This window comes from Pituophis catenifer, unplaced genomic scaffold, assembly GCF_029215685.1.
Source record: "Pituophis catenifer annectens isolate HBS135680 unplaced genomic scaffold, rPitCat1.0.hap2 SCAF_5, whole genome shotgun sequence".
In the NCBI taxonomy this organism is placed as follows: Eukaryota; Metazoa; Chordata; class Lepidosauria; order Squamata; family Colubridae; genus Pituophis; species Pituophis catenifer.
The window spans coordinates 69,382,849-69,527,027 of record NW_027256885.1 but is presented as its reverse complement, the minus strand read 5'-3'; the positions used below and the strand labels follow the sequence as shown (position 1 = coordinate 69,527,027).

Below are 144,179 nucleotides of genomic sequence, written 5' to 3'. Positions count from 1 at the left end.
ATTTGTATTGTCTGTATTTTATCTTGGCTGTTCACCGCCCTGAGTCCTTCGGGAGTAGGGCGGTATAGAAATTTGATTAATAAATAAATAAATAAATAAATAAATAAATAAATAAATAAATAAATAACTAGTACTTCTCACCTAACACTTAAACATTCAGTTCTTTCTGCCACTGCCATCCTGGCTTCCAAGTAGCACCTCAAGCTTCAAAGAAATTCAAAGCTTGATTTCACAAGCCTGTGCAAACCAACTTACCTAAATGTCTTCTCTTACCTGCTACCACTTTCTCTTCCCATCTATAAACAAATTAACCCCTTCTCAGCACCAATGTCTGATCGTCCTTCTAAATCTCCTTGTAAACTGAGCTGGATTCAAACAAAAACAAGCATACTCTCAATCAAGATCATACTCACTTGAGGAGGGGCACTAGGGCTCCTCCAAAAGTCAACTTTCTGCTTTCCTTCATTAACACTGCCATAGCTGCCACTGCTTGAACACAAACTGGAAATCCTTAACAGGCAGGATCTAACATTTTAGACAAAAATGCCACTGACTCTCTCTTACTACATATTGTAATTTCTAACTCATCTCTGTAACAATTCCTAAAAAGGCAGCAACTTGTGCTGCTAACAAACAAACAAGCAAACAAGCAAACAAACAAACAAACAAACAAACAAACAAACAAACAAACAAACAAACAAACAAACGGATAGGATAGAGCACCTTGTCAAAATTGCATTCCGAGCCAAAAACAGTGAAACTGCAAAGGCAGGTATCAGATATCACCCTTTATCCTGCCTTTTTCAGGCTGGTTCAGCAGAGAACCAGCCCGCAGCCCCCCTTTTTCCTGCTTCTCTCCTCCTTTCATCTCTCAGCATCCTTTCAACAAAACAACCCTCTGCATTTCTCTGTAACCTCAACACACAGGCATTCACAGGTCTCAGGATCACTTTACTTTATGAGCTTCGGGACATCTCACACACACACATTCACATTTGTACTGCAATCAGACTTTTTGTATACATCAATTTCACATACAAAAATTTCATTTAATGCTTCCTCCATGCAAACCAAATTATTTCAGGGAGCTTTTCACAAGCCAATGTGCTCCATTTTCTAAATAGCTTTTTGTGTACTGTTGTTAGAGGGTCTCCTGCAGGTTTGGAAATGATTACATACATACACATACACACACATACCATCAAACATTTCCAGACCTGTGGAGGTTGTTTTTTGTTTTTTGTTTTAATTTTATTTCCTTGGGCAACCTATAGCTTATTCTTAAAGCAGTGGGAAAACTCAGAAAGCAGTTTAAATCATAAATATGATTGTGGGCCCTAACTACTTTCCGTTTCCCACAGCTCCAAGCCGAGATGTTTACTTAATTTGCAGGCTGGCCAGATATCACAATCAATTCTACATACTATTATTATAGATGCATATCCAAGAATTTTGTAACAGAAATCACACCAGATTGATCAAGTAAAATTATATGAGTCTCCCCATTTAGGCAGGTTTTACATTTTTATTACCTGCTAAAACCCAGGTGGGAAGAACAATAAACAATTTCTTCTTTATTCTTAGTTCTTTCAGACTTCTCTGGCTCTTTTGAGAATGGTAAATTATCAAGATCTTTATAACATTGCAATATTTCTTTGCCACCCATAGATCTCTCTTTAGACACTAGATTGTTACTATGTGCCTCTGCCCTGGGGGTGTTCTGTGTGTTCTCATTCTAACTTGGACCTCTCAGCAATCGCTGGCCCATTTTAAAGATCAAGATGTATAAGAGGTATACACATCGTTTGCATTTAGCCAGGGCTCTCATGAGCAAGTTTGAACTCCATTTTTCTTTTTTACAGACAACTTTTACTGCCACAACATTTTTCATTCATTTTTTTTTATACTCTTTTTTTTTGTTTTGTTTTTTCACAACTTGTTTGTAACGTGTTCCAGTGGGCTAACATAGCCAAATGGAGAACACGGCCCAATTCTTGTTACTAGTTATTTGTTCCAAACAGGCTACCAGCATGGTTGCCCATTTTTCCCAGGGGATTCCTTTCTGTCAGCTCGAAGCCTGACTAGACTCTCTTTCTTCCTGAGGAGATTTCCCACACCTTTCCATCGGTGCGAAGCCTAACCAAACCCTCTCTTTTTCCCTAAGAGATTTCCCAGACCTCCCCTGCGGGTCTGAAGTTTGGTCAGAGCCCTCTCCTGCACTACAGATTCTTATTCCAACAGTCACACTCCTTTCAAAGCGATCGTCTCTGGCTGATCTCCTCTCGGATAATCAGAAACGCAGATTGGATCTCCGCACATTGCTTCGAGGGCAAACCTCTGAGGAATTTCCCTCGTCTCATTCACACACTCACAAAGCAACACTCCCCTTCCCAAGAGAAAAAAAAAATATACTCACCCAGAAGAGCTCAGTTCCATACCCCCCCACAGTGCAAGCCTCTTTGTTAGGCGTTCAGGACAGGCAGGATCAGAGCCTGCCAGCAAATGACCAGATCAAAGTCACTGGATAAATTTTTCCAGGAGCGCTCTTGACTTCGGTACTGGTCCAAGCTGGTTTCTTCCGTCTGCCTTTAATGAAGGCCACCAAGCCTCAAAGCGGCTCAGTTTGTGGGAAGCTGAATGCAGCCACCTTGAAGAAACTTTGCCTTCAAGTCCCTGTTCAGGCGCCAGAAATGTAAGGTCCCAAAATACACTTGAGTCACCAGAATGCCAAAGAGAGAGACTCAAGACGAGGCTTGCAAAAAAACAGATTTTATTTATGGCCAAAAACAAAATACTGGGTGGAACTATATCCAGAACATACAGATACAATGCATGCAAGGAGATAGCCACACCTTGGGGAAGGTATGGCGTCCTTTTATACCCTCAGATACGTCAGCTTAGTACCCAACTCTGGCCTCCCAATCCAGGCCCGTGCATTCCTTGTTGCCCTGCAAGGGGGAATAGAAACTTCCCAATTAGTCATCTTGAGCATTTCTTTGTTTACTCAATTGGCCACTTAGGCCCCCTGGCCCTGGAAAGTAGGAGTCTATCCAGGTCAACATAAATTAAGACTGAGATAGTACCATGCTCTTAGATGGCACAAGAAAGAAACAGGGAGAAGATTAATATGGGTTCAGGTCAAATGGCAGGAACATATGTTTGACAAATACCAGATACATTACAGGCCTAATAACAGAATATGTTTGTTACAGGAGATACAAATATAAAGGCATAATATATGTGATACAAATACAAAGGCATATGTGTATTACAGGAACCTAATGGTTACAGAATCTAGTATACCAGTATATCATATCCTAGCATTATTTATTATATCCTTATTATTGTTTCCCTTCAGTTATAAGAGTGAAATAATACAGGGTCAGCCTAGAGGATCTCTGAAGGGCCCCTGTGACTTGAGAAAGTTGCAGAGTTCAAAAAGTTAAACTGCAGAATTAACACACTTTCTACAGTTGGAGAGTTCAAGAAGTCAAACCGCAGAGGTGCTATGTTAAAATGCAGAACTAACCCACATGGAGCTTCCTGCCTAAGGAATAAGGGAGGGGGCTAGCTAAAGAGGCAGATCTAAGATACTTCCTGTTTTTTGTTCTATAAAGATACGTGTCTTAAAGAAGGACTTTTGTTCAGGATGTAAATAGAATGCATGTCTGAACCTTTTGGCCAAAATAAAAATGCTATTTCTGATCTCGAAATTCATCTCCGTTGTTTTTCTGCAACAAGGGGATAGTAGAATAGAAGACAGAGAATTGGAGAAGATCAGAAAATATCAAGATTTGAAAATAAAAATTGAAAGATCATAGCATAAGCTCGCCGTGATGCTCCCAATGGTTAGCCGCACACTCGGTGCCACACCAAAAAATCTTGGATGACCCTTAGAAAACGTGCACATTGACCAACTTTCAATCTGTCAATTGCAAAAGGCCACACTGCTTGGATCCACACAAACATTACATTCAAATTGTAGGAAGAAATATCCTTCTGGGTTCAGCTCCAAGTGGGGAAAAAGACACTGGAAACATGGAGACTGCTTAGAAAGATGGTTTAATGGTGGACAGGATCACATGGTTTGAGTTCCTGAACAGAAAAGGGCCGAGATGCTGAGCATGCCTTGGTTTTATGCCCTCTCTGGCTTTGAACTTCCTGGGGCCCAGGAAGAGTATCCTGATTGGTTGCTGCCAGAGGTCATAGCTAGCCTTTTAGGTTGTCTGTGTGCCAAGTTTGGTTGAAACTTGGTGGGTGGTGTAATAAAGGGCAATTAAATGGCTCTGCAAGAAGGAGGTAGATCTTTGTTATGTAGAATAGACTGGCTCAGGACTTAATGGCCCATTAACAAAGGTGGGGGGGCTGTGTTTCTACTTCTCTCTTAGGGAAAATATTCTGCCTTCTTAGTATATCCTAAAATATTTCATTTTTCTAGGAGAGGGGTGAGTGCTAACTTCCTACAATATATTATGACATTTGGAGGAAGAACTTGATGTGAGTGAAGGCCAACATCAACTAAAGACTTGCAGCTGTGATTTCACATTTTGGGGTGTTGAATCTTCGTAGAGGTTTTCCCCAAAAGGGTTCGAATTTCCCAGCTGGGAGAACGTCCCAGGCACGACGAGCCAATTAATGAGTGAAGCGAGCTGCGTGAAAACAGGATTCTTTTATTCTTTTTCAGGAAGACGGATCCGCCAAGCACATGAACCAGCGTTCCTGGGTGAGCTGACATCGTTACAAGGTAAGCATACATTTTTATACTTTTCTGTACAAAGGAAATTCTTTGTTTCTTTTGTTACTTTTGTGTGTCTGTCTTTTGTGTGTGAGTTCGTGGATCGCCCTGTGTTTTCTTATTCTGAATCTTTTCCTACTTGAAATTGGGTGGTGTCTTAGTTATTTGATTTTGTGTCCTTTTGTTTCCTTCTGCTCTTATTATTTTCCCTTTGCCTTAAGATGATCATGTTGTTATCAATTAAGCCCTTACTCCCAGCTTGGCTCTTATCAGATTGCTGGGGCTATTGATTAAATCTTTTCCTCAGCTAATCCTCTGTTGTCCCTTTTGTTTTATTCTGCTCTTTCGATAGTTTTTTTCCTGGCATGTCTTGTGTCTTTGTGTGTGTCATTTTCTGGGGTCTTCTTTTATTCTTTTTTTTTATTGAAAAAGTTTTAAAACAAACAAATTTTCCCCACAACCCCCCCTCCCAACCCCCCCTCCCCCTCCCCGACTTCCCAGAGCAGAACACAAGGTATTTCTATTGATCTTTAACAATAATCTAAATTGCATAACCAATCATTAAACTAACACCCCTATAAAAAAATTTCTTAACCCCCCATATATAAAATCCTATTTCTTAAACATAATACTTCTAATATCACTTATATAACGCTTATACAAATAAAAGAAATCATTCATAAGCTATTTGATATTTTTTGGTCTGATACTTATTTTGTATATAATCAATCCATCTTCTCCAGTCCTGTATGTACCTTTCTTGTGTGTGATCCTTCAGATATGCTGAAATTTTAGCCATTTCAGCTAAATTAGTTACTTTCAATATCCAATCATCAATAGTAGGCAAAAAGTCCTTCTTCCAGTATTGTGCTACCAACAATCTTGCTGCTGTTATCAAGTTCAAAATCAATTTAGTCTCTGCAACTGTACAGTCCGTAGTTATACCCAGTAAGAACAACTGTGGAGTAAGTTTCAGTCTCCTTTTAAGAATATTCTGCATCACCCACCAAATCTTTATCCAAAATGCTTTGATTTTTCTACAAGTCCACCATATATGATAATAAGTTGCATCATCACAGTCACATCTCCAACATTTAGCTTGCACGTTAGAATACATACATGATAATTTTTTAGGATCTAAATGCCATCTATAAAACATTTTATAAAAATTTTCTCTTAAATTTTGTGCTTGTGTAAATTTCACATTTCTAATCCAAATCTTTTCCCAAGTTTCCATCATTACTGGCTCTTGAAAATTTTGTGCCCATTTAATCATACAGTCTTTAACCAATTCCGTCTCAGAATCTATTTCCAATAAAGCATTATACAACCTTTTAATATGCATTTGTTTTTGATCTCTAATTTGTTTTACCAAATTCTCCTCATTTTGCACAAAGCCAGTTTTTTGATCTTCCTTCCATCTAGCTTGAAGTTGACCATACTGAAACCATGTATAAATTATACCTTCTTCTCTCAGTATATCTAAAGATTTCAAATACATTACCCCCCTTTCCATAATAAGAAGCTCTTTATAGGTAATCACCTCCTGTTTTTGTTCTATACTTATATTTTCTATTGCATGTCTAGGATTTGCCCATAAAGGTATCTTATAATTTAACTTATATTGATATTTTTTCCAAACCCTTAACAAAGCATTTCTTAATATATGAACCTTAAATACTTTATCCACTTTTTTGTCATATAACAAATAGGCATGCCATCCATATAACAAATCATAACCTTCTAAATTCAAAATTCTCCCCTCAGTTAAATTAAACCAATCACTGATTTGTGATAAAACCGCTGCTTCATAATATAATCTTAAATTAGGCATTTTAAGACCCCCTCTTTCACGTGTATCTTGTATAATTTTCATTTTTATTCTGGGTTTTTTCCCAGCCCAAATAAAAGTATTAACACCTTTCTGCCATTCTCTCAGATTTTCATCTTTCTTAAGCACAGGTATCATTTGGAACAGAAATAAAAATCTAGGTAAAACATTCATTTTAATTGCTGCAATTCTTCCCAATAAAGACAACTGTAATTTTTTCCAATTTTCCATATCCTTCTGTACCTTCTGCCAAAGTACCTCATAATTGTTTTTGTATAATTTTGTATTTGAAGCTGCTATGTATACCCCTAGATATTTAACCTTTTTAACTATTTCAAAATCTGTTAATCTTGCTAGTTTGTCTCTTTCAAGTATAGTCATATTTTTAACTATCATCTTTGTCTTATGTGAATTAACTTTAAATCCTGATACTTTCCCATATTGATCAATTATATCCAATATATATGGAGCCGACTCTATAGGTTGAGATAAAGTAATAACCAGGTCATCTGCAAAGGCTCTTAATCTATAATCTTGTTGTCTAATTACAATACCCTTCAATTTTTCTGAATCACGTATCTTATTCAATAGTACCTCCAAAGTCAAAATAAATAATAGTGGGGACAGCGGACACCCCTGCCTTGTTCCTTTCTCAATTTTAAAAGCCTCTGTTAAACCTCCATTAATTATGATTTGTGCTGTTTGCTGCTGGTATATCGCTCTAATTGATTGTGTAAAATATTCCCCAAAGTGCATTTTCTCTATTATTTTGAACAAAAATTGCCAGTTCAAACGATCAAATGCCTTCTCTGCATCCAAAAATATAAACGCTGCAGGGACTTGATTATTTTTTTCCAAATATTCCAATAAGTTTACAATTTGTCTAACATTATATCTCATTTGTCTCCCTTTTATAAACCCTGATTGATCATTGTGAATTATTTGTTGCATAACTGGCATTAATCTATTAGCTAATATTTTAGCAAAAATCTTATAATCAGTATTCAGAAGTGAAATTGGCCTGAAATTCTCCGGTTTAATGGAATTTTGGTCCTCCTTTGGAATTAGTGAAACAAAGGCTGTTTTCCAAGAAGGTGGTACTCCTCCTCCTACTTGTATTTTATTAAATAAAATTTTTAGTGGTTCTAACATTTCAGATTGTAAATGTTTATAATAAACAGCTGTTAGTCCATCTGTTCCCGGAGCCTTACCTATTTTTAATTGTTTAATTGCCCCAACAATTTCCTCGGAAGTTATTGGCTGATTCAATCTCTCTCTCTGTTCCAGCGTTAATTCAGGAATCTCCATCTTTAAATATCTATCAATATCAGCATCTTGAATTGCATCTTTAGCATATAATTTTGTATAAAACTCCAAAAAAGCCTTTTTTATTAAATTCTGTTGATAAATCTCTTTACCTCTAAATTCTATCTTGTCTATAACACGTGATTTCTGTTTTTTCCTCATCGTGTAAGCCAACCATCTCCCAGGTTTATTAGCATTACAAAATGTGTTATGTCTGGCATATTGTATGCTGGTTGCTACTTGCCCAGCCATTAACATATTAAATTGCTCTCTTAAAATATTAATCATATCTTTTGCCTTTTTAACTCCCGGGTTAATTATAAGCAATTGTTCTTTCTTTTTAATTTCCTCCTCTATCTCTTTCCGTCTATTTTGTTGTTTTAATCTATATTTATTATTCAAAAAAATTAATGTTCCTCTCATATATGCCTTACACGCATCCCATACCATCTCCATCGAAGTTCCTTTATTCATATTGTTAATAAAAAATTCTTTCATTTGTTTTTTAAGCTCACACAAATTATCTTCATATCTAAATAAATTCTCATTTAACCTCCAAGACCTCCTTTCCCCTCTCTCCTGCTCTAGTTCCACCCAAACCGGGCTGTGATCAGTTAAAGTTCTTGGACATATCTTCGTACTCTTCACCCTAGAAAAAAGATCATTTGTAGTTAATATAAAATCAATCCTAGAAAAAGATTGATGCCTATCTGAAAAAAAAGTAAAATCGCTCTCCAATACGTTCCTTTCTCTCCAAATGTCTCTGAGCTCCATATCCTCCAAAATATCAAAAAAAGATTTAGGCAACTTAGCACGCATGGAGATCTTGGAAAGACTTTTTTTATCTTTCTGGGTATTTAATACCCCATTCCAATCACCCATTAAAAGTAAAGATCTATAGTCCCATTGTAATATTTTGGTATGTAAAAGTTTGTAAAATTTATCTTGTTGTTGATTAGGTGCGTATACTCCAATTACAAGCAGCTTCCCACTCTGTGTTGTTAATTCAATTGCAATATATCTACCTTGAGTGTCAGCCTCAATTAAATTGGCCACTAAGCCTCTTTTAACGTATATAACTAGGCCATTTTTCTTTTCTGGTGCTGATGCCACAAAATGTGTACCTAATTTCGAATTTATCAAGTACTTTTGATCTGAGGATTTGATATGCGTTTCTTGCAAACAAATGACATTGTTCTGAAATTGCTTCAAATAGTGAAATATTTTCTTTCTTTTTTGTGGAGAATTTAAACCGTTAACATTCCAAGATAAAAATTTATTTGCCATCTCTGGGCATTCCAAGCTTTGAGAGCATCAGCTGAACCTCCTCCGCCATTTTAGACTTCGGCCTAGCTCCTCCCACTGCTTGTGTTTTTTGGGCTTGTTGGATTGGATCTTGAGGCTGTTGTGCCAGATGTTGTTTGTAGGTAGCTCTTGTCAATCGTTGATCTTTTGGCAGCTGTATCATCGTTAATGACTCAAGGGTTGGTGGTGGACCCCCACTCAATAATGGATCTTCTTCCAGAATGGCTCCTCCAGCTAGTGCTTGAGCATAAGTTTGTGGTTGCCCTCCATCTTTCTCTTGTTGAGTGATTTCCAATTGCTTTCTAGCACCCCCTGGTGATGGTGGCCTTCCAACCTTTAAAACATTGGCATAAAAATCTTTTGCCTTTCCAACTGTGTTTAAGCGATGTCTTTGCCCAGCGTATGTCACTATTATCCCAAATGGGACATCCCATCTGTACTGGAGTTGCTGGTTTCTTAGTTCATTCACCAAAAAGCCAAACTGCTTTCTGTCTCTTAACATTTTAGGAGGAAGCTCTTTCAGGACCACCAGCTCTTGTCCCTCCACTTTAGTCTTATTTCTGTAAGACGCTTGCAAGATGTCATTTCTAAGTCTCCTTGTTGTAAAATAAATCACCACATCTCTTGGTAGCTGCTTTTGTTTTGCCAGCCAGGAATTGACCCTGTAAATTTTGTCCATTTGAATTGCCACGTCTTCTGGCCTTTCTGAGATCAGCTCTGCTAAAGCATTGGAGCAAACATCTTTTAAATTTTCACCACTCTTTTCTTTCAAACCTCTCAGCCTCAGGGCAAATTCCATTGATCTGTATTGTAACATAACCATTTCGTCATCCACTTTCTCTGTCTGTATCATAACCTCTCCTAGTTTAGTTGCAAGCTCCAAGTTGGCATCATCAATTTCCCGTACTCTCTCCTCAATATTTAACATGTGAGTAGCCAATCCTGAAACTGCATAAACAATGTCATCTCTTATTTCATCATGTTTTTCCTCCACCACACTTGTAAGTTTCTTTAACTCCTCTGAAAATTCTTTCATCATTTCTGTCTGATTGTTCAGGGCACCCATTATAAATTCTTTAAGGTCTTGTGACTGTGTATCAGCCAGAAGTTGTTGTTTTTGAGTCACTACAGGGGAACCTCCTCCCCCTTTAGAAGTTGGTGGCTTTAGTTGTTTAGCAGCCATTTTATTTTAAAAAGAGTTTTCCTTTTACAGCCACAAAATCTTATAAACAGTCTTACAAAGTATATTTCAAAGTTTTTCCAAAATAAACAATTCTCTCTTCAGGCTATACTCAATCCCCAGCAGTTTTCTCTTCAGGCAGAGGGCTCTTAACAAGCAGTTTCCCTTTAACTTTCACTTTCCCTTCCGCCCATAACAAAGGCTTCCTCTCCAGCCTCCAGCTCAAGAGAGCTCCGTTTGCAACAATGTATTCACGGAGTTAAGTTCTGTTTCTCTTAAAAAGCTTGCACTCTTGCTTCCGCTCTGTCTGCCTTGTTAGAAATCATTGAAACTCACTGTTTGCCGGCAGAATTGGACGCAGACGTCTTGCTCTGAATAACAGAGGCACCAGCGATCCGGAGCGATGGGAGGGGTAAACTGGGGAGCTCTCACCCTCCGAGTCCCTGGAATTAATCCAGTGACTTTCGGGGAGCTCTACCCACCCCCTCCGACTCTCCTCTCCTTCTTTGCCCGAAGGAGAGTTTTTTCAAACCGCCAGACAGCTGTTTAGCGCTGTCAGGGCGGTTTTTACAGATCGGGTGGCTGGCGGTCTATGGAGACCGTCCTCGTCGTCTGCGGAGCCACCGGAAGTCTCTCTGTCTTCTTTTATTCTTAAATGGCCCTGATGCTTACGTGTTCTATTTTGGGAAGGTCATCTTCCTATGCCTAGGGCTTTTCCCTTCCTGAGTTGATCCTGTGTTATGAGGTTTTGCTATGTCTCCCTGGTCTTGGCACTGTCTTGGTGGTGTTCCCTTCCTACAATCCCCACTTCTTTTTCTCTCTTTTTCTCTTGTGTGTGCATGTGTTAAACAGGTGTCTCTCCACCTCCCCTTTCTTGGGTGGTTTCTAGGTCTGAGTAAATTTGATATTCGTGGTCAACTTGGACCATCATGAGGGCTGTCTGATTATGTTCTGCCTTCCGTCGAGAAAGATCTGGCTTACAAGCCCTTATGCAGCTGAGGCAGGGGGGAATGCAGTGACAGAGACAACACAGAAGGCCTCCTAATACACAGATAGTGACAAAACCAGTTAGGGCAATTTTGAGCCAGGAGAAGTCTGGTAGCCAAGAAAAGAGCCACGAGAAGTCTAGAGATGACTGGCTGTGGCCAATGTTTTGGGCCAGTTCCTCTAGGTGGTTGACTTCTGTGTCTACGATCTTTGAGTTTTGTTCCAAGTCAAAACAGCACAACCCTTTAAATTCTTCGCAGCCATGGTTGTGTTTTAATAGTAAATAATCAATTGCTGCCTGATTCTCAAGGGTGGCCTCCCTGACTTGTCTTAATTCTCTGTTTAGGGCATCCAATGCATGGGAAGTCGAATTTAAACCTTTGGCTAGGGTGCATGCCAAGCTATTTAAGTTCCTGGAATTTTGAACAGCTAGTCCTGGCACTCCCACTAGAGAAACAGCCAATGAGACGTATTCTGCTTTGGTGAGTAGGCTCACTTTAGAGTCACAGTCTGCTTCTAAAGAATGGAAAGCCCTCCTGTGTCGTCTCTGTAGTGATGGCATTAACATGGTTAGTTTCCCTAGGGTGCATGGCCCTCCTGTTGAGTTGGCTGGCAGGTAGGAGTAGGCTTGTAGTCCACACAATATGAACCAGCCATGAGGCAGCCTCAGGTACCTATAAGAAAAGGGGACCTGCTCTGTATTATTGCATTTTAATTCTGTATTATTTAAATTGAGGCAGTTCCCATTTGTTAATTTGTTGCACCCATAGATTTCAAAACACCAAGATGAGGCAGAGACAGCAGCTACGTGGAGAGTGTACATGTCTAGATCCTTGGACCTGGAGATGTTTCCCCACTGGTTGAATATGGTTGTGTAATAGGGAAATGTCTTAGCCATGTGTGGTTGAGTATAGCTTGAGGTCCTATTGCTACTCCCATTAAACATGTTTTTAAAATGTCTTTCACTGACTTTCCCCCTGCTAAACAAAATTCTGTGGTGTTCAGTATCTCTTTCGCCAGATATTCCCAGATGTTCCCTTTTTCTGGGATAAGGTTTGGTTCTAGGAACCCTGTTACTTGAGTTACAATTAACAATATACAATAAAGGTTACCTAGCATGCTTACAATAGATTTTTGTTTTCCCATTGTACAATTCGATCCCCCCCCTTTAAACAAATACTAATAAAAAAAAGGTAAATATATACAGGTGAAACTCGAAAAATTAGAATATCGTGCAAAAGTTCACTTATTTCAGTAATGCAACTTAAAAGGTGAAACTAATATATGAGATAGACTCATTACATGCAAAGCGAGATATTTCAAGCCTTGATTTGTCATACTTTTGATGATTATGGCTTACAGCTCATGAAAACCCCAAATTCACAATCTCAGAAAATTAGAATATTGTGAAAAGATTCAATATTCTAGGCTCAAAGTGTCCCACTCTAATCAGCTAATTAAACCATAACACCTGCAAAAGGTTCCTGAGCCTTTAAATGGTCTCTCAGTCTGGTTCAGTAGGAATCACAATCATGGGAAAGACTGCTGAGCTGACAGTTGTGCAGAAAACCATCATTGACACCCTCCATAAGGAGGGAAAACCTCAAAAGGTAATTGCAAAAGAAGTTGGATGTTCCCAAAGTGCTGTATCAAAGCACATTAAAGTTATGTGGAAGGGAAAAGTGGAAGAAAAAGGTGCTCAAGCAGCAGGGATGACCGCAGCCTAGAGAGGATTGTCAGAAAAAGGCCATTTAAAAGTGTTGGGGACTTTCACAAGGAGTGGACAGAGGCTGGAGTCAGTGCATCAAGAGCCACCACACACAGACGGATCCTGGACATGGGCTTCAAATGTTGTATTCCTCTTGACAAGCCACTCCTGAACAACAAACAACGTCAGAAGCATCTTACCTGGGCTAAAGAAAAAAAGAACTGGTTTGTTGCTTAGTAGTCCAAAGTCCTCTTTTCTGATGAGAGCAACTTTTGCATCTCATTTGGAAACCAAGGACCCAGAGTCTGGAGGAAGAATGGAGAGGCACACACTGCAAGATGCTTGAAGTCCAGTGTGAAATTTCCACAGTCTGTGTTGATTTGGGGAGCCATGTCATCTGCTGATGTTGGTCCACTGTGCTTCATTAAGTCCAGGGTCAACGCAACCGTCTACCAGGAGATTTTGGAGCACTTTATGCTTCCTTCCGCAGACAAGCTTTATGGGGATGCTGACTTCATTTTCCAGCAGAACTTGGCACCTGCCCACACTGCCAAAACTACCTAAACCTGGTTCAATGACCATGGGATTACTGTGCTTGATTGGCCAGCAAACTCACTTGACCTGAACCCCATAGAGAATCTATGGGGCATTGCCAAGAGAAAGATGAGAGACATGAGACCGAACAATGCAGAAGAGCTGAAGGCCGCTATTGAAGCATCCTGGTCTTCCATAACACCTCAGCAGTGCCACAGGCTGATAGCATCCATGCCACGTCGCATTGAGGCAGTAATTGATGCAAAAGGGGCCCAAACCAAGTACTGAGTACATATGCATGCTTATACTTTTCAGAGGTCCGATACTGTTCTATGTACAATCCCTGTTTTATTGATTTCATGTAATATTCTAATTTTCTGAGATTGTGAATTTGGGGTTTTCATGAGCTGTAAGCCATAATCATCAAAAGTATGACAAATCAAGGCTTGAACTATCTCACTTTGCATGTAATGAGTCTATCTCATATATTAGTTTCACCTTTTAAGTTGCATTACTGAAATAAGTGAACTTTTGCACGATATTCTAATTTTTTGAGTTTCACCTGTATATCCAGATAGCCAGAATGGTGTTAAGAGAGGTATTACTGGTCAAGTTCGTGCTGTTCAAAAAATGCTTTCAATGTCCATTCCTCCGTGTCTGGGTTTTTTTTCAGTTTGATGGGAGGGATTGCTGGGCTGTTGTCCACCACTGCAGGTTTGGCATGTGTCCAGTGTATCCAGCTGTCCTTTTCTGCTACTCGGATGGCTGTCTGGGTTGTTAGCAGAACTTGGTAGGGTCCTGTCCACTTGGGTTGCAGTGGTGAAGTCCTCGTGAAGTGATTTATCCACACCCAATCACCTGGCTCGAACGGGTGCAGGTTTTCTTCCAGGGGCAGCGTCTGCGTTAGGGCACTCTGCGTCCACAGCTCCTGTAGTCTCTTATGCAAGGCTGAAAGGTATGAAGAAAGGACCATATCCCCCCTGTCTAGGCTGAGGGATTGTGGGTCAAGGCCCTGTAGTGTGTCAGGTGGGCGGCCAAACAGAATCTCAAAAGGGGAGATTCCCATATCCCTTCTTGGTCTTGTCTGTATATAGAATAAGGCAATGGGCAAGACTTGTGGCCAGGAGAGGTGTGTCTCCTGGCAGAGCTTGCCTAATAGTGTTTTTACCTCCCTGTTCAATCTCTCTGTCCCGGACGACGAACGTGGCGAATAAGGACAATGGAGGTTTTGAGTTATGCCCAAGGCTTGGTATATGTATGTGAGGACCTGTGCTATGAAGTGTTTTCCTCTGTCTGTATCTAAGATTCGTGGCACCCCGAATCTTGCCACTACATCTTTAATGAGGTGTCTGGCAGTTTCCAGGGCCGTGGCATGGCGGCATGGAAAAGCCTCCACCCAGTGTGTCAGCTGGTCTCTACACACGAGGGCATACTGGTATCCATTGGCCTTGGGCAACTGGATATAGTCCATTTGTATTGCCTCAAATGGCCTTTGTGCCCATGGTCTACCTCCCTCATAGATGGCTTTTCTGGATGTGCTATTATTGGCTTGGCATGTCTTGCAGGTACTGGTTACTCTGGTTGCCTCTGTGTATATACCTGGCGCATGCCATACCCTCCTAGCCACATCAACTATAGCCTGGGTCCCACAGTGACCCTTAGCATGTAGTCTCTGACAAATTAAGCGTATGAGGCGGCGTGGGGCGATGGGTCTACCATCTGGGACTCTCCAAAACCCATCTGAAAATGTTGCCCCTAATTTATCCTCCCACACCTGTGTTTCTCCCTGTTCCAGGAAGTCCCTATACTGAATTTCAGGATCAACCCTCATTGCTGGGGCAGCGATATTACAAGGAAGAGGTTCTGTAGCTACCCATTTGGCAGTTGTGTCAGCATAGTGGTTTCCTTTTGTGATCGCGGAGTCATCCGTTTGATGGGCTTTACAATGAATGACTGCGATGGCTCTTGGTAACTGGATGGCTAGTAATAATTGGGATACTTGGGTGGCATGCGCAATTCATTTCCCTGCTGATGTGAGGAATCCCCTCTGTTTCCATAGGGCTCCGGTAGCGTGGCAGACTCCAAATGCGTATTTGGAGTCGGTATATACGTTAACAGATAGATCCCTAGCTGCTTCGCAAGCTTTTGTTAGAGCAATGAGTTCGGCAGCTTGGGTGCTAAGGGAAGGGGAAAGTGGTTCTGCCCAAATGATCTCATAGAGAGACACTACTGCAGCTCCAGTGACTCTGTTTCCTTCATGGATAAAAGAGGAGCCATCAGTAAAAACTTCCAAGTATGGGTTTTGCAAAGGGGTGTCCATTCGGTCCGGGCGTGGTAGTTCTGCGTCTTGTATTAGGTGGAGGCAGTCATGTAAGGGATCATCTGTTTGATCCGTGGGTAGCAAGGTAGCAGGATTTAAGGTACTACATCTCTCAAATGTTATGTGGTCTGAAGTAAACAATTCAGCCTCGTATTGCGCTAAGCATTGTTGTGTGAAGGCTTGGGTCTGGGATTTGAGAAGAATGGCGAAAACCTCATGAGGCACCTTTAACATCAGAGGTCGCCCCAGGACTAGATCCCTGGTTCTCTTTACTATTTCAATGGTTGCCGCTACTGCTCGTAAGCATGGCAGTGTCCCTTGGGCTACCGGATCTAATTTAACAGAATAATATGCCACTGGTCTATGTCCTGGACGAAAACGCTGGGTCAGGACTCCAGACGCGATGCCTAATTTTTTGTGGATGAATAAGGTGAAAGGCTTATTGTAGTCAGGAAGACCTAGAGTGGGAGCCGATGCCAGGGTCTTTTTAATTACTAAGAAGTTTTGTTCTAGGGATTTTGTCCATGTTATGGGGTCTGGCATGTCTTGTCTTGTTAATTGTATTAAAGGTTTCGCCAGCTCCCCAAAAGATGGGATCCAGGGGCGGCAGAATCCCAGGACTCCCAGAAGCGCTCTGACTTGCCTTTTAGTTCGGGGACTTTTCATTGACAATATGGTTTCTACCCGGCTTGGAGCCAATTTCCTTACTCCGGGACCAATAATGTATCCCAAGTATGTCACTTCTTGTTTTAGGTATTGTAGTTTTGAGGGGGAGGCTTTGTGTCCTCTCTCTGCTAGGGATTTTAACAGGTGAAAAGTGTCAGTTTTGCATGCCTGTTCGCCCTTTGAGGCCAGCAAGAGATCGTCCACGTATTGGATTAAGGTGGAGCCTTCTGGCAGAGTGATGGAGGATAAGTCTCCCTTTAGGATCTGGGAAAATAGAGTAGGAGATTCTGTGTAGCCCTGAGGCAAGCGGGTCCAGGTATACTGCTGGTCTTCCCAGGTGAAGGCAAAAAGGTATTGGGAAACGTGATCCACAGGAATACTAAAAAATGCGGAACACAAGTCTATAACCGTAAAATGGGTAGCCGAAGCCGGCACTTCCGTAATTATCGTGGCGGGATTCGGTACTATCGGCACTCGGGGTATCACGTGACTGTTTATGAGGCGGAGATCGTGTACAAAGCGATAAACTGAGTTGCCGTCTTTGTCCACCTTGGGTTTCTTCACCGGGAATATCGGGGTATTGCATGGGGAGGTGCACTTACGCAGAACTCCCTGTTCCAAGTAGGCTTTAATCAGTTTGCGTATGGGTTGAATGGCTTCAGTAGGGATTTTATTTTATTGTTTTTTATTTTACTTCAAATTTATATACCGCCCTTCTCCCTAGGGACTCAGGGCGGTGTACAGCCAAATAAAAACACATAATAAATACATTAAGAACAGATTAAAAGAAAATATCTCAATTTGGCCCAAAATTTAAAAAGACAAACAAATTTAAAATCATTTAAAAGATTTGTTAGGCCAGCCCGGCTTGTTGGAAAAGGAAAGTTTTAAGGGCACGGCGGAAGGCACAGAGGTCTGGGATTCTCCTTATCTCTGGGGGCAGCTGATTCCAGAGGGTGGGAGCCCCCACAGAGAAGGCCCTCCCCCTGGGGGTCACCAGCCTGCATTGCTTGGCTGATGGCACCCCGAGGAGGCCCTCTCTGTGGGAGCGCACGGGTCGATGGGAGGTCGTCGGTGGCAGAAGGCGGTCTCGAAGATAACTAGGTCCTATGCCATGGAGCGCTTTAAAGGTGGTAACCAACACCTTGAAGCGCACCCGGAAGACCACTGGGAGCCAGTGCAGCTCACGCAGGAGCGGTGTTATGCGGGAGCGCCATGCAGCTCCCATAATTACCCGCGCGGCCGCATTCTGGACCAGTTGGAGCCTCCGGGTGCTCCTCAAGGGGAGCCCCATGTAGAGAGCGTTGCAGTAGTCCAGACAAGAGGTGACGAGGGCATGAGTGACTGTGCGCACGGAATCCCGATCAAGAAAGGGGCGCAACTGGCGAATCAGGCGAACCTGACAAAAGGTCCCCCTGGCAACAGCCGTCAGATGTTCCTCCAAGGACAGCTACGTATCCAGGAGGACACCCAGATTGCGCGCCCTCTCCACGGGGGCCAAAGACTCGCCCCCGATAGTCAGCGATGGAGTCAGCTGACTATATCGGGATGCCGGGAACCACAGCCACTCAGTCTTGGAAGGGTTGAGCTTGAGCTTTTTCCTCCCCATCCAGATCCGTACAGCCTCCAGACACTGGGCCATCACTTCAAGGGCATCGCTGGGGTGGCCTGGGGTGGAGATGTACAGCTGGGTGTCATCAGTGTACTGGTGGTGTCTCACCCCAAGGCCACGGATGATCTCGCCCAGTGGCTTCACATAAATGTTGAACAGAAGGGGCGAGAGGACCGACCCTTGTGGCACTCCACAGATGAGAGGCCTCGAGGTCAACCTCTGCCCCCCTGTCAACACAAACTGCGACCGGTCAGAGAGAAAGGAGGAGAACCACCGTAACATGGTGCCCCCCATCCCCAACTCTTCCAACTGGTGCAGCATGATACCATGGTCGATGGTATCAAAAGCCGCTGAGAGATCTAACAGGACCAGAACAGAGGAGCAGCCCCTGTCCCGAGCCCTCCAGAGATCATCAACCAACGCGACCAATGCCGTTTCCGTGCTGTGCCCAGACCTGAAACCCGACTGGAACGGATCTAGATAAGATGTTTCCTCCAGGAATTGTGGGAACTGTCACGCGACCACACTCTCAACAACCTTCACCATGAAGCGAAGGTTGGAGACAGGACGGTAGTTGGCCAATATTGCCGGATCCAGGGATGGCTTCTTGAGGAGAGGCCTCACCACCGCCTCTTTCAAGGCAGTGGGGAAGTGGCCCTCACTCAGCGAAGCGTTGATAATACCCTGGAGCCAGCCTCATGTAACCTCCCAGGAAGCCAGTACCAACCAGGAGGGACACGGGTCCAGTAAACATGTGGCCGCACTAAGTCTCCCCAAAATCCTGTCCACATCATCGGGAGTCACAGCATCAAACTCCTCCCAGATAACATTCTCAAGACTATTCCTCGTCACTCTGCCCTGATCTACCCAGTCAGAGTCCAAATCCCCCCGGATCTGAGCGATTTTGTCATACAGGTATTGTCCAAAATCCTCCGCCCTGCCTTCCAAGGGATCCTCCCGCGCTCCCGGATGGAGCAGGGAGCGGGTCACCCTAAACAGGGCGGCCGGACGATTCCCTGATGATGCAATAGAGGCGGAAAAGTAATTAAACTTTGCCCTCTTTATCGCCACTAGGTAGGCCTTAATATGCGACCTTACCAGTGTTCGATCAGATTCAGCGAGACTGGCCCTCCAACCGCTCTCCAGGCATCTTTTCCGGCGCTTCATTTCCCTCAGCTCCTCAGTGAACCAAGGAGCTGCACGGGATCGGCACTGGGTCAGAGGCCGCAAAGGCACGACTTGGTCCAAGGCCCCACCAGCCGCCCGATCCCAGGTGGCTACCAGGTCCTCGGCCAAGTCATGTGCTTGAACCTCAGGAAATGGCCCAAGCTCCATCTGGAACCTCTCAGGATCCATCAGATGCCTGGGGCGGATCCATCTAATTGGACAAGGTACCCAATCAGGACAAGGTACTAGTAACGGGAGAAGGGAACACACACATACATGGGATAGGGAAAATAGAGGGGGTATTGCTCATACCTGAGATACCCCACAATATACTGGCAACTCTCAAGCTCAGCAAAGACTTAGGCATTGAGACAACCTTTAAGGGAGGGGAAGCGTACATGACAAAAGGAAATAAGGACATAGGCAAAATCATCATCGGAGGGGGGCTCACATACTTACAACCCCAAGATTATCCAGACGCAAATGCACAACTAGAAGATAGGGAAGGCAAAACAGGTACCCTCGGGAAGACAAAAGGGGACAGGGCCAAGCACACCACTGAGGACAAACATATTCCCGACACAGCACACAAGGGGAGGCCATCCATTGGCAAACCCATCCACGATGAATGCGCCCACCTACTTCATAGGAAGTTGGGCCACGCCAGTTTCCCAATTATACAAAAAATGACTGAATGTACAAACGGTTTGCAAGTAAAGAATTGTGACAATTACCTAGAGTGTTCCGTGTGCAAATGCTCTAAACTAAAAACAAAACCTAGACCAAAGAAGGCCTCTTGCATCACCAATTCGACCTTTCAGTTAGTCCACATGGATTTGGTAGGCCCCATGAAACCCTCGATTAAGTACAAAAAGAGGTTTTTTCTAACTATAGTTGATGACTTCAGTCGTTACGGGTTCGTGTACACACTCAATCACAAAAATGAGGTGTTTCAAAAGTTCAAAGAATTTTACAGGAGGGTAGAAACACAACACAACATCAAAATAAAACACATTATGACAGATAGAGGGTCAGAGTTCCTATCAAGGGACTTCTCCAATTGGATAAAGAAACACGGGATATTACACTTTACTTCTTCGCCTTTTTCTGCATTCCAGAACGGAGTGTCAGAACGCAGGAACGGCGTATTACAAATTATGGTAAGATGCGTATTAGAAGACGCAGGGCTGCGGCAACACTTCTGGGCAGAGGCACTCACATACTCAAACTACACCCTGAACAGGCTATGGTCAAGCGTGGTAAACAAAACTCCCTATGAGGTTATGTACAATAGGAAACCCCAAATAGCTCACCTACACGTATTTGGGGTCACTGCGGACGTACATATACCAAAGCAGTTAAGACGAAAGGGGGAAAAGGTATCAAGGAGACTAAGATTTATGTGATACGAGTCCAGGACAAAAGTGTACAGGTTTATTGACAAGGACAATAAATTTATCGTATCCAGAACAGCAGTGTTCCATGAAAACACAAACTGGTCAAAAATACATCTCAACGAAGTGATGTTCAGGCAGGAAACCTCAGACAATGTAAGGACCACAAGTAGACTAGACACAGCTGAAACCGAGGCACACGAGAAACACAAATCCAAACACCAAGGGGTAGACACCAATGGATGGAAAAAGGACCACCCCGTCATAAAGGTAGATGCACTCACAGAGAAGGAAGCCAAATACATGCATGACACAGAGACACTACCCAACAGGCCCGTCAGACACAACAGGAACAAAATGCCAAAAAAGTTTGAAGATTACGTACTCTCAATACACACAAACACCACGACACCCAACTCTTACGAAGACATTCTTAGGTTGCCACGAGAAGAAAGGATTAGGTGGGAGGAGGCCATGGACAAAGAGATGAACAGCCTGAGAGAGCTAAATGTGTATACCCCATCCAAGGTACCAGACAACAAGATACCCATTGGGACAAAGTGGGTTTTTAAAATAAAGGAGCTCGAGGACAATAAGACCCTGTACAAGGCTAGGTTAGTAGCACAGGGGTTTGCGCAAAAGTACCCGGAGGACTACACCGACACATATTCACCCACAGTCAGGGCCGAGAGTGTAAAAAGCGCCCTGGTGATAGCAACAATTCTAGGACTAGAAATCTACCAATTCGATGTGCAGACAGCCTATCTTCACGCGAAGCTAGACAAAGAGTTCTTCGTCAGGGCACCCCCCGGAAGAAACACACAGGAGGGGGATACCTGGTTGTTAAACAAGAGTCTGTATGGGCTGAAGCAATCCGGTAAGAGGTGGTATGAGTGCCTAGCAAAAATTCTCAGGGACATGGGGTTCACAGCCACCTCTGCTGACCTATGCTTCTTCACAAAAGGGGAGGGCACATCCATCGAATACGTGCTTGTTTATGTGGACGATATTTTGTACTGTGGCCAGCATAAATAAAAATGTGATGATTTCGCTGATAAGTTGGGGAAGCATTTCGCACTAAAAACTCTGGGAAAGGTAAACAAATACTTGGGTGTCCAGATCGACAGAACACAGAAAGGGTTCAGGGTCTCCCAAAAGGAGAAAATATTAGAACTATTACACAAGTGCAACATGAGGGATGCCAAGCCGTGTGAAACACCCATGCAAATTGACTTTTTGAAACACATGAACGAAGAAGGTGAGAAATTTAAGGACAATACCCTCTATAGGTCTGTTGTTGGGTCCCTTCTATATATAGCCAACTGGACTAGGCCAGACATCCTTCTAGCGGTCAACCTCTTGTCTAGGCATGTGAGCGATCCAAAAACGTACCACTGGGAAGGTGTAAAACGCGTGCTCAGATATCTAAAATATAGCATGGATGCTTACCTAAGCCTAGAGCCAGCGAACTCCAAAAAGCCCATATTAACCTGCTATGCCGACGCTGACTGGGCAGGCGATACAAAAAGCAGGAAAAGCACATCTGGCTATGTATTCCTCATCAACGGCTGCCCAGTGCACTGGTACACCGGGAAACAAAACCTGGTGGCCACATCTACGGCGGAAGCAGAATACATCTGCCTCTCCAAGGCAGCCAACAACCTGACGTGGTTTGACGACCTGCTCTCCAACATCTGGACTGAACCAACCTACCCCATAATGATACATGAGGACAACAAGGCAGCCATAGATATATCCATGGCAGACGCAGTGGGTCAGAGATCTAGGCATATAGACATTAAGCACAAGCACGTCAGACAGTTAACGAACATTGGTTTTATCAAGGCCATACACTGCGAAACTGCCGAGCAAATCGCTGACATCCTGACCAAACCTTTGCAGAATAAACAGCACGCCTACCTAACTTCAAGACTAGGTGTACACAGGGGCTTCCGGTTTGCTTCTCGTCGCCGCCAGACGGTCCCTCGGGACCGCCAGCCCCATTGCCTGTAAAGAGCCGCCTTTACATCAGAAAGGCGGCTTGAAAAACTCCATTTCCATTAGGAAATGTGAGACAGAGCCGGCGGGGGCAGGTAGAGCTCTCTGCAAAGCCCCAAAGGTTTTTTTTTTACCTTTGGGGACGAAGCAGATGAGGCTCCCTATTTCCCCTGCCGCCGCTCCGGGCTTTGGGAGACCTCTGCCTTTTTGCAGAGCTAGGCGACAAGAACAAGCCTATTAAAGAAAACTAACAGATCAATTAAAGAGGATGAGAGTTGGACCTGTGACCCTGAATCGCAAGTATTTTCATTTATTTTATAAAAGTTACTGATGAAAGGAAAAAAAAGAGTTTTTAAAATGGCGACTGCCGAGGCTTGAGAAAGGGCTGAAAGGGAAAGTCCTTCCGTCTCCTATTAAGATACAAAGTAGTGGAATAAATACTCCTGGCTACAATTGAAGATAAAGCTCCACTTTTGTGTTTTCTCTTTCCTGGAGATTTAATATTGATCTTGATTGGAAAGAAGCTTTTTTCTCTTTACTTTGTTTTTCTTTTCTTTTCTAAAAAAGTTTGCCTGTGTGGAAATATGGCGTTTAGGCTTACAAAGCCGGACAAACAAGCAGTGGGGGGGGGATTCCCCCATCCACAAATTATATGAACAAGTTTTTAACTTACAGTCTCAGAAAACTGATTTTAATATAATTGAATTTCTCCTGGAGGAGATTGTAAGAAGGGATGAGATTATGAATCAGAACTTTGAGAAATTTAAGCAGGAAATTAAAGAATTGGTGCAATTAAAGTTTGATATTTTGCAACGAAAGATTACAAAAATGGCTAATGGCTTCACAGAATTTATGATCCAGTTGGATACAAATATTAATTTATTAGAGTCTAAAATGGAGGAAATTGAGGATAACTTGGACAATAAAATACAAAAAATTGAAAATGATTTGATAAACACTCAAGACAACAGCTTAGAAGAAAAATCTAAAATGGAAGCTGATTCAAAGATTTGTGATACAGAAAACATACAACAACGGATTGAAAAGGAAGTTTTAATGATGCAATATAATTTTACTGAATATGTGATTAGACTGAGAGGATTACAGGAAAATAACAGAGATGACTTAAGGAAAATATCTTCTGAAGTTCTGGCTGGGATCTTAAAGGTTCAACCTGAGGAGGTATTTTGTAGGATCGACAGAGTTTATAGAATAAACTCCTGGATTGCAAAGCAAAGGCAACTGCCTAGAGATGTGGTGATTTATTTTACAGATAAAGAAATAAGAAATAATATTGTGCAAAAATCCTTCAATTCTACTTTGCAATTGTTTGGAAGAAAGATTTGGATATACAAAGAACTACCGCCTAAGATGTTATTGGAAAGAAAGAAATTTGGTTTTCTGGTGACTGAGTTTAAAAAACGAAATATCTTATTCAGATGGAATGCTCCAATTGGTATAATATTGAGATATCAAGGAGAAAGATACCAATTAAATACTGTTGAAAAAGCGGAAGAATTTTACCAAAAAATTTTAAAAATGAACTCAACATCTTTATGCACAACACAAGATAAGCAGAAGGAGTTGGAAATAAAGGAAAAACATCGAGCTACAGAGCTTTTTGTAGATGAATTGCCTTTGGATTCTTTAGACACCTCAGCTGGATTATCTATAAATAAGAGAGAAGAGGCACCGGATTCTAACGTGATGATTCATCAAGTCACAGAAAAGCATGAAAATCAATTAATTGATACACAATTTATAGAAAAGAAATATGAGTCACAAAAGCAAAACCAACAAGATCAAGTCATAAATCAGAATGAAAACCGATCAGTTGATATACAACTTGCAGAAAGGAAATTAGGATGGAGATCAAACCCACAAAAAGAAAGTTTTCTTTTTTTATATATATGAAGATATTCATTATTGATGGGGGCAGATGATAACTGAGGATTTTGAACATTCTGTTGCAACCGGGATGTTACGTTACCCTAATATGGGCGATGGAGTCAGCAATCCAGTGGAAAGACATCAAAGAAGACATTATATGGATTATAAATTTAAAGTTATTGATTTTATCTATATAAGGGAATATTTTTTTAGTAGGGTGGGCAGAAGAATAAAGATATTAAGAATTGTTGTGTACGGTAATTTTGTAGGGAAGTGGGTGGAGACAGGCTAGTTTATTGATTGTATAGCTTAAGAAAAGGGATGCTTAAGAGATATTTTTATGGGAGTGGAGGAAATGGATAGAGTTGAACAAATGTAAAATTAGAATTTATGGGGAAGGCTGCTTTGAAATGTTATATTAATATACACAAAAGATTAAATGTTAAAGTAGGATTTATTATATAGTCTTAAAGTGGAAGGTTGTTTTGAAATGTTATATTAATATACAGACATAAGTATGGGGGAGGAGAAAAAGGGCAGATTATTGTTAAATTGGGAGTTATAATAATATTACTATGCTAAACCAGAAGTTACTATATAATGTTATAGTAGAATGTTTTTTTGAAATGTATAGTAAAAGGGGGATATAATAATATTATTAGAAAGAAAGGGTCAGTATTTGGGGGATGGAGTAAGGGGATGGTAAAGTATTATATAATCTGTTATGAATTTGGATTTTACTTTGAAGAAGTCACAGGGGGAGGGGTGGAGAGGGGGGGTTAGAGAGGAGGGGGGAGAAAAAAGGGGGAAAAATCTGTATTTGAAAAACTTTTTCAATAAAAAAAAAAAGACTAGGTGTACACACACAAAATACACACACAGGTCCAACTGTTAGGCATTTAGAGGGGGATTTGTTACATGTAAATGCCTAACGTTGCCCCCTGGCTGAGTAAGGGTTAACCCCATCCATCCACCCACCTAGACCCTCCCCTGATCCCTCCTTACCTCGGCTCCACCTCCCAGGTATATAAGATGTGATCCAGAGATCCAGATGTACTTCCAGACGTATACCTGTAACAGAAACATCTGATTAATAAAGAGATCTGATTCATTGCATTTCGTGTTGGAGTCATTGGGTAAGATCCTTGGAAACATTTAACAAAGCATCCTGGTCTTCCATAACACCTCAGCAGTGCCACAGGCTGATAGCATCCATGCCATGCCGCATTGAGGCAGTAATTGATGCAAAAGGGGCCCAAACCAAGTACTGAGTACATATGCATGCTTATACTTTTCAGAGGTCCGATATTGTTCTATGTACAATCCTTGTTTTATTGCTTTCATGTAATATTCTAATTTTCTGAGATTGTGAATTTGGGGTTTTCATGAGCTGTAAGCCATAATCATCAAAATTATGACAAATCAAGGCTTGAACTATCTCGCTTTGCATGTAATGAGTCTATCTCATATATTAGCTTCACCTTTTAAGTTGCATTACTGAAATAAATGAACTTTTGCACAATATTCTAATTTTTCGAGTTTCACCTGTAGGGATTTCCTCTCACTCGAGCCACACAGACTTGCATGACTTCTACTTGGCATTTGTGAAGTCAGTCAGGGTTCTGTTTCACTACTATTTGCCACCCATTTTCTAAGACACTGCCATTGACCCAAGACGCCGGACGTTCCACGGTCATCAATGGGAACTGCAATGGCTTAACCACCCACACAGTTCTAGAGTCTAATTAGGACACGGTGGTTCCGTTAGGAAGAGACGTTTCCCGGACCCAGGGAGGTGATCAAGCTCCCTCTTCTACTCTCAAGGAGTAGGCCTACAATTCCCACAATACTTGCCTGCAGGCGTCTTCTTCTTCTTTCTCAGCCGGCGTTTATCTATTAGCTTATTTTTGATTTCGTTTTTAGTTCTTGGGTCGGTCAGAGCCATCGAGTACCCAGAGGGGCCATCTGCTTCCTTCCAGAGAAAAACTCTCAGAGGCGCCTTGAAGGTTGGGCAGGATGGCCTCGTCCGGGCACCGGCTGGTCTTTTCCGCCCGCAGCAAAATCTCGCTTCAGTCCTGGCGGAGTCGCCAAAAAATGTTGCAGAAAAACAACGGAGATGAATTTCGAGATCAGAAATAGCTTTTTTATTTTGGCCAAAAGGTTCAGACATGCATTCTATTTACATTCTGAACAAAAGACTTTCTTTATGACATGCATCTTTATACTTTTCAGTTAGTAACAAAACAGGAAATGTGAAATCTGCCTCTTTAGCTAGCCCCCTCCCTTATTCCTTAGGCAGGAAAGCTCCATGTGGTTTAGTTCTGCATTTTAACATGGTACCTCTGCGGTTTGACTTCTTGAACTTCTCCAACTGTAGAAAGTGTGTTAACTCTGCGGTTTAACCTTTTGAACCCAGCAACTGTCTTTTATAATAATTAGTCAAGGGGCCCTTCAGTGATCATTCAGGCTGACCCCATATTATTTCACTCTTATATTCAATTTCACTTTACGTCCTACCTTAATGTAATGTCACTGCCTAGCTTTGGGATTATTATTTACTGTGATAATCATATTATGGTAATTAATTTATGGTATCTACTTATATTATTCATTACTACATTTTGATGACTCTTGGCAGTATATAATGTATTTTAATAATAATAATAATAATAATAATAATAATAATAATAATAATAATAATAATAATAATAATAATAATAATAATAATTTTATTTCTATACCGCCCTTCTCCCGAAGGACTCAGGGCGGTGTACAGCCTATTAAAAACACAGAACAAAACAACAATTAAAATTTAAAATCATTAAATAATTAGGCTCCAATTAAAATCCCAGAAATTTAAAATACCCCAATTTAAAATCGTTATGTTAATAGCCCGGCCTGGCGGAACAACAGGGTCTTTACTGCGCAGCGAAACACCCGGAGGTCGGAGATCTTACGTATTTCCGGGGGCAGTTCATTCCACAGGGCTGGGACTCCCACAGAGAAGGCCCTCCCCCTGGGTGTCGCCAGCCGACATAACTTGACCAATGGCACCCTGAGGAGACCCTCTCTGTGGGAGCAGACTGGTCGGTGGGAGGCTATTGGTGGCAGAAGTCAGTCTCGAAGGTACCCGGGTCCTATGCCATGGAGCGCTTTAAAGGTGGTAACCAACACCTTGAATCACACCCGGAAGACCACTGGGAGCCAGTGCAGCTTGTGCAGGAGGGGTGTCACGTGGGCGCAACGAGTTGCACCCATAACCACCCGCGCGGCCGCATTCTGGACCAGTTGGAGCCTCCGAGTGCTCTTCAAGGGGAGCCCCATGTAGAGAGCATTACAATAGTCCAGCCGGGAGGTGACAAGGGCGTGAGTGACCGTGCGCAAGGCGTCCCGATCCAGAAAGGGCTGCAACTGGCGAATCAGGCGAACCTGATAAAAGGCCCCCCTGGCCACGGCCGTCATATGCTCTTCTAAAGACAGCCGTGCGTCCAGGAGGACACCCAGATTGTGAGCCCTCTCTGTGGGGGGCAAAGATTCACCCCCAATAGTCAGCGATGGCACCTGCTGACTATATCGGGGTGCCGGAAGCCACAGCCACTCGGTCTTGGAGGGGTAGAGTCTGAGCCTGTTCCTCCCCATCCAGGCCCGCACGGCCTCCAGGCAGCGGGACATCACATCCAGGGCATCGTTGGGGTGGTCTGGGGTGGAGATGTACAGCTGAGTATCATCAGCGTACAGATGACACTTCACCCCAAAACCACGGATGATCTCACCCAGCGGCTTCACATAAATGTTGAACAGGAGGGGCGAGAGGATCGACCCTTGCGGCACTCCCCATGCGAGATGCCTCGAGGTCGACCTCTGTCCCCCTGCCAACACAAACTGCGAGCGGTCGGAGAGGAAGGAGGAGAACCACCACAGAACGGTGCCCCCTATTCCTAACCCCCTCAACCGCTGCAGCATGATACCATGGTCGATGGTATCAAAAGCCGCTGAGAAGTCTAATAGGACTAGGACAGAGGAGCAACCCCTGTCCCGAGCCCTCCAGAGATCATCCACCAACGCGACCAATGCCGTTTCTGTGCTGTACCCCTGCCTGAAGCCCGACTGGTACGGGTCCAGATAGATAGCTTCATCCAGGTGCCGGGGAAGTTGTCGTGCCACCACGCTCTCAACAACCTTCACCACAAAATGGAGTTTGGAGACTGGACGATAGTTGGCTAATTCAGCTGGGTCCAGGGAAGGCTTCTTGAGGAGGGGCCTCACTACCGCCTCTTTCAAGGCAGCAGGAAAGGCACCCTCACTCAGAGAAGCACTTATAATCCCCTGGAGCCAGCCTCGTGTAACCTCCCGGGAGGCCAGCACCAACCAGGAGGGACACGGGTCCAATAAACACGTGGCGGCACTAATCTTACCCAGAACCCTGTCCACATCCTCAGGAGTCACAGGATCAAACTCCTCCCAGATAACATTCTCAAGACCTGCCCTCGTCTCCTCCCGTGGACTCATCCAGTCGGAGTCCAAGCCATCCCAAATCCGAGCGACTTTATCGTGCAGGAATTGCACAAAATCCTCAGCACGACCCTGCAAGGGATCTTCCCGCACTCCCCCCCCCCGAAGAAGGGAGTGGGTCACCCTAAACAAGGCGGCTGGGCGGTTCTCTGCAGATGCGATAAGAGCGGAAAAATGGTTAGATTTTGCCGCTTTTATCGCCACTAGGTAGGTCTTGATATAAGACCTCACCTGTGTCCGGTCGGAATCAGAATGACTAGTCCTCCAAATGCTCTCTAGGTGTCTTTTCCGACGCTTCATCTCTCTCAGCTCCTCAGAGAACCAAGGAGCCAATTGAGAACGGCATCGGGTCAGAGGCCGCAAAGGCACGACGTGGTCCAAAGCTCCAACGGCCGCCCTCTCCCAGGCGGCCACCAGCTCTTCAGTCGAGTCGTGTGTTAGGGTCTCAGGGAACGGCCCAAGCTCCGTCAGGAACCTTTCGGGGTCCATCAGGTGCCTGGGACGGAACCATCTAGTTGGTTCCGTCTCCCTGCGGCGGGGGAAGGTGGTAGGAAAGTCTAGTTGGAGGAGCGAATGATCTGTCCGTGACAAGGGTTTAATATCTAGGTCCCCTCTACCAAGATCATTCAACCACTGACCAGAGACAAAAATCAAGTCCAGAGTGTGTCCCCCTATGTGAGTTGAGCCTTGAACTAACTGGGTCAGGTCCATGGCCGTCATGGAAGCCATGAACTCCCGAGCCGCCTCTGACGCCTCACCCGCGGATGGAAGGTTGAAATCCCCCATGACGATAAGTCTGGGGGTATCAACCGCCACCCCGGCAATGACGTCGAGTAGCTCGGGCAGGGTCGCTGCCACGTGGCAGGGAGCCAGGTACATAGTCAGCAAACCCATCTGCACCCCACGGCCCCACTACACACAAAGGGACTCACATCCGGCTATCTGAGGAACAGTGGTCTCCCTCGGACAAAGACTTTCCCTAATAATCACCGCCACTCCCCCACCCCTCCCCTGGGCCCTTGGCTGATGAAATGCAGGGAAACCTGGTGGGCACATCTCAACGAGGGGGACCCCCCCCTCCTGGCCCAACCAGGTCTCCGTAATACCTGCCAGGTCCGCACCCCCCTCCAAAATAAGATCACAAATGAGGGGGGCTTTATTAACCACCGACCTGGCATTACACAACATCAGCCGCAGACCCTGGGCCTGAGACTCTACACAACCCAGGACACGAGTCACGCATTGGGGGCCGGAGTGCGCAATCGCTCGTAAACAGCGTATGCGCACCCCCGAGACTTGATATGACCCCCTGCGTCCACCATACCAGCCCCTCCCACTCATTATTTCAATTTCACAGCCCTTCCTGTTGTCCCCCTGCTCCCCGGTTAAATTTCCTTTCACGACCCTCCTGCCGCAACTAATCGACCCATCATCTCGCTCAGTCGCTATCTGGACCCCCCCAGGTCCACTTTTACAACCCCCTCCCTCCCTCCCGGGTCCCCTTAAAATTTTCTTTAAAAATTTAGCTAAAAAACCCCTCAACCCCCTCTTCGCTACATGCCATCTCTCGGGGTTCCAAAGCCCGTCATCAAGATAGGCCCTTGATAATGTGAAGGGCCAGGCCTGCGAGAGGGGGGAGTCTCGCAGCGCGAGAAGGTCGGCTTTTTGGAGCATCAACCGAACCAAAGATGGGAAAGAAAGGCCAGTCCGGGAGTCTATCATAGTCCAAAGGGATAACTGAGCATAAAGGTCACACAATGTCCATTTATTTATAGAGCTGGACTCCACTGTCCTCTCACGACAGGGAGAAGGTCCAATGTTCTTTTTCTCCAACGGAGGCTAATAGCCAACCATCCTCTCACGACGGCCGGTCCCGTTACAAGAATTAACAGGAACAGTGTTCTATCCTCCCCGTTGGGATACAGAAAATCCCTCAGTTCTTTCAAATGGTGCTCAGTCTCTCCTGCCAGCGAGGGCGTGAGTGGAACATGGTGGGGGGGGGGGGTCCAAAGTGTCCAGAGTGTAGCAGTTCATAAACCCCTCCCTCCATAAAAAAGGGGGGCGGGGGGGAGAGGGAGGGGGGGAAACAGTATCCCCAGAGGAGGATAACATCTCTTCCTCTGCCGATCTATAATTCCAGGCCTCCTCACCTCAGCTTCTCCTCTTCACTCTCAGCAGACTACCATTGCAGCATTCTGTGGCAGACGCCATCACCGGCGCCAGTGTCACCCCCCCCACCCCAGCACCATAACAGATGCATCTGGGGGGGGGGCAACCAGCGCCGCCAACTGGCCTCCACCGCCAGCACCGCCTTGGCTCTGCTGCTTTGAGTGTGGGGGGGAGGGGAGGAGGGGGGCATCGCCCCACGGCCGTTCGCACTACCGCCGGAGCCGCCATCCCCCTCCAACCCCTCTTCTTTGATGGAAGACAAAGACCGCAGCCAGATGACTCTCTGCGGCCATACCAAGCTGCTCCCACCATCGCTGCTACCGCCGTTACCGCTGCTGCCGCCGCCATCACTGCCATTGCCTTCTCGGCGCCCTCAGCTGTTTTTCGGCACCCTCATCGCCGCCATAACCTCGCGGGGCTCCAGGCAGTTCCACAGCACCCAGGGTGGTTCCACAGCGTCGCCGCCGCCGCTGCTATCAATTTTGCGGCGTTCCGCGGCATCCTCAGCACTCTCCAGGGCCTCTCCCAAACCACTAGCCCCTTGCTCCAACCACGATGTCACGAAGGGAGCAAAAATCCTCCCCAGGTTGGGCAGGGGCTCTCCTCGCTGGGGCTCGGGGTCGCAGATGGATTTAGCGACCCTACACCCCCCGAAAAGACCAAATAGCCCCCATCGTCAGACCGGGAGCTAAACCAACACCGCCATCTTCGAGCATGCGCAGTTAAAGGGATCTTTAAATCACTACATTAGACTGGTTCTTTAAATCACTACATTAGACTGGTTCTCAATACTACTAAAACTCTTTTCCATAACCTTTAATTGGACAAAACATTAGGACAACACTTTTTGAAACAAAGTACTTCAAATGGGCTAATTTATATAAGGCATCCATCATCCAGGACTCATGAAATGGAAATTTGGCAAATGTAATAAAGCTTTTTATGACACAAACATTATCATAAAACAGTTTGGGACAAGAGTACAAAATGTCAAAAAATATGTCCTGTGTTGATGTTTGATTGTGCTATATCAGTGGTCCCCAACCTTTCTGGCTCCATGGAGCGACAGTGGGAGGGGATGGTTTCACGCACACAGCTGTTGTGGCCCGCCAGCGGCCAGCAGAGCTGGCAGCAGATTCGGACAGTGAGGAGGTTGGGGAGGAACATGGGCCAGTCCTGGAGTCTGGAGAAGGCTCTGATGAGGGCTCTGCGTTGGAGGCAGTGAGGGGGCCAGGGCCATATGCCACTTATCAGCTGCCTTTGGAGTCAGACATCAGTGAGGCAGATGAACAGCTGGAGCCTGTTCCCAGTGTGCACATGCACAGAGTTGCCAGACGAAGGAAACAGCTAAAGAACAAGGATCGACTTGGGAGTAAGGCCACAGGTGGACCATGAATGGCCCCTCCCAGAGGGAATAAAAGAGGAGCAAAAGGGGAGTGGAGTTTGCAGGAGACAATTAATTCACTTAATTGGTTTGTGACACCTTGCCAGGTTTTGAAGATATCAGCCTGGCAGCTCTCCAAGCCAGATAAGGTCTGTGACTGTAAATTCTCCCTTGGAAGACTTTGCTGGATGTGAATGAGAAGAATTCACAGTAACTTAATAAAAAGGGGTTTATGTTGGGACAAGGAGTCTGCTTCATGCTCTTGGGAAGCCTAGGTCAGAACAGCAGCCTAGATCCTGTGCATGTGAAGATGAATCTTCGCTCACCTGCTGCTTTTATGGCCCGGTTCCTAACAGCTGCGGACTAATATCAGACTGTGGACCAGGGGTTAGGGACCTTTGTGCTATGGATTTCAACATAGTACCAATAAAGAATATTTGTAGTGTAGGAAGTTAGCACCCACCCCTTTCCTGGAAGAATGAAATATTTTAGGAAATATTACAAAGGCAGAATATTATATTTCCCTGGATGAGAAATGGAGAAACATGTTTTAAAGACAAAGCAGCTTCCTGCCTCCCCCACACACACCTTTGTTAATGGGCCATAATCTGCAACACAATAGCAACAGAAACTAATACAATGGGACCCATCTAGCAACCGAAACTCACCACATGGCACCTGGGAAGATTACATCAACTAGCAAGGCTAGCTAAGACCCCCACCCCCTGGGAGTCTGACAACCAATCAGGATACTCTTTCTGGGCCCCAGGAAGTTCAAAGCCAGAGAGGGCATAAAACCCAGGGATTCACTGCGTCTCGGCCTTTTTTCTGTTCAGGAACTCAAACCATGTGATCCTGTCCACCATTAAACCATCTTTCCAAGCAGTGTCTTTTTCCCCACTTGGAGCTGAACCCAGAAGGATATTTCTTCCTACAATTTGGCCCCCACAGATGGGACTCCAAGCTAACCTAACCAATGGACCTGGCCCAGGTAAGCCTCTCTTGGTAGCAGCAGACCCATTGAGTCTGTGGGTATGTTTTCGTGGACCTTGGCCATTTGGAACTAGGTTTTAAAGGGGTTTTGAGTGTTGAGCTCAAAGGCTGCTTGGAAAGAAGGTGAGTACCTCTAAATTTTAATTTTAAAGCATGGAAAATGTGTGTATGCCTGCATGTGTGTGAGGGCCCTTCTCCCAATCACAGCTGGATCTTGCTTCCTCTGTGCATTTCCTAACCGCAGAAAGACCAACAGTCTGGAGAGCATGGGGGTTTTGCCAGAGCACAGGACCTTCTGTTAGGGAAGGAGGAAGTGTGTGTGTGTGTGGGGGGATTCCATCCAGAAAACAGTCTGATTTCACCTCTTTGAGCGACCTCTAGCCGCACCTCTGCCTACTGCTAGCTCCACCGAGCTGTGACGGGTAGGATAGAGAAAGCAAGGGGTGTGTGTGTGTGTGTGTGTGTCACTGAACGTGAGACTTTGTGTTCAAAGGGAATGGAAGCCGAGCGGGTATTGAGTGAAAGTAAAGGGGTAATAAAAGGAAAAGAAAGTCTCCGGTGCCTTTAAAGAGAGCAACTCTGAGTATCTGTGTATAGACAGGGGAGGTGCTAGTACCCGCTGGAGGGGCAGCCAAGTCCTCCTGGATCTCTTTTTTTGATCCGAAAACCTAGCAGAATTCCCTAAAAGGAAGGTGTCCCGTACTTCGTGAGGGAATCGAAGTCCTTCCCAGATTTTTTTTTCCTGAAAACCGGATGAGGATAGATAGCCCGGCTAAACCAAAGGAGCCTTACATTTCAAGGATCATGGGAAGCTGTAGCTTGAGGGCAAAGGAAAATCCCCTGGAAGAGTTGATTGTGGCCTGGGATGCCAGGCAGACGCCAGTTTTAGCTGACATGAGTAAAAGGAAAGCCAGGAAATTGTGTAGAAAATGGGCACTGATAAAAGATGGCACCGGGAGACAAATTTGGCTAAATAAAGGTACTTAAGGCACACCCACCAAGCCACACCCACAGAACCGGTAGTAAAAAAAAATTGGATTTCACCACTGGCCTAATGTTAATCTAACATTAATCAGGCAACTCATCTTGGATCACCAGAGCCATGTAAAAGAAAAAAAGTTTCTTTTTTTCTCTCCCCACCCCCCCCAGCCTCCAGCTTGCTTACCTTAGCTGCTGATCGCATGACGATCGCAATCCATGCATCAGCAAGCAACTGAATCTCCCTGGCTGCAATCAAGCTCATCGGTGAGCAGCTCTTTCTGCCTGCCTGCCTTCCTGCCTAGACTTGTGGACTTCAACTCCCAGCAAAGCTGGCTGAGGAATTCTGGGAGTTGAAGTCCACAAGTCTTAAAGTAGCCAAGGTTGCAGACCCCTGTTCTATTGGGTAAGTTTTTTTCCCCTTTGGGAGCTTTTAAAAAAATAGTTAATTGGGGTTTTTCTTAGTTGTTCTTTTTTTAGACCTAGCCATTTAAAGTTTAGGAAGTTCTCCAGCGCGCTGCTTGGAGAATCCAAAAGCGAGGGTTATTCAACAGTCTAGCAGTCAGCACTGAGTGTATGTGTCTTTAAATTTTTTGGACACGCCCCCTTTGCTCATCAGAGGCTCAGTTTTTATTCACTCAGTCAGCTAATCAGACTTTTTTTTACTCATTTCTGGTGTCTAGACCTTGAATAAATGCTTCGCTTTTGGATTCTTCTATTCTGACCTTGGATTGAACTTGATTTTGATTTTGATTTGGCACTTTCAACTTGGTTTGGAAATAAAGGGAGTTTTCTCTTTATATTGCTTCTCTTTGGCGACTGCTGGGTGAGTCTTCTGGCCTACACCCTGTCTGGCCATATATATTTACGAATAGATAAGAAGCCCTGCCTTGCCAGGGAACCTTCTTCTAGTTTAAATTTCCTGTTGTGATTGTTGGGGCAGCTATTGAGTCCCTGCCCTGCTCTCAGCGGCATACTCGTATCCTTTTGGAGCCCTTTTTGCTGCTTTAGGGTCCCTGCCCTGCTCTCAGTGGCACACTCTTCCTACTCGCTCTTTTCCTGGCACGAGGGCTACTTCTGAGTAGCTGCATGCCTGTCACTGTGTGGGAAGGGTCGGATCGTCGCTGCAACCGATCCCCACATTTTTCACACCAGCGCTGGGGTTTCAGAGGCCGCCATTATGTCGGAGCACGCTTCCGCTCCTTTTGACCATTTTCTGCCCGGCAACAAGCTTGTGCATGCGCAGTAAGCCTCCTGATTGATTTTTGCCCGGGAAAAAGCTGCGCAAGCGCAGACTGCATTCCTATTGCAGTTCTGCCCGGCAACAGCACCGCAGCTGTGCAGAGAGCTTCCCTGTGCCTTTTCTTGCCCTTACAGGTCTGCAATTGCAGCTGGGGCTTCTGTAATTACCCACCAGCAGTAAAGCGGTAGATGAAAGGGAATACTCAGCGTGTGTTAAGGGCCAGTAGACGGTGGCAATGATTAAGCAGCCACTCTGGCGCCCTCTGCTGTTGGAAGGCTGTCTACAAGTTACAGTCCTTCTGGTATTTTCCTATATTGGTGTAATCAATGCAGCCCACCTTTATATGTTTTAAATTATGGGCCAAATTTATTTAATTATTTTAAATCTATTTTAACTTTTGTGTATAAAGTGTTTTACTTTTGGCTGTTCACCGCCCTAAGTCTGAAAGGAGAAGGGCGGTATAGAAATCTGAAATAAATAAATAAATAAATAAATAAATAAATAAATAAATAAATATGATTGATGCTTGCCTAGCTGGTGTTTTTTTCCTTCTGGCACAGGTCTGAGAAGGACTGTGCAAGGAAAGAAGTGGCGGGGAGCCGCTACCCCCAGGCAGCCTTCTGGAAATAAGAATAAATTAATGACATAATTAAAAATAATATAAAATAATTAAAATAAAATAATAAGCAAGGGGAATATGGAAAACATCAATTCCATAGGACATGTGTTTTTCTCATTTGTGCCAAACACCTGCTTACCTCTTTCTACTCATGTCTTCAGCACTTCTCAGCATGGATGACTGCGAGCTTTCCTCTGACTTGGAGCACAGTCCTGGAGCTTCTGAGGCTCCAGCTTCCCCGGGCCCTGCAAAGAAAAAGGCAAAAAAGCAGGATAAGCACGAGTCTACCACAGCTCCGGCTGTTTCAACGAGAAGCTGCACATCCTCATCGGCTGCCGCCAAGGATGCCAACAGACATCATAAGGCGCTTGAGCAACAATTTGATCAGGCTCAGCGACAGGCTCAGTCAACGGCCTCGCCTGCAATCGTTCCAGCTGCCGGCCCTGTAGGGCTTTCTGCGCCCCCTTCAGGGATCATGCCTTCTGGGTGCCAAGGTCACTCTCTTGTGACCGGTTCTTCTCCAATGCCCGCAGTGGTGAATTCTCCCGCTGCCCTCTCGCACGGCATAGCAGTTCCGGTGGATTTATCTTGTACATGGCCACCTACTCAGCACCCTCCTCCGGAGGCTACTTACACACCCATGGCCGCGGGGCTCCACCCGGGGGACCTTCACATGTCATGTTAGCATGTGACAATGTGACATAGAGAATCTCATTTCTCAAACTATATCCAGGACTTTGGCTGCTAGCGCACACCAACTTAATTTGTACAGGCCAGTTTCAATGGCTGCATCTCCTCCACCTCCTCCACCTCCGCCGCCACCTCCACCGCCACCTCCACCGCCCCCGCCTCCTCCTCCGGCTCATCAAGTCTCTCACTACGATGATCCGGCAGACCGCTGCTCGTCTCAGTTGGACTCTGCTCAAGCTGAGGACTCCTCTCTGGAGGATGAGGAGGCCCAAAGGGACATGGAGTTTTCCGACGATGATGACCTCCTTCCCGACAGACTGGCGTTTACTGGTCTATTCCGACCATCTCTATTTAAGTCCTTGTTGCACAAGGCGAAGTCATCTACTCATTTGGCCACCTCGGAGGGTCTCTCCGATCCGCCAACAATGTCGCAACCGCACGATACTCTGTTTAACATTCCTAAAACTGAACAAACCTACATTCCGTGTCCTCAACTTTTCATGGAAGTTGTGCAACGATCCTGGAACCTGCTGTCCTCTTTGCCGGCACCCACCAGTCTTGACCGTAAGTTATACTGTTCGGCCCCATCTCTCCAGGACGTCTTGGCCTTGCCAGTTGTGGATACGCCTGTAGCGAACTTGACTTCGTCCTCCTTGCTCCTGTCTCACGATATCGCCGACGGCCTTCGGACGGAGGACCGGAAGGCGGAAATCACAGTCCGCAAGACACACAACACGGCGGCCTGGGCGGTCAGGGCGGCGACCTCGGCGTCATTTTTCAACAGGGCGACCCTCATTTGGTTGCGCCAACTCCAAGAGCGTTTGCCACCGGAGGACACGAGGGTCCACCAGGACATTAATAAGATTGTTGCGGCCACAGAGTATTCTGCTGATGCTTCACTCAATGCCGCTAAATTCGCGTCTCATGCCCTGGTCTCGTCAGTGACGTCCAGGCGTCTGCTGTGGCTGAGGCACTGGATAGCGGACATGAAGTCAAAGTGGAGGCTTGCATCAGCCCCATATAAAGGGACTCATCTCTTCGGGGAGGCATTAGACCCGATTCTTGTGGAAGATAAGGACAAGCGCAAAGTCATGCCCTCGTCTTACCGACGGACCGAGCGCAAAATACCTTCATACAGCCAGAGGCAGCCCTTTCGAGCTGAACCCGGACCCAGCAGGTCCTTCGCCACAAGACAATACTCCCAAGGATTTGATCATCCCTATGACAGATCTTCCTTCCGAGATCGTGGCAGACGCTCGGCCCCACCCAAACGCCCTTTCAGAGGTACAGGGACCCGTGCCTTTCGAAGAGGCAAATGACGCCTTCCATCACCTTCCCATTGGCGGCCGCCTTCAGCACTTCGCAGCCCAATGGGAATCGATGACGTCGGATGCATGGGTACTCCAGACGATCCGGCTGGGATTGACCTTGGAGCTTCGATCCTGCCCCCACAACAGGTTCATCCAGTGCCCTGTGTCGTCCAACCCAACCAAACGTCGACTGATGGAGGTGGAGATACAACATCTCATCGACATTTGTGCCATAGAGCCGGTTCCCACAGAACACCGTGGGACCGGTTTCTATTCAATCTTTTTCCTGGTTCCAAAACATTCTGGAGGCTGCCGGGGGATCCTGGGCCTCAAAGAACTGAACAAATACATCCTTTATCATCAGTTCAAAATGCAATCCCTGAAATCTATCTTGGGATGCATCCGAGTGGGAGATTGGATGACCTCAGTGGACTTCAAGGAGGCCTATCTCCACATCCCGATCCAGCCTTCTCAATGTCGTTTCCTCCTCTTTTCTTACAAACATCGGCATTTTCAATACAGGGCGATGTCCTTTGGACTTTCATCCGCCCCCAGGACCTTTACAAAGATCTTGTCGGCCGTAGCTGCACATCTTCGGCAGATGCCAATCAGAGTACTTTGTTATTTGGACGATGTGCTCATCTTGTCGTCCACACAGACCCAAGCCGCACGGGATCTGGCCACGGTTTGCCACTGCCTTCAGCAACACGGCTTCTCCTTGAACCTGCCGAAGAGCCACTTGAGCCCCACTACCAGGATCTTACACCTGGGTTCTGTTATAGATTCCAGCAAGGGTCTGGTCTTCCTGTCCCCGGACCGATGCCGCAACATCCAGACATTGATTTGTCAGATTCTCTCGCTCCAGTCCGTCCCTCTCTTGCTCCTGTCTCGTCTTCTCGGGAAGATGATTTCATGCATCTCCATTGTCCCGTGGGCGCGTTTTCATGGTCGCCAGCTTCAATGGTTCATGCTCCCGTACCAGCGTTCCCGCCACAGCAATTCCACGGCTCGAGTATCCCTCCCAACAGAGGTTCGCAGGTCTCTTCGCTGGTGGACTTCGTCGGCTCTAACGAAGGGCTGCGCCTTCTTGGAACCACATCGTCTCACGATAACGACTGATGCCAGCCTTACCAGCTGGGGCGCTCACATGCATTCCCAAGTTGCTCAGTGCAGTTGGTTGCCGGCAGATCGCCAGAACGAAATCAACTGGCTGGAACTTCCTCCAATTCCACTCATCGATGGAGGGTCACCACGTGCTGGTCCGGATGGACAACGTGACAACGATGGCACACGTGAACCGCGAAGGGGGCACCCGCTCGAAACCGCTGATGGACGAGGCATCCCGGTTGCTGACTTGGGCGGAGTGCCACCTCCTCTCCCTCCGGGCACAACACATATCCGGGACGACGAACATCACTGCGGACTGGTTGAGCAGAATGCAGATAGACAACTCAGAATGGCGCCTTCACCTGGACATCTTCCGCGAGCTGCCCCACCACTTCGGGGCCCCCGTCATTGACCTGTTCACCCGTCAGGACAACGCCCAGCTCCCTCAGTTCTTTGCTCGCCACCCTTGTCTGCAAGCGGAGGGGATCGACGCACTTGCAATTCCCTGGCCTCCGGGGCTGCTATACACCTTTCCCCCGATTCCGCTTATTCCACGACTCGTCCGCAAGATCCTGCGCGAGAAGGCAGAAGTCCTGCTTATCGCTCCACACTGGCCACGGAGGGCCTGGTACGCGGACCTATTGAATCTGTCAGTCGCCCCTCCATGGCGCATTCTGGACAACAGGATTTCTCTCAGCCAGGGGGTCATACTGCACCCAGAGCCCCAATGGCTGCAGTTGACCGCCTGGCGTTTGAGAGGATCCTTCTGAGATGGGACAACATCTCAGGGAAGGCTATCTCTACTATCCAGGCGTCACGACATCCCTCCACGTGCCGCATCTACAACGCCACCTGGGCTTCATTCTGCATTTGGTGGTCCTGGGCCCATACGGACCCTACCTCCACATCTGTCTCTGAGGTGATAGATTTTCTCCAAGACGGACTGGACAAGGGGCTTGCCCCGAACACGCTCTGTTGACAAGTGGCAGCCTTGTCTACAGTCCTCTCGGCCAGGAACGACTTACCTCTCTCACATGACACGAGGATCCGGGGGTTTCTCAGGGGTGCAGCGAACCTAAGGCCTCCGGTCGTTCACTGCTACCCGACCTGGTCCTTCACATGCTTACACAAACCCCCTTCGAACCATTAGGCTCTGTCAGCCTGTGGTTTCTCACCTTAAAGACTGCCTTTTTGGTTGCGATCACCTCGGCCCACCGTGTTTCTGAGCTGGCCGCCCTATCCATATGAGAAGATCTCTGCACTTTCTATCCTAACCAGGTGGTCCTTCGGCTTGATCCGTCGTTCCTGCCTAAAGTCAATTCCCTCTACCACTGTCAGCAGGAATTGGTTCTCCCAGACTTCTGCCCGGACCCGAGACATCCGCGAGAGGCCCAATGGCACACATTAGATGTCCGTAGAGCCTTACGCAGGTATATTTGGAGGATTTGGCATTTACATAAGTCGGAGGCGCTGTTCGTCTCTTTTCTGCCCGCAACGATGGGACAAAAGGTTTCCTCGTCCACCATCGGGAGATGGCTGAAAGCCTGCATTTCCAAGGTGTACATGCTTCAGGACAAGCCGGTTCCCAGAAGGATCCTACCTCATTCCACACAAAGTGCATCCACCATGGCTGCTTGGGTGACTCAGGCCAACATCGCTGACATCTGCAAGGCAGCAACATGGACGTCGCTGAATACTTTCATCCGCCACTATAGAGTTGATTCGTACGCCTCGGCTGACACCTCGTTCGGTCGGCGAGTTCTACAAGCAGTGTGTTCTGCTCCGGTCACGCATGTGCAGCCTTCTGCCCTCCCTATGTAAAACTTGCTTGGGCATGTCCCTCGCTTTTGGATTCTCCAAGCAGCGCGCTGGAGAACGGACGTTGCCTACCTGAATGTCCCTTCTAGGTGCTCTGCTGGAGAATCCAACCCACCCGGTAAGGCTGCTGAATCTGGAACTACACACGTCTCCTTGAACTGTTTCTTCGTGAACAAAAACTGAGCCTCTGACGAGCAAAGGGGGCGTGTCCAAGAAATTTAAAGGCACATACACTCAGTGCTGACTGCTAGACTGTTGAATAACCCTCGCTTTTGGATTCTCCAGCAGCGCGCCTAGAAGGGACGTTCAGGTAGGCAACGTCCGTTTTAAATTTAGCTGCTTTTATATAAAAATAAAAATAAAATAAAATAAAATAATATTTGTGCAGCTTTCTGAGATTTTGTGTGTTTCTGTAGTGTTTCACTCTAACTACACAAACACACAAAATCTCACAAAGCTGGATGTGGAATTTTGTGTGTGTAAAGTGTGAAAGTTGGTTTTTTGGGCTTTTTGTGGCTGTGTGAGGTTCCTGCTTGTTGCAGAGGCCATTTTGGGTCTAGCACAGCTGCTTTTACATTGTGGGTGAACCAGTTGTGTTGTGTTGTGTTGTGTGTGTGTAAAGTGTGAAAGTTGTTTTTTTGGGCTTTTTGTGGCTGTGTGAGGTTCCTGCTTGTTGCGGGGCCATTTTGAGTCTAGCACAGCTGCTTTTACATTGTGGGTGAGCCAGTTGTGTTGTGTTGTGTTTTGTAGGTTAAAAAAGGGCAAAGAAGTGACATTGACTTGGCCACGCCCACCCAGTCACCTTACCACCAAGCCACGCCCACTAATTAAGCCACGCCCACAGAACCGGTAGCAAAAAAATTTAGATTTCACCCCTGCCTGAAACATTTTAAATAGCAGACTTTGGCTCAGATCAGCCTTTCCCATCTCCAGTTTGAGGCAGGAAGTGAAAACCCAAGCAACACAAAAACAAGACAGAATTCATAACAAGCAACCCCCTTCAGTATTCTGCATCCATGTGATACCAGACAACTGGCAGTAGAAAACGACCATCTGCTGGAGTGTCTTATATGGTTTGTCACCCTTTCTCCAAGAGCATTAAGATTTTCAAGAATTGTGCTGCAAAGGATAGATAATATGTCCAAGAGACACAATAAATGAAAGGTGAGGAGACTAGCAATCTCTTGATAAGAATCAGGTGAGGCAAAGATTCTTTGTTGGGTTCTCAGCTATGGCACAAGAAGTCTCATCTGTAACCCACCGAAATGAAATGCCCCAATCTGTTGAGACTTAAGCAACCAGCAAAATTCAAACTACTAAACCCCTCCCCCTCCTACTTTAATGTGGTTGCTATTGGCACAGGTAGGCCTGATTGAGAATTGAGACAATTTAGGCACTTTCCTGCTCACTTGCAAGGATATCTTCAAGGCATCCCAATTCCAGGGAAGCCATCTGCTCATCCAAACTTATTCTATTTGGATTCAGCTGGAATCTGCCTTCCTCTATCTTAATTCTATACTTTGATCTTTGAGCATGAAAAAGGGCTGGTTTTTAGCCACCTTTGTTGGCAACTTTTCAGAGATTTGAAAAGCATTATGTACCCTTTAGTTTTCTCAATATGCTCATGAAATTTAGTTTCTTGTCCCCAGGATCATCTTTGTAGTTTTTGTGAAACTTGCTTCAATTCTTCTGAATCTTAAAAAGTAGTACCCAGTATTGAATTTTTAGAATAGAATAGAATAGAATAGAATAGAATAGAATAGAATAGAATAGAATAGAATAGAATAGAATAGAATAGAATAAATTCTTTATTGGCCAAATGTGATTGGACACACATGGAATTCAAGGTGTGGATCCAACTAATGCAAAATGAATAGAAATTATTACTTATGATTTGGAAATTATACTTCCCTTGAAAGAGCCTAAAATATTCGCCTTCTTTGCATCACTACCCTGCTGACTCAGATTGTTTATGATGAACTGCTATTCTAAAGCCTTTTCCCTAAATGTTACTGCCAAGCCCCATCCTATATTTATGCATTTGTTGTCTGAGGGATGACTTTGCATTTGTCTGTTCAATTTCACTGTTATTTTCAAGCCATTCTTTAAAAATTTTACAAGAAAATTTTGGATTTTTTTCCCAGAGCATTAGTTATCCCATCCAATTTTGTAATATCAGTATATTTAATAAGCATTTTCCTCACCCAAATTATTTACAAAAAATGTTGAAAAAAATTGAGCTAAGGAAGGAGGATGGAACATTATGGTACCTGACTCAATATTTCCCTACAATTTGATGAGAAACTGTCAATGAGGGTGATTTTCAACATCAATCCACTTGTGCCACATTGCCCAAAGTTAGCTGGTTAACTCAAGAACTAAAAAAATCATCCACTCAAAATACAAGCCGGTATTTCCAGCGTTACTGATATTGATAGCCCTACCATACCCGGGGGGGGGGGGGGAGCTATCCTTCTCTGAAAAATACTACATGGACCCATCATGCTAATGAAATAGAACAATGGAAAAAATCTCACTTTATTTCCAGAATTACATAGCCGGAAAAAAACAGTGAATAAAATAATTTTGTCTTGCTTGCATGATGTCATTCATTCCTCGTCCACAGAACACAAAGGGAATTTTGAAAAATACCAGTGAGACAACAGTGTGGACGGCAGAATGCAGATCGTCAGGTATTTTTCGTCTTCATCTGCTGCTTCAAAACTGCTCTCGAAGCTTATCTCGCCGCCTTTGTAACTTGGGAAGCAGGATGGAAGCACATTTAAACCACAGGCCGAGGCTGCTGGGTCATCAGGACACCAAAGCGTTTCTTGATGGTGATCCTGTGTTGAGAATATTTGTCATCCGGAGAGAAGTGAGCAGGGTGGGCTGAACATGTTGGCTGGCCGGATGGATCCATTTTCTACAAAGCAAGACAGAACCGTGTGTCAATTTCAAGAAGATCACATATTGACTTTAAATCAAACATATTCCATCTTAAAGCCTTGTGGGCCCCTACCTCTCAGATAAAACTATTGCTTAGTGCATTGTAAGCCGCCCTGAGTCTCTGGAGAAGGGCGGCATATAAATCAAATTAAAAAAAACAACAGCTGTATGAGCATAATTTATTGGAAGCTCACTGGAACCCTATCCAGAACATAGAATAGAATAAAATTCTTTATTGGCCAAGTGTGATTGGACACACAAGGAATTTGTCTTGGTGCATACGCTCTCAGAGTACATAAAAGAAAAGATACAATCGTCAAGAATCATAAGGTACAACACTTAATGATAGTCATAGGGAAACAGTCAATATAAATCTTAAGGATACCAGCAACAAGGTTACAGTCATACAGTCATAAGTGGGAGGAGATGGGTGATAGGAACAATGAGAAGATTAATAGTAATGCAGACTTAGTAACCAGAACATGTGCAAAGTATTAAAGACCATGAAAAATCAGTGCTGAGCTGCTCAGTACTCTACACAGGAATTGTGCTACAAATGCTTCTCTTTAATTCAGAGAAGTATATTCAACCACCAATCAACTGACGACCTAAGCAAACTGGAAAGTGCTAACAGAGGTTAAAGTCTTCCTGCAGTTCTCCCCGGAGTTTTTATTTTCACCCACACACACACAGAGACCCAGCTCTGGGAAAAGCTCAGCATATGTCCCTTGATTGATACCAATGTGCTCTCTTATCAAAAACAGGTCTAACCTTAGACAATCAGTGACTCCATGGAGGTCATCATTTCAGAGGTATTTCCTTACCAGATTCCTCAGTGTCTTCAACAATGACAGAGCTTCTAATGAACTGCCTTCACTGGAAAAGCTGGGATTCATTCAGAGATGTATCTCTGCCTTGAAAATAGCCCATGTTGAACTGATGGATCCTCGGTGCTCTCTGTGCTGGGTTATTTTCTTTCAGACGTTTCAATACCCAAACTGAGTAACATCATCAGTGCTAGATGTTCAGGGATGATGTTACCTGGTTGGATAATGAAATGTCTGCAAGAAAACAACCAAGCTCAGAGAGAGCACCAAGGACCCCTCAATTTAACCCTAAGCTACAAATATTCTCTATTGGTACTATGTTGAAATCCATAGCACAAAGGTCCCTAACCCCTGGTCCACAGTCTGATATCGTGTCAAATAAAATGTCTAAATCTTGTACAGATCCCCACACCATGGTTCAGCATGGGTTAACTCACTCAAACCCATCATCCCCACAACCCCACCTTACCTTTGACTCCTCCCTCCGGATATAAGAGTTCATCCACCAGGGCGCCTCCCTCAGATCCAGTTGAATATCTGTAAGGTATAGATGTAAGGTCAGATACATATATGCTTGGACCTATATCATACCTTCACTTACGAATAAATAAGCTATACCAACTATTGTGTTGTGCTGAAAGTTATTGGGCTAGATCCTTCGACCTAACATATCGGTCCGCAGCTGTTAGGAACCGGGCCATACAAGCAGCAGGTGAGTGAAGATTCATCTTCACATGCGCAGGATCTAGGCTGCTGTTTATTTATTTATTATTTATTAGCTCAATTTATATGCCGCCCTTCTCCGAAGACTCAGGGCGGCTTACAATGCACTTATAGCAATAGCCTTCATTCTTCTGTATATACCTGCTTATTAGGGCTTTTGGCCCCCCCATAAGTGGTGTTTCTACAAAGTCAGCTTATTGCCCCCACAGTCTGGGTCCTCAATTTACCTACCTTGAAAGGATGGAAGGCTGAGTCAACCTTGAGCCTGGTGAGATTTGAACTCGCACTAATTGCAGGCAGCTGGCAGCTAAGTGCTACATAACAGCACTTAGTCCACTGCACCACCTAGGCTTCCCAAGAGCATGAAGCAGACTCCTTGTCCCAACATAAACCCCTTTTTATTAAGTTACTGTGAATTCTTCTCATTCACATCCAGCAAAGTCTTCCAAGGGAGAATTTACAGTCACAGACCTTATCTGGCTTGGAGAGCTGCCAGGCTGATATCTTCAAAACCTGGCAAGGAGTCACAAACCAATTAAGTGAATTAATTGTCTCCTGCAAACTCCACTCCCCTTTTGCTCCTCTTTTATTCCCTCTGGGAGGGGCCATTCATGGTCCACCTGTGGCCTTACTCCCAAGTCGATCCTTGTTCTTTAGCTGTTTCCTTCGTCTGGCAACTCTGTGCATGTGCACACTGGGAACAGGCTCCAGCTGTTCATCTGCCTCACTGATGTCTGACTCCAAAGGCAGCTGATAAGTGGCATATGGCCCTGGCCCCCTCTCTGCCTCCAACGCAGAGCCCTCATCAGAGCCTTCTCCAGACTCCAGGACTGGCCCATGTTCCTCCCCAACCTCCTCACTGTCCGAATCTGCTGCCAGCTCTGCTGGCCGCTGGCGGGCCACAACAGCTGTGTGCGTGAAACCATCCCCTCCCACTGTCGCTCCATGGAGCCAGAAAGGCTGGGGACCACTGATATAGCACAATCAAACATCAACACAGGACATATTTTTTGACATTTTGTACTCTTGTCCCAAACTGTTTTATGATAATGTTTGTGTCATAAAAAGCTTTATTACATTTGCCAAATTTCCATTTCATGAGTCCTGGATGATGGATGCCTTATATAAAGTAGCCCATTTGAACTAAACCACATGGAGCTTTCCTGCCTAAGGAATAAGGGAGGGGGCTAGCTAAAGAGGCAGATTTCACATTTCCTGTTTTGTTACTAACTGAAAAGTAAAAAGATGCGTGTCATAAAGAAAGTCTTTTGTTCAGAATATAAATAGAATGCATGTCTGAACCTTTGGGCCAAAATAAAAGCTATTTCTGATCTCGAAATTCATCTCCGTTGTTTTTCTGCAACATTTTTTGTCGACTCCGCCGGGACTTGAAGTGATTATTTCGCTGCGGGCGGAAAAGACCAGCCAGTGCCCGGGTGGGGCCATCCTGCCCAACCTTCAAGGTGCCTCTGAGAGTTTTTCTCTGGAAGGAAGCAGATGGCCCCTCTGGGTACTCGGTGGCTCTGACCGACCCAAGAACTAAAACGAGATCAAAATAAGCTAATAGATAAACGCCAGCTGAGAAAGAAAAAAGAAGACGCCTGCAGGCAAGTATTGTGGGAATTATAGGCCTACTCCTTGAGAGTAGAAGAGGGAGATTGATCACCTCCCTGGGTCCGGGAAACGTCTCTTCCTAACGGAACTGGCATATCCTAATGAGACTCTAGAACTGTGTGGGTGGTTAAGCCATTGCAGTTCCTGTTGGTGGCTGTTGGAACTCCAGCACCGCAGGTCAATGGCAGTGTCTTAGAAAATGGGTGGCAAATAGTAGTGAAACAGAACCCTGACTGACTTCACAAATGGCAAGTAGAAGTCATGCAAGTCTGTGTGGCTCGAGTGAGAGAAAATCCCAAATGTCAGGTCAGAAAGAGTCACCCTGAAAAGAAACCTATCTTAAAGACTGCAACCTATGAAGAAGAGAGACCGCCCTGAAATGCCAGCTTGTGCAGCATTGCAAATGCCAAGGGGACTGAGCCCCAGATACTCTGATAAGGCAGGACGTAAAGTGAAATTTGGTTATAAGAGTGAAATAATACGGGGTCAGCCTAGAGGATCTCTGAAGGGCCCCTGTGACTTGAGAAAGTTGCAGAGTACAAAAAGTTAAACCGCAGAATTAACACACTTTCTACAGTTGGAGAGTTCAAGAAGTCAAACCGCAGAGGTGCTATGTTAAAATGCAGAACTAACCCACATGGAGCTTCCTGTTCAGGCAATAATGGGAGGAGGGAGAGAGCCCAACATGTAGGAGGTTTATTTCACATTTCCTGTTTTTTGTTCTATAAAGATACGTGTCTTAAAGAAGGACTTTTGTTCAGAATGTAAAAGAGAATGCATGTCTGAACCTTTTGGCCAAAATAAAAAAGCTATTTCTGATCTCGAAATTCATCTCCGTTGTTTTTCTGCAACATTTATGGTGACTCCGCCAGGACTGAAGCGAGATTTCGCTGCGGGCGGAAAAGACCAGCCGGTGCCCGGACGAGGCCATCCTGCCCAACCTTTAAGGCTCCTCTGAGAGTTTTTCTCTGGAAGGAAGCAGATGGCCCCTCTGGGTACTCGATGGCTCTGACCGACCCAAGAACTAAAAACGAGATCAAAAATAAGCTAATAGATAAACGCCGGCTGAGAAAGAAGAAGAAGACGCCTGCAGGCAAGTATTGTGGGAATTGTAGGCCCACTCCTTGAGAGTGGAAGAGGGAGCCTGATCACCTCCCTGGGTCCGGGAACATCCCTTCCTAATGGAACCGGCGTGTCCTAATGAGACTCTAGAACTGTGTGGGTGGTTAAGCCATTGCAGTTCCCATTGATGACCGTGGAACGTCCGGCGTCTTGGGTCAATGGCAGTGTCTTAGAAAATGGGTGGCAAATAGTAGTGAAACAGAACCCTGACTGACTTCACAAATGGCAAGTAGAAGTCATGCAAGTCTGTGTGGCTCGAGTGAGAGGAAATCCCAAATGTCAGGTCAGAAAGAGTCACCCTGAAAAGACACCTATCTTAAAGACTGCAACCTATGAAGAAGAGAGACCACCCTGAAATGCCAGCTTGGAATACGACATTTGAAGCCCATGTCCAGGATCCGTCTGTGTGTGGTGGCTCTTGATGCACTGACTCCAGCCTCAGTCCACTCCTTGTGAAAGTCCCCAACACTTTTGAATGGCCTTTTCCTGACAATCCTCTCCAGGCTGCGGTCATCCTTGCTCCTTGTGCACCTTTTTCTTCCACACTTTTCCCTTCCACATAACTTTCTATTAATGTGCTTTGATACAGCACTTTGAGAACATCCAACTTCTTTTGCAATTACCTTTTGAAGCTTTCCCTCCTTATGGAGGGTGTCAATGATGGTTTTCTGCACAACTGTCAGGTCAGCAGTCTTTCCCATGATTGTGATTCCTTCTGAACCAGACTGAGAGACCATTTAAAGGCTCAGGAACCCTTTGCAGGTGTTATGGCTTAATTAGCTGATTAGAGTGGGACCCTTTGAGCCTAGAATATTGAACCTTTTCACAATATTCTAATTTTCTGAGATTGTGAATGTGGGGTTTTCATGAGCTGTAAGCCATAATCATCAAAATTATGACAAATCAAGGCTTGAACTATCTCGCTTTGCATGTAATGAGTCTATCTCATATATTAGTTTCACCTTTTAAGTTGCATTACTGAAATAAATGAACTTTTGCACGATATTCTAATTTTTCGAGTTTCACCTGTAATGTCAGAAAGAATCACCCTTCATAGGACTGCAACCTATGAAGAAGAGAGACCACCCTGAAATGCCAGCTTGTGCAGCATTGCAAATGTCAAGGGGACTGAGCCCCAGATACTCTAAAGCAGAAGCACTTCAGTGCATAGCTTACATCAATAGCCTCCACTCACTATGTGCCCATGCAAGTGAAAAAAGAAAAGAAAATTTGTTGTTCCTTTTTCCTGTGAAAATCCCAAAAGCAAACCCCAGGATTTTTAGGAAATTGTGAAGCTGTGAAATGTAGAAGGTGTCCGTAGTCTGTGTTGGGGCAGCAGGTCCTCCCAGATTTCCGTTTATAAGAGGGGTCTGAGAATCAGTGGCAGAACTGATGTTGTGTAGCCCGGCTGAACCAAAGTGTAAAACCCCACATAGAAAGGGGAAACATAGGAAGTTGCAGCTCAAGGATGGTAGATACCCCTTCAGGAAATTTATTTGAGCCAGGGACAAGAGGCAGATGCCTGTCCTGGCCAGCCTAAAGAAGAGAAAGGAAACAGATGTAGGAAAGGGGCCTTGCTGAGGGATGACACAGGAAAACCAATTTGGCAAAATAAAGGTCCTTAAAAGAAAAAGTGGAGTTCAAACTTGCTCATGAGAGCCCTGGCTAAGGTCTCTATACATTTTAGAACTTTAAAATTAAGCCAACGCCTGCTGGGAGATCCAAGCTAGAAAGAGCTAGATAGAACATCCCAGGGCAGAGAAAAAGTGAGAAGTTCACTAAAACAATTAGAAAGAATCCCCACTGCAAATAGACCTGACTAGTCCTTAAAGGAGAAATACTGCAGTGTTATAAAGATTCTGATAATTTACCATTCTTAAAAGAACCAGATAACTCTGAAAGAACTAAGAATAGAGAAGAAAATTGTTATTGTTCTTCCCACCCGGGGTTTAGCAGGTAATAAAAAAGGAAAAGCCTGTCTAAATGGGAAGACTCAGATAATTGAATTGATTAAATTTGATATGATTCTGTTAAAAATTAATTGTTAAGATCTGTGCATTCCCTAATTCAACTAAAATTTAAGGCGGGAATGACTAGTGTGTGTGTCTTAAGTCTTTTGTGTACCTTCAAGGTAACTGCAACTGCCTGATTGTTATGAGTAAATGCCTAACTCTGTATATATCAATGCATGGGTTGACCCCTCCTCCCTCACCTAGCCCTTCCCATGACCCCTCCTTACCTTGACTCCACCCTCGCAGTACATAAGCCCGTGCACAGGGACCCACCAGGCCAGTTCCAGATGTGTACCTGAAAGAAAAACAAATGATGTAAATAAATACCTTTGAAACAAAGACAAACCGTGTCTGTGGTTATTGGGCAAGATCCTTGGAAAATAATTCACAAGATGGTAGCAGAGGATGGTTATGCCCAATAACCAGGAATAATACCTAAGATGGAAGGAAGGATGAACACAAGGTCCATCACCAGACTAATGGCAGAGCTGCAGGAATCCGAAGGCGCCACAGCCAGAATTCCAACTGCCATGGAAGTGGGAGACCTGGACCAGACAAACAGAAGCGTGAGGCCAAAAGAAAATGCAGCCAGGCATGCCAGGAATGAATCGCCCAAGAGAGATGAGCTGAAAGAGACCATACAAAAAATGATGGAGGCCTCCATCAGCAAGAGGGAGCTTCTCGCGAAACTCCGGGACCTGCTAGATGACCACGGAGCAGCGATGAGCCCCCAGGAACAAGACTACGAGACTGCCAGACCGGTAAGGGAAAGATACCCCCTGGCAGGGACCCAGGACCTAAACGACTCCAGTTTCGTGCCATGCTCCCGGCGGCCATCTTGGGACGGCCGCCGACCAATGGGAAGCCAGGATTCAAATTTAATGGCGCGAAATGAAAGAAACCCCAAGACAAATGTGGGAATTACAAAAACATCCCAGAAGGGAGATACCAAGGCATCAGGAGCTCGCCTGCCGAGCTCGAAGACAGAAAGACACCTGAGACCCCAGCAACAGTAATCGGCCCTGCACGCGACCCCCTCGCGCCAGCCACAAACTGCAGGGAGACAACCGCGAGCCGAGGGGACTACGAGGGGGCCATCGATGATGATACATCACCCCAGCTCCTCCACCCGAGGACCACACACCGCGAGGGCGATCGCCAAGCACCGATCGCACACAAGACATGCCGATGGCAGGACTCAAACTCACCACCCACCACACCAGCAACACAAGACCCGAGGGAAGGGGAGCGCGCCAGCTACTCACCCTCCATGCGACCTCCGCCAGGCTTCCTCACACGTCCAGGGACCAGCGACCAGGGATCGGGACCTCTGACCCCCGCCGCCGCGCCGCCAAATCCCAGAAGTCCTCAACTTACAACCTCCTCGCCTCCTCGCCTCTCTCCAGCTTCCAGCAGGGATCCAGCCACCCACCGATGGATGCCTGCCTCCAGGGACGAAGCCGGATACCCCAGGGGTACGTCCGAACCCCCAACCATAGGCCTAGGCCGAGGCCTAAGAGCAGCAACAGCCAGCTACTCACCCATCGACTACAGACGTGAAATAGGCTTCGCGCATGCTCAATTGGCCCCTGTAAGAAGAGAAGAGGAGAACATAAATACAAGTCAGTACAGAGTCGCAAACAGCATCCCCAAGCCATATTGTGAGTTCCCTCACCTGAGATACCATGGACAGCAACAGAATGTGAGTAATTTGCCACACAGCTCAGTAAATTTACCAACTGACTTTCCCACTCTTAAATTAGATGGCTCAAACCTTATGCAGTGGAATCATCAACTCCAGATTTCATTTTTAAGGGAGAACATGTTGTTTTTAATTGATGGCCCCCCCACAAAACCTTGGACTTTAGAAATAGACTGCTTGCACCACAGGGCTTACTATATAGTCATAGCAAGTATTTCACCAAGCATATACCCCAGCCTTAGCCATTACCTGACTGTATCCGAAATACAGCAGAAAATATTTAACTTGTTCTACAGTAAGAGCGCTGCCACCACAGCCAAGATATCCAGGGAATTCCACTCAGCTAGACATAAGGCAGGGACTCCCATGGGTGAACACATACTAAACCTGAATGCCACAAGGGCTGAGTTGATACAAAGGGGGGTGGATATATCAGAGGAGAGTATGAAGAGCATTGTCATCAACTCCCTGGACTCCAGCTGGGATAACTTCATAATGCAGCTGGATAGCATAAGCCTAGGCCACCTCACACTTGAGTCACTGACAAACAGAATAATTGCTGAAGACAGTTTAAGGAGGGACCGGTCCATCAGCCGCAGGGACAGCAAACCAACAAAGAGGGTTGAGTTCCAAACCAGGAACCAAGACTACCCAGAATGTTTCACCTGTGGTTCCAAGAACCACTATAAACGGGATTGTCCCAATAAACGGGATTGTCCCAAAAATTCGAGGGGGCGGGACCGCACCTACCGCAGGGAAAGGGAAGGCAGGAAGCCAGGGCTCCCTGATAGATCCCCATCTGAAAACAGATATAGGTGCAGAGACTCCCCCAACCCAAGGGACAGAAGGGGAAATAGGGACAGCTCCAGGGAGAGCCAATCAGGATCCATGTATGGGATCGGGGAAAACACACACACACACACACACACACACACACACACACACACACACACACACACAAACAAGAGAGGGAGAAGCATGGCTCATTGATTCGGGAGCCACCAGCCACACTACTCATGACAGAAAGATACTGACTTCATTTACAGAGGAGAACTACCACATTAAGGTGGCCAATCAAAACAAAGTCCTAGTAACAGGGAAAGGAAATACATTCATAAGCGGGATAGGCAAGATAGAAGGGGTATTGCTCATACCCGAAATACCCCACAATATTTTAGCAGCGCTTAAACTCAGCAAGGACATGGGTATAGAGACCACCTTCAAGGAAGGAAAGGCCTACATGACCAAGGGCAGGGAAAGCATCGGCAACATAGTCATTGATGGAGGACTAACATACCTCCATCCTAAGAGGAATAGCCAGACCCGCATAATCGCTCAACTAGAAAACACAGAGAACAAAGCCAACGCCCAAGTCGAGATAGAGGGGGACAGGGAAGATGACTCCACTGAAGACAAACACAACCGCAACACAACACATGGAGGGAAGTTGTTAATTGGCAAACCCATTCACGATGACTGTGCCCACTTGCTACATAGAAAGTTGGGCCATGCCAGCTTCCCAGTCATCCAAAAAATGACAAAATGTACCAATGACTTGAAAATAAAAAGTTGTAAAAACTACTTAGAGTGCTCCATATGTAAATCCTCTAAGCTAAAGACCAAACCTAGACCTAGGAAGGCCACCCGCACCACCAACTCTATCTTCCACCTGGTACACATGGACATTGTGGGCCCCATGAAGCCTTCTATAAAATACAAAAAGAGATATTTTCTGACAATAGTAGATGACTACAGCCGCTATGGCTTTGTGTATACCATTAACCATAAGAGCGAGGTATTTCAAAAATTTAAGGAATTTTACAAGAGGGTGGAGACGCAGCACAATACAAAAATAAGACAAATAATGACGGATAGGGGGTCTGAGTTCCTGTCAAGGGACTTCTCGAACTGGTTAAAGATGCACGGGATAATACATTACACAACTTCTCCTTTTTCCGCGTTCCAGAACGGAGTCGTAGAAAAAAGGAATGGAGTCCTACAAACAATGGTGAGATGCGCTCTAGAGGATGCAGGGTTGGGACAGCCATTCTGGGCAGAAGCACTCACCTACTCAAATTACACACTGAATAGGCTCTGGTCTAGTGTAGTAGAGAAAACACCTTACGAGGTGATGTACAACCGAAAGCCAAAAATTACACACTTGCACATATTTGGGGTCACGGCGGATGTACACATCCCCAGACAGCTGAGGCGAAAAGGAGACAAGGTCTCAAAGAGATTAAGGTTCATGGGGTATGAACCAGGCACAAAAGGGTACAGATTCATAGACAGGGACAATAGGTTCATCATATCCAGGACCACGGTGTTCCATGAGAACACCAACTGGTCAAAGATACATCTCAACGAGATACTCATCAGACAGGAAGACACAGACAAATTAAGGGATGAGAGCAAACATACCACATTAGAAACGGATACACAAGAAAGGCAAAAACCGAGACACCATGAGATAGTCACCAAAGGGTGGAAGGAAGACCATCCCCTCATTAAGGTAGATGCAGTCACAGAGAAAGAAGCCAAATACATGCACGACACCGACGCACGACCAAACAGGCCCATAAGACACAACAGAAATAGAATGCCAAAGAGATTTGAGGATTATGTCATGTCCATATACCCAAATAAAACGACCCCCAACTCATACGAGGAAATAATCAGTCTGCCACAAGAAGAGAGAAATAGGTGGGAACAGGCTATGGAAAAGGAGATGGCTAGCCTAAGTGAACTAAACGTGTACACCCCCTCTAAGGTCCCAGCTGACAAAACACTCATAGGTACAAAATGGGTTTTCAAAATTAAGGAACTCGAAGACAACAAGACTCTCTACAAGGCTAGGCTCGTGGCTCAGGGGTTCGCACAGAGGTATCCAGACGACTACACGGATACCTATTCACCTACAGTTAGGGCAGAAAGTGTCAAAAGCGCCCTAGTAATAGCATCCGTCTTAGGCCTAGAAGTCTATCAATTCGACATTCAAACCGCCTACCTCCATGCAAAGCTAGACAAAGAAATATATGTCAGGGCACCCCCAGGGAAGGACACGAAAAAGGGAGACACTTGGTTACTAAACAAAAGCCTGTACGGGTTAAGGCAGTCGGGAAAAAGATGGTATGAGTGTCTAGCCAAAACACTCAGGGACATGGGTTTCACTGCCACCTCAGCGGACCTCTGCCTCTTCGTCAAGAGGGAGGGCACATCAGTCGAGTACGCACTCATTTACATAGATGACATTCTATACTTAGGACAACACAAACGAAAATGCGATGAATTTGCCAAGGAACTGGGGAAACACTTCACACTCAAGACCCTAGGGAGAGTCAACAAGTATCTAGGGGTGCAAATCGAGAGAACAGAGAATGGGTTCAGGGTATCACAAAAGGAAAAAATATTAGAACTTATACACAGGTGTAACATGAAGGATGCTAAACCATGTGAAACACCCATGCAAACAGACTTCCTGAAACATATGCACGAAGAGGGGGAGCCATTTAAGGACAACACCCTGTATAGATCCGTCATTGGATCCCTCCTATATATTGCCAATTGGACAAGGCCAGATATCAGCTTAGCAGTTAACCTGTTATCCAGACACGTCAGTGAACCCAAAGTATACCACTGGGAAGGTGTAAAATGAATAATTAGGTACCTGAAATATAGCACAGACGCATATCTATGTCTGGAATCGTCCAAGTCCAAAGAACCCGTGCTGACCTGCTATGCGGACGCTGACTGGGCAGGTGACACCAAGAGCAGAAAAAGCACCTCTGGTTACATATTTCTCATCAATAATTGCCCAGTACATTGGTACACCGGTAAACAGAATCTGGTTGCCACATCCACAGCGGAAGCCGAGTACATCTGCCTGTCAAAAGCGGCTAACAATTTAGTGTGGTTCGATGATCTGCTTTCCGACATATGGACCGAACCAGTTTATCCAATAACAATTCACGAGGACAATAAAGCAGCCATAGACATTTCCAACGCGGATGCAGTAGGTCAAAGATCCAGACACATCGACATCAAGCACAAGCACGTCAGACAGTTATCGGATGTAGGTTTCATCAGAGCCGTACATTGTGAAACTTCTGAACAGGCCGCAGACATTCTGACAAAACCATTACCAAGCAAACAACACACATACCTGACATCAAAACTAGGAGTAGCTATGCCTTATACGGAATCAACTCCAAACGTTAGTCATTTAGAGGGGGATTTGTTATGAGTAAATGCCTAACTCTGTATATATCAATGCATGGGTTGACCCCTCCTCCCTCACCTAGCCCTTCCCATGACCCCTCCTTACCTTGACTCCGCCCTCGCAGTGAATTTGCGATGAATTTGCCAAAGAACTGGGGAAACACTTCACACTCAAGACCCTAGGGAGAGTATAAGCCCGTGCACAGGGACCCACCAGGCCAGTTCCAGATGTGTACCTGAAAGAAAAACAAATGGTGTAAATAAATACCTTTGAAACAAAGACAAACCGTGTCTGTGGTTATTGGGCAAGATCCTTGGAAAATAATTCACACTGATCTCTAGAGATATGAATTTAAATTGTTAAAAAAGGAATTGAGGGTATTGAGACGAAGGAAAATATCTCACCAGTCTAGTCTGGCCTCCTAGATGGGTGAAGAACAAAGTTAAACTTTTCCTTCTTCTCTATGCTTCAAGATAAACTCGAGTTTATAAGTAAAAGTTTTAAGTTCACTAGCTACAATACTGATGTGTAGTTGCTGTCCTTCAAACTCCCTTTCTTCTACTTCTGCAATGCCTTTCCTCACCCACAAAGGGGGGAGGGGACCTCGTTCTCATGTCTTTTAGCCCTGCAAGGTTGACTTAGATCTGTAAAAGCAGAACTAGAGAGATTAAGGACTCAACTTTTATTCAGGCATGAAGAATTATCAAAAGTGAAAGATGATTTACAAATAGGACACAAAATAAATATTGAAAATCTTAAAGATAATATGATTATGCAAGCTAAACAGCAATTAGATGATTTGCAAAATGAAATGAACAAGAAAAATTAGAAGCTATGCAATTCGAGATGACAGCTTAATAAATAATAATAATAATAATAATAATAATAATAATAATAATAATAATAATAATAATAATAATAATAATATCAGAATCAACTTACATTAGAAATAGCAAGACTAAAAGATTTACCTACAGTAATTACTAACTCGGAGGAAATGATGCTTCTGGTAAATAACCTCAAGGAAGAGATAGAAGTTCTTAGACAAATTAATAGTTGAAAATGAAAAACTTGTACAACAAGACATCAGACAAAAAGAAGAGAAAACAAAAATTCCTTTTCACTTGCTGAAATAAATTTTAATCATAATCACCAGGAACTCCAAGAAAATTATACTTCTCTTTTAAAAGTAAAAATTGGATTAGAAGAAAGCAAGGGCAAGAATAAAACTAAACTCCAGACTAGCCTTGGAACTCTGTGCTTGTATTGTTCTTGCCTGCCTTTCCTATAAACAATAAACTAATTTTGCTCTCAAGCAAAGAAAAAAGGAAGCTCTGCCTTCCAACAATCCTTAAAGGGAAAGGCTCCTTTTTTCCTTCCAACAAGTCATTATAAAGACCCACAATCCTACCTGGCAGAACTTGGAACAACTGATGACCACTCTCCTTAATGATGAAGAGAGAGAGAGATTAAGCTCAATCTGCATTTGAAGAAAAGCTGCAAAGGCATTCTATAAAGAAAGGAAGCCATAGGCCTGGCTGCAATAGATGAGAGGCCTGAAGACTGAAGGGGACCAGGGTTCAGTCAAGCCCGCCCCCCCAATCCTTGGTCCGAATGAAAATAGGGGGAATAATGTAGCCTTCTTAGTAGACACAGAGGCATCTAAATCTGTAATTAAAAAGCTGCTGGCTCCCTTTTCTAATGATGTAATAAATATCCAAGGGGTTAATGGCTTCATAAATCATCGCCCCATGCTGAAAACCCTGAAATGTTCCTTAGATGGAAGAAATATAGATATGCCTGTGTGTCCAGTTTCCCTCCTGGTCGTGGTGGCAAGAAATATGGCTCAAGAGGGTCAAATCCCCATACCTGGCAGGAGTTTGAAGTATCGAAGTTGAAGATAACCCACCAGGATATGCTGCACCCCATGCTGAAATCTCTAGCAGTGCCTGTTCGTCTTAAGCAGAAAAGCTATCCACGCCACATTACAAAGGCAATACATAGAGACAGTCAGAAACTGTTTGCTTTTGAATGGGAAGACCCAGTAACAGGTCGGAAAAGGCAGTATGCTTGGACCAGGCTTCCCCAAGGATTTAAAAATTCGCCTACCTGTTTGGCGAAGCCTTAGCCTCAGATCTAGAAGATTTCCAGCCTTACGAAGATGGAGATGTACTATTCCAATATGTAGATGATGTATTAGTAACTGGGCAAACGAAGGAAACGTGTTGGGACAATACCAACCAACTGCTTCATCTGTTAATGAACAAGGGATATCGTGCCTCAAGGCAGAAAGCCCAGTTGGTGAAGCCCCAGGTTAAATACCTAGGTTACATTGTAAGCAAAGGGCAGAGATCAATCGGACATGAACGGAAAGAAGCAGTTTGTCGAATTGCAGAACCAACCAATAGAAAACAGTTACGGGGATTCTTGGGAGCAGCAAGCTATTGTAGAATATGGATTCCAAACTTTGCTCTGCTGGCTAAACCACTTTATGAAGTTATAAAGGGGGGAGAAAAAGCACCCTTTGTCTGGGATCTGGAGCAAAAATGGGCATTTGAAACCTTAAAATCAAAACTATTACAGCCCCTGTCATGGGACTCCCTAACTTAGAGAAGCCTTTTATACAAAGAACAATACTGCCCTCGGAGTCCTAACACAACAAAGAAGAAGTTGGCAGCAGCCGATCGCTTATCTATCAAAGCAGCTTGACGCTGTAGCAAAGGGCTGGCCGCATTGCTTAAAAATATTAGCCGCTACTGCTCTTTTAATAGAGGAAGCTAATAAATTAACTTTTGGGCAGCCAACTACCATTTACACCAGCCATGCGATTCACCTTCTTCCTGATGTGGTGATTTTGTAGATTAAGGGAATTGTGATTGGATAGGTTCTGTGTAGAGGACAATTATGAGTTTTCTGTGGCTTTGGCTATTATTGGCAAAGGGCCTAATGAGTAATAACACCCTGAATAGTAGTTCCCAATCTTGTGAGAATGCCCAAGTGACACCCTTGCTCTTGAGAAAGGATCTGGGGAAGTTGAGAACCCCAAAGAACAGGGCAGGAACAGGTCACAAGGTGTGAACTCTTTGGAACCGGTCCACTCCCGCCAACGACGTATCATAAATAAGTGGGGTCGGTACCCTGAACCTAAGCCAACCCCAAAAACCTAAAGACAAGCATCTGACAATCCCAGAACAGAGTGGGGTAGAACAAAGGGAGAATGGGCCCCTGTAACAATTGAGAAAAGGGAACTACATGTTAAGAATACTGGAATTGAGTTAAAGCCTAGTTAATCAGTCTGACCCTACCCTAAGCCAAAAATGCTGGTTCTGTTTGTCTGCTGGTCCTTCATCTTACAATGCTGTTCCAGTTGAACCAGATCTTTGGGTCAGGACCAGGGCCACAATAGTCCTAGAGAAAGATATTAAATGGAGAACCAAAGTAACAGTAGCCAAATTGCAGAGACTTTTATAATGCATTCAAAAGGCTAGAGATGAGCCACCTCCCTATTGTTAGCCCTATAGCTGTTAGTGTGGAAATCCTAGGGTCCTCCTCCTTGTGTGTAAAGTGACATCAGGAACCAGCTATTCCTGTAGGATCCCTGAAGGGAGATCAATGTCCATCAGAAATACACTTTGACCCTAGAATGACACTTATGGATGTAAACCTAACTAGTGGCATTTCTCCTTATGCCCACTATTTATTTCAACAGAAAGTCACTTCTCAATACCACCACATGTCTCCAGTAAGAAATGGGGAGGATGGAATATGTCCCAGGAAAAGTGCCCAAGACCATTTCAGCCATCCCGAATTCCAGACTGGCTCTTCCTTAGGTCCAGCACAGGCTTATGTGTCCTATTTCCTCCTGGAAATGCAAGCTCCCGTTATCTTTTTGAAGAGATCAATTTTTTTTGTCCAATTAAAGGTTATGGAAAAGAGTTTTAGTAGTATTGCGAACCAGTCTAATGTAGTGATTAAAATACATTATATACTGCCAAGAGTCATCAAAATGTAGTAATGAATAATATAAGTAGATACCATGAATTAATTACCACAATATGATTATCACAGTAAATAATAATCCCAAAGCTAGGCAGTGACATTACATTAAGATGTATTTTCATCATCCTATAACTATACAAGGCCCAGCACAAAATCCGAATGGCTTCCATATTGCTGGTATTTCAAATGACCTTAAAGACGCAGTAGCTCTTTGCCCAGACATGTGGAGATGACACTTGATGTCCCTTTCTTCCTTTCTGTTCCTCTCTGGGTTTACTTTCGTTGACATCGTTCTTCTTTTGGCTTGTACTGTTTTTTGGGGTTATTTTCTACCTCTCTTTGTTTTAAATATTTTAACAATTATAAACCATCCAGAGTCTCCAGGAGTTGGGAAGCATATAAATTTTAAAAATATATACATTATATACCCCTGTAGGAAGGGAACACCACCAAGACAGTGCCAAGACCAGGGAGACATAGCAAAACCTCATAACACAGGATCAACTCAGGAAGGGAAAAGCCCTAGGCATAGGAAGATGACCTTCCCAAAATAGAACACGTAAGCATCAGGGCCATTTAAGAATAAAAGAAGACCCCGGAAAATGACACACACAAAGACACAAGACATGCCAGGAAAAAAACTATCGAAAGAGCAGAATAAAACAAAAGGGACAACAGAGGATTAGCTGAGGAAAAGATTTAATCAATAGCCCCAGCAATCTGATAAGAGCCAAGCCGGGAGTAAGGGCTTAATTGATAACAACATGATCATCTTAAGGCAAAGGGAAAATAATAAGAGCAGAAGGAAACAAAAGGACACAAAATCAAATAACTAAGACACCACCCAATTTCAAGTAGGAAAAGATTCAGAATAAGAAAACACAGGGCGATCCACGAACTCACACACAAAAGACAGACACACAAAAGTAACAAAAGAAACAAAGAATTTCCTTTGTACAGAAAAGTATAAAAATGTATGCTTACCTTGTAACGATGTCAGCTCACCCAGGAACGCTGGTTCGTGCGCTTGGCGGATCCGTCTTCCTGAAAAAGAATAAAAGAATCCTGTTTTCACGCAGCTCGCTTCACTCGTTAATTGGCTCGTCGTGCCTGGGACATTCTCCCAGCCGGGAAATTCGAACCCTTTTGGGGAAAACCTCTACGAAGATTCAACAATTGGCGACCATGAAGGGACTCCCAACGAACCCAACCGACTGGACAGGGCCTGGAGATTGAACCCAGCCGGCACGGACCATTTTGTCCGGGGAAAAATCTACAGACCCTGCCCGGGAGGAAGAAGGTAATACAGGGAGATTTTTGAGCTTAGCCCTCAACGATCTGCTGGAAAACAGGTGAATATCGCTTTAAATTATAATAAAATCCCTGAAATAAGGGGGAGTGTGGGAGTGCGTGAGTGAGTGTGTGCGTGTGGGGTTTCACCTGAATGGCAGCCTGATCCTACCTCTTCGAGCAATCGCTATCCACACCTCTACCTACTGCTAGCTCCACCGAGCCGTGACTGGTAGGATAGAGAAAGCAAGGGGGGAAAGCCAAACGTAGGACTTTCTGCCTAAAGGGAAAGAAAGACGAGCAAACAGAAGCGTGTGAAAGGGGGTTAATAAAATTGTGAGAGGGAATCCCGGTTTTGTCCAGCCCAGACACGGGGCGAGCGTGTGTGAGAGGAGGTGCCAGTACCCTCTGCTGGGGTCAGCAGGTCCTCCCGGATCCCCTTTTGGATCCGAAAATCTACGGCAATTCCCTACGGAAGGGGCCCATACTTCGTAAGGGAATCGAAGTCCTTCCCAGAGTTTTTTCTCTGAAAACTGATGGCGTGCCACCCGGCTAAGTCGAAGTGATCCTTCTGGAGAAAAGGAAAGGGTCATGGGTAGCGATAGTTCACGGGTGGCGGGAATCCCTTTGGAAGAAGTGCTCGCGGCCTGGGACGCCAGGCGGATGCCCATATTGAGGGGCATGGATAAAAGGAAATTAGGAAAATTGTGTCAAAAGTGGACTTTGCTTAGAGACGAAACCGGGAAACAAATTTGGCCTGATAGCGGTACCATCGATGTAAAAACCCTGAAAGCACTTAGACCAAGATTAAAGCCCAGTCATATACCCTACTGGTATTGCTGGGCTGAGTTAGCTAGAAGTAAGGAATCCTTAATGGAAGACAACACACCTAAGATAGAGAAAGATAAAGAGGCAAAAATAATGGCCCCCTTAATAAGCAGACCCATGCCAGGGAGATAGAGGGGCCAACCTGAATACGTTTTAACACACACACCCTTTTCTGCTTCAGATTTAGTGATTTGGAAGAAAGATGCCCCAGCCTTCAGGGCAGACCCCCAAACTGTGATCAGGACCCTAAAAGCAATTATAGATAGTCGCAATCCTTCATGGGGGGGATATGAATCAACTACTGCACATTTTCCTAACCAAAGACGAATTGTTAAAACTTTTTGAGAAAACGGACCAGATTGCTAAACAACCAATCATAAGGGTCCCGGGCCAGGTTGTCCGCCCCAGGGTCGCCAGGCCCCTCGAACGCACAGACTGGGATTATAACGATGATAATCACTGGAACACTTACACCAGGGCGAAACAAAACCTAATGGAAGCCCTGGAAGAGATTGGGAAGAAACCCCTAAATTGGTCAGAATTTCAGCGAGTTACCCAGAGGGACCAAGAGAATCCCGACGCCTTCTGGGTCAGGCTTATAGAGGCAGCCACAACCTATGCCCACCTCGATGTGAACTTCCAGAAGGACCAGAGGATTTTAGCCTCGGCCTTCGTTGACCAATCCGCCCGAGATATTAAAGAACACTTCCACAAAATAGTCTCTAACTGGTCCACTTTAGATATCTCGGAATTGTGCAGGATTGCGAATTTCGTTTATGACCAAAGAGACAAACTTAAGGAAGAAGAAAGGGAGAGGAAGGAAATAGAGAAAGAGAGGAGGAGGAGAACGGAAAGGTATGAGGAACTGCAAGTATTCGCAGCCATGCACAGTAACCACGGGCAAACCAAAAAACCGTTTTCCGATAATGGGCCGCGATGTACGAGGTGTGAAAAGATGGGAAACCCACCATATAGATACTACCACTGTTTTAGATGCGGGGAATTAGGACATTCAAGCTGGGGCTGTACCCAACCCTCCTCCTGCTACCGACACCCAGGACCACCCCAGGATTTTAGACAAAGAGATAGTTCATTTAATCAAAATGTGCGGGGAAACAACTACTATAGGGAACCACCCACAGCGCCCATGCCACAAAACAATCCATTCTATCGCAATGAACAGCCCAATCCAAACAACACTCGTTGGGAAACGGAAGGGGACAGAGACTCAAGGCTTTTATGACTAGGGACAGATGAGGGAGAGTTCGCCGCCACCTTCCAAGGACTAGCCATTCCCTTAAGGAACGGTCCAGAAGGAGAACCCATGATCTCCCTCCTCATAGGGGGGAGAGAATATGACTGCCTGGTGGACACCGGGGCTACCGCCTCTTTGATTGTAAAACCACCACACAGGGACTCAATAAAACCTGGAGCTCATGATAACATAATGGGAGTAGGAGGAAAGGTGATTCCGGTACAATTCACAAACGATGTAACCGTAGAAGTAGGACCCTTCTCATTAAAACACTCATTCACCATATGCCCTCAATCTCCAGTCTCTCTCCTCGGAAGAGACCTCCTATGTAAACTAGGACCAACCATCAGGTGTGGAAAAGAGGGACTAGCCCTAGATATTCCAGGGAGAAAAACTTTCCTACTAGCCACTCAATACACAACATTACACACGGACTTGGCCACTCTACCCTCCTCTTTATGGGGATGGGATGCAACGGAAGTAGGACTTCTTAAAGGAGCCACACCAGTCACGATTAGAGTAAAACCAGGACCACCCCCCTGCATATGAAAATTTTTGGATTGTGATACCATATTTTTTGATACCATCGACCATGGTATCATGCTGCACTGGTTGGAAGAGTTGGGGATGGGGGGCACCATGTTAAGGTGGTTCTCCTCCTTTCTCTCTGACCGGTCGCAGTTTGTGTTGACAGGGGGGCAGAGGTCGACCTCGAGGCCTCTCATCTGTGGAGTGCCGCAAGGGTCGGTCCTCTCGCCCCTTCTGTTCAACATTTATGTGAAGCCACTGGGTGAGATCATCCGTGGCTTTGGGGTGAGACACCACCAGTACGCTGATGACACCCAGCTGTACATCTCCACCCCAGGCCACCCCAGCGATGCCCTGGAAGTGATGGCCCAGTGTCTGGAGGCTGTACAGATCTGGATGGGGAGGAACAAGCTCAAGCTCAACCCTTCCAAGACTGAGTGGCTGTGGTTCCCGGCATCCCGATATAGTCAGCTGACTCCATCGCTGACTATCGGGGGCGAGTCTTTGACCCCCGTGGAGAGGGCGCGCAATCTGGATGTCCTCCTGGATACGCAGCTGTCCTTGGAGGAACATCTGACGGCTGTTGCCAGGGGGACCTTTTGTCAGGTTCGCCTGATTCGCCAGTTGCGCCCCTTTCTTGATCGGGATTCCGTGCGCACAGTCACTCATGCCCTCGTCACCTCTTGTCTGGACTACTGCAACGCTCTCTACATGGGGCTCCCCTTGAGGAGCACCCGGAGGCTCCAACTGGTCCAGAATGCGGCCGCGCAGGTAATTATGGGAGCTGCATGGCGCTCCCGCATAACACCGCTCCTGCGCGAGCTGCACTGGCTCCCAGTGGTCTTCCGGGTGCGCTTCAAGGTGTTGGTTACCACCTTTAAAGCGCTCCATGGCATAGGACCTAGTTATCTTCGAGACCGCCTTCTGCCACCGACGACCTCCCATCGACCCGTGCGCTCCCACAGAGAGGGCCTCCTCGGGGTGCCATCAGCCAAGCAATGCAGGCTGGTGACCCCCAGGGGGAGGGCCTTCTCTGTGGGGGCTCCCACCCTCTGGAATCAGCTGCCCCCAGAGATAAGGAGAATCCCAGACCTCTGTGCCTTCCGCCGTGCCCTTAAAACTTTCCTTTTCCAACAAGCCGGGCTGGCCTAACAAATCTTTTAAATGATTTTAAATTTGTTTGTCTTTTTAAATTTTGGGCCAAATTGAGATATTTTCTTTTAATCTGTTCTTAATGTATTTATTATGTGTTTTTATTTGGCTGTACACCGCCCTGAGTCCCTAGGGAGAAGGGCGGTATATAAATTTGAAGTAAAATAAAAAACAATAAAATAAAATCCCTACTGAAGCCATTCAACCCATACGCAAACTGATTAAAGCCTACTTGGAACAGGGAGTTCTGCGTAAGTGCACCTCCCCATGCAATACCCCGATATTCCCGGTGAAGAAACCCAAGGTGGACAAAGACGGCAACTCAGTTTATCGCTTTGTACACGATCTCCGCCTCATAAACAGTCACGTGATACCCCGAGTGCCGATAGTACCGAATCCCGCCACGATAATTACGGAAGTGCCGGCTTCGGCTACCCATTTTACGGTTATAGACTTGTGTTCCGCATTTTTTAGTATTCCTGTGGATCACGTTTCCCAATACCTTTTTGCCTTCACCTGGGAAGACCAGCAGTATACCTGGACCCGCTTGCCTCAGGGCTACACAGAATCTCCTACTCTATTTTCCCAGATCCTAAAGGGAGACTTATCCTCCATCACTCTGCCAGAAGGCTCCACCTTAATCCAATACGTGGACGATCTCTTGCTGGCCTCAAAGGGCGAACAGGCATGCAAAACTGACACTTTTCACCTGTTAAAATCCCTAGCAGAGAGAGGACACAAAGCCTCCCCCTCAAAACTACAATACCTAAAACAAGAAGTGACATACTTGGGATACATTATTGGTCCCGGAGTAAGGAAATTGGCTCCAAGCCGGGTAGAAACCATATTGTCAATGAAAAGCCCCCGAACTAAAAGGCAAGTCAGAGCGCTTCTGGGAGTCCTGGGATTCTGCCGCCCCTGGATCCCATCTTTTGGGGAGCTGGCGAAACCTTTAATACAATTAACAAGACAAGACATGCCAGACCCCATAACATGGACAAAATCCCTAGAACAAAACTTCTTAGTAATTAAAAAGACCCTGGCATCGGCTCCCACTCTAGGTCTTTCTGACTACAATAAGCCTTTCACCTTATTCATCCACAAAAAATTAGGCATCGCGTCTGGAGTCCTGACCCAGCGTTTTCGTCCAGGACATAGACCAGTGGCATATTATTCTGTTAAATTAGATCCGGTAGCCCAAGGGACACTGCCATGCTTACGAGCAGTAGCGGCAACCATTGAAATAGTAAAGAGAACCAGGGATCTAGTCCTGGGGCGACCTCTGACGTTAAAGGTGCCTCATGAGGTTTTCGCCATTCTTCTCAAATCCCAGACCCAAGCCTTCACACAACAATGATTAGCGCAATACGAGGCTGAATTGTTTACTTCAGACCACATAACATTTGAGAGATGTAGTACCTTAAATCCTGCTACCTTGCTACCCACGGATCAAACAGATGATCCCTTACATGACTGCCTCCACCTAATACAAGATGCAGAACTACCACGCCCGGACCGAACGGACACCCCTTTGCAAAACCCATACTTGGAAGTTTTTACTGATGGCTCCTCTTTTATCCATGAAGGAAACAGAGTCACTGGAGCTGCAGTAGTGTCTCTCTATGAGATCATTTGGGCAGAACCACTTTCCCCTTCCCTTAGCACCCAAGCTGCCGAACTCATCGCTCTAACAAAAGCTTGCGAAGCAGCTAGGGATCTATCTGTTAACGTATATACCGACTCCAAATACGCATTTGGAGTCTGCCACGCTACCGGAGCCCTATGGAAACAGAGGGGATTCCTCACATCAGCAGGGAAATGAATTGCGCATGCCACCCAAGTATCCCAATTATTACTAGCCATCCAGTTACCAAGAGCCATCGCAGTCATTCATTGTAAAGCCCATCAAACGGATGACTCCGCGATCACAAAAGGAAACCACTATGCTGACACAACTGCCAAATGGGTAGCTACAGAACCTCTTCCTTGTAATATCGCTGCCCCAGCAATGAGGGTTGATCCTGAAATTCAGTATAGGGACTTCCTGGAACAGGGAGAAACACAGGTGTGGGAGGATAAATTAGGGGCAACATTTTCAGATGGGTTTTGGAGAGTCCCAGATGGTAGACCCATCGCCCCACGCCGCCTCATACGCTTAATTTGTCAGAGACTACATGCTAAGGGTCACTGTGGGACCCAGGCTATAGTTGATGCGGCTAGGAGGGTATGGCATGCGCCAGGTATATACACAGAGGCAACCAGAGTAACCAGTACCTGCAAGACATGCCAAGCCAATAATAGCACATCCAGAAAAGCCATCTATGAGGGAGGTAGACCATGGGCACAAAGGCCATTTGAGGCAATACAAATGGACTATATCCAGTTGCCCAAGGCCAATGGATACCAGTATGCCCTCGTGTGTAGAGACCAGCTGACACACTGGGTGGAGGCTTTTCCATGCCACCATGCCACGGCCCTGGAAACTGCCAGACACCTCATTAAAGATGTAGTGCCAAGATTCGGGGTGCCACGAATCTTAGATACAGACAGAGGAAAACACTTCATAGCACAGCTCCTCACATACATATACCAAGCCTTGGGCATAACTCGAAACCTCCATTGTCCTTATTCGCCACGTTCGTCGTCCGGGACAGAGAGATTGAACAGGGAGGTAAAAACACTATTAGGCAAGCTCTGCCAGGAGACACACCTCTCCTGGCCACAAGTCTTGCCCATTGCCTTATTCTATATACAGACAAGACCAAGAAGGGATATGGGAATCTCCCCTTTTGAGATTCTGTTTGGCCGCCCACCTGACACACTACAGGGCCTTGACCCACAATCCCTCAGCCTAGACAGGGGGGATATGGTCCTTTCTTCATACCTTTCAGCCTTGCATAAGAGGCTACAGGAGCTGTGGACGCAGAGTGCCCTAACGCAGACGCTGCCCCTGGAAGAAAACCTGCACCCGTTCGAGCCAGGTGATTGGGTGTGGATAAATCACTTCACGAGGACTTCACCACTGCAACCCAAGTGGACAGGACCCTACCAAGTTCTGCTAACAACCCAGACAGCCATCCGAGTAGCAGAAAAGGACAGCTGGATACACTGGACACACGCCAAACCTGCAGTGGTGGACAACAGCCCAGCAATCCCTCCCATCAAACTGAAAAAAAACCCAGACACGGAGGAATGGACATTGAAAGCATTTTTTGAACAGCACGAACTTGACCAGTAATACCTCTCTTAACACCATTCTGGCTATCTGGATATATATATTTACCTTTTTTTTATTAGTATTTGTTTAAAGGGGGGGGATCGAATTGTACAATGGGAAAACAAAAATCTATTGTAAGCATGCTAGGTAACCTTTATTGTATATTGTTAATTGTAACTCAAGTAACAGGGTTCCTAGAACCAAACCTTATCCCAGAAAAAGGGAACATCTGGGAATATCTGGCGAAAGAGATACTGAACACCACAGAATTTTGTTTAGCAGGGGGAAAGTCAGTGAAAGACATTTTAAAAACATGTTTAATGGGAGTAGCAATAGGACCTCAAGCTATACTCAACCACACATGGCTAAGACATTTCCCTATTACACAACCATATTCAACCAGTGGGGAAACATCTCCAGGTCCAAGGATCTAGACATGTACACTCTCCACGTAGCTGCTGTCTCTGCCTCATCCTGGTGTTTTGAAATCTATGGGTGCAACAAATTAACAAATGGGAACTGCCTCAATTTAAATAATACAGAATTAAAATGCAATAATACAGAGCAGGTCCCCTTTTCTTATAGGTACCTGAGGCTGCCTCATGGCTGGTTCATATTGTGTGGACTACAAGCCTACTCCTACCTGCCAGCCAACTCAACAGGAGGGCCATGCACCCTAGGGAAACTAACCATGTTAATGCCATCACTACAGAGACGACACAGGAGGGCTTTCCATTCTTTAGAAGCAGACTGTGACTCTAAAGTGAGCCTACTCACCAAAGCAGAATACGTCTCATTGGCTGTTTCTCTAGTGGGAGTGCCAGGACTAGCTGTTCAAAATTCCAGGAACTTAAATAGCTTGGCATGCACCCTAGCCAAAGGTTTAAATTCGACTTCCCATGCATTGGATGCCCTAAACAGAGAATTAAGACAAGTCAGGGAGGCCACCCTTGAGAATCGGGCAGCAATTGATTATTTACTATTAAAACACAACCATGGCTGCGAAGAATTTAAAGGGTTGTGCTGTTTTGACTTGGAACAAAACTCAAAGATCGTAGACACAGAAGTCAACCACCTAGAGGAACTGGCCCAAAACATTGGCCACAGCCAGTCATCTCTAGACTTCTCGTGGCTCTTTTCTTGGCTACCAGACTTCTCCTGGCTCAAAATTGCCCTAACTGGTTTTGTCACTATCTGTGTATTAGGAGGCCTTCTGTGTTGTCTCTGTCACTGCATTCCCCCCTGCCTCAGCTGCATAAGGGCTTGTAAGCCAGATCTTTCTCGACGGAAGGCAGAACATAATCAGACAGCCCTCATGATGGTCCAAGTTGACCACGAATATCAAATTTACTCAGACCTAGAAACCACCCAAGAAAGGGGAGGTGGAGAGACACCTGTTTAACACATGCACACACAAGAGAAAAAGAGAGAAAAAGAAGTGGGGATTGTAGGAAGGGAACACCACCAAGACAGTGCCAAGACCAGGGAGACATAGCAAAACCTCATAACACAGGATCAACTCAGGAAGGGAAAAGCCCTAGGCATAGGAAGATGACCTTCCCAAAATAGAACACGTAAGCATCAGGGCCATTTAAGAATAAAAGAAGACAGAGAGACTTCCGGTGGCTCCGCAGACGACGAGGACGGTCTCCATAGACCGCCAGCCACCCGATCTGTAAAAACCGCCCTGACAGCGCTAAACAGCTGTCCGGCGGTTTGAAAAAACTCTCCTTCGGGCAAAGAAGGAGAGGAGAGTCGGAGGGGGTGGGTAGAGCTCCCCGAAAGTCACTGGATTAATTCCAGGGACTCGGAGGGTGAGAGCTCCCCAGTTTACCCCTCCCATCGGAAAAGACCCCGGAAAATGACACACACAAAGACACAAGACATGCCAGGAAAAAAACTATCGAAAGAGCAGAATAAAACAAAAGGGACAACAGAGGATTAGCTGAGGAAAAGATTTAATCAATAGCCCCAGCAATCTGATAAGAGCCAAGCCGGGAGTAAGGGCTTAATTGATAACAACATGATCATCTTAAGGCAAAGGGAAAATAATAAGAGCAGAAGGAAACAAAAGGACACAAAATCAAATAACTAAGACACCACCCAATTTCAAGTAGGAAAAGATTCAGAATAAGAAAACACAGGGCGATCCACGAACTCACACACAAAAGACAGACACACAAAAGTAACAAAAGAAACAAAGAATTTCCTTTGTACAGAAAAGTATAAAAATGTATGCTTACCTTGTAACGATGTCAGCTCACCCAGGAACGCTGGTTCGTGCGCTTGGCGGATCCATCTTCCTGAAAAAGAATAAAAGAATCCTGTTTTCACGCAGCTCGCTTCACTCATTAATCAGCTCGTCGTGCCTGGGACGTTCTCCCAGCCGGGAAATTCGAACCCTTTTGGGGAAAACCTCTACGAAGATTCAACACCCCAAAATGTGAAATCACAGCTGCAAGTCTTTAGTTGATGTTGGCCTTCACTCACATCAAGTTCTTCCTCCAAATGTCATAATATATTGTAGGAAGTTAGCACTCACCCCTCTCCTAGAAAAATGAAATATTTTAGGATATACTAAGAAGGCAGAATATTTTCCCTAAGAGAGAAGTAGAAACTCAGCCCCCCACCTTTGTTAATGGGCCATTAAGTCCTGAGCCAGTCTATTCTACATAACAAAGATCTACCTCCTTCTGATCTGTCCCCGTACCCACACACACACCCACACAGCCAGTCGAGGGTTAAGGAAACACTTTGGAACGCACCCAGGTCTTATCTCCGACTTGGCAGCGATAGACACACCGTCTGCCAAGGGTCTTTATTTTCACAAACAGACAGATAAGATACGAACGTTCAAGAAAGTCCAAACAGAAATAATATTCCTCCCAGCAGTTCCGGACGAGGCTTTAGTGACTCCAAGGTTTTGCTTTGTTCGTCACAAGGATCCTTTGACCACTACCCTCTATTATATAGTCTCTGGGGTGTGGTCCAGTGACTCAGTGCTAATCCCTAGCACGCCTCCTAAGCTGCTGCAAACGTTTATCACGCCTTCGGAGGCGTGCATCCAGGAATGATGTTTCATTATCACTTTGACTCGAATCAGCTGTCTCCTCTCCCTCGACCGGCACTTGAGACAATGCCAGAGGGGAGGGGCCTGGAGAGGGAGGCCTGGCTGACTCCTCTTCCTCATGCTCGGAGCTTTCTTCCTCCGATGGGACAGGCTCAGAGGGCGGGGCCACAACACTATCCCCCACCGCAGGGCCCTTCCCCCGGGTCTGACGGTCGGGATGGGGTCGGGACGGGAACTGTTCGTGGAAAGCCCGCACCAGGTCAGGGGCCTGAACGGCAGACGCGTCCACCCAGGTGAAATCCTCGGGCCCGTACCCCTTCCAGGCGATGAGGTATTGGAAGCGCCCCTTCAGCCAACGGGAGTCCCGGATACTGTCCACCTCGTACGTCGAGGCGTCGTCCTCGTCGGCTGCGGCTGGGGGGACAGGCGTCGGCGGGCGGCGGAGATGGCTCGCGGGGGCCTCAGGGACCAAGAGGGACCGATGAAAAACAGGGTGGAGCCGCATGGAGCGGGGTAGAGTCAACCGGTAGGCCACCGGATTGATGACCGCCTCGATAGGGAAGGGACCGATAAAGCGTTGGGCCAGTTTCCTCACCGGCCGGTCCGTGGGGAGGTGTTTCGTGGACAACCACACCCGATCTCCTACTTCCAGCGGTGGCGTCGCCCGGCGGGCGCGATCGGCGAACTGTTTATAATCCTCTTTCGCCCGGATCAGCTGCCGCCGCACCAGTTGCTGCACCGCCTGCAGCTCCGAGAGGAAGTCCCGGGTCTCGGGAACAGGGGAGTCCATGATGGTCAACGGGAAAAGCCGTGGATGGTATCCGACGTTGGCATGGAACGGGGTCATCTGGGTGGAGGTGTGTTGGGAGTTATTAAAGGCGAACTCCGCCAGGGGAAGGTACTCGGCCCAGTTGTCCTGCTGCTGGTTGACAAAACAGCGGAGGTACTGCTCCAGTATGCCGATGACCTTCTCCGTGCCCCCGTCAGTCTCCGGATGGTGCGACGACGACAGGCACACCTGCACCTCCAGCGCGGCCATCAGGCTTTTCCAGAAGCGGGCCGTGAACTGGGCCCCGCGGTCCGAAACCACCCGGTCCGGCAGGCCGTGGAGGCGGAAGATATGTTGCAGGAACAGGCGAGCCGTGGTGCGGGCCGAGGGCAGGCCGCGGCACGGGATGAAATGTGCCATCTTCGTGAGCGCATCCACCACCACGAGGACAGTTGTGTACGTAGCGGACAGGGGCAGGTCTGTCAGGAAGTCCATGGAGATGGCTCCCCACGGTCTCTCCGGTGTCGGCAGCGGCTGGAGGAGTCCGGGAGGGGGGCCGGACGCGGCTTTGGCCTGTCGGCACGTCACACAGGATGTCACGTAGGCGTGCACGTCGTGCCGTACCCGAGGCCACCAAAAAGTCCGTGTCACCAGGTTCAAAGTCTTAAAGAAGCCGAAGTGCCCCGCCGCGGGGTTGTCATGACACTGGTTCATGACGAGGGCTCGGAGCGGACTCGTGGGCACGTACAGCCGACCCCGATGTCTGAGCAAGCCCTCCTCCACGGTCCATGGGGACGCGGGGCCGACGTCCGCTCTCCGCTGCTGCGACCAGTCGTCCCATCGCTGCGCTTCCAGCACCTGAGCCCGCAGGTCCACCGGTTCCTGGACCGCGGCCAAGGAGTCCGCTGGCAGCACCGTCCGGGGGGGAAGGGAGTCCTTGGGGCAAAAGTATTCCGGCTTACGGGATAGCGCGTCCGCCCTCTGGTTGAGGTTGCTCGGAATGTAGGTGACGAGGAAGTTGAACCGGGTGAAAAACAACGACCACCGGATCTGCCGCTGGTTCAACTTCCGTGCCGTGGTGAGGTGCTCCAGGTTCCGATGGTCCGTCCGCACCTCCACCTGGTGTCGGGCCCCCTCGAGGTGATGTCGCCAAGCCTCGAACGCGGCCTTGATGGCCAGCAACTCCTTTTCCCAGATGGTGTAGTTGCGCTCGGAAGGGTTGAGTTTCCGGGAGTAGTATGCGCAGGGAAAAAGAGTGCCGCCATCCACCGGAGCCTGTAGCAGCACCGCCCCAATCGCCACGTTGGACGCGTCCGTCTCCACCACGAACGGACGGTGTGGATTGGGGTGCCTCAGGACTGGCTCCGTGAGGAAGGCCTGCTTGAGGACCTCGAAGGCCTGCTGCTGCGGGGGCCCCCACTGGAACGGGACCTTCTTCCGAAGGAGCTGGGTCAACGGCAAGGTCAGGGTGGCGAAGCCCGGGATGAAGGTCCGATAGTAGTTGGCAAATCCCAACAGACGCTGGACGTCCTTCACCCGACGCGGGGGTTCCCAACTGCGCAAGGCCTCCACCTTGCGCGGGTCCATCGCGATGCCCTCGGGGGTGATGATGTGCCCGAGGAACTCTATGGAAGTCTGGAAGAAGTAGCATTTCTCCAACTTCGCATAGAGCTGGTGCTCCCGCAGGCGCTGCAGGACCTGGCGGACATGCTGGAGGTGACTTTCCGGGGTCCGGGAATAGATCAAAATGTCATCCAAGTAGATCACCACGAACCGATCCAGCATGTCCCGGAACACATCGTTCATCAAGTGCTGGAAGACCGCGGGGGCGTTGGTCAACCCGAACGGCATGACGGTATACTCGAAGTGTCCATACCGCGTGCCGAACGCTGTCTTCCACTCGTCCCCCTCTCTCACGCGCACCAGGTTGTAAGCCCCTCGGAGATCGAGCTTAGTGAAGATCGAGGCCTCCCGCAACCTCTCCATCAGCTCCGGGATCAGCGGCAGGGGGTAGCGATTTCGTACTGTGATGGCATTCAAGCGCTGGTAGTCGCAACACAGGCGCAAGTCCCCCGTCTTCTTTTTAACGAAGAGGACCGGGGCTGAGAGCGGGGAGGTCGAAGGCCGGATGAACCCACGGGCCAGGTTCTTTTCCAGAAAGTCCCGTAAGGCGGCCAGCTCGGGCTCCGACATGGAGTACAGGTGTCCCGATGGCAGGGGCGCGTTGGGCATTAGGTCCACCGCACAGTCGTAGGGTCGGTGCGGGGGCAAGCGGTCCGCCTCCTTCTCGCTGAACACGTCGGCGAAGGGCGTCAGCTCCGGAGGCAAGGAGACGTTTGGGGCAGAGACGTCCTGGCCGGCGCAGGTGTGGCGAAGGTGGTCGACACACTGCAGGCTCGGGAACGAGATGGCGTTTCTCGACCACGCCACCTGAGGGTCGTGCGCCCGAAGCCAGGCCATCCCCAGGACCAAGGGAAAGTGCAGATCCGCCGTTACATAAAACTGGATCGCCTCCTCGTGGTTTCCAATGGCGAGGCGCAAGGGCTGGGTAGCGGTTTTGATGGGTCCCGCCACGAGTTCCCGCCCATCTATAGTTTCGACCCTCAACGGAGGGTCCACTGGAACCAAGGGGACTTTGTAATGGGCCACAAAGGCCTGGTCCATAAAGTTCGTGGTGGCCCCCGAGTCCACCAGCGCGTACGCCTGGAGCCCCTCCGACCGGTTAGCCAAGAACACCCGGGTGTTCAAAATCAGGTGCCGAGGGGGCTCACAGTCCACAGCCGCCGACTCCGGCGGGGCATGGTCACGTGCCTGACCCAGAGTTTCCCCTAGGCCAGGCCTGGCCCGTTTCCCGGCTGGTCGCGTCGAGACTCCGGAACAGGCTTGAGCGGTCCACTCCGCTTCCGGGGACACGAGGCGGCAAAATGTCCCGCCTCGCCGCAATAGAGGCACAACCCCCCTTGACGTCTCCGCATCCGCTCCTGGGCCGTCAGTTGAGGTCTGGCTGCTCCGAGCTCCATGGGCTCCTCAGCCGTCGCCACAAAACGCTGTGCGGTCCGGAGCGCTGTCGGTGCGAAACGCGGGGGTGCCGACGCTGTCGGTGGTTCCGGAAGAGCCCGACGGGGCCGTCGCCGTTGCAGGCGGGCGTCGATGCGCAGGCATTGGGTCACCAGCGCGTCGAGGGTCGGTGGCGCCTCCACACGAACCAGCTCGTCCTGCATCTCGTCGGAAAGGCCGTCCTGGAAAGCGTCCATCAGCGCCACCTCATTCCAAGCCGAATCCTGGCCTAGCAGTCAGAACTCTGCAATATAGTCCTGCAGGGGGCGCTTGCCTTGGCGGAGGTCCTTGATGCGCCTCGCTGCCGTCTGCACCCGGAGGGGGTCCTCAAACATGATGCGCAGGTGTTGTAAAAAGCCCTGAAAGTCCAGGAGCAAGGGGCTATCTTGCAACAACAGGGGCGTGGCCCATCGGGCGGCAGTGCCAGAGAGGGAGCTGATAACAAATGCCACCCGAGCCCGGTCATCCGGAAAATCATCCGGCCTCATCGCCATAAACAGTTGGCATTGTCCCAAGAAGGCCGGAAACATCTCCTGCTGCCCAGAAAACCTATCTGGCACGTTCACTGGGCATCTCGGACGGGGAGGGGGAGGAGGTGGAGCTGCAGGAGCATTTCCCAAAGCAAGTTGGGCAGTTAGCTGTGCTACTTGCTGTTGCAGAAGCTGATTGGCCTCCAGCATCTGCTGTATCTGCTGCTGCAGCTGTTGGTCCATCGTGGGTTAACGATGGAGTATGGGGTGACGAACAAGATGATCTGTCCCCGTACCCACACACACACCCACACAGCCAGTCGAGGGTTAAGGAAACACTTTGGAACGCACCCAGGTCTTATCTCCAACTTGGCAGCGATAGACACACCGTCTGCCAAGGGTCTTTATTTTCACAAACAGACAGATAAGATACGAACGTTCAAGAAAGTCCAAACAGAAATAATATTCCTCCCAGCAGTTCCGGACGAGGCTTTAGTGACTCCAAGGTTTTGCTTTGTTCGTCACAAGGATCCTTTGACCACTACCCTCTATTATATAGTCTCTGGGGTGTGGTCCAGTGACTCAGTGCTAATCCCTAGCACGCCTCCTAAGCTGCTGCAAACGTTTATCACGCCTTCGGAGGCGTGCATCCAGGAATGATGTTTCATTATCACTTTGACTCGAATCAGCTGTCTCCTCTCCCTCGACCGGCACTTGAGACAATGCCAGAGGGGAGGGGCCTGGAGAGGGAGGCCTGGCTGACTCCTCTTCCTCATGCTCGGAGCTGTCTTCCTCCGATGGGACAGGCTCAGAGGGCGGGGCCACAACACCTTCTTGCAGAGCCATTTAATTGCCCTTTATTACACCACCCACCAAGTTTCAACCAAACTTGGCACACAGACAACCTAAAAGGCTAGCTATGACCTCTGGCAGCAACCAATCAGGATACTCTTCCTGGGCCCCAGGAAGTTCAAAGCCAGAGAGGGCATAAAACCAAGGCATGCTCAGCATCTCGGCCCTTTTCTGTTCAGGAACTCAAACCATGTGATCCTGTCCACCATTAAACCATCTTTCTAAGCAGTCTCCATGTTTCCAGTGTCTTTTTCCCCACTTGGAGCTGAACCCAGAAGGATATTTCTTCCTACAATTTGAATGTAATGTTTGTGTGGATCCAAGCAGTGTGGCCTTTTGCAATTGACAGATTGAAAGTTGGTCAATGTGCACGTTTTCTAAGGGTCATCCAAGATTTTTTGGTGTGGCACCGAGTGTGCGGCTAACCATTGGGAGCATCACGGCGAGCTTATGCTATGATCTTTCAATTTTTATTTTCAAATCTTGATATTTTCTGATCTTCTCCAATTCTCTGTCTTCTATTCTACTATCCCCTTGTTGCAGAAAAACAACGGAGATGAATTTCGAGATCAGAAATAGCATTTTTATTTTGGCCAAAAGGTTCAGACATGCATTCTATTTTGTTGCAATATTTTCAGGATCAGACTCAATAAGATTAGTGAGAGTTAGAGGTTTGAATATATTTTCTTTTATTTACAGCAGGCATTCTATATTCACTGAATATTCACAGATAGAAGCAAGGAAAAAGATGCAGACAGCTCCTTATATATACAATGGGAGGAGCTAGATGTGGGAGTGGTGAATTATGAATACATTAAGGAGTGAAGAATAAATTAACCCCTGATACCCCGTTCATATACTATTTACACATTGGAGAATAAGGCATTTACATCTGACAAATCCCCCTCTAAATGCCGATTCGTTATGCAACACCAATTACATTCAGATTCAGGACAATACAAAACATACAATTTAGAAGTTAAATATTTGTGCTGCTTAGAAGGTAAAGGCTTTGTCAATATGTCAGCTAATTGTTCTGAAGTATCACAATGCACTGCTTTAATAAATCCATCCTGAGATAATTGTCTCACATGTTTAAATTTTATATCTATGTGTCTGGACCTTTGTCCAATGGCGTCAGATCTAGATATTTCAATGGCTGCTTTGTTGTCTTCATGCATAACAAAAGGCAAAGCAGGTTTTTTCCAAACATCTGAAATTAAATCATTAAACCATACAAGGTTATTTGCAGCTTTGGATAAACAAACATATTCTGCTTCTGTCGTTGAAGTGGCCACTAGTTCTTGTTTACCAGTGTACCAGTAAACTGGACAGTCATTTAAGAGGAATATATAGCCAGATGTGCTTTTTCTACATGAGGTGTCTCCAGCCCAGTCCGCATCTGCGTAACATGTAAGCTTTGGTTCTTTATTATCGTTAGGTTCTAACATTAAACAAAAGTCTAGTGTACTTTTCAGATATCTTAAAATTCTTTTAACAGCTTCCCAGTGATACATTGTTGGCTTGCTGACATGTCTGGATAATAAATTGAGTGGTAAAGCGATATCTGGTCTTGTCCAATTAGATATATAAAGAAGTGAACCTATGATTGATCTATAAAATGTGTTATCTTTGAATTCGGGAGAAGATTCATCAGTATTTCTTAGAAAGTCAGTTTGCATAGGAGTATCACAAGGTTTGGCATTATTTAGATTGCATTTATTTAAAAGTTCTATGATCTTATCTCTCTGAGTAAGTTTGAATCCTCTTTTAGTCTTATTAATTTGAACACCAAGATATTTGTTTACTTTGCCTAGAGATTTTAACGAGAAATGTTCATTTAGCTTAGTTACAAAAGTTTCTCTTCTCTCTTTATGTTTTCCTATGTATAAAATGTCATCCACATAAATCAATACAAATTCTATGTAATCATCACCCTTTTTGACAAAGAAACAGTTATCAGCAGTGGTAGCATTGAAGTCCATGGTTTTAAGTACTTTTACTAAACAATCATACCATTGTTTACCAGATTGTTTTAACCCGTATAAACTCTTGTTTAACAACCAAATCTCATTTTTGTTTGTGTATTGACTGTGAGGTGCTCTTACATATATTTCCTTATCTAGTTTTGCGTGTAGATACGCAGTCTGTATGTCATATTGGAATACATCAAGATTGAGTGCTGATGCTACCACTAGAGCTGTTTTGACACTCTCTGTTCTTACTGTGGGGGAATACGTGTCAGTATAGTCCTCCGGATATTTCTGTGCATAACCTTGTGCAACTAGTCTAGCTTTGTATAGGGTATTGCCTCCCTCTAAGTTCTTAATTTTATATATCCACCTGGTACCAATAATTGTTTTATCTTTAGGTGCAATTGCAGGTGTAAATACATTTAGTCCTTGTAAACTTTCCATCTCTTTTTTCATCGCTAATTCCCATTTTTCTTTTTCTTTACTAGGGAGTTTTAACACTTCCTCATATGTATTAGGTGTTGTTGGCTCACCATCCATATGCATTATATAATCCTTGTATTTATTTGGTATTTGATTTCTGGTGTTTCTAATAGTTTTTTTTAGGTTTACTATCATTATCATGCAAATATCTTGCTTCCTTTTTTGTTAGTGTATCTGTTTTTATTTTGTGTTGGCTATTTGTCCATGTTTTGGTTTTGTTTTTATATTTGTTGATATCTTGCTTTTCTATAGTCTCTTCCTCATGAGATTTTGTATCTTTGTTGTTATTTGGAAATATTTCATTAAGATGTATTTTAGACCAGTTGGCCTGTTCATGGAACACAGCTGTTCTGGAGACTATAAATTTGTTATTATTATCAATGAATCTGTATCCTTTAGTGCCTGTCTCGTAACCCATAAATCTGAGTCTTCTGGATACGTTTTCTCCCTTTCTTCTTAATTGCTTAGGTATGTGTACGTCTGCAGTGACTCCAAATATGTGCATGTGTGCTAATTTTGGTTTCCTATTATACATCACTTCATATGGTGTCTTATTTACAATGCTGGACCAGGTTCTATTCTGTGTGTAATTTGAATAATGTAAGGCTTCTGACCAGAATTGTTTGCTTAAGCCAGCATCTTCCAATGTGCATCTAATCATGGTTTGTAATGTTGAGTTCTTCCTCTCCGCAATCCCGTTCTGGAACGCAGAAAATGGGCTAGATGTGTAATGTAACATTCCTTTGTCTTTTAACCATTGGGAGAATTCTTTAGACATGAATTCACATCCCCTATCTGTCATAATTTGTTTTATTTTGATATTGTGTTGTGTTTCTATGCGTTTGTAAAATTCTTTAAATTTTTGAAAGGTTTCATCTTTGTGTTTTAATGTATAAACAAATCCATAGCGGCTATAATCGTCTACTATTGTCAAGAAGTAACGTTTTCTATAAGTGATTGATGGAGTTAATGGACCAACTAAGTCCATGTGTACTAAATCAAAAATTTTGTTGGTTGATCTAGTAGATTTTCTTGGTCTGGGACTAGTTTTTAGTTTTGTAGATTTACATACTGAGCATTCCAAATAGTTTTCACAATTTTTTATTTTAACGCCTTCTGCGTGTTCAGTCATTTTTTGTACTACAGGAAAACTGGCATGTCCTAACTTCCTATGTAAGATGTGAGCACACTCATCATGAATTGGCTTACCTATTTTTGGTTTTTTTTCATTGTGTGTATCTATGTGATCATGAGATATTTTACATTCATCATTGTCACTGTTGCTAATATTTTCATTATCTACTTCAATACAATCTTCCATATTTGAATCAATGTTATGCAACCATTTTTCCTTTGTTATCAGATAAGGTAGGCCTCCTTTAATCATCACAGTGCCTATATTTATTTTATTCTTCTCCAAAGTCGCTTTTCCTTTAGAAAAAACAATGTTAATGTCAGAATCTCTACTTAGTTTTATGGCACTTAGTATGTTATGAGGTATTTCAGGTATTAACAATACCCCCTCTATTTTTCCTAGACCAGGCAGGGTTACATTCCCTCTACCTAATACTTGAACCTTTTCTTGGTTAGCTACCTTTATTACAAATTTATCTTCTATAAATGAAGACAATATATTTTTGTTATTAGTGGTGTGATTAGTTGCTCCAGAATCAATAAGCCAATTATTGTTCTCATTTTGCTGTATGTTAGTGTTGTCTTGTTTATTTAATCCATTTAGTGAACCAGATTTTCTATCCTTTGAATTATCTCTGCCCCCTCTATTCTCTTTGTAATTTGGTGGGCTTCTATATCTATGTCTATCTATGGAAGACTGTCTATAATTGTATTTGTTTCTATATTCTGACCTATGTCTTTCTTTTGAAATCTTGGGGCAATCTCTCCTATTGTGTTCCCTGGATCCACAGTTATGACATTTAAATGTTTCATTATATTTTTCTTGGAAAGCTACTTTCCTATATGGTTTGTGTTCTATGTGATTGTTAGAACGATTCCTTCTTGAATTGTCTTCTGCTATTAATTTATTGGATAGACTTTCTATGGATAAGTATCCTAGATTGATTGTGTCTAAATGTGTTATATAATTGTCCCATGATGGATCAAGTGAGTTGATAATAACACTTTTCATTGTTTGGTCTGAAATCACCTCCCCCCTCAAATGCAGCTCAGCTCTTATTTTGTTTAAAGATATTAAGTGCTCACTTATGGAAACCCCTGGTTTTATCCTAGATGAAAAGAAATCTTTAGACATCCTTGTGGTGGTAGCTACACTGTCACTGTGAAACAAATTAAACATGCATTGAATAATTTCTGAAACAGTCAGATTTGGCTTAATGCTGTGATACATTGCAGGAGACACACTAGATATTAATAAGAAAAATGCTCTATGGTGTAAACAATCTATTTTTAGAGTCCAAGGTCTTTTTGGGGGACTAGTGATAAAAAACAGTAAGTTTTCCTTCATAAAGACAACCTGGAGCTGTTGATACCATTCTTGCAAATTAATGCCATCTACCCTTAGCTTTGGGAAGTCACTGGGTAAATTTCCGACATTATTAGGTCCATTACTTACAACCTGAGGTAGTCCGTGGTCTCGTAAATGCAGAAAGTTACAAAACGGCATGGGGATGCTCGCAACGAGCCTGCACGGTCTCCTCGCCAGTTCATGTCTTCCCGGGCCGTCTGCGTAGTCTTGCGCATGCGCGTTGTCCATTTCTTCCTTGGAGTCGTCGTGAAAGGTTCTCCTCACCGCGGCTCGCTCGTTCCGCTCCTCCTCAGATGAATCGGTCTCTGGTTCGATTTTGGGAGTCCTGACGACGGCGGCTGTTCTTCCTTTTCTTCTGAGGGCGTTGGTGCTTGCTTCGGTCTGTGGCGTGGGGCGGTATCGGCAGGGCTCTCTGGGTTCGGGCGTCGGCGCTCTCGTAGTCAGGATGGGAGCGGGCAGGTCTTGAGGCATTGGTTTGCTCGCTCGCTTCTTCGTTAGCTTTTTAGTAATTTTTAGTTTTGGCCCAAATGCAGCAAAAAGCGTTTTCATTGCTGATTTTATTTGGTAGTTTGTTGAATCACCTTCACTTTCTGATTCTGATTCTTCTGAGGAGTTTGAATCTTCTTTTTCATTTTCGTTGTCTGATAACGTTTTTCGCGCCAGAAATTTTGAATTGAGCTTTTTGATTGGCTCTGCTTCGCTCACCTTGGAGGCCTGTTGAAACCAAGATGGCTGCCATTCAAAATTTCGTGCTGGATCACTGTTTTTCTTCTTCACAATATTTTTTTTTGCAGTCATATCACTCACTGTTTTTGGGTCTTTAGACTTTTCATTAGTGATGTTTTTCTCTCTCGCTGCTCCGCTGTTCTTCAGCATATCTTGGAGGTTCGCGATGAGGCTTTCATCGTTCTTCTGGCTCTTTAATAGTTTTAATATTTCTGACCTGAGTTCGTTATTCTCTATTTCGATTTCCTCCTGGTCATCATTTTCATCTATAATTTCTTCGTCTTCAGTGGTGTATTCTTCGGATTCTCTCGAAATTGCGTTTGTGGATTCGTTGATTATTTCTTGTTCTGTTTCCATTTCTTTGCTGTATGCCCTGGTGTTGGGCCTATCTTTCTTAGACATTTTTAAGTTTTTATTGAGTCAATTAACCATCCTCTGCTACCAGCTTGTTGCAATATTTTCAGGATCAGACTCAATAAGATTAGTGAGAGTTAGAGGTTTGAATATATTTTCTTTTATTTACAGCAGGCATTCTATATTCACTGAATATTCACAGATAGAAGCAAGGAAAAAGATGCAGACAGCTCCTTATATATACAATGGGAGGAGCTAGATGTGGGAGTGGTGAATTATGAATACATTAAGGAGTGAAGAATAAATTAACCCCTGATACCCCGTTCATATACTATTTACACATTGGAGAATAAGGCATTTACATCTGACATATTTACATCCTGAACAAAAGTCCTTCTTTAAGACACGTATCTTTATAGAACAAAAAACAGGAAGTATCTTAGATCTGCCTCTTTAGCTAGCCCCCTCCCTTATTCCTTAGGCAGGAAGCTCCATGTGGGTTAGTTCTGCATTTTAACATAGCACCTCTGCGGTTTGACTCCTTGAACTCTCCAACTGTAGAAAGTGTGTTAATTCTGCGGTTTAACTTTTTGAACTCTGCAACTTTCTCAAGTCACAGGGGCCCTTCAGAGATCCTCTAGGCTGACCCCGTATTATTTCACTGTTATAACCAAATTTCACTTTACGTCCTGCCTCACCCTGGTATTGCCACATCAATTATCCACATTTACTTCTTTTCAAACACAGTTAAACATGGCATGTGATGGGGTAAGACTTTTCTCAGTTTGTATTCAGCTTTATTAATAAATTATAAATTATTATTATTGGTGCATCCTTTGCAACCAAAGCCCTAATGTCACAAAACAAACATGCATGTTACGGCTCTAGCCACTGAATTGCATATTTGTGCTTTCAATCTCTTTTCATCGGTTTTCATCTTTAGGAAATCTTTAGGAATATGCAAAGACACAGTAAATCAGTGGTGGGTTCCTCCTGGTTTGGCCCGGTTCCCCCGAGCCGGTAGCGGTGACGATATGACATCAACAAACCAGTTCTGCCCCCCCTCCCACCACCTGTGTTATTCTTACCTTTTATTTGGCCCCACCCCCAATCTATTGCTGCCTCCTGAGTCCCAGCTGATGGCTAGAGGAAAAAAAAACTGTTTAAACTCTTGCCGCGGGGCTTCAAAGGGCCGCCCTACAGCTGATCAGTGTTAAAAGAAAACAAATGAGTAGACCGGTGCCTGCAAAAATACATGAGTAGATCAGTGCCTGCCAAAATACATGAGTAGATCAGTGCCTGCAAAAATAAATGGGTAGTTTGGTACAGCTCTGCAAGCAGTTAAAAGCCTGGTAGACCAGTACCTCCGCTAAATCCTAAATAATTGTCACATGGCCATCAAGCCACGCCCACAAAATAAGCCACGCCCACAGATCCAGTAGTAAAAAAATTTAGAACCCACCCCTGCAGTAAATGAATACTCCATTCCCTAATGAACCCATTCTAACATTTTTTTCACATCGGTTTCTACATTTCCCACTTTTTCCTGCCCACGCTAAAGACCTGGGAGAGCCTGAAAAATGATTATCCTAGTTTTAAACTGAACAAAAAATTCCCATGTTACATTCTAGAAATGAATCCAATTGCATACAGAGATCATTCTCCATCTTCCTTTACTTCCCAAAAGATAGTTAAGAGAAATACTACGGAAAGATTGTGTTTTCAGCTTTATCAGGTGCATCAAGTTTATTTATTTTATTTATTTATTTTATTTTATTAAATTTCTATACCACCCTTCTCCCGAAGGACTCAGGGCGGCGAACAGCCACAAGATAAAACACATAAATACAAAAATTTAAAATAAATTAAAAACAAATTAAATAATTTGGCTGAATTTAAAATACCCCATAATTTAAAAACAAATTAAAATTTACATTTAAAAAGGGAGAAGATTTAGGCCAGGCCAGCTTGATGAAATAAAAAAGTCTTAAGCGCGTGACGGAAGGTGCGCAGATCCGGGATCCTCCGTATCTCCGGGGGGAGCTCATTTCAGATCGTAGGTGCCCCCACAGAGAAGGCTCTTCCCCTAGGGGCCGCCATTCGACATTGTTTGGCTGACGGCACCCGGAGGAGCCCCTCTCTATGGGAGCGTACTGGCCGGTGGGAGGCTATTGGTGGTAGCAGGCGGTCCCGTAGATAACCAGGTCCTAAGCCATGGAGCGCTTTAAAGGTGATAACCAGAACCTTGAAGCGCACTTGGAAGACCACCGGGAGCCAGTGCAGCTCGCGCAGGAGAGGTGTTACATGGGAACTCCACGTCGCTCCCATAACCACCCGCGCGGCCGCACTCTGAGCCAGTTGGAGCCTCCAAGTGCACCTCAAGGGGAGCCCCATGTAGAGAGCGTTACAATAGTCCAGACGAGAGGTGATGAGGGCATGAGTGACTGTGTGTAGAGAGTCCCAATCTAGAAAGGGACGCAACTGGCGGATCAGGCGAGCCTGATGAAAAATCCTCCCAGTCACGGCCGTCAAGTGCTCTTCTAAAGACAGGTTCTAATCTAAAGGTTAACTGCAGGGTTGCAAAAAAACCCAAAACAAAATAGGACAACCATTCGGATGAATTGCTAAAGGGCCAAGGGAATCGTATTGCTTGCCATATTATATAACCATATTGGTCACCACATTATAGAAAAGAGGCAGAGGTGCTGGAAAGAGTGCAAAGAAGAGCAACCAAGATGATTAGGGGACTGGAGACTAAAACATACAACGAATGGTTGCAAGTACTCAGCATGGCTAGTCTAGTGAAGAGAAGGACCAGGGGAGACATGATAGCAGTGTTCCAATATTTGAGGGGCTGCCACAGAGAGGAGGGGGATCAACCTATTTTCCAAAGCACCTGAAGGCCAGACAAGGAATAATGGATGGAAACTGATCAAGGAGAGATTCAACCTAGAAATAAGGAGAAGTTTTCTGACAGTGAGAACAATCAACCAATGGAACAGCTTGTTTTCAGAAGTCGTGGGAGCTTCTTCACTGGAATTTTTCAAGAAGAGATTGGACTGCCATTTGTCAGAAATGGTGTAGAGCAGAGGTCTTCAAACTTGGCAGCTTTAAGACTTGTGGACTTCAACTCCCAGAATTCTCCAGCCAGCTATGCTGGGAGTTGAAGTCCACAAGTCTTAAAGCTGCCAAATTTGGGGACCTCTGGTGTAGAGTCTCCTGCTTGGGTGAGGGGGGGGGTGTTGGACTAGATGACCTACAAGATCCCTTCCTTAACTCTGTTAATCTGTTAAACATAAGAACCGCTGCAGGAACTGGACTGATCTAGTAGTTTAATGAAAAGAAGGACTAGAGGTGACATAATAACACTCTTCCAATAATTGAGGGTCTGCCACAAAGAAGGATGGGGGTCAACCTATTTTCCCAAAACACCAGAAGGCAGGACAAGAAACGATGGATGGAAACAAATCAAGGAGAGAAGCAAAGCCAGAACTAAGGAGACAGTGAAAAAACAATCAGTGGAATTGGCTTGCCTTCAGACGTTGTGGGTGCTCCATCACTGGAGGCTTTTAAGAAGAGATTGGACAACCATTTGTCCAGAATGGTATAGGATCTCCTGCTTGAGCAGGGGGTTGGACTAGAGGACCTCCAAGGTCCCTTCCAATTCTCCTACTCTGTTTTTTTTCTGTTGTGATCAAGCCTTACCTTCAGAGTGTAGACTCTCTCCCCTTGTTCATTGATGTAGTACTGCAGAAACATTGTGGCCAAGCTGCAACCGCAACGTGGCTGACTTCACAGTTTATTATGAAACAAAAAAAATGCACTTCTCCGCACACACGCACGTGGAAATCACCGCTTCCAGGATACCCCTACACTTTAATCCTCCAAGGAAGAACCGCCCCCCCCCCAAAAAGCCCAGAGCATTCTGGGAATTGTCATTTTATTAAGCTTCAAGCTCCACGATTCACCTTACTGTCTGGCTCGTAGTGCTCTCCTGGGAGTTGTAGTCTCTTCCCTCAATGAATTCTGGGAACGGTAGTCTTTTCTCCACGCCAAACCTCATTATTCTGCATCAGGAGCTGTAGAAAGCATCTTCGCTGAGAATGTGTTTTTTTCGGAGGTTTTTGCTTGACTGGATCTCATGCTAAGAAAATACAGTTGTTGCATTAAAAAAAAATATAATGCAGAGTAGTTGCGTAACAAGCAGCACTTGGTGCTAGAAAACTATCAAAGGGGATCATTTTCCTGAGAACTGCAGATCACGGATGTTGCCTAGGGCGGCAGATAAACAAGGACGGAGGTAAAGTAGGACGTAAAGTGAAATTTGGATATAAGAGTGAAATGATATGGGGTTGGCTTGGATGATCTCTAAAGGTCCCTTGACTTGTTATTGTAAGAGACAGTTGCTGAGTTCAAAAAGTCAAACTGCAGAGTTAGCTAACTTTCTCCTTCCATGTCAAAATGCAGAACTAAAAACCACATGGGTCAGCATGAATCAGCTTTTCTGCCCAGCAACAAGGGGCCTAGACATTAGGACTGATTTCACATATTTCCGTGTTTTGCTGCTTTTGGAGACTATAAGAATGTGTGTCTTAAACAGAACTTTGTTCAGATGTTAGATGGTTATATTTCTGTCTGAACCTTTTGGCCAAAATAAAGCTTTTCTTGAACTCGAAGTCTACGTCCTTTGATTTTCTGCAACAGTTATGGCGACTCTGCCGGGACTTGGAGCGATATTTCGCTGAGGACGGCACAGACCAGCCGGTGCCCAAATGAGGCCATCTTGCCCAACCTTCAGGCGCCACTGAGAGTTTTTCTCTGGAAGGAGGCAGACTGCCCCTCTGGGTACTCGGTGGCTCCGACCGATCCAAGAACTAGACGAGATCAAGACAAGCCAATAAATAACACCGGCTGAGAAAAGAAGACGCCTGCAGGCAAGTATTGTGGGAATTGTAGGCCCACTCCTTGAATGTGGAAGAGGGGGCCTGATCACCTCCCTGGGTCCAGTAACGTCCCTTCCTAACGGAACTGGCGTGTTCTAATGAGACTCTAGAATTGTGTGGGTGGTTAAGCCATTGCAGTTCCTGTTAGGTGACCGTTGGAACATCCGGCACCGCAGGTCAGTGGCAGTGTCTTAGAAAATGGGTGGCAGAGGAGGTGTTCCCTGAACACCTCTTCAATGTATGTTGAAGAATTTTAAGAAAAGTTTCAGTGGGGATTATGGAGACCCCAAGGCCAATCCAGGTGACTTAAAGAAATTCTGTGAAAATGAGTGGCAAATAGTAGTGAAACAGAACCCTGACATGACAGCTTGTGTATGTGAGGGATCTCACGAAGATCGATGGTTCGTTGAGGGCACTTCCAAGAAAAGTCAGCACGCAAGGATGCAATCAAATTAAGTCTTTATTTAGAAGTAAAAGTGGAGTAAAATGAGTTCCCTGGCATGGAGGCATCCATGCCTGAATTGAGCCCATGGATCAGTCCCATAGGAAGGTAGAACAAGAGCAGCCCCTGTGCAGGGGTTCTTATAGGGGCCCATGGCTCCTCCCTTACCAATGTGTGAGGGGGCCGGAGGACCATTAACTCTCCCCCAATGGGGCTGCAGGGGCCGAAGCCCCTTGACCCACCAGTGGGATCAAAAGTCCCTCTTTGCTCCCATCTGGTGGCCTTTTAAGAAACTGCCATGGCTGGCACAAAACACCTAACAGTGTAGTATTGGAAATGCCAAGGGGACTGAGCCCCAGATATTCTAAAGCAGAGGAACTCCAGGCAACTGTAGATTTGAAGGGACATAAGCTGGGAGAGTGGTATGTACTCCCAGACGGAAGAATTTTTTTTTTATTGAAAAGTTTTATAAGAAATACAAACAATTTTCTCCCCCCCAACCTTTCCCCCTCCCCACTTAATAGAAAATATACATTTTCTTATACATAATAAATCCTACATATACATGTTTCCCTTAAAGAAAGCATTAAAATAAGACATTTTAATTACATTCGGAGTTGCTCTTCTTCTCTTTCTTCCCTCATTCCACAACAAACCTTCTTCTTCTTCTCCTCCTTTCCTTCCCTTCCCTCCCTCCTCTTCTCTCCTACTTTCTCCTGCCTCCTCTCCTACCTCATCCTACTTCCCTTTCCTTTCCCCCACTTCTCTCTTCTTTTCCCCCTTCTCACCTTCACTCCTACTCCCGTCCCCCTCCCTTCCTCCTCTCCTTTCTTCCATTCCTCTCCCTCCCTCTCCTCTTCCTACCCCCTCCTCCTCTCTCCTTTCTAACTTCTTTGCTGTGAAATATTCTCCTCCTTTAGTATCTGAGCAACTCCTGTATTCTAATCGTAGATACTTTCTTCTGTTAAAACATTTCTCTATTCACCACTTTTTTCCCACCCCAACCCTTATCCCACCCTCCCCACCCCACCTCCCCTGACTTCCCAGAGCAAAAACAGGGTATAACATCTAGCAAACATATGCTAAAATAAACTAACTAATTATAAAGTTCAAAACTCCCACACGTTCTTTAACTCCCCTTGCTCCAATTCATCAACCTCCCTTTTATAAATTCTCAAAACCAATTAAGTTAAATTCATTCTTCCTAATTATAAAAAAACTTTTTCTTGATGTATAATCCAATACTTTAGCAGTATTACAAACAGTAAAAATCATGAATAAGTTCCATTTCCATACCCTCGAACATCATTCTTTTTGAACATTACTCCCTAATGAAATTCTGAATTTTACATTAATCCGCTTTCCTTCAAAAAAATTGGGCATCTTGAAATCTTACACATTTTATCTCATATATCTTTTAAAATAATATAATCTTATGTTAAACATTCTAAAAATCTCTTAATACCATTAAAACACTTATTTACCAAATATAAATTTCAAAATCTACAGGAGGATATCTTTCAAATTTTCAATTAACCATTTTAATACCTCTAACTTTTTAGAAAACAGCCCTTTTACTATCCAAAACTAATTATCATTTTGTAATAAAATTCTGAATTTAACATTAATCCTCTTTGCTTCAAAAAGTTGGGCATCTTGAAAGCTTACACAATTTATTTCATATATCTTTTAAAATAATATAATCTTATGTTAAACATTTTGAAAATCTCTTAATACCATTAAAACACATATTTGCCAAATGCAAATTTCAAAATCTACAGGAAGATATCTTTCTTAATCTTCTGTTCTTCTCTTCTTTCTATATTTTTTCCAATCCTTTTTTTTTAATAAATTCTTTCAACAGTCCCCCCAATTTTATTTTTGAAAATTTTTAAATGTTGATTTGAGGTTGATGTTTCTGAATTACTCGCTCTCTTCTTGAGGTCACGTTTTCTAATTTGAAATCCCCATTTCGACTCTTCTTGCTTGTATAATCATTCAGTCCATTCCTTTGTCCATATAGCCAAAATTTAATGCCATAAAGATTGTGTCAGCATTCCAAATTATGATCTCTTTCAGTGCTGGGATGAACTTTCACCTAGTTCCTGGCTCTTCAGCATATAGTATTACTTGGGCAACAGAGGGAGGGGGGAAAATTCCTGTGAAAAGAAAGTGCATGGGACGAAGAGATGGATCTGCATGGTGGCCAATGAGACATTGGGGTTGAAGAACGGAAAGGGAGGGGTTTGGAAGGAGGTGCCAATCTTGGCTACAGCAGAGTTCAGGCATGTCGTTTTCTATTCTTAAATAAAGAAAAAAGATTCATTAGAGACTTTGCGTTTGAGAATGAAGTTTATTTAAGATAGCAACGAAACTTGACAGATTGTCAGCTTGCAATAAAGAGTCTATTTGTTGCTTTTCTATCAATTGAATGGAAACGTCCGCCAAAACCTTTGTTTCAACTGTGCCAGCCTGCCTTTCAATCCTGACAGTCTCTCGACCTTCCAAAAACAAACTCCTCTGAGTAATTTCCTGCTGCCCCTCCAACAACTGCTTATATTTTCCCAAGCTGTTTTTTGAAAAAGCTCTTTCAATTGTATCCAAAAGAGCAGAGTTAAAAGAGTCTAGAAGTTCTTGAAAAACCTGAACAGTCACAGCTTGAGAATTTGCTGATCCCTCCAACAACTGCTTATGATTTTCCAAGCTGTTTTTTGAAAAAGTTCTTTCAATTGTATCCAAAAGAGCAGAATTAAGAGTCTAGAAGTTCTTGAAAAACCTGAACAGTCACAGCTTGAGAATTTGCTGATTCACCAGCCCTGATGTCAGCCATATTTCAGCCACTTTGTATTCATCCAGCTATCAGGACGACAATTCCAACTATTTTCCACACAGTATAAAGGCAAAATTTTAATTAAAGTCAGTACCAAATTCTTTTCCTCGGTACCAAATTCTTTTCCTGGCCGCTTCCACTTTAAAACTTTCTCTTAAGGTGTAATCCGGTAGCTGTATCACTGTTGCAAACGTTAACAAGCGTTAACAAGCACTTTCCCTAGTAGCTTCCTCCTCCTGCTCTCAGGCGCCATTTTCTGCATTTTAAGTGTTACTTGCAATTTTTTCCTTTTTTTCTCCTGATTTGCTCTGTCTGCAATCAAAGTAAAGATGTTAAAAGTCCCCCCATTTATTTTCAGCAGATTTTGGTCGCGGCTTCTAGCTCTGCTTTAGCGGAGTCGTCCCTGGTCCGGAGCAGCTTGACAGGCTTCAATAGGGAGCCCACACCCATCGCGCCCCAGGATTTCTCCTGGCGCACTTGGAGGGCTCTACCTCCGCCTGCCGGCTCTTCTCTCTCCCCTTTGCCCAGGGAGAGGGTTCCAAGCCTCCAGACAGCTGTTTTTCGGCTGTTCTGGGGCTTTTACGGAACCGGGGATCGGGCGCTCGTAAAAGAGCATCTTCAAGGCTCGCGGAGCCAACCGGAAGTTCCCGGACGGAAGAATTTTTGTGCCTGCCCGCCAATTTAGCCTTGCCAGTAGTAAAAGCCTCTCATTCAACAACACATATGGGCAAGACTGCGTTAGCAGAAGCACTTTAGCACATAGCTTACATCGATCGCCTCCACTCACTATGTGCCCACGCAAGTGAGAAATGTAACACATGTGCTCAAGTTAATTCAAGGCAAGGACCTAGACTTCCACCTGGAAGTCAGCCCAAGGGATATTATCCTATAGATTCACTAGTTGTTGATTTCACAGACATGCCCAAGTGTGGACTCTATAAGGCAATGCTAGACATGGTGTGCAATTATACTGGATGGCCTGAATGTTTTCCCACCCAAGACAAAACAGGCACGTGAAGTGGCTAGAATCCTACTCAAGGAAATTTTGTTGGGTTTTTTTGTCCTGTGAAAATCCCAAAAGCAAACCCCAGGATTTTTAGGAAGTTGTGAAGTGTAGGAGGTGTCCGTAGTCTGCGTTGGGGGCAGCAGGTCCTCCCAGATTCCTGTTTTTAAAGAGGGGTCTGAAAACCAGTGGCGGAGAATTTCCTAACAAGAAGAAGTACGCATACGCTGTAAGGGAACTGGCGTCCTCTCCAGGCCCTTTTCCTGAAAACTGATGTTGTGTAGCCCGGCTGAACCAAAGTGTGAAACCCCACATCGGAAGGGGAAACATGGGAAGTGTCATGTATAAATGCCTCATTATTGAATGAAAGAAACATATATCCAGGAGTGTCAAGAGTTAACTCATTCTCCTCTTTCTAATGTATTCCTCACTAACCACTCCCCACTTCTAATCCCGCCTCCCTGGTATAAAAGATGATGCACACTCATTTCCCTTGCTTCTTTTCTGCAATCACTCTGTGAATAAAGAATGCCTTCTGTAAATAAACTATCTTCTATTTGAATATAAGAAGTCTGAATTTATTATTGAGTCTGATCCTCGAATTATGGCAACAATCTGGTAGCAGAGGATGGTTGGACTGACTCAATAAGAAACAGAAATGCCAAAGAAAGAAAACTCCAGAAACAAAAGAAAAAGACCCAACACCAGGGCACACACCAAAGAAATGGAAACAGATCAAGAAATGATCAACGAAACTACAATAAAAATGACAAAAGAATCTGAAAACCTCACTACAGATGACGAAGAGGTAATCGATGAATCCAGCGACCAAGAAGCGAGCGAGACAGAAAACAACACACTCAGATTAGAAATACTAAGACTACTGAAAAGCCAAAAGGACGACAAAAATCTCATCGCGAACCTCCAAGACATCATAAAAGATAGCGGAGCAGCAAGAGAAAACTACATCAACACATCAGAACCAAAAGACCACAAAATGGTGAGCAAATTACCCATAGATGAAAATATAACTAAAGAAAAGACTAACGATCCCGCACAAAATTTTGAATGGCAGCCATCTTGGATTTGTCAGCCCGCCAAAATGACTGACCCAGAACCAATCAGAAAACAGAGTTCAAAATGGCTGGCGCGAAAAGCTCTACACAACATAAGAAATAAAAAAGAAAAATTCTACTCATCAGAAGAATCCGATACAGACACCGAAGAAACATCAACCGAACTACAAATCGAAACAGCTATGAAAACACTCTTCGCAGCCTTCGGCCCGAATTTAAAAATCACAAAAAAATCAACGAAAGTACCAAAGACAGTCAATCAAATAATAAAGAAAAAACAAACTACACGATCCAATAATGAAGACACAGAAACGAACACACAAGCGTCCCAACATCAATTAAAGTCTACTCCGATCCGACCGACGAGAGCACTAACGCCCGAACCCAGAGAGCCTTGCAAGTACTCGCCCACACCGCAGACGCTTCCGGGAGCCAGAAACCTCAGCCGAGATGACTACAGTGAGAAGAAACATACCCCGATCCACACATGGACACCTAAAGTCGAGCCAGAAAGCGAATCTTCAGAGGAAGAGCACTGCGAGGGAGCTGCAGCGGCGAGAACCTCCTCCGACAGCTTCAGGAACGAAATGATCTACGCGCATGCGCAAATACGCCCAGATGAACTTAGAGATAATAAAAGACAGAGGGAACCATTCAGACTAGTCGCAAGTATCCCTACACCATTCTGCAATTATCAGCATATACAGGACCATGGACAGCCACCAGCTGTAAGTAATGCAACAAATAACATTGGAAATTTGCCTGATGATTTTCCCAAATTGAGAATAGATGGTGTTAACTTACAGGAATGGAGTCAGCAACTCCAGGTTGTTTTCTTAAAAGAAAATTTATTGTTTTTCATAAGTAACCCTCCTAAAAAACCATGGACACTAAAATTGGACTGCCTACATCACAGAGCATTTTATTTACTAATCTCTAGTATCTCACCTGCTATTTATCATAGTATTAAGCATAACTTAACTGTCTCAGAAATAATTCATTGTATGTTTAAACTGTTTCATAGTGAAAGTGTGGCAACCACAACTAGAATGTCTAAAAACTTTTTCTCAGCCAGGATAAAACCTGGGACTACTATAAGTGAACATCTACTATTACTAAACGCAACTAGAGCAGAACTTCATTTAAGGGGAGAAATAATATCTGACCAGACAATGAAAAGCGTTATTATTAATTCATTAGACTCATCATGAGATAACTTCATATCACATCTAGATACAATTAACTTAGGCTATCTATCTATAGAGAGTTTATCAAACAGATTAATTGCTGAAGATAATTTGAGAAGAAGCCGCTACAGTATACATAAAGAGCATAGACAGATCAAAAGGGTAGTATTCCAAGACAGGCATCAGGACACAATACAGTATTATAACTGTGGGTCTAAGGAACATTATAGAAGAGACTGTCCAAAACCTCCTAGAGAGAGACAGAGACATGACACAAGAAACAGATATCATGATAGACAATCACCCATTGACAGATATAGACACAGAAATTCACCAAACTTTAGAGAACATAGAGGGGGCAGAGACAACTCAAGGGACAGAAAGTCTGGATCATTGTACAGAATAGATAAACACGCAATAATCAAAAATCAAGACTCAAAAGACAATGCTTGGCTCATTGATTCCGGAGCAACAAATCACACAACACACGATAAGAAAATATTATCTTCCTTCATCGAAGATAAATTTGTGATTAAGGTAGCAAACCAAGAGGAAGTCCAAGTTGTTGGAAGAGGAAATGTAGAATTACCCGGTCTAGGGAAAATAGAGGGGGTACTATTAATACCCAAAATACCTCACAACATTCTCAGTGCAATAAAACTAAGCAGGGACTCTAACATAAATATAATATTCTCAAAGGGAAAAGTAACTCTAGAGAAAAACAAAATAAACATAGGTAATATAATTACCAAAGGAGACCTACCATACTTAATTACAGAAGAAAAATGGTTACACAACATTAATTCAAGCATAGAAACTAACACTAAAACAGAAACAGAAAATGATATAGATAGTGACAATGAAGAACATGAATCAGAACATGATGATGAAACTGCATCTGATAACAATACACACACAAACAGAAAACCCATAATAGGAAAGCCAATTCATGATGAATGTGCACACATATTACATAGAAAATTAGGGCACGCCAGTTTTCCTGTAATACAAAAAATGAGTGAACATGCTGAAGGTGTTAAAATAAAGGACTGTAAAAATTACCTGAAATGTTCAGTATGTAAGTCTTCAAAACTGAAAACTAAGCCCAGACCCAAAAAGGCAACAAGGTCATCAAATCATATTTTTAATCTAGTGCATATGGATCTAGTTGGTCCATTAACTCCATCAATTACATACAAAAAACGATATTTTCTCACTATTGTAGACGATTTCAGTCGTTATGGCTTTGTCTACACCTTAAGACATAAAGATGAAACCTTTCAAAAATTTAAAGAATTTCATAAACGTGTAGAGACACAACATCACATACAAATCAAACAAATCATGACAGACAGAGGGTCTGAATTCATGTCAAGAGAATTCTCTCATTGGCTAAAATCAAAGGGAATGTTGCATTTCACCTCTAGTCCTTTCTCTGCTTTTCAAAATGGAGTAGTAGAATGACGAAACTCGACACTACAAACCATGATTAGATGTACATTAGAGGATGCAGGGTTAGGTAAGCATTTCTGGTCAGAAGCCCTGTTATACTCCAATTATACACTCAACCGACTTTGGTCTAGCGTCATAAACAAAACACCATATGAACTGATGTATAGTAAAAAACCTAAGATAGCCCACATGCATGTGTTTGGAGTTACAGCAGATGTACATATACCGAAACAATTAAGGCGTAAGGGGGATAATGTGTCCAGAAGGCTTAGATTCATGGGTTATGAAACAGGTACAAAAGGATATAGATTTATTGACAGTAACAACAAATTCATAATCTCTAGGATCGCTGTATTTCACGAACAAACCAATTGGTCCAAAATACATCTCAATGAAATACTCCCAATAACTAGGCCCAATATTAAAACACAAGGTAAAACAAAACAAGAAGAACAAACTTGTAACACACAAAAGGATAATACCAAAATGTGGATAGGAAATTGTCCCAAAATCAAAATAGATTCATTAACACAAAAGGAGGCAAGATATTTACATGATAATAATTATAGACCAGAAAGAACAATTAGATGTAACAGAAATCAAGTACCTGAACGATTTAAAGATTATATAATGCACATACATAATGAAACACCAACACCAAACACTTATGAAGATATATTAAAACTCCCTTTAGAGGAAAGAAATAAATTGGGAAGCAGTTGAGTATTGAGATATTTGAAACACAGTTTAGATTTCTGTCTACTATTAGAACCAAACAATGTTAAAGAGCCTATCCTCACTTGTTTCGCTGACGCTGACTGGGCAGGTGACACTAAGAGTAGGAAGAGCACTTCCGGTTATGTGTTCTTCCTTAACAACTGCCCAGTCTACTGGTATAATGGGAAACAGAATTTGGTAGCCACTTCAACCACTGAAGCAGAGTATATTTGTCTGTCTAAAGCATCTAACAATCTCATCTGGTTCAATGATTTATTGACTAATGTTTGGAAGAGTCCATCACAACCCATCACCATATATGAAGATAATAAAGCCGCAATAGAAATATCAAGAGCAGACGCTATCGGCCAAAGGTCTAGGCATATAGATATAAAATACAAACATGTAAGACAATTATCTGAAAATGGGTTCATCAAAGCTATTCATTGTGACACTACAGAACAAATAGCTGATATATTGACTAAACCTTTACAATCCAAACAACATAAATATTTAACCTCAAAATTGTGTGTTCAATATTATTCTAATTCTGAATGTAATTATTGTTGTGTGTCAAATCGGCATTTAGAGGGGGATTTGTCATGTATAAATGCCTCATTATTGAATGAAAGAAACATATATCCAGGAATGTCAAGAGTTAACTCATTCTCCTCTTTCTAATGTATTCCTCACTAACCACTCCCCACTTCTAATCCCGCCTCCCTGGTATAAAAGATGATGCACACTCATTTCCCTTGCTTCTTTTCTGCAATCACTCTGTGAATAAAGAATGCCTTCTGTAAATAAACTATCTTCTATTTGAATATAAGAAGTCTGAATTTATTATTGAGTCTGATCCTCGAATTACGGCAACAGGAAGTTGCAGCTCGAGGGTGGTAGATACCCCTATAGGAAACTTGTTTGAGGCATGGGACGAGAGGCAGATGCCTGTACTGCCCAGTATGAAGAAGAGAGAGGAAAACATATGTAGGAAATGGGCTTTGCTGAGGGATGTCACAGGAAAACCAATTTGGCTAAATAAAGGTCCTTAAAAGAAAAGGGAAAATGTTGGGGGTTTTGTTTGTTTGTTTGTTTGTCTCTTTCTCTGTCTTCTATGCAACCACGTGGTACGTTTGTTAAGATCTGTGCCTTCCTTAATTCAACTGAGATTTAAAGTGGGAATGACTAGTGTGTATGTCTAAGTCTTTGTGTGCCTTCAAGGTAATTGCAATTGTTAAATGCCTGATCTCTAGAGATATGAATTTTAAATTGTTAGAAAAGAGTTGAAAGCACTGAGAGGAGAGAGAATGACTTTGCCCAGTTTGGTCTGGCCATCTAGACAGGGTGAAGAACAGAGTTCAACTTTTCTTTCTTCTCTGTGCTTTTAAGAAAAGCCCAAGTTTATGAGGAAACATTTTAAGTTCACTTAACTGCAATACTGATGTGTTGTTGTTCTTTCAAACTCTGCCTGCAAGCTATCTATCCCCCCCCTTCTAATCCTGCAACGCCTTTCCTCACTCAGAAAGGGGGGAGGGGACCTTGTTCTCATGTCTTTTAGCCCTGCACAGATGACTCAAATCTGTGGAAGCAGAGCACATGGTTCCAGATGCTTCCTCCAGTGGAGACCTCCCATCCATTTGAGCCAGAGAATTGGGTTTGGATCCAGTCACAAAAAAGGTCATCACAGCAACCAGAGTGGAGCAGACCTTCCCAAGCCTGACTGACCAGCCTTACCACCGAGCAGACATGATACATAGAGACAGTCAGAAACTGTTTGCTTTTGAATGGGAAGACCTAGTAACAGGTCGAAAGAGGCAGTATGCTTGGACCAGGCTTCCCCAGGGATTTAAAAATTCACCTACCCTTTTTGGCGAAGCCTTAGCCTCAGACCTAGAAGACTTCCAGCCTTGCGAAGTTGGAGATGTACTACTCCAATATGTAGATGATGTATTAGTAACTGGGCAAACAAAGGAAACATGTTGGGACAATACCAACCAACTGCTTCATCTGTTAATGGACAAGGGATATCGTGCCTCAAGGCAGAAAGCCCAGTTGGTGAAGCCCCAGGTTAAATACCTAGGTTACACTATAAGCCAAGGACAGAGAGCGATAGGACATGAGAGGAAGGAAGCTGTCTGTAGGATTGCAGAACCAACTAATAGGAGAGAATTGCGGGGATTTTTAGGAGCAGCAGGCTATTGCAGAATATGGATCCCAAATTTTGCTCTGTTAGCCAAACCACTCTATGAATCTACAAAGGGGGGAGAAAAGGAACCCTTTGTTTGGGACCTGGAACAACGACGGGCGTTTGAAACCTTAAAGTCAAAATTATCTCAGGCTCCTGTCATGGGACTTCCCAACCTAGAGAAGCCTTTTAATTTATATGTTGACTCAAAGAATAATACAGCACTTGGGGTACTGACTCAAGAAAAGGGAAGTTGGCAACAGCCTGTGGCTTACCTGTCAGAGCAACTTGACGGAGTAGCGAAGGGCTGGCCACATTGCCTAAAAAAATCCTGGCCGCAACTGCTCTTTTGATGGAGGAAGCTAATAAATTAACCTTTGGGCAGCCAACTACCATTTACACCAGCCACGCAATTCAAGGAGTCTTAGAGACAAAGGGCCATTTATGGCTGACAAACTAACTTGAAAAATCACATAGGGGACCTATGTCAATTAGGGGCCTCATGGGTGAATCTTAAGGTGGGAAAATTAAATAAGCAAATACAAGAAATCCAACAATACTGTGTGTCCCTTAGCCCACCGTTTTTGACCACCTCTAGTCATAATATTCAGGTGGGAGACAGAGTATGGGTAAAACACTGGAAAGGAGAAAATTTAAAGCCTAGATGGAAGGGCCCGTATATTGTGGTCATGTGTTCTCCACTTGCAGTAAAAGTGTTGAAATCCAAGTCTTGGATTCACTGGACATGAGTTAAGCCAGCTGCTGAGGAGTATTGGGAGGCAGACCAGGACCAGGACCAACCCCTAGTGGTATGCTTGAACAAGTGCCCCCTATAACTGTCCTACCGGCAACGGGCAGGCTACATACAGGGCAGAAGAGGCCTTACTGGCGTCACATCGGAAGCTGACCCTCCACGTATGGCCAAAGATTTGGAGGAGGAAGACAACGTTCCATTTGTTAGAAGTAAAATATATAAGGAAACCTGACCACCTGTCAGGGGATGGGAAGTCGAACATATATAGCCATAGCTACACTATCTCTTGCTTTAGTGAGCGTGCTTGCCCTTATTGTGATATGCTGTATTGGATATTCATTCTGCTGGAATCGCTTTCTCCCCAGAAAGACAGGTGCTGAGCCTAGAATCATTGACTGTGACAGAGAGCAGTACGAAACTCCTGGAGATACTTATGTTTGAGGAAGCCTGGGAATGGGCTCTCTGTGCTGCTGCACTAGCTCTAGGACTGTGGATATTGTATTTAACAAATAAGGGGTGGTTCTGTGGGATACCTAAGACTGATATTGCCTTTCCCCAAGTCACATATAACCCTAACCTTCTTCCTGACGTGGTGATTTTGTAGATTAAGGGAATTGTGATTGGATAGGTTCTGTGTAGGGGACAATTATGAGCTTTTTGTGGCTTTGGCTGATATTGGCAAAGGGCCTACTGAGTGATAACATCCTGAACAGTAGTTCCCAATGTTGTGAGAATGCCCGAGCGACACCCCTTGCCCTTGAAGAAGGATCTGGGGAAGTTGAGAACCCCAAAGAACAGGGCAGGAACAGGTCACAAGGTGTGGACATTTTGGGACAGGTCCACTCTTGCCAACGACGTATCATCAATAGGTGGGGTCGGTACCCTGGACCTAAGCCAACCCCAAGACCTAAGGAGAAGCATCTGACAATCCCGGTACAGAGTGGGGTAGAACAAAGGGAGAACGGGCCCCTGCAACAATTGAGAAAAGGGAACTACATGTTAAGAATACTGGAATTGGGTCAAAGCCTAGTTAATCAGTCTGAGCCTGACCTAGGTCAAAAATGCTGGTTGTGTTTGTCTGCTGGTCCTTCATCTTACAATGCTGTTCCAGTTGAGCCAGATCTTTGGGTCAGGACCAGGGCCACAATAGTCCTTGAGAAAGATGTTAGGTGGAGAACCAAAGCGGCAGTAGCCAAGTTGCAAGGAGACTTTTATAACACATTCAAAAGGCTGGGGATGAGCCGCCTCCCCATTGTTGGCCCTATAGCCGTTGGTGTGGAAATCCTAGGGTCACCCTCCTTGTGTGTAAAGCGACATCAGGAACCAGGTATTCCTGTAGGGTCCCTGACAGGAGAACAATGTCCATCAGAAATACACCTTGACCCTAGAGTGACGCTTATGGATGTAAAACTAACTAGTGGTATTTCTCCTTCTGCCCACCACTTATTTCAACAGAAGGTCACTTTCTCACTACCACCACATGTCTCCAGTAAAAAAATGGGGAGGATGGAATATGTCTCTGGAAAAGTGCTCGAGGCCATTTCAGCCACCCCGATTCCCAATCTGGCTCTTCCTTAGGTCCAGCACAGGTTTATGTGTCCTATTTCCCCCTGGAAATGCAAGCTCCCATTATCTTTTTGAAGGTCCAATCCTCAGAGATAAGCAAAAGGACCCTACACTAGAAGTCCCATTGCAGCCGCTGACTGGCATGCTAGTGGCAGGGACTTTGGGGGTCTGGACTAATGAGAAGAACCAATGAGCCCATGCCTTTTCCATGAACATAGGTGTGTGTGTAGGGAAAAATGGAGTTTTCTTCTTATGTGGGAAAAATGTGTATTTGTGTTTACCTACAAACTGGACTGGAACATGCACTCTGGTGCATCTTTTCCCCAAAATAGGTGTTGTCAGTGGAGAGCACACTATCCCTGTCATGGGGCATGTTCAAAAAGGGATGCCACTCTTAGTCCCACTATTAGTAATCCTGGGGATAGGGACTGCAGTTGGAACAGCTGTAGGAGGAATGATACACTCCATAATAGAGTTTAGGCAATTGTCAGAGGAGCTCCAAGAAAGCCTGAACCAAATTGCAGGGACCTTGGTTAAGGTCCAAGACCAAATAGATTCTTTGGCAGCAGTGGTCTTACAAAATCGGCGTGCCATAGACCTTTTAACAGCTGAGAAAGGTGGTTTGTGTGTATTCCTGGGAGAAGACCGTTGTTTCTACATGAATAAGTCAGGTGTGGTCAGAGAGATTGCCAAGGATTTGCAAGACCGGGCATCCAAAATGGGTCAGAAGTTACAAACAACAGAAATGTGGTTTTCTTGGTTGCCTGGGTCCGGCTGGATTAAACAGATGTTATTCCTGTTGTTATGTGCCGTGGCAGGCCTGGCCTTTATTCCTTGTGCAATACCTCTGCTCAGACAGCTAGCTATGAGAGCAGTGAAGGAGATAAGGGTTGAGAAAGAGTTGGTTTTGATGGAAAGCCTTATTGACCGTAAGATTGACTCCGATCTCTTTGATGAAAATGACGTTTCTGATGCAGGACCATATGTACAACTCTCAACGGGGTGACTAGAGAAAGTGCCTTCAGAGAATGAGATTTGAAAGTCATTCCATATGTATTACTTGTCTTTTTCCTTCCCACTATTATATATCTTTATCCTGAATTGATTATGTTATGCTAAATATTATATGCTTGCATTGCTGATTTAAGCTCTGTAATAGGTAAGACTCAATTGCAACCAAATAAAATAGAGTCTTAAAGGGGGGAGTAAAGTAGGACGTAAAGTGAAATTTGGATATAAAAGTGAAATGATACGGGGTTGGCTTGGATGATCTCTAAAGGTCCCTTGACTTGTTATTGTAAGAGACAGTTGCTGAGTTCAAAAAGTCAAACCGCAGAGTTAGCTAACTTTCTCCTTCCATGTCAAAATGCAGAACTAAAAACCACATGGGTCAGCATGAATCAGCTTTTCTGCCCAGCAACAAGGGGCCTAGACATTAGGACTGATTTCACATATTTCTGTGTTTTGCTGGTTTTGGAGACTGAAATGTAAGGTCCCAAAATATACTTGAGTCACCAGAATGCCAAAGAGAGAGACTCAAGATGAGGCTTGCAAAAAAAAAACCAACAGATTTTATTATTTAAAATACTGGGTGGGACTATATCCAGAACATACAGATACAATGCATGTGAGGAGATAGCCACACCTTGGGGAAGGTATGGCGTCCTTTTATACCCTCAGAGACGTCAGCTTAGTATTTATTTATTTATTTATTTATTTATTAAATTTTTATACCGCCCCCTCTCCCGAAGGACTCGGGGCGGTGAACAGCCAAAATTAAAACACACAATACAAATATTAAAATACAATTAAAACAAAATTAAATTATCTTTGGCTTCTCCAATTTAAAACCCCTTACCCATAAAATTCACCCAATTAAAATTTTTAACCCAGTCCGGCTTGCTGAAATAAAAAAGTCTTCAGGGCCCGGCGGAAGGTACGGAGGTCTGGGATTAGTCATATCCCTGGGGGTAGCTCATTCCAGAGGGCGGGTGCTCCCACAGAGAAGGCTCTTCCCCGGGGGGTCGCCAGCCGACATTGCCTGACAGACGGCACCCTGAGGAGACCCTCTCTGTGAGAGAGTGTTGGCCGGTGGGAGGTTATCGGAGGCAGAAGGTGGTCTCGTAAATAACCGGGTCCTAAGCCATGGAGCGCTTTGAAGATGAGAACCAGCACCTTGAAGCACACTCGGAAGACCACTGGAAGCCAATGCAGCTCGCGCAGGAGAGGTGTCACGTGGGAGTGCCATGTCGCCCCCATAAGTACCCGCGCGGCCACATTCTGCACCAGTTGGAGCCTCCGAGGGCTCCTCAAGGGGAGCCCCATGTAGAGAGCGTTGCAGTAGTCGAGGTGGGAAGTAACAAGGGCATGAGCGACCGTGCATAGGGAGTCCCGATCCAGAAAGGGGCGCAACTGGCGTATCAGGCGAACCTGATAGAAAGCCCCCCTGGCCACGGCTGTCATATGCTCTTCTAAAGACAGCCGTGCATCCAGGAGGACACCCAAGTTACGCGCCCTCTCCGTGGGGGCCAATGTCTCGCCCCCAATAGTCAGCGATGGCACCAGCTGACTATATCGGGACGCCGGCACCCACAGCCACTCAGTCTTGGAGCCTGTTCCTCCCCATCCAATACCATCCATCTAGTACCCAATTCTGGCCTCCTAATTTAGGTTTGTGTATTCCCGTGTTGCCCTGCAAGGGAATAGAAACTTCCCAATTAGTCTTATCTCGTCCTTGAGCATTCCTTTGTTTTCTCAATTGGCCATTTGGCCCCCTGGTTCTGCAAGGAACGAGCTTATACAGATCAAAGGTATACATTAGGGCTGAGGTGTAAATTATCCCTTGGTTATGTCTGCAGTTCCAACTGAGATACGTACCATGCTCTTAGATGGCACAAGAAAAACAGGAAGAAGATTGATATGGGTTCAGGTCAAATGGCAGGGACATACGTTTGACAAATACCAGATACATTACAGAGGCCTAATAATATGTTTGTAACAGGAGATACAAATATAAAGGAATAATATATGTGATACAAATACAAAGGCACAATATATGTGTTACAGGAACCTAATGGTTACAGAATAACAAGTTTTTACTAAATCTAGTATATCAGTATTTTATATTCTATCCTTATTATTGTTTCCCTACATTCCACTCTTTTTATTTAAACGATGGAATGCATTCCATCATGCTGTATCTTTAGCGGGGATCATTTTAAGAATCATGATATTTGCAGGCATATTACGAGGAGTGGACACTGAGGATGCTATGACTGCAATCCCAGAAATAGGTGATGTGACTATTCTTTGGATTAAAGGAATGAGACAAGGGAGAAGAAGGAGACCTCCAAAGGTTAACAATCATCAATTTTGCAAACAAAATTTGTGAGATTAAATTTTCAACACATAGCTACTTTTGCTAACAAATATTGTAAAGCAAGTCTATTCTGGGATATTGCTTTTTTTTAACAGAGAGTGCTGTTTAACTAAGAAATTTAGAGCACTAGCAGTTGTATTAGGTATTGCAATCATTGGCTGTAACCTTACAATTCTATTCAGCATATAAAGGGAGTTCTGTACCATCTTCTGCCCAGGTGGCTGGTCCGTATACCTGAACTATTATTTCTGGAGGCCAGTCATCTTTCTGTGGCCTACTTCCGCATAAATAGGTACACCCAGTCTTTCACCTTGTTGTATGTGCAGTAGAAAAAGGAAGAAAAATAGGTTTCACAGTTCCTAGTACACATGCTTCATACCATCAGCTAGGCAATTGCACATAGGCAAATTTTCCATTTATCCAATATAAGCCATCTGGAGCATGCCAATTAAGAGTTACCACATCCGTCCATAACCCACTCAGTCTAGTTACATTTTCAAATGGGTTACTAGGTTGTGTCAGGTTAATTCCAGACTGAAAAGTAACAATAAGTGAAGAAAACACCCTTACGTGTAATATGATTTTTCATACTTATCATTGCATTATATTCTCCTCATATTAGTCCTATGCATAAGAAAATTAGTCCCAAATATTGAACCATTGCATTAAATCAATCCATTCTATATCTTCAGGGATTATGATATCACTATCTCCTAGGACTACTGTGTTCAAGTCAGGTTGATCTGATTCAATGCCCCAATTCTCCGGTGTAGGATGTCAAGGTTCGAAGTCGTCTCAAAATAAATTGCATTTCAGCCAAATTCTTTATGAAAACCCATTCATTTATTAGCACGACATTCTGTTCCAAAACTCATTGTAGCCAGCAATGAGTTCCTGCTCCAAAACCCTTCCCTTCCTGGCTTGCTCTCCTGTTCTGATTGGCCATCTTCCAAGTCATTCTACTCCTATCTACTAACTAAGCTCACAGGAATTTCCCCCCTCCCATCTCATCTCCTAGGGAATAATCTCTCCAGGGAATTAACTGGGTGAAGTGTCAAACGGTCTCTTGCCAGATGCTCCCCCTTCTTCTCTATGTCAGCCCTGAATGAAGTGCAGCTTGAGGGGCTGACATCCGGCCCCTCCCCCTTCATTTTCCCAGGGTGACCTGTGTAAGACAAACAACAAGTTAAGTACCGGTACCCCGGCCGGGAGTGTATGTCCCGTCCCCTCCCACCTTGCCCGGATGCTCTGCATGGAATTTGGCTATAAGGCGGTCAGCTTGGATGTTTCTGCTTTTCACCCAGGAGGCCTCTGATAAGGGGTAACCCTTCCACTTGATTAAGTACTGGAGGTGCCCCCTGTGCCACCTCGAATCGAGAATTCGCTGTACCTCATAGTGAGTATGGCCCCCAATAACCAGAGGCTCGGGAGGGGTCACGTGGCACCGGTCTTAAAGTCGACCCCACTACAGGTTTCAGGAGGCTACTGTGAAAAACGGGGTGTATCCTCCCTAGTAATCGGGGCAGCTGTAGTTGTACTGTGACCGGGTTGATTACTTTTACTATAGGGAATGGTCCTATAAACTTCGGGCCCAGTTTCCTGCTCGGGAGTCTAAGTCTCAAATACTTGGTAGAGAGGTAGACCTTCTCTCCCACTCGGAATGGTCTTTGGGGAGTTCGGTGCTTATCCGCTTGCTTCTTATAGGATTGAGCCGCCTTGGCTAGCGCCTTCTTGACGTTCTCCCAAGTTTCTTTCAACATTTCCATCCAATTGGTCAGGCTGACTGAGGAAGGGGGCTCTTTTGGGTACTCTGGCATGGGGACGAAATCCATACCGCTCACTATCTTAAATGGGATTAGTCCTGTGCTACTGTGGACAGCATTGTTATATGCGACCTCCGCAAAAGATAGGAGGTCCGCCCAGTTAGACTGCTGGTAGTTGACGTAGCACCTCAGGTACTGCTCTATCATGGCATTCAGTCTCTCTACCCCCCCATTGGTGCTCGGGTGAAATGCTGAGCTGAGGCCTTGGGATGATCCTATGGATCGTAGGAATTCCCTCCAGAATTTCGCTGTGAACTGGACACCTCGATCGGACATGATTCTTCTGGGTACTCCATGCAGGCGGTAGATGTGTTTTACGAACAATTTGGCCAACTGACGGGCTGAGGGTAGTCCGCTGCAGGGTATGAAATGTGCCTGTTTGGAGAATAAGTCTATTACAGTCCAGATCACTGTGTTTCCACCACTCCTCGGCAGTTCTACTATGAAGTCCATTGCAATCTCCTCCCATGGTCTTGTCGGTTCAGCTACTGGCTGCAGCAGCCCGGGAGGTCTTCCTGGTCGGGTTTTCATCGTGGCACAGATGGTACAACTTTTTACATAGCTGTCTACGTCTTTTCTCATGTGGGGCCACCAAAACTGCCTTCGTACTAAATGCAGAGTCTTTAGGAAGCCGACATGCCCCGCTGGTTTAATGTCGTGGCTCCTCTTGAGGACCAGGGTGCGTAGAGTCTCTGGGACATAGAGTTTCGTCCCTTTCCATGCTAGGTCATCCCTTTTTGTCAAGAGATGTTGATTGTCTCGGAACCAGGGGTCCGCCAATGTTTCTGTTTTGAGCCTTGTCGTCAAGTCACTTGCTGGTTGGCCCCGCTGGTTGCAACGCTGCCGTCTGGTGACTACTTGACTCACTCCTTGGCCAGAGGGGATGATGGCATTCACTACCTGCTCCCGTTCAATGTTGTATTGGGGCATTCGGGAGAGGGCATCAGCCAGAAAGTTTTTCCCCCCTGTGATGTCCTTCAGCTCGAAGTTGAAATGATTAAAGTATTGGGCCCACCGGACTTGCCTGGGCGATAACTTCCGTGGGGTCCTGAGGGCCTCCAGATTCTTATGGTCAGTCCAAACTTCAAACGGTCTCTGGCCTCCTTCTAGCAGGTGTCGCCAGGTCAACAGCACCCACCTCACTGCAAACACTTCCTTTTCCCACGCTGCCCAACGTCTCTCTGTGTCGGTAAGTTTGCGGGATGTGTAGGCACAAGGTTGTAAGTCCCCTTGGCTGTTCCTTTGGAGTAGGACAGCCCCCACTGCCACATCGCTGGCATCTGCTTGGATGACGAAGGGTTGTTCGGGGTCAGGATGCTTCAAGACCGGTTCTTTTGCAAACATTTCTTTTAGTGTTTCGAATGCCTGTTGGCAGGCCGGGTCCCACTGTAGAGGTTGTCCTGGGTGGGGTTTTGTTGCTGGACTCCCTGTTTTTAGGAGGTCCGTCAGAGGTTTGGCAATTCTTGCGAAAGAGGGGATGAATTGACTGTAGAAGTTCACGAACCCCAGGAAGCTTTGCAGTTGTCTGCGGGTGCGAGGGGGTTGCCAGTCTAGGACTGATTGTACTTTGGCTGGGTCCATTTCTATCCCCTCGTTTGACACTCGGTAGCCTAAGTAGTCTAGCCGCGACTGGTGGAACTCGCATTTTGATAGTTTAACATAGAGGTTTGCCCCCAGCAGTTTTTCCAGCACTTGGCGGACGAGGGGTATGTGTTCATCTATGGTTTCTGTGTAAATGAGAATGTCATCTAGGTAGACGAGGACCCCCTTATAGAGGTGGTCATGTAGAACTTCATTTATCAATTGCATGAACACCGCCGGGGCTCCCTGTAGTCCAAATGGCATCACCTTGAATTGGAAACTTCCTAGGGGGCAGTTGAATGCTGTTTTCCACTCATCTCCTTCCCTGATGTGTATCCGGTAGTAGGCTTCGCAGAGGTCTAGTTTGGTGAAAACCTTCCCTTTGGCCAGGTGGGCTAGCATGTCTTTCATGAGGGGAAGGGGATATAAGTTGTGTATGCAGACAGTGTTGAAATCTCTAAAATCAACCACTAGGCGCATAGAGCCGTCTTTCTTCTCTTTGAAAAGGACCGGTGCCGCGACCCGCGGTTTGGCTGGCTCAATGAAACCCCTTTGTAGGTTCTTGTCTATGTAGTTTCGCATTTCTTGCATTTCACGGGGCGTCATGGCATACAATTTAGGTTTAGGTAGTTTCGCCCCAGGGATGATTTTGATGGCGCAATCGGCTTCGCGGTAGGGGGGTAGGACGTCACACTCAGACTCGCTAAATACCTCTGCAAGGTCTTGGTACTCTATTGGGATCTGTTCTGTTGCATGGGAACTGTTGGATGTGGCCGCCAGTTGCTTTGCTGTACCCTTAGAGAGGGACGCTTGGGTTGGGGGCATTTTTTGTTCCTCTGGCAGGAGGGGTTGGGCCCCTTGCGTGGGAGGCGTCTCCCCTGGTTGGAGTGGCAGGGGGTGGGGTCCCTTTGCTATTCTCAATCTGCGGGTCCCTTCTTGCCACCAGATGATTGGGCCCCACTTGTCTAGCCAAGAGAGTCCCAGTATGACTGGATCTGTCATTTTGGGGGCTATTATGAAACGGATCATTTCCCAGTGATCTGCTAGCTCCAGCTTCACTGGCTCGGTCAAGTGTGTGGTGTAAGTCCCCCCTACTAGGGATCCATCAACTTGCTCAAATCAAATTGGGTGGCTGAGCTTTTTAGCGCGGATCCCCAATTTTAGGACTGTGGGTAGGTTAATCAGGCACCTCGTGCAGCCCGAATCTATTAAGGCTTGGAAAGTCCCTTGGGTCCCTGTTTTTGGGGCCGTTAGGCATATGGGGAAGAGAAAAGGGTGGATGGGTCCACTCACCATTGGGTCGTCTTCACCATCGTCCTCGCTGTCATACGATTCGGGGGATTGATTTGCATCGTCTGGGCTCCCCCTTGTTTCAGTCAGGTGGGCGAAGACCTCTGTACCCAGGGGGAGTCTTCATGGCACGTTGGTGGCGTGCTTGGGCCCTCGTTCCGATCGTGTCTTGGGCGGTGGGCCTGGCCTCGGTCCCGGGGTGCCACATGCTGCTGCCAGGTGGCCAGTTCCCCCGCATCTGTAGCACCTCAGCGGGCTCCGTGGGACGAACGGCTTCTGGGTAGGCCGTAGCACTGTGGTTCCTCGTCTGCTGTGTGGTCCCGGGTCCGATTGGTCTCTCTCCTTGGCATTTTATTTATTTTATTTTATTTTAAATTTATATACCGCCCGTCTCCCTGAGGACTCAGGGCGGTGTACAGCCAGAATTAAAAAAACATGGAATACAAATATTAAAAACAATTAAAATATATATAAATTTGGCCCAAAATTAAAAATACAAACCAATTAAAACATTTAAAATTTCTTCTTAAGCCAGCCCGGCTTGCTGGAAAAAGTGGGTTTTAAGGGCACGGCGGAAGGCACTAAGGTCTTGGATTCTCCTTATCTCTGGGGGCAACTGATTCCAGAGGGTAGGTGCCCCCACAGACAAGTCCCTCCCCCTGGGGGTCACCAGCCTGCATTGATTGGCTGATGGCACCCTGAGGAGGCCCTCTCTGTGAGAGCGCACGGGACGATGGGAGGTCGTTGGTAGCAGCAGGCGGTCTCGAAGATAGCTAGGCCCGATGCCATGGAGCGCTTTAAAGGTGATAACCAGCACCTTGAAGCGCACCCGGAAGACCACTGGGAGCCAGTGCAGCTCGCGTAGGAGCGGTGTTACATGGGAGCACCATGCTGCTCCCATCACTACCCGCGCTGCTGCATTCTGGACCAGTTGGAGCCTCCGGGTGCTCTTCAAGGGGAGCCCCATGTAGAGAGTGTTGCAGTAGTCAAGGCGAGAGGTGACGAGGGCATGAGTGACTGTGCACAGGGAATCCCGATCAAGAAAGGGCCGCAACTGGCGAATCAGGCGAACCTGACAAAAGGTCCCCCTGGTTACAGCTGTCAGATGTTCCTCCAAGGACAGCTGCCTATCCAGGAGGACTCCCAGATTGCGAGCCCCTTCTGTGGGGGCCAAAGACTCTCCCCCAATAGTCAGTGATGGAGTCAACTGACTATATCGGGATGCTGGGAGCCACAGCCACTCAGTCTTGGAAGGATTGAGCTTGAGCCTGTTCCTCCCCATCCAGCTCCGCACAGCCTCCAGGCACTGGGACATCACTTCAAGGGCATCATTGGGGTGGTCTGGGGTGGAGATGTACAGCTGGGTGTCATCAGCGTACTGGTGGTATCTCACCCCAAAGCCACGGATGATCTCGCCCAGCGGCTTTACATAAATGTTGAACAGAAGGGGCGAGAGGACCGATCCCTGCGGCACTCCACAGATAAGAGGCCTTGAGGTCGACCTCTGCCCCCCTGCCAACACAAACTGCCACCGGTCGGAGAGAAAGGAGGAGAACCACCGCAACACGGTGCCTCCCACCCCCAACTCTTCCAGCCGGTGCAGCATGATAAAGCATCTGAACATATTCTATCCACTTTTTCCATTCCCATTCATAAGTCTCTTGTGAACAATCTTTTAAGTATGCTGAAATCTTCGCCATCTCTGCAAAACTGGCCATCTTCAAAGTCCATTCCTCAATAGTGGGCAAAGCTTCGTTTTTCCAGTATTTACCTATCAACAATCTTGCTGCTGTTATCATATACAATATCAATTTTGTTTCACCCAATGTAAAACCCTTAACTATACCCAATAAAAACAATTGTGGAGAAAATTGAATTTTTTTCTTCAAAACATTCTGCATGACCCACCAAATTTTTATCCAAAAAGCCTTAACTTTCCTACAGGTCCACCAAACATGATAATATGTAGCATCCAAGCATTCACATCTCCAACATTTTGGCTGAACATTAGGGTACATACATGACAACTTTTTGGGGTCTAAATGCCATCTATAAAACATTTTATAGAAATTTTCCCTCAAATTCTGCGACTGTGTAAATTTAACGTTCTGAACCCAAATTTTTTCCCATGTTTCCAACATCACTGGTTCTTCAAAATTTTGTGCCCACTTAATCATACAATCTTTAACTAATTCAGTTTCTGAATCCCTTTCTAACAAAACATTATAGAGCCTTTTAATATGCATTGGACCTTTCTCTTTTATATGTCTAACCAATTCTTCCTCATGCAACATAATACCAGTTTTTTGGTCCTCTTTCCATCTCAATTGCAATTGATTATATTGTAGCCAGGTTAAATTAATCCCTTCAGCCAACAGTGTCTGTAGTGTCTTCAGCTGCCATCTGCCCGCATCTGTAAAAAGAACCTCTTTATATAAACCCCCCCCCGAGTGACATTATATTTGTATTCCACAAAGTATGACCAAGATCCAGCCATAGCGGTATTTTATAATCCCATTTGAATCGGTGCTTCTTCCAAACTCTCATCAAAGAGTCTCTAAGTATATGGCTTTTAAATACTTTGTCGACTTTGTTGTCATAAAATAAGTAGGCATGCCATCCAAATTCAAGATCAAAACTTTCTACGTTCAATATTCCAGTCTTTTTCCTTCCAAACCAATCACTTGTTAGAGTCAAAGCTGCTGCATCATAATATAGCTGTAGGTTTGGAAGTTTAAGACCTCCCCTTTCTGGAACATCTTGCATAATTTTCAATTTCACTCTCGGCTTTTTCTCGTTCCAGACAAACTTATTCACTCCAATTTGCCACACTTTCAATTGTTTATCACTTTTAAGCACCGGAATCATTTGAAACAAAAAAAGAAATCTTGGCAAAATGTTCATCTTAACTGCTGCTATTCTTCCAAGTAGAGACAGTTGCAGTTTTTTCCAAGTCTCCATATCTTTCTGCACCTCTCGCCACAACACCTCATAATTATTTTGAAACAGTTTCGTATTTGATTCTGCAACCTGGACTCCTAGATATTTTACCCTTGGTACAACCTCAAAACCTGCCCTCCTTTCAAGCTCGTGTTTACGATCTTGTGTCATGTTTTTAACTATCATCTTAGTCTTTTTATGATTCAGTCTAAAACCTGAAACTTTACCATAGTCTTGTATAATGTCCTTCATCAGGATTATTGATTCCATTGGCTGTGTTAGGGTAACAACTAGATCGTCTGCAAATGCCTTTATTCTGTAATCCTCTTGCCTTATCATTATACCTTTCAAGATATTAGAGTCCCGTATTGTATTTAACAAGACTTCTAGTGTTAAAATAAATAAAAGTGGGGACAGCGGACATCCCTGTCTTGTTCCTTTTTCAATTTTAAACTCTGTTGTCAAACTTCCGTTAATAATAATCTGTGCCTTTTGCTCTTGATAAATTGCTGAAATCGCCTGTATAAATTGATCCCCAAAATTCATCTTTTTTAAAGTCTTTAGTAGAAAATTCCAATCCACTCTATCAAAGGCCTTCTCTGCATCCAAGAAAACCAGCACTGCAGGGATCTGTTTATTCTTCTCAAGATATTCCAATAGATCTATTACTTGCCTTACATTGTCCTTCATGTATCTACCCTCGATAAATCCCGCTTGATCATCATGAATCACCTTTTGAATTACTGGCATCAACCTGTTGGCTAATACTTTCGCATAAATTTTATAGTCAGTATTCAGAAGAGATATTGGTCTATAATTCTCCAGTTTTTTAGGACCGGCTTGCTCTTTTGGTATCAAAGATATGTAAGCTGTTGTCCATGATGGGGGTATTTTACCCCCTTGTTGAATATTACAAAATAGATCTCTGAGTTGTTCCACCATTTCGACTTGCAAAGTTTTATAATAGACTGCAGTCAAGCCATCCGTACCAGGAGCTTTAGCTGTTTTTAATTGTTTAATTGCTACTATTATCTCCTCCTCTGTTATAGGATAATTCATTCTTTCCTTTTGTTGATCAGTAATTTTTGTAACTCTTTTATCGTTTAAATATTTTTCTATAAGTCCATTCTGCACATCCTCTTTAGCATATAATTTAGTGTAATAATCCACAAAAGCTTCTTTAATTAATTTTTGTTGAAAAATTTCTTTCCCTCCAATATCAATACTATCAATAGTCCGTATACTCTGTTTTTTCCTCAATGTATAGGCCAACCATCTGCCCGGTTTATTAGCGTTACAAAATGTATTATGCTTCGCATATTGTAAGTTTGTTGCAACTTGTTCCGCCATAAGCATTTGAAATTGGTCTTTCAGAAGTTTTATAGCACCACATATTCTTTCATCTGTTGGATTTTTAATAAGTAACTGTACTTTATTCTTTATTTCTGCTTCCAATTCAGATCTTTTCTTTTGTCGAATCAGTCTATGTTTAGAGTTCATATAGATAAGCACCCCTCTCATATAAGCTTTGCTTGCATCCCACACAATTTCTATTGGGGTGCCTTTATTCAAATTTATTTCAAAAAATTCCTTCAAGTGCTTTTTAAGTTCTGTTATATTTTTTTCATATCTGAACAAGTTCTCATTTAATCTCCAAGAGCGTCTCTCAGTCTTGCCTATCTCAATTTCTATCCATACTGGGCTATGGTCAGTCAAAGTTCTTGGAAAAATCTTTGTTCTTTTTGTCTTAACGAGTAGATCATCTGACAACAAAATGAAATCAATCCTAGAGAAGGATCTATGTCTGTCTGAAAAGAAAGTATAGTCCAATTCTTTTGGATTGTGTATTCTCCAAATATCTTTTAATTCCAAATCTTCTTTCATATCAAAAAAGGTCTGTGGTAACCTGATCCTAGACTTCGCCAAACTCTTTTTATCTAATTTGGAGTCAATTACTCCATTCCAGTCTCCCATGATTAAAATAGATCTATAGTCCCATTGCAGTATTTTAGTATGTAACATTTTGTAGAAGTGATCCTGTTGTTGATTGGGAGCATAAATTCCAATCAGAAGAATTTGGCCGTTTGTTGTAAATAATTCAATTGCTACAAATCTACCATCTTCATCTGCTTCTATAACTTTAGCCGAAAATTTTTTATTTACATAAATAACCACACCATTCTTTTTTTGCAAAGTTGAGGATATAAAATGCGTTCCTAATTTGGAGTTTATCAAATATTTTTGATCTTGAACTGTAATATGCGTTTCTTGTAGACAAATTATATCATTATTAAATTGTTTCAAGTATGCAAATAATTTCTTCCTTTTCTGTGCTGAATTCAACCCATTCACATTCCAAGACAAACACTTAATCGTCATCTTTATCTTTCTGGAGCAAAGAGCAGAATAACCGAATGTCTTCCGGAATCTTCGGTCTTGCTCCCCCCATGGCTCCAGTCTCTTGTGTAGTACTCTTAACTCCCTTTTTATCTTGTCGTTCCTGTTGTTGCTTTTCTTTAAGTTGCTTAGATTTTGCTCGAGTTATACGCTGATCCTTAACTTCAATCATCCGAGCCGGGTCCAAAATTGGAGAAGATTCCAGCAAAGGCTCATCCAAAAAACCTCCTTCAGCGCCCTGCATTTCCTCTGGTTCCTGCTTAGACTGTTCTTGCAGATCTTGTTGAAGTTGCTTCTTATCACTCTCCTTAATCTCCAAAACTGTGGATGTACGTGGAGATGGTGTTCTTTCTTTAAAAATAGTAGTGTAAAAATGCTCCGCCTTCTCCACAGTGTTCAAACGATGTCTTTCTCCCTTGTATCTCAAAATTATACCAGTTGGGGCATCCCACCGAAATGGTATCTGTTGGTTTTGCAATTCTTTAACAAGAAAGCCAAAGTCCTTTCTGGTTTTCAACATTTTAGGTGGTAACTCTTTATAGACTCCAATTTGTGAGCCCCCCACTTGTACAGAAGTATGAAAGGATTTTTGCAGGATGTCATTCCTTATTGCTCTATCTGTAAAATATATGACCACATCTCTAGGCAATTGTCTTTGTCTGGCCACCCAAGAATTCACTCTGTAAATTTTATCTATTTTGTAAAAAACCACATCAGGATTAATTTTTAAAATCACAGCCAAAGCCTCAGAGCAGACCTGTCTCAAATCCTGTCTGTCATCTTCTTGAATTCCTTGAAGCCGTATAGCGAATTCCATTGCCCTGAATTGCATCATAACAATTTCGTTCTCGACTCTCTGCATTTTATCATCAACATCAGAAATTTTATAGTCATTATCTTTCATCTTAACATTAACTTCTGATTTAAGTTCTTCCACTTTAGAATCAACTTTGATAATAAATTCTGCCAGGCCAGACGCAACTTCTGATATTTTTTTGGTCACCTTATTTTGATTCTGTTTCACCATATCTTTAACTTCATTAATTTCCTGCATAATTTCCTGATGAGACTTTTGAAGTTTGTCATCTATTTCCTGTTGGGATTTTTGAAATTTATCATCCAAAATTTTAGAAATAAATTCTTTTAAATCTCCCACATCAAAATCTTTTTTCTGAGTCTGTAGCTGTTGAGCAGGGGGAATCTGTGTTTCATGTTTATGTGTGGGGGATTCCCCCCCCTGTTGCCTTCCCTTCCTGCTTCTTTGAAGCCATCCTGCCACGTAGGCTAGTTTTTCTGAAGAGGGAAGTTCCTTTTCCTTTCCCACCTCCACAGAGACTTCTAAAAAAGTCCCCCAGATTTAGTCAAATAGGAACTGAAGTAAAGCAAAGTCAAGTATTAAAAAGGGAGAAATTTTTCACTTATTTCTCTTATTACAAACGAGGCAACTTTGTAGCAACTTAGAAACTTTGTAACAAAGCAAGATGACTTCACCAATCCACACTCGCTGGCTCATTAACTCTAAGGCTGAGCGCCATGTTTTTTCAAATCACTTTCACTCATTCGCATTTTTCTCAGGTTAAAGAGTCAACAAAGCGCTAATACTTGCGTTTCCAAGTTTCAGGGTTCAAGTAGATTTTCGCTGCTTATTAAGGCTGGTTCCTTTCGCTTTAATGTTTCCTGCAGCCGGCTTGTTCCGCAAGAGCAGAATCGTCCCACGCCGCCCGGAGTTTCAGCAGGTTGGGAGGGAGCCGCGCCTGTTCCCTCCCCAGAAACAATTCCCTGGGGGGTTACAGGGGCTCGACCTGTGCCCTGCAATCTCTTCTTCAGCAATCCTGAGGATTTTGAAGTTTTCGAGCCGCTTCTGGGTCGCGAAGTGGCTCTACAGGCGGCGGGGCTGGCGGAGCTTCAAAAGGCACCGCCGTCGCCGAAAACAAGGAAACCGGAAATCGCATTTCAGCCAAATTCTTTATGAAAACCCATTCATTTATTAGCATGACATTCTGTTCCAAAACTCATTGTAGCCAGCAATGAATTCCTGCTCCAAAACCCTTCCCTTCCTGGCTTGCTCTCCTGTTCTGATTGGCCATCTTCCAAGTCATTCTACTCCTATCTACTAACTAAGCTCACAGGAATTTCCCCCCTCCCATCTCATCTCCTAGGGAATAATCTCTCCAGGGAATTAACTGGGTGAAGTGTCAAACAGTCTCTTGCCAGATGCTCCCCCTTCTTCTCTATGTCAGCCCTGAACGAAGTGCAGCTTGAGGGGCTGACATAGGATAGATATATACAGGAATAGAATTTCTATGGAGATCAATCCCTTGCACATTTACACAAGCACAGTGTCCCATTATTCCCCACAGGTGTGTATTAATTCACAATTACAACAAGAATAACAACAACATTCAGTGATACAGTTACAATCACGGGACCAACACAATCTGGAGAGTGTGAAGTTGCACAGCTTCTGTTGGGATCTTCAGATGGAATAAGAGAGGCCACCACTCAGGCTGGAAAGACCAAAAAGTTGCTACTCCTGCAACAAGAAAAATCACAAACAAACCCCATTCATACCACAATGACAACATCAGTTTTTGGAAAGGTTTATTCTCAGCGGGTCTTCTCCAGGAATCACTTGCCACTCTTTAAGTTCTTCCACTGGTCCTTTTACACGGGTGTAGTGGTCCAGCCTTTGTCTTTAGGTTGGACTGCTGTTTCAGTAGTCAGCAGGACTTGGTAGGACCTGTCCCAGGCTTGGCTAAGTTTGTCCTCACGTCAGGTTTTATCAGGACCCAATCACCAGGCTGGAACTTATGAACGACAAAATCGAGAGGTAGGGTTTGAGCTAGGAGTCCTTTGTTTCTGAGGTAAGATAAAGATAAAGAGGAGAGGCCAAGTATACAGTTCTTTACAAACGTATCTTTAGTTTCATATTGTGGAATTTCCCCCATTCTGTCCAAGCGTGGTAATCCAAACATCATTTCAGAAGGCAAGGTCAAGGGTAAAGATTTGGTTCACGGCAGAGACGATTTTGCATTCCATGGAACATGACATCCCCACTGCCTCTATTATTAATTGAAGCACTTTTGCAGTAAAATGAGTGTCTTGGTTGCTGTCTATAGCTTCTACTATCCCATATTTAGGTATTATCTGTTAATTTTGGTGACTACTGCTGAGTGGCTCTCATGGCTGGATAAGCCTCAACCCATCCAGTCAAGTGACCCACTATCACCAATAAATATCTAAGTCTCCCCACTTAAGTTAGTCTAATAAAATCAACTCAAATGCATTGAAATGGTCTCACGCTAAAGTAGCCCTCCCTTCTCTTTATGTGTAGAATTTGTTTACTAATTGTTTTACATATTATACATTTTTTACATATTTGTCACAATCCACAGCATCCAGAAACTTCCAAAATAAACAGATCACATCATACCTTAGCACCCAATGACTACCCTGATGTCTAAAATCAACATTTGCCTACCATCAGGTACTACCCACTGCCCTCCCCACTTTCTACTGCTCACATTTTCTTTAACTCGTTCTTCTCACCCAACATTAAACATTCAGTTCTTTCTGCCACGGCGATCCTGGCTTCCAAGTAGTGCCTCAAGCTTCAAAGAAATTCAAAGCTTGATTTCACAAGTCTGTGCAAACCAATTTACCTAAATGTATTCTCTTACCTTCTACCACTTTCTCTTCCCATCTATAAACAAATTAACCCCTTCTCAGCACCAATATCCGATCGTCCTTCTAAATCTCCTCGTAAAACTGAGCTGGATTCAAACAAAAATAAGCATACTCTCATCAAGATCACCCTCACTTGAGGAGGGGCACTAGGGCTCCTCCAAAAGTCAACTTTCTGCTTTTCCTCACTAACACTGCCATAGCTGCCACTGCTTGAACACAAACTGGAAATCCTTAACAGACAGGATCTAACATTTTAGACAAAAATGCCACTGACTCTCTCTTACTACATATTGTAATTTCTAACTCATCTCTCTAACAATTCCTAAAAGGGCAACAACTTGTGCTGCTAACAAACAAGCAAGCAAGCAAGCAAACAAACAAACAAACATGCCATAGGATAGAGCACCTTGTCTGCTAAGTATTCAAAATGCATGTAGACATAAAGACATAAAAGAGTAAGAAAAACAGCTTCAAAAATAAAACAAACAATCTAAATGAAGTATTTTGAGTCAATACTCTGAAATATAATTGGGTATTTAAGCATTTGAAACCTCAAAAATTTCCAGAAGGAAAAAGAAAATCAAAATTGTATTCAGAGCCAAAAACAGTGCAACTGCAAAGGCAGGTATCTGGTGTCACCCTTTACCCCGCCTTTCTCAGGCTGGTTCAGCAGAGAGGGAAAAAAATGGTGAAAAGAACAAAAACCCGCAGCACCCCTTTTGCCTGCTTCTCTCGCTCCTCCAAGACCGGGGGGGGGGGGATCCTTGGGTAAAAGAATGATGGGGGGAGGGGAAATACAGGGAGAAAAAATGTTTAAACTACACAGAATTCTCACCTCCTTTTGCCTGTCAGCATTCTTTCAACAAAACAACCCTCTCTGCATTTCTCTCTAGCCTCAACAACTCACAGACATTTTTCACAAATTTATCTCCCACATCCTCCATGAGATCTTTACTTACTTCACAACAACAATAACAAAACCTTGCAACTTATTGTTTATATGAAAGGGAATCTCTCTAAAGGGGTGATGGTCAACACAGAGACATTCACATTTGCACTGCAATCAGAATTTTTGTATAAACCAATTTCACATACAAAAATTTCATTTAATGCTTCATCCATGCAAACCAATCAATTATTTCAGGGAGCTTTTTCACAAGTCAATGAGCTCCATTTTCTAAATAACTTTTTGTGTACTGTTGTTAGAGGGTCTCATCCTTCCTGCAGGTTTGGAAATGATTACACACATACACATACACACACATACCATCAAACATTTCCAGACCCGTGGAGGTTGTTTTTGTTTTTGTTTTTTTTTAATTTTATTTCCTTGGGCAACCTATAGCTTATTCTTAAAGCAGTGGGAAAACTCAGAGAGCAGTTTAAATCATAAATATGATTGTGGGCCCTAACTACTTCCGTTTCCCACAGCTCCAAGCCGAGATGTTTACTTAATTTTCAGGCTGGCCAGACATATCACAATCAATTCTACATGCTATTATTATAGATGCATATCCAGAAATTTTTTAACAGAAATTGCACCAAATTGATCAAGTTAAATTATATGAGTCTTCCCATTTAGACAGGCTTTACATTTTTTATTACCTGCTAAAGCCCAGGTGGGAAGAACAATAAACAATTTCTTCTTTATTCTTAGTTCTTTCAGACTTCTCTGGCTCTTTTGAGAATGGTAAATTATCACGATCTTTATAACACTGCAATATTTCTTTGCCACCCATAGATCTCTCTTTAGGCACTAGATTGTTACTACGTGTCTCTGCCCTGGGGGTGTTCTGTGTGTTCTCATTCTAGCTGGGATCTCCCAGCAGGCGCTGGCTTATTTTTAAAGATCCAAACTCTCCCCTATCTATCTTAGACCTCCCAGCAATTGCTGGCTCATTTTAAAGATCAAGATGTATAAGAGGTATAGAGACCTATGTTCACACATCGTTTGCATTTAGCCAGGGCTCTCATGAGCAAGTTTGAACTCCACTTTTCTTTGTACAAACAACTTTTACTACCACAACATTTTTTTCATTTTTTTTATACTCTACCCCCCCCCCCTTTTTTTTTCACAACTTGTTTGTAACGTGTTCCAGTGGGCTAATATAGCCGAATGGAGAACACGGCCCTATTCTTTTTTTTTTTTTTTTTTTTAATAAAAAAGTTTTTATTTTCTGATCAAACAAGTATACAATATAAACAATCATTCATACTATCATCAGAAAAAAAGAAAAAAAAATCAATTTGGTAAACTCAATCTTCAACCCCTCCTCACCACCCCCCACCCCCGACTTCCCAGAACAAAAACAGGGCATAGATTTCACCAAACATTCGCTAAAATAAACTAGCTAACTGCAAGATTTAATAACTCCCAAGACCCCTTAACTCCCCTTTTACAATTTCATCAACCTCCCTTTATATAAACACAAAGTAACATGTAATCCAATAACTCTAAGAATTTTAAAACCATTAACAAATCTTAAACATTCAAACCTAAAAACATTTTCCCCCTCCTACTTTTCTCAAAGTTCAGATATTTTGAAATCTCATAACAAAAAATAAACCTTAGATATTCACTAATTAAATTTCTACATTTTTATAATTAACCATTAGTACATTAACTAGAAAACCAAAAAAGATTAATCAACCATTAATACATCATATTTAAAAATCAATATTCAACTTTATACTTTTTCCCCCTCAGTAGTTATAACACCTAAAACATAATCAATTTAAACCATGAATAGAACAACTACAAAGCCAAAAAAAAAAAAAAAAAATTAATCTTCCATTCTTGGTTTCTTATTTTGAAATCTCATAACAAAAAATAAACCTTAGATATTCACTGATTAAATTTCTACATTTTTTAAGTTTCTAAATTTCCCCCCTTCATTATTCCTCCCTCCAATTTTTAAAATTTAAAAGATAATCAACAACATAATTAACCATTAATACATAAACTAAAAAACCAAAAAGGATTAATCAACCATTAATACATCATATTTAAAAATCAATATTTAACTTTATACTTTTTTCCCCCCTCAGTAGTTATAATACCTACAACATAATCATTTTTAACCATGAGTAGAACAACTACAAAGCCAAAAGAAAAGGTTAATCTTCCATTCTTGCTTTCTTTTTATATTTTTTCCAATCTTTCTGCATCCCTCCTACTTCTATTTTGAGGAGGTTTTTCATTTTAATTTGAGGTTGATGTAACTGCAAAAATTGTCCCCTTTTTAAAAAAGTTTCCTCTGATTTAGAGCCCCCAAATCGCCTCTTCATGCTTATATAAATCAGTTCATTCCTTCGTCTGTAAAACCAAAGTTTGTCAAGAGTTTGTGAAGAAAAGTTCAATTGTTTCTTTTCTATTAAATGTATAGATGCCACTGACAAGTCTCCTTCATCTTCTGAAACTTCGAAAGTCTGGTCATTTACTACTTTTTTCCAAACCAAGTCATAATTTTGAAGGATTCTATCAATTTTTCCGAAAAGAGCAGAGAGTAAGCTCGAAAATTCTTGAGAAAATTCTTCCACCCTCTCTGCTGCAATATCTCCTGAGTTGTCATCATGCTCCGTAGTTGTTTTGATTTCCTCAGTCATTTCTGTTGTTATCCCTTTAAGAATTGCTATTTGGTTACTTATAGCTGCAGTATGATTATTCATGGCTTCTTTTATAAATTCTGTAAGTTCTGCATCAAAATCCTTACAACTCTGTAAATCAGACAACTGTTTCGTTTCTGACACCTCCAAATAGCATCCAGCACTTTCAAGATCTCCTTTCTTAGAAGCCATTTTATTTTAAAGAAATTTTCTTTCTTCCCACAGCCATAAAATCATAAAGTCAGAGCCATCCTTTTGAGCAGCATTCAGCAATTTCTTTATAAACAATCTTTTCCCAAACAGCTCTTCAAAATCTATTCCAGCAACTTAAAGCCAGTCTCTGAGCACGAGTCTATTAGCAAAAACTTTTTCTAACTTTCCCTTTTAAAATCGCAACAAAGAAACGCCATCTTAACTTCCAGCTCAGAAAATCCAATTAGAAACATTGTATCCCCGGAGTTAAGTGTTATACTTGCAAAAAGCTTGTCCTCCTGCTTCTGTTCCGCCTGCTTTTTTGAAATCATTTAATCTTCTGTTTGACAGCAGAAATTGGACGCAACACCTAGCTCTGTAAAAAAAACAGAGTCCCCCCGGATCCGGAGCTTCAGTGGGCTGAACGGGGAGCTCTCACCCTCCTAACCCCTGGAATTAATCCAGGGGTTTTCAGGGAGCTCTACCCTCACCCACCTGCTCTCCTCCCCTTCTTTTCCCGAAGGGGAGATATTCAAGCCGTTTGACAGCTGATTAACGCTGTCAGAACGGCTCAACGGAATCACGGGGGCGGCGGTCTAAAAAGACCGTCAATGGTGCTGCGGAGCCAACCCGGAAGTCAACACGGCCCTATTCTTGTTACTAGGTTATTTGTTCCAAACAGGCTACCAGCATGGTTGCCCATTTTGCCCAGGGGATTCCTTTCCGTCAGCTTGAAGCCTGACTAGACTTTCTTTCTTCCTGAGATTTCCCACACCTTTCTGTCGGTGCGAAGCCTAACCAAACTCTCTCTTTTTCCCTAAGAGATTTCCCAGACCTCCCCTGTGGGTCCGAAGTTTGGTCAGAGCCCTCTCCTGCACTACAAATTCTTATTCCAACAGTCACACTCCTTTCAAAATGTAGGCAAACCTCTATTAGGTATTTCCCACATTGCAGTCACACACACACACAAGGCAACACTCCCCTTCCCAAAAGAAAAAAAAATTCTACTCACCCAGAAGAGCTCAGTTCCATAACCTCCCACAGTGCAAGCCTCTTTGTTAGGCATTCAGGGCAGGCAGAATCGGAGCCTGCCAGCAAATGACCAGATCAAAGTCACTGGATAAATTTTTCCAGGAGCGCTCTTGACTTCGGTACTGGTCCAAGCTGGTTTCTTCCGTCTGCCTTTAATGAAGGCCACCAAGCCTCAAAGCGGCTCAGATTGTGGGAAGCTGAATGCAGCCACCTTGAAGAAACTGTGCCTTCAAACCCCATGTTGGGCGCCAGAAATTTAAGGTCCCAAAATATACTTGAGTCACCAGAATGCCAAAGAGAGAGACTCAAGACAAGGCTTGCAAAAAAAAAAAAAACCAACAGATTTTATTTATGGCCAAAAACAAAATACTGGGTGGGACTATATCCAGAACATACAGATACAATGCATGTGAGGAGATAGCCACACCTTGGGGAAGGTATGGCATCCTTTTATACCCTCAGAAACGTCAGCTTAGTACCCAATTCTGGCCTCCTAATTTAGGTTTGTGTATTCCGTGTTGCCCTGCAAGGGAATAGAAACTTCCCAATTAGTCTTATCTCGTCCTTGAGCATTCCTTTGTTTTCTCAATTGGCCATTTGGCCCCCTGGTTCTGCAAGGAACGAGCTTATACAGATCAAAGGTATACATTAGGGCTGAGGTGTAAATTATCCCTTGGTTATGTCTGCAGTTCCAACTGAGATACGTACCATGCTCTTAGATGGCACAAGAAAAACAGGAAGAAGATTGATATGGGTTCAGGTCAAATGGCAGGGACATACGTTTGACAAATACCAGATACATTACAGAGGCCTAATAATATGTTTGTAACAGGAGATACAAATATAAAGGAATAATATATGTGATACAAATACAAAGGCACAATATATGTGTTACAGGAACCTAATGGTTACAGAATAACAAGTTTTTACTAAATCTAATATATCAGTATTTTATATTCTATCCTTATTATTGTTTCCCTACAATAAGAATGTGTGTCTTAAACAGAACTTTGTTCAGATGTTAGATGGTTATATTTCTGTCTGAACCTTTTGGCCAAAATAAAGCTTTTCTTGAACTTGAAGTCTAAGTCCTTTGATTTTCTGCAACAGAGGGACGATAACAACCCCAACACAAAACAACCAAAATGGGTCCACATGATGTCCCAATTTGTAACTGTGCTAACACATAACTTATCCTTATTTCTTGAATAAACTAGTGGCTGGAGTTCACACGCGTACTAAACCCACACCAAATTATCGTGTCTGTGTTTCCACACCACAGTAACTCACAAGCTAAAACCGATATTTGTGTCTTCTGTATTTTGGGTAAGCCCCACCCGTGGATATTCTTTTATGGTTCACTAAATTATGGAAACCAGAAAATTAGATTTGTTGAACAAAACCACCCTATCTTACTTAAAGTGCTATCTGAACCCACCACTCCAGCACAGTGATTCTCAAACCTGGTCTCTTGTGAGATGTGTGGGCTTCAACTCCCAGAATTGCCCATCCAGCAATTGACGTCCACACGTCTTAAAGTTGCCACGTTTGACAAACATTGCCATAATAAATGATGAATTTTAGTAGACAAAAAGGAAAGGAAAAAAGTAAGCGCTGTATTTTAACACACTGACCACTTTTTCTTTTTTTTTTGCAGAAGATAGCTTTGTCCAAACCTTTCATTGTTTTGGAAAATAAAAATTTGGACCACAGCGTCTAATTTGTGACAGCCCGTTGTTTGAACCAATAGAGGAGAAGAGTATCAAATTTCCAGTCAGAAGAAATAAATGTAGATCATTCTCCAGCTCGAATCTCTGCCTTGAATACAACCTGGTTGTAGAATAAAGCTGGAAGGCATCTATAAAATATAAAAGTCAATTTTCTCTTAGGTGTCACTGTCATGAATAAATGCCTTGCCTCTGATCCAGAGCTAGAGGCAGGGGGGCTGGACAAGCCAGCCCCCAAGGTCCACCCTAACCCAATAACCCCTCCTTACCTTAGCCACGCCCTGGGGGTACTTAAGGGTCAGCCATGCGATCCTGCCTCAGTTCCAGACTTGTACCTGTAACGATAAGATGCATAATCAATAAATGATAATTGATCTAATGAAAACCTGTCTATGGAGTTATTGGGCATGATCCTCAAACACATTTAACAATATGGTAGCAGAGGATGGTTTGACAGCCCAATCCTAATACTCCACAGCATGCAAAGAGCCACAACAGACAGGGTGAATACCAGAGCATTCACCAAGAAGATGGCAGAACGATCTGCCCAACCCGAAACCACGCAAGGAGAGGCACCCGAGATGAGCGGCCTACTCCACCACCCATCCACCCCGGTCAGAAGCAACGAGGGGTGGACGAAACACGAAACCTCAAAAGAAGAGATGCACGACCTGAAAGGAAAACTCCTGGAGCTGATAGATTCGTCACAAAGCAACACCGACCTCATCGCGGAACTCCGAAGCCTGATCAAAGGCTGCGAAGCAGCGAGTGAGGAAGATGAAGATGAATCCGATTACAGCGACGAAGACCCGGTAAGGGAAGATTTCCCCCACCAAAAACCCACCGAAAAGGCTGAAGGAGACTTCGCGCCCTTTTTACGGTGGCCATCTTGGGAGGCAGCGTCATCAAAAATGGCCGACCACCCACCAATAGACTCCCGAGATTTAAATCCCATGGTGGGAATCAAGGCCTACTCAAAAACAACCGACCAAAAATACTGCAAAAAGCACAAAAGCCCCAAGCCAAAACCTACAGGCCCGCCTACCGAGCCCGAGGTTAATAAAGCCATCGAGCTAATTGCCGCGGCTCTAGGGGACAAGGTGAAAATACCGACCATACACCCTGGTGCCAGGCCAAAAAGCAAAGGGGACCCTAGCGCGAAGAGGGCCGGCACCGACGCCCACCCTGGGGAACTAACCGCCATCGCATGGACCCAGGGCCACCCAGAGCCCCTAAGGAGCCTACCCACAAAAACGAGACACCAAGGGCGATGGGATTACTCACCGGACCGACAACCAGGACCAGATCCATGGACCACGAGGCCATCTGCAGGCAGGGGACGCCCATCGGCGGGCAGGGGGCTTGGCCCAACACCCACAGGCGACATCCGCACGAGGCCGGGCCATCCGGGACCATTCGCGGCCCCAGCGGGACTCCCAGCATCTACCGACGATCCTCACCGCTTCCTGAGACTCCAGACGGCGATCCGCGACGATCCCGAGCAAGCGAGGCCGACCGGGAAGGAACCGAAGGCCCATCCGGAAGATTGGGGCCTTCACCCGGGAGCTGCATGGACGAGCTCCTCACTCCACGGCGACTGGGGAGAAATGAACCTCACGCATGCGCAGCACATCCCTGTAAGAGAAACGGAACAGGACATAGAGCTACACTGATGCAAGCACATAGAGACAAGTCAGTTCAGACTTGCCACAGTCGTTCCTCTGCCTTATTGTGAGTATCCTTATGTGAGGAACCATGGACAGCGACATAATGTAAGTAATTTAACTTACAATTCGGGGACTTTGCCCAGTGACTTTCCCAAACTAAGGCTAGATGGGGAGAATTTCCTGGACTGGAATCAACAGCTCCAAGCCACCCTGCTAAAGGAAGACCTATTGTCCATGGTTACAGACCCCCCAGAAAAACCCTGGACTTTTGAATTAGATTGCATCCACCACAAAGCATACTGTATTGTCATTGCCAGCATTACCCCCAGTATTTACCCCAGCATTAGCCACCACCTGACTGCTCTAGAGATAATACAGAGAATGCACAAACTATTTTACTGCCAAAGCGTTGCCAGCACCACCAGACTGTCCAGGGAATTTTATGCCACCAAACTCAAGGCAGGGACTCCAATGAGCGAGCATTTACTGTCACTAAATAACACCAGGTCCCAGCTGACACAAAGGGGGGAGGTCATAAGTGAAAGGACCATGATAAGTATCATAGTAAATTCCCTAGACCCCAGTTGGGACACCTTCATTACGCAGATAGACAACCTAGGGACAGGGAGGCTCTCACTGGATTTACTAACAAGCAAACTAATAGCCGAAGATAGCATCAGAAAGGACCGCTCACTAAGCCGCAGGGAGCAGAGACCCAGCAGGAAGGTTGAGCCACAGGGTAGAAACCACAGCAACACAGAGTGTTATATATGTGGGTCAAGAAACCATTACAAAAGGGACTGCCCTAAAAATACAGGGGACAGGGCACATAGAAGAGACAGACCAGAACAAAGGGCAAGACATACTAGCGGACGCTCACCAGAGGTCAGACACAGGTGTAGGGATTCCCCTAGCCCCAGGGACAGGAGAGATCACAGGGACAGTTCCAGGGAGAGCCACACTGGATCACTGTATGGCATAGGGGATCAAGAACGACACATAGGCCAGGACAGGGAGGAAGGCACATGGCTACTGGACTCAGGGGCCACAAACCACACCACACATGACCACAACCTACTAACCTCTTTTACAGGAGAAAGTTTTGTAATAAAAGTGGCTAACCAGAACAACGTACAAGTAACAGGCAAAGGTAACGCGTACGTGCCAGGAATAGGTGTAATACAGGGAGTACTATTAGTGCCAAATATACCATATAACATCCTTGCCACCCTAAAACTGAGCAAGGATAACAATGTCGAGGTGATTTTCAAGGAAGGAAGGGCACAGGTAACTAGAGGGGGTAAAAGGGTAGGGAAAGTAGTAGTCAATGGGGAACTGCCATTCTTCCACCCAGTCAGGGACAAACAGCCAGAGGTAAACAATCACCGAGAGGTTAGACCCAATAGCCCAGACAACACAAGTGTGGAAGTAGAGGGGGTTAGGCACACACACACCACTGATGATCCCAGTGAGCAGGGGGCACCCAGGAAGGAGAAACCAGTGATAGGGAAACTGATGCATGACAACTGTGCCCACCTATTACACAGAAAACTAGGACACATTAGCTTCCCCGTGGTGCAGAAAATGTTGGAATGCTCTGAAGGTATAAAAATAAAGAATTGTGAGAACTATCTCGAGTGTTCTATTTGTAAGAGCTCCAAATTAAAAACCAAACCAAGACCCAAAAAGTCAGTACGCACTACTAATTCGATCTTCCAACTCGTACATATGGACCTAGTGGGACCACTAAGGCCCTCCATCAAGTACAGGAAAAGGTACTTCCTGACCATAGTAGATGATTTCAGCCGCTATGGCTTCGTGTACACCCTAAAACACAAGAATGAGGTATTCCAAAAATTTAAGGAATTCTATGCGAGGGTGGAGACACAGCATAATACCAAAATCAGGCAAATAATGACAGACCGGGGGTCTGAATTTTTATCAAGCGACTTCTCGCGGTGGCTGAAGGCACGCGGGATGGTCCATTACACGACTTCGCCATTTTCCACCTTTCAGAATGGTGTGGCAGAACGAAAAAACGGAACACTGCAGACCATGATGAGGTGCGCGCTAGAGGATGCCGGCCTAGGGCAACATTTCTGGTCCGAGGCACTCATTTATTCGAATTATACTTTGAACAGGCTATGGTCCAGCGTACTGAATAAAACTCCATACGAGTTGATGTACCAAAGGAAACCACAGGTGTCACACTTACACATATTCGGGGTCACAGCAGATGTGCACATTCCCAAACAACTCAGACGTAAGGGAGACAGGGTATCCAGGAGGCTGAGGTTCATGGGATATGAACCAGGGACGAAGGGATACAGGTTCATAGACAGCAACAACAATTTTGTGATATCACGAACAGCTGTCTTTCACGAGAACGCTAACTGGTCCAAGATACACCTCAACGAGGTGTCCCTTAGCAAGGCCGGACCAGGGGATGATCAAAGGGAAACAAAGCACCAAGCAGGAAGGGGCACAGAGCAGGGAAAGAGCAGACCCAAAGGACAGGAAATACCAGTGAAGGGATGGAAGGAAAACCACCCATGCATCAAAGTGGGCTCACTCACCGAGAGAGAAGCTAGGTACATGCATGACACAGAGACACCTCCTGACAGGCCAGTCAGGGTAAACAGGGGCAAAAAGCCAGAAAGGTTAGGGGACTACGTACTATCCCTCCACACTAACCAACTAACCCCCAACACATATGGGGACGTACTAAAGTTACCGGATGAGGAGAGAGAAAAATGGGAACAGGCCATGGGAAGGGAAATGGACAGCCTGAGGGAACTAAACGTATACACTCCCTCTAAAGTCCCAATAGGAAAGACGACCATAGGCACCAGGTGGGTCTACAAAGTTAAAACACTAGAGGGAAACAAAGCGCTCTACAAAGCTAGGCTGGTGGCACAGGGGTTCGCCCAGAAATACCCTGATGACTACACGGAAACATACTCCCCCACAGTCAGGGCTGAGAGCGTGAAGTGTGCGCTGGTAATTGCATCACTGCTAGGGTTAGAAGTGCATCAATTCGACGTGCAAACCGCTTATCTGCACGCTGAACTCGATAAAGAGATATACGTGAGAGTGCCACCTAGCCAAAACACCAAGAAGGGAGAAACCTGGATCCTAAACCGAAGCTTGTATGGACTCAAACAGTCAGGGAAACATTGGTACGAGTGTCTATCCAAGACATTGAAATCCATGGGATTCTCAGCCACCTCGGCCAACAACTGCTTCTTCACCAAGAAGTCAGACAGTTCCCTCGAGTATGTTTTGATATACGTAGACGATATATTGTATATCGGTGATCAAGCTAGCAAATGTAATAACTTCGCCAATGAGCTGGGAAAACACTTTACGCTAAAAATATTGGGCAAGGTAGATAAATACTTGGGGGTGCAAATCACAAAAACAGGCAAAGGTTTCCAACTGTCACAGAAGGACAAAATTTTGGAACTAATACATAAATGCAACATGACAAACGCCAAGGGGTGTGAAACACCAATGCAACCAGATTTCTTGAAGGACATGTATAATGAGGCTGAGGCGTTCATGGACAACACATTATACAGATCCACCATAGGCTCCCTACTATACATTGCGAACTGGACTAGGCCAGACATCGCCCTGCCAGTTAACTTGCTGTCACGACATGTGGGTAAGCCTACTGTGTACCACTGGGAAGCCATCAAAAGGGTATTGAGGTACCTAAAACAAACCTCCGAGGCTTGCCTATCACTAGAGCCCGAGAACACCACAACACCCACACTCACGTGCTATGCAGACGCTGACTGGGCTGGGGATGTGAAGTGCAGAAAGAGCACTTCGGGTTACGTATTCTTTCTAAACAACAGCCCAGTTCATTGGTACACAGGCAAACAGGACCTGGTAGCCACATCCACTACAGAGGCTGAGTATATTTGTTTGTCCAAAGCCGCCAACAACCTGGTCTGGTTTGATGACCTGCTCGCTGACATATGGGCCGAACCAAACTACCCCATCATCATGCATGAGGACAATAAAGCCGCCATGGAAATATCTAAGGCTGAAGCAGTGGGTCAAAGGTCGAGGCATATCGATATAAAGTACAAACACGTTAGACAGTTCGCGAGCATAGGATTCATAAGAGTTATACATTGTGACACAGAAGAACAAACAGCGGACATTCTAACAAAACCATTGCAAAATAAACAGCACACGTACCTCACATCAAAATTAGGTGTCCTCTTGAAAAGGACACCTCAGGTATGCACCACGCAAGGATACCTCGGCCAGGCATTTAGAGGGGGTTTTGTCATGAATAAATGCCTTGCCTCTGATCCAGAGCTAGAGGCAGGGGGGCTGGACAAGCCAGCCCCCAAGGTCCACCCTAACCCAATAACCCCTCCTTACCTTAGCCACGCCCTGGGGGTACTTAAGGGTCAGCCATGCGGTCCTGCCTCAGTTCCAGACTTGTACCTGTAACGATAAGATGCATAATCAATAAACGATAATTGATCTAATGAAAACCTGTCTATGGAGTTATTGGGCATGATCCTCGAACACATTTAACAGTCACCCAAAACCAGCACCCCAGTTCCACTGTGTGACCTAGGAGCAAGCCCTCTCGGAGGTACTCCTAGGTACTATTGGTACTTTCTCCAAACTTACATTTTTCAAAAGTTCTGTTAATAGAGGCCATATGACAGTTAAAAAGTTTCAAACTGGCTTACATTGTAAGGGTCAGTCTCTAGGCTGCCCTCAAGGGGATAACGTGCCTACAATTCACTGCCCGATGTCAGAAGAGACATCATGTATTAAACTACGCCTCACAAACAGAAACTATACTTACCCCCTTTTTGCTGTTTCAGTTTTGGTAAACTGGACTTAGGTCACATTTGGGGAAAGGTATGTAACTTTATAGGGCTCCTGTATTATTTTTTTAAAAGGTCTCAGCTAGAAAAAGGATTTAACAACTGAACCAGAAGTAATATCTAAAACTTGCTTCTTTACCTTGAGAAGTGCTGTGTTGTCTACAGGGCAACAATCGGGCACGAATCTTAATCACGGAACCCAATACTTTATTGTAATCTATTCCTGTTTACAGATGAAGAGGTAAAAGACCTGAGAGAAAAGGCCCTCAGGAAGTACTGTTGAGATGGAGTAGAACGTTCCTTCTGGCTGAAGGAACCATGGCGTCTCAAAGTATTTTCCATTATGGTCGCATAATGGGAATTATAAATACAGACGCACTGTATGAAAATTCAGGTCAGATCTGCGGGTAGAACTTTAAACTTCCCCTTATTTAGTATTAGTATAGATTATTGAATAGCCCGAAGGCCTTTTCAAACAAAACAGAAAAGAAAAAGGGAAAAAGATAAAACAGTTATAAAAATAGCAATCTAAAAATATATGATAGATGACATTAAAATTTTACAATATCAAATTTCAATAGCTAAATTGCCAAGACTAGATAACCCAAATAGGATAGCTCCTCTCTAACTGAGCTCATCTTCCTTACAATCGATAAAATGTTTTTTGATATAACTGGCTCGTATTGCCATCATTCTTTTAAGGTATCGAGTGATTGCTCTTACCAGGGGAGGAGAGTCAGCCCTCAACAGAAATGCTAATTTTTGGTTTATATTCCAGTGGGGAAATTTATTTATAATTGGGGACAGATATTGTTTTCTTACTTCTTGATAGAGACTACATTCGAATATTATATGCGCCATGTCCTCCACGATGTTTACCCCACATATGCATATTCTTTTGTCATACGGGATTTTCCGATAGCGGCCGAATCTAACGTTGGTATCTAGAAGTTCAAATCTAAACTTAACAAATAACTGTCTCTCCACTGATGGCATTTCTAAATGTAAATACTTTTCCAGAGTGAAAGTTGTTTTACCTGCTGTCAGCAGTTTAAGGGAATGATTAGTTGAAAGGGTTGCCATGTCCATTTGCCCATGTATATCTTTAATCCGTTGTTTAACTTGGTTCAGTGTGTCACACAATGGGAACCCTACGCCATATCGGTTCAATATTTCTGACAGCCGGGTTAGCCAGGAATACCTTTGAGGATTTGAAATCTGCTGTTCCTCTAGACATATTTTAGGGAGTCTGCTGGCATCCATCTGGGTCATTTTTAGCCAGTAGGCTACCGCCCTAGTGATTGTATAGGTGTACAGTGAGAAATGTCCCAATTCAGCTCTGACGGCTGCAGCTGAAGTGGAATTGTTTACCCCAAGCATCCTCCTTAACAAATTATTTTGAGTTCTCTCTAATATGGGGGCCTCTGTAAGACCCCAAACTTCAGCACCATAGAGCATGATCGGAACAAGTTTAGCCTGAAAGACTTTACGAAGAGGTAAAATGGAGGTTGGTTGGATTCGTTTACTTAATTTGGATACAAGGCTTGCTCCTGCTCTGACCTTTTGAGAAAGGTATTGATGGTGTGGAGTCCAACCTCCTGCACTGGAAAAAACAATTCCGAGATAAGTATATTGGGTAACTTGCTCAATTTTTGTGTCATTAATCTGCCAATTGTGCTTTTTATTCTTATTGCCAAAGACTAAAACTTTTGATTTAGCTACATTTATAGTCAAGTGGTTTGCAGTACAGTAACGTGTGAGCTTGTCAAGAAGTCTCCTCATTCCTATTTGGGTTCTAGAAAACAACACTAAGTCATCGGCATACATTAATACGTTAATAAATCTAGAGCCTATTTGGGGGCTGTGCGTCAGAAGATCATCCAGCTGCGCTGGGATATCATTTATATAAAGGTTAAAAAGAGTAGGGCCCAGCAGGCAGCCCTGCCTCACTCCTCTAGTTGTCGGTATGCTGTTTGTTGAGGCCCCATTTGCTGCATATCTGACTCTAATTGCCGTATTAGTATAGAGAATCCTGATCAACAAAATAAGTCTGGGGTCCATCCACATAACTTGTAGTTTCCTCCACAAGTGGTTCCTATCTATAGAATCAAAAGCAGCAGTAAGGTCAATAAAGGCGGTATACAGCTTTTTCCCCTGGGTCTTGTATTTATTAATTAAGTGGGAAAGGACAAAACAATTGTCTATGGTAGACCTACCTGATCTAAAACCTGCCTGCTCATTTGCCAGAATTTCCTTATCCAAGCACCAGTCCTCTATTTTATTTAGGAGATGTTTCGTATACATTTTTGAAATTATATTAAGAAGACTGATGGGTCGGTAGTTGGATGGGGCAGCTCTGTCACCTTTCTTAAAAATTGGAAAAACTATAGCTAACCTCCACCCTTCAGGGATTATCCCTACTTTATCGATATAAGTAAACAGTGTTACCAGCACCGGTACCCAAAAGTCAATGTTGGACCTAAAGAGTTCAGGAGGCAACAAGTCCTCTCCAGGGGCCTTCCCGGCCTTTAAGGATTGAATTATATGCTTAACTTCGGTAGGGGTAGCTGGTGTCCATTCCGGACATTTCCTTAATTCTTGCTGGAGGATATCCAATTGCAAGACATTTGTTGTATTGTTACCATCAAATAAAGCAAGATAGTGCTTCTCCCATTTTACTGCTGATATATCAGTGTCCATAAATGGGGAACGTTGTTTTAATATACCGGCTATCTTATGCCAAAAGATAGTAGGGAATTGGGATTTCGCTGCCATTTCTACCTCTTTCCACATCCTGGTGTTATAGCTACTTTTCTTGTTTTTCAGTAGGGATTTGTATGCTCTCCTGAGTTGAACCATATTTGAATAATCACCATCCTGTCTGGATCGGTTAACTTTCTTAACTGCGGCTCTTAGATTTGACCTCAAGTTATGGCAATCATCATCAAACCACTTTCTAGAGATCCCATCTACTTTTCTATCGTTCTGAATCATTAAGTTCTTAAGAGTAGAAGTTAGCTCTGTATAAGCTGGCATTGGGGTGTTGTCTCCGGGCTTAGATTGGGAGATTTCCCTTACTAGGTGTCTGGCTTCGTCTGAGCCCAAATAAGTGGTGACAGATTTGACATCAAGTCTGTGCCAATATAACCTTTTATAGTTATAAACCCGGGCATTTGCTAAGGTGTCAATTTCCTCTCTTGAATGAGGCCTAACTTCTGAAGAGAGTGAAACCAGAGCTGTGATGGGAAAGTGGTCACTTTCCTCTCTAAATATAGCTCTTACTTCTGAAAAATGGTGTACTAAACTAGAGGAAGTGCAGATATAATCGATAGAGGTTGAGGTTTTGTTGGACGAGAAAGTATAGGGATATATATACCCATCACTCGAGCCACTAAGTACTTGCATATCATTCATAAACAGCAGGGAAATTAACCTCTGGGCATATTTATTGGTCCTCTTGTCCATTGAGGACCAAGTGAACTCATTATAAAAGTAACCAGTTGGTACCAGGCCTCGGTTAGCATAGCTCTTCATTGAGGGACCTAGTCTTGCATTAGTATCTCCAGCTAATATAATTTTTGCTTGGGGAAAGCGTCCCTTTAAGGTAGCTAATACTGAATCTAATTCATCCCACAAATCCCTTCCTAGAAGGTGGAATGAAAATGGAGCGATATATACATTAATTAAGATTAAGTCCATCCCCCTGAACATACATCTAATAGGCAGAATATATTGGAATTGAGGATCTAAAGAAATTTCTTCACCCTTCCATCCCGTATCCCTTTTGACCAACGTGGTTAAGCCCCCAATTGCCCTCCCTCTTAAATTGACTTTGCCTGCCGGTTTATGCCATGAGGCAAAACCCGGTAAGCTGATCTGTGGATCATTAGTAGTCAGCCAGGTTTCTTGAAGGAGGATAAGATGATGTGTTGAAATCAATTTTATAAAATCCATCCGGTTTGCAATGCCTTTCCAGCCCGCTATATTCCAGGACAGGAGGGAAAGGCTAGGGATATAAGATACCCTAGTTGTTGGCCATTTGTTGTCTAGTCAGTCACTCCGAGGCACTACTCCTTGTGTCTCTTCCTCCACCCTTCTGGTGGAGGGGTCCGGAATTACTACCACCGCCTTCTCTGGAGTGCCAAAGGAGTCAAAAGTGGCCTCTGTTTGTTGCTGAAGTGCCTCCTCCGTTCTTAAGGAAGATGAGACAGGTGAGGGCAGCTGCACTGTTGGGGGAGGGTGAACTTCTGCCGCTACGTTCATGGTCTTTGTTTCTTTGAAAAGACTTTTGCCTTCCCTTCTATCCTGCTGGACGGACTTAACGACTTTAGGCCTTGTCTGCACATGCTTTCCCCTTTCTTCCGACTTGGATAGCCTTCTCGTTGAACTACAGGCTTCTGCTAGTGAAGATCTTAATAAATCAAATTCAATTAACATCGACCTTTGCTCCTTTGGAGACAAGGAGACAAATTCGCTGATTATAACATCCTCTGGTTTGTCAGTGCTTGCCTTCATATGTGGGACCTCCCTGATCTGGCCTGCCTCCATAGTTTCTCCGGATTCTGGAGGAAAGACCCTGGAGGTAGCAGAGTGGTTCCTAGGTACCATTTTTGATGTTTGGTTAAGTCCTTGTAAAAGCGGTTTAATAGGCCCACTCGAGAAGACTCTTGTAGGAATGACTTCAAATCTGAGCAGGGATCCTTTTTTTTTTTTTTTATAATTTTAATGTTTTATTATTAAGAAATTATAATAATACAATTTTTGTCCATCCGGTTACATAGTATGGAAAAAGAAATAAATAAAAATATACATGTTGTACATATTTAGATAATCTTTGTAGACCAGTTACATGGTATAAAAATTGTGTTCTCATATCATTCTTAGTGTATATATATATAATAAATCTTTAAAGATAAATTAGTAAATACATAAGTCATATCTTTTGCTTACCCATGTAACCTGGGATCCTTTTCTTTTCATTACAGTGTTCGGTATAGTATTGCTGTCAAAATGCAGTATTAGTCGAACACAATTGCTATGCTGGGGAAGTTTTTCATATCTGAGTAGATCTATTAATAAAGGATCAGATTTCAATAGCTGTGCAAGTGAGAGGGTTATCCTTTCCTTTGAAGTCCATCATCCTCTATTGCATGGGATTTTCCTTATCCTTAAAGTGATTTGTTTCTTTAACAACCTTCTTCCTTGATGAGGGTTAGCATCAGTACTTGCAATGCTTTGTTGTTTGGGTTGAGGTCTTACACCCTCCCACTCTCTCCGCGCGTCAGGACGGTGTGCAATCTCACCCTCCTTAGCTGCGGAGTGAGGGCCATTTAAGAATTGGAAGATCCTCTCGATGTCTCTTTTGATCGATGTCAGTAAATCATATATTGAATCTACTGTGTGCGCAGTTAACATACTCTGAGTACAGACCATCTCTCTGAGGTCTGAATATGTCGGAACTTCTTTTAAGCAGCTAGAAGTAGGAGAGGGGATAGAGCTTGAAAAATCACCCATTCTAGCAGGCGAGTTTGAATCTGAAATCCGGGAAGAAAACTCCCCTTCTGTATCTCCCTCTCCCAATGATACAGTCGACAGAGACAAAGTTCGAAGTTCAGATTGGGGTTCTGGATTACACCTCTCCATAAAGTCATCCAATTTAAGCTGTTTAAGAGGCTTGGAGTAATTAAGTTCTGTCATAGATTTTGGGGAGAGAGAGCAAGCTCTCTGCCTCTTACTTTTCTTTCCCATTCTGGTAGATAGTTGATCCAGTATCTCCCAGCGAGATATCGCAATAATTTATCCTCCCTCGGCAATCGTAGTTAAGGTAGGCCTTAATGATGGTCTCAGCCGAGGCACCACAGAGGTAAAAACCAATCTCCTTTCCAAACAACGGCTTGTCTTTTACTCCTACTTCTTTGCTATCATCTATTTTCAGAAATGTTTAAATTGTTTAAATTATTTCACAGGGAAATATGTGGGGGAAGGAGACTAAAAAGCTGATAAGGTTTCATTAAAGGCAGGCCTACCGGGAGCGTCTGCAGCCAGTTCCTTACTGTACTCGTTCCAAAAACAAACAGCTCAAAATCCCCTCCGAAGTTAGGGGCCTCCAGTGAGGTTTGTCAACAAGTCCGGTAATCCGAATTTCAGGCCTTGCAAGGAGGAGTCACAGGAGTAGCCTAGGCCAGGAATGCAGGTTGTAGTGTTGTTAAAATATGTCTAAAACAAACAGTAGCCACACTATATGTGCTTTGTAAGAGTCCGGTATAGATTAAAAATAGATTAAAAGTGAGTTAAAAATATAAAAAATACTTTAAAACGTTAAAAAGAAAAACCTAATTTGCTTTTAGGAGAGCTCCTTACAGCCGTCTGACTCGAGAGAAAAGAGCTACCTTGAGCCTTACTTAAGGTGACCAGATTTTAACATTGGTAAAGAGGGACATTGTGGGCGTGGCTTATTTTGTGGGCGTGGCTAGCTGGTCATGTGACTGGGTGGGCGTGGCTAGCTGGTCATGTGACCGGGTGGCCATGGCTATGTCTATAGGGTAAGGTGAACAGATTTTAACATTGGTAAGAAGGACACCATTGTGGGCGTGGCTTATTGTGTGGGCGTGGCTTGGAGGCCATGTGACTGGGTGGGCGTGGCTACCTGGTCATGTGACCGGGTGGCCATGGCTATGTGTATAGGGACTACTCAGAGGGCTGAAAAGTCATTTCTGACAGGTCCTCACACTTTTGACTGGTCCTCACACTTATGACCATCCTCACATTTATGCCCGTGCAGCATTCTTAACAACCATGTCACTCATTTCACAACTGCTTCTCTTCAACAAGGTGACAAGATAGGGCAAAAATGTAAAATGTGAGGACAGTCGTAAGTTCGAGGACTGGTCAAAAGTGTGAGGACCAGTCAAAAATAACTTTTTCAGCCCTCTGAGTAGTCCATATGCACAAAAGGACTAACCAGAGGGCTGAAAAAAGTCATTTCTGACAGGTCCTCGCACTTTTAACTGGTCCTCACACTTATGACCATCCTCACATTTATGCCCGTGCAGCATTCTTAACAACCATGTCACTCATTTCACAACTGCTTCTCTTCAACAAGGTGACAAGATAGGGCAAAAATGTAAAATGTGAGGACAGTCATAAGTTCGAGGACTGGTCAAAAGTGTGAGGACCAGTCAAAAATAACTTTTTCAGCCCTCTGAGTAGTCCATATGCACAAAAGGACTAACCAGAGGGCTGAAAAAAGTCATTTCTGACAGGTCCTCGCACTTTTGACTGGTCCTCACACTTATGACCATCCTCACATTTATGCCCGTGCAGCATTCTTAACAACCATGTCACTCATTTCACAACTGCTTCTCTTCAACATGGTGACAAGATAGGGCAAAAATGTAAAATGTGAGGACAGTCGTAAGTTCGAGGACTGGTCAAAAGTGTGAGGACCAGTCAAAAATAACTTTTTCAGCCCTCTGAGTAGTCCATATGCATTAAAGGATTACAGCAATAGAGAGGGATGAAGGAATGGAAATTAGAGTAGGAGTGAGGGTAAGAGAGGGAGGAAGAGAGGAGGAGAAGGAGAAAGAAAGAGGAAATAGGGAGGAGAAAAAGAGGGTGGGGGGAAGAGAAAGTAAGAAGGAAAGAAAAGAGAGAGGTGGTAGGTTTGAGGAGAAAGATTGCTGTACAATAAAAAAGATGAAAGGGAAGAAAGCCAACCCCAAGCAAATATAAAGATATTAAGATAAAGAATGAATTGTTAAACTTTAAAGAATAAAAGAGAACAAATATGAATAAATAGCAATAATTAGAAACACACATACAAACATACAATGTATTTTCTTTGAACAGAATATTTGGCTGGTTCACAAATTTAAACAGCGTTTAGTCATTTCAATTAAATTTACAATTTCTATATTTCCTTTTTGCCATATTTATTCCTCATCTATTTTTTTAAAAAACCAATATTACCCTTCATCCTCATCTCTAATCTTAATCAAATTCAAATTTTCCCTTCTATTCTATATTATACCCCTTCCCATTGTCATCTATTTTTATATCCATCCTCACATTGTTTAATTATGTAATTATGTAATACAGTTGTTTAATACAAATTCAACATTTTAATATAAATCAATTAGTTATAAAACTATCTTTTTTGTATATTAATCAATATGAACATGAATATTCCAATTATTTCCATGCAATCCAATTTCTTACAAATCAATTAATTATATTTACCAATAATAATAAACCAAATAATTTCTCCCATATATTCCTCCGAACCACAACTTAACCATTTCTGCTTTCAACACAATATACAATTAATAGTATCTCAATTATTACAATTCCCTAGTTAAATGGCATGCGGCTAAGAAGAGATGGCATGCGGCTAAGAAGAGTTTGAGGGGTTTTTTAAGTGGGTTTTTTAGTGGGTTTTTAACAAAAATTTTAAGGGGTTCGGGGGGGATTAGGGTGGGTTCTGGGGGAAATCCACTGGGTTCAAGACCAGCCTTAGCGAAGGGCTGCGACACTAGGGACGCAGAGCCGGAGGTCGGGGAGGGGGTTGGAGTTCGATTTGAAGAGGGCTGTTCCATCAGCATAGTGAGTGGGAGGGGCAGATATGGCGGAAGCTGGGGACCATATCATGTGCGGGGAATGCGCACTCGCTATCTTAGAGCGATTGCGCACTCCGGCCCCCAATGCTTTTCTTGTTCCCCAGGCTGTCCAGATTCTCAGGGCCAGAGCCTCCGGCTGATGCTGTGCAATGCCAGGTCCGTTGTTAATAAAGCCCCCCTCATTCACGATCTTATTCAGGAGGGGGAGGCGGACCTGGCGGGCATTATGGAGACCTGGTTGGGCCATGAGGGGGGAGTCCCCCTCGTGGATATATGCCCACCAGGCTTCCGTGCATTTCATCAACCGAGGGCTCAGGGCAGGGGCGGGGGGGGTGGCGGTTATTATAAAGGAAGGTCTAGATCCAAGGGAGACCACTGTTCCACAGATAGCCGGATGTGAGTCCCTCTTTGTGAAGTGGGGTCATGGAGTACAGATGGGCTTGTTGGTCACGTACCTGGCTCCCTGCCACGTGGCAACGGCCCTGCCCGAGCTCCTTAACGTTATAGCCGAGGTGGCGGTGGCTACCCCCAGACTTGCCATCATGGGGGACTTTAACCTGCCATCCATCGGTGAAACGTCTGAGGTGGCTCGAGAGTTCATGGCTTCCATGACGGCCATGGACCTTACTCAGTTAATTCATGACCCCACTCACACAGGGGGACACACTCTGGACTTAGTTTTTGTCTCTGGTCAGTGGTTGAGTGGCCTTGATATAGGGGATATAGTCATCGAACCCTTGTCATGGTCTGACCACTCGCTCCTTCGACTGGACTTTCTAACCGCTGCACCCTGCCGCAGGGAGGCGGGACCGACAAGGTGGTTCCGCCCCAGGCGCCTGATGGACCCTGACAGGTTCCAGATGGAGCTTGGGCCATTTCCTGAGATTCTGGCTCATGACTCGGCGGAAGACCTGGTGGCCGCCTGGGACAGTGCGGCTGCCGGGGCCTTGGACCGAGTCGTGCCTTTGCGGCCTCTGACCCGGCACCGAACTCACCTAGCTCCTTGGTTCTCCGAGGAGCTTAGAGAGATGAAGCGCCGGAAAAGACGCCTGGAGAGTAGCTGGAGGACCAGCCGCTCCGAATCTGACCGAACACGGGTGAGGTCTCATATTAAGACCTACCTAGTGGCGATAAAAGCGGCGAAAACTAGCTATTTTGCCGCTCTTATCGCGTCATCAGATAATCGCCCAGCCGCCCTGTTTAGGGTGACCCGCTCCCTCCTCCATCTGGAAGTGCGGGATGACCCCTTGCAGGGTCGAGCTGAGGATTTTGTGCAATATCTGTATGACAAAATCGCTCAGATTCGAGAAGGGCTGGCCTCTGACTGGGTATGTCCGGACGGGATGACTGAGGCAGGTCTTGAGAGTGTTATCTGGGGGGAGTTCGATCCTGTGACTCCCGAGGACATGGACAGGATCCTGGGACGGCTGAACGCGACCACATGTTTATTGGACCCGTGTCCCTCCTGGTTGGTACTGGCCTCCCGGGAGGTGACGCGAGGCTGGCTCCAGATGATTGTTAACGCTTCTTTGGGTGAGGGGGTCCTGCCGGCCGCTTTGAAAGAAGCGGTGGTGAGGCCCCTCCTCAAGAAGCCCTCTCTGGATCCGGCTGTTTTGGCTAACTATCGTCCAGTCTCCAACCTTCGCTTCGTTGCGAAGGTTGTTGAGAGTGTGGTGGCGCAACAGCTTCCCCGGTACCTGGATGAAGCTGTCTATCTAGACCCGCTCCAGTCCGGCTTCCGGCCTGGGCACAGCACGGAAACGGCATTGGTCGCATTGGTGGATGATCTCTGGAGGGCCCGGGATAGGGGTCATTCCTCTATCCTGGTCCTGTTAGACCTCTCAGCGGCTTTTGATACCATCGACCATGGTATCATGTTGCACCGGTTGGCGGGGTTGGGGGTGGGAGGCACCGTCTTGCGGTGGTTCTCCTCCTACCTCTCCGACCGGTCGCAATCTGTGTTGACAGGGGGGCAGCGGTCGACCCCGAGGCACCTTGCTTGTGGGGTGCCACAAGGGTCGGTACTCTCGCCCCTTCTGTTCAACATTTATGTAAAGCCGCTGGGTGAGATCATCCGTGGCTTCGGGGTGGAGTTCCATCAATACGCTGATGACACCCAGCTGTATATCTCCACCCCAGGCCACCCCAATGATGCCCTTGAAGTGTTGTCCCAGTGCCTGGAGGCCGTGCGGGCCTGGATGGGGAGAAACAGGCTCCAACTCAACCCCTCCAAGACCGAGTGGCTGTGGCTTCCGGCGTCCCGATATAGCCAGCTGACGCCATCGCTGACTATTGGGGGTGAATCACTCGCCCCCACGGAGAGGGCTCGCAACTTGGGCGTCCTCCTGGACGCACGGCTGTCCTTGGAAGATCATTTGACGGCCGTGGCCAGGGGGGCTTTTTATCAGGTTCGCCTGATACGCCAGTTGCGTCCCTTTCTAGATCGGGACTCCCTACGCACAGTCACTCAGGCACTCGTCACCTCCCGCCTGGACTACTGCAACGCTCTCTACATGGGGCTCCCCCTGGGGTGCACCCGGAGGCTCCAGCTGGTCCAGAACGCGGCCGCGCGGGGGATTATGGGGGCGACGAGGCGCTCCCACGTGACACCTCTCCTGCGCGAGCTGCACTGGCTCCCGGTGGTCTTCCGGGTGCGCTTCAAGGTGTTGGTGACCATCTTTAAAGCGCTCCATGGCTTAGGGCCGGGGGTACTTACGAGACCACCTTCTGCCACCAATAGCCTCCCACCGGCCAGTACGCTCACACAGAGTGGGCCTCCTCAGGGTGCCGTCCGCCAGGCAATGTCGGCTGGCGACCCCCAGGGGGAGAGCCTTCTCTGTGGTGGCGCCTACCCTCTGGAACACCCTCCCCCCAGAATTACGCATAATAACAGACCTCCGGATTTTTCGTCGGGCCCTAAAAACCTATTTATTCCAACAAGCTGGGCTGGCTTGACCAAATTTTTTAATTTTTAAATTGATTTTAAATTGGAAATGGTTTTAATTCGGCCAAAACATTTAATTATTTTAAATAGTTTTTTAGATTCACCATGTTTGTATATATGTCTTGTTTTTACCTTGGCTGTGCACCGCCCTGAGTCCTATTTTGGAGAAGGGCGGTATAAAAATTTAATTAAATAAATAAATAAATAAATAAATAAATAAATAAATACAGCTTTTTTTCCTTTGTGTTTTAAAATCTTGAACTCTCCTCCTAAATTTCCCATTGTTTGCAGTTTTTCACCTACCTTTTTTGGGGAGGAAAAATAAAAATAAAAATAAATCTCTCTCTGCCTCATTTTGTCACGCTGCACCAAAGACCCTGGTTTCGGTTTCGGTTTCGTTTCTGAAGCTTAGCTAGGGGAAAAAAAAACTGCTTTACACTGATTGCCTGTAGGGCGGCCCTTTGAAGCCCCGGGCAAGAGTTTAAACAGTTTTTTTTTCTTTTAGCCATCAGCTGGGGCTCAAGAAAAATCGGGACTTTTTTGAAACGCCGCGGGACGCGGGACAAATTGCTCAAAAGCGGGACTGTCCCGCCAAAAGCGGGACGTCTGGTCACCTTAGCCTTACTAATCACCAGGGATGCATTGTTTTTCCAGATCAGATCTTCGACATTTGTAATAAATCCAATGGAAGAAATTGTTTGGTCTTCAATGTTACCAATAGATAAAAGTAGACAATGCCATTCTACTATTGGTTTTTGTGATCTCAAATGTCTAGTACGTAGTTTGGTCACAGACAATGCTGCAAATGTATCCAAGATGAGAAGAAATTTAGAAGAGCAGGAAGGGAATACAAAGCTAATAACATATGGTTGCAGTGCTCATTTGCTGCACCTCTTAGCCAAAGACTTAAGTGTTCCAGAAATAAAGATTAATGTTGTTGAAATTGCTAAATACTTCCGTAACAATCATTTTGCTGTAGCAGCTCTGAAAAGGATGGGTGGAACCAAGCTAACGCTCCCACAAGATGTTAGACGGAACTCTGTGGTGGGCTCTGGGTTATCTTCAACTTCGGTACTTCAAACTCCTGCCAGGTATGGGGATTTGACCCTCTTGAGCCATATTTCTTGCCACCACGA

General features: G+C 44.6%; 1 protein-coding gene across 1 annotated transcript; it reads right to left on the bottom strand.

Annotated features, from left to right (window-relative positions):
* Positions 1-44,191: 44,191 nt before the first annotated feature.
* NOP10 (NOP10 ribonucleoprotein) lies at positions 44,192-86,935 on the bottom strand. Its single transcript, XM_070944533.1, has 2 exons — positions 86,852-86,935; positions 44,192-44,378 (listed from the first exon to the last, which is right to left on the bottom strand). Exons 1-2 carry the CDS (start codon positions 86,903-86,905, stop codon positions 44,238-44,240), a joined length of 195 nt encoding a protein of 64 aa, XP_070800634.1. The 5' UTR covers positions 86,906-86,935; the 3' UTR covers positions 44,192-44,237.
* Positions 86,936-144,179: the final 57,244 nt, after the last annotated feature.

Coding starts and splice junctions, on each gene's coding strand:
- NOP10 (XM_070944533.1), bottom strand. CDS start 86,905: ATGTTTCTGCAGTACTACATCAATGAACAAGGGGAGAGAGTCTACACT. Junction 44,379..86,851: donor AGAGAGTCTACACTCTGAAG/GTAAGGCTTGAT, acceptor CTTGCTTTGTAG/AAAATGGATCCATCCGGCCA.